We start from the raw sequence: 144,179 nt of genomic DNA, 5'->3' as shown, positions 1-144,179 counted from the left end.
AAATATGCGATGCCTTTCATAGGAATTTATCCTATGAAAATAGTCAGCTGCTGACAAAGATACAATGTCATGTATTGCAGTGGTGGTGTTTAGGTGGTGTTTATAATGTCAGATAAGTCAACACAACTTAAATAGCTCATGATGTAAAATGTGTGAAATAAAACCAGTTGTGATCATTGAAAGTAGATCTGTCAGCCAGTCCAAATAATTTGTGGACGAATCCTGGACCATGGGAAGATTCCCATTATTTGTTAAATGTAGCAAAAAACCAAAAACCAAAAACCAAAAACCAAAAAACAAAAACCCTCTACAGTTTACAAAACAGCATGTGCAATATTATTCAGGTTTTTTTGAGATGCAAGTGTATGCGCAGAAAAAGATTTCAACAACACATCCCAAATCTGAGCAGTGGCATTCTTTGATTATGGGTGAATTTTACTCCTTTCTTTGTGCCTTTAAAGTTTTCTACAAGGCACATATGTTATATATATATTTCAAAACTATATATATATATATATAGTTTTGAAATATAGTTGCTCTCTCTATATATAGTTTTGAAAATGCATTAGCCCATACATGGTAATTTTCAACCAGGGATTATGACTCTTTAAAATCAGGACAACCTGGACAATCAGGATCTTAGATATACTAAGAGTTCTGCCTATTTCATACTTTAATTTGGTCATTAAGATGTCCACTTGCTTCAAATATTCCTTCAAATATTCTTATGAATAATACTGACATTTTGCATTTACTGAACAAGGTAAGCTAAATAGGGAGGGAAAAGACTACATATAGTAATGAAATAAATTTATTTTCCCAGGAGGAATTCCCCCACCCCCAAAATATGTACTATTACCACCTCTAGAAGCCAAAGTACTATTTCACAATTTTAAAAAGAAATATAACGTTGCCTGGCATACTGTTATTCACCATCATGAGACTGCAAATAACACTGTAACTGAAAAGTTGCTCTACCAGGGATTCTGGATTTTTTTTCTATACAAATTCATTTTATGATCAAGTTTAAAGCAATAGATTGCTTAGTCTTTTGGGGCCGAATATTACTTTGAATCTCACTTGAACTATCTGTATCTATGATGCAAAGAGAGAAAATTGGGGTAACTTTCAACATAATCCAAGTTTAAGAGAAAAACGTTTATTTTACATTTTGAAAAGAGACTGTTTATCTCTTTAGATATATTTTCTCTTTGCATGGGAGGTTGGTATTCTGACACCATTTCTGTTTTATACTTCGTATCTTGCATGCTTATAGTAAATGAAAGTTCAAGTATTTCACAACTGCTTCACCACCTTTTGGAAGCAGTAATGGACTATGGGATCCTTAAATACATAAAGCAACTCATTTTCTTCAAGAGTCTGTTTCCATTACTTAATTATGACACTCTGGCACAAAACACTTCTTGTTTACATGAAAAAATATACTTATTCACCTCCAATGGTGAATTTGTGCTGTTAAGATTTTAAAATATATATATTCATGATGAAAGAAACCTGCAACAAGCAAGACACACACTCCCTATCATGTTCTTAATTTCCTTTCTTGTGGATGGTATTTATCCACAAAGGCAAATGCAGTCTTTTAAAATGTATATAGAACAAGCACCTTCCAGCTGAGAACATGTAATTGGTCAGTCAGTTCTTATTCAAAGAGATTTTAAAATCCCACTGTAAATTCTTACTCAATTCTGGATTCTTGCATCCACAAAAAGAATGGCCTAGACTGTTGCTCTTCTATGGGGCATATCAATTTCCATGTCTTTTTCTTGTAAAACTACCCTGGAAAGTCTGATGAAATTATCCATGTCACATAACCCACAATTTTAAATAAAACAAAGTAGTATAGAACACAGACTTTGACTTTCTCACAGTTGGCAATTTGGTCTATATATTTGGAACAAGTTTAATTTCTATTAAACTTGAATTTAACATATTCTTAGTTTGAGTATGTTAGAATTGAATATTACAGAAAACTAAAAGGAACAAAATTTAAAAGCAGATTTCTTTCCATAACCGTCTGCCACCACAATGAAATAATTTGGCGTAGAAATTTACAGGATATGTGATACATTATAAAGGCTGTATTGCTATGAGTTTATGAATTAATGATTAACAGTTCTATTTGCTTTGTTACTGGAACCATAATATCAAGATGGGAGAAGATGTAAACAGCACTACACACTAAAATGAAATGGTGAGATATGTATTTTTGCTTAAATTTAGACACCTCAAACATAGCTAATCATGCATTTGGGTAAATACTTGCTTGATGATATTCTTAATTACATGTCCTTTGTGGCTTGCTGGTATTTTCAGGTGCTATTAATAAAAATCAGTATTCCTAAAAGTGCAAGTAGATTGGAAGCAGATGCTGTTTGTAAAACATAATTGGGCTAAAGGAAAAATTTTGCAATTTGAAAACAGACCAATGTCTTTAATGTGTTGGTTTGCTGTGATTATGCATTCATGCAGGATTTGAAACAGGAATAATCAACAAATACATCTTAAGAGAAATAGAAAATATAGAGAAGGAGAATTTTTGTAAACTCAGAGAAAATGTTTGTGTGGACAATATTTGAATTGCTGGCATATGCTGCAGAAGGGAAACTCTTAAATCAGCTTTTGCTACATTAGAATATGAAAATGCAACTTTTAACAATTCATTTTTTGAAGTATGATAAAAGGTAAATTAATTTGGGGTGTACTGTTTTGCTTTTAACCCAAAGGTCCTATTATGTTTAAAAGTGATAATATTGTATTTTTTTAAAAAATGCAAAAAAGTGACATGGGAATTATTTATGAACAGATTGTTATATATTTTATATGTATTTTAGTTCTACTTTTTGGTAATTACAAATGATTATTTTATGAATATGTACTTTTTATAATAAAATGAAGTTTTTAAAAAGTATGGATGTTACAAAACTATGAATTCTTACAAGTTTAAATTGTAGTTCAAGCAGAAAATAAAAGCAATGTAAATCTGAACTTTGAACAGTGAGTTATTAATATAAAGCCTAATTTGAATTTTGTAACAAAACAAAAGAACAATCCTAGCACTTATGCATAGAAAAAGGTAGGAAGAAAATATAGGAAAATGTTAATTTAATTCTTGGTTGTGGGAATACATTTCAGTTTTTTCCCTATGCCTTTATTTTTTTATTTTCATTTTTCCCTTATGCCTTTAAATATTTCTCAGGTTTTTTTTTTTTAAGGAATATATGTTACTTCAGAATTAGAAAAAACCTTATTCATAAAGAAAAGAAAAAAGCTCCACACCCCCCAAAACCTATTGTGATAGCTTGGATTAAATACATTTTCATTTAGGTATCTTAAGTTGGTATTTTATTCATCACACACAGCTTATTAAAACTTATAGAGCTAACTCCTAAAACTGATTAATCTGAACATATAATTTTTTTTGCCATCAGGTTGTAAAATCAGCCACTTATAATTATTAAGAATCAAGTGTATAAAAGTGCTAATGTTTTATTTATCTTAGTTATGGTTCAGTTTCAAAAACTAATTTTGACAAATTATCAACTGACATACTTCTGGGCTTAACAGTAGATTTGTATTATTTTAATTGCTTGGAATATCATAGGCATTGACATGTATTTCTGAAGTTAAATTACTTGTTAGCAATGGAATAATATTTTTGAATATAATTTCATTGAGTAGGTATAAAATGTTTCAAGCCATTTACTTTTAAGACTACAAAATTAAATATGAGTTGAGTTAAATGTACTGAACACATTGATACCACTCCAGGAAGCCAGTAATTAAGCAAAATCTCTACCTCTATTACAGGTGAGAAAGTATTTTAAAGAAAGAAGTCAGACCACACAGACCTATCAAACGTTTCCTTTACCCTTGATCTTAACTTTCCTGGAACCATTATACTCTGTTGAGAGAACATTCAGGTTTTTATTATTGTAGAAATCATTTGGAAATCCCTTCATTTCTGTGCCAGAGGATTATAGGAATTGGAGAATTGGAAAGGTGTCATTTGTCTTCCAAGAGGAAGATAGATAAAGACAGGATTTGGGGGCGGAATTCAATATATTCGGGTTTTTTTTTTGCTATGAATTTTAATTTAATTTCAGTTTAAATAAGCCCTGCAAGCCTGCCCTCTCCCCCAGACACCCCTTCTCCATCTTTATTCCATCAAAAGGTGTTATTGACTATTCAGATTTTACAGAGTAATCTAAATTAATGAACAAACACTCCCAAATTTTAGTTTGGAACCGTGAAAGCTGTTAAGAAATATTTTTCAATGTAAAGGCACAGTTGGTGTTTTAAAATTCAGTTTCTTGGAATCCATGTTTGTCCTTTCATTTTCCAATTATTTGTCACCTGACAGCTTATGTCACAAGTCCCGAAAACTTGTAACTTTATGTTCAATTGGACAGAAAACAGAAGGGAAATTTTCGTAAGAAAAAAAAAAAAAAACCCAAATGAATCACAAAAATAATTCTCTTCTTTAAAAAATGTCAACCTCCTATCCCTGGGGCATAGTACTGTTGGAAACGATTTTAACACTTGCCTCATTCACAAGCAATTCACAAACGCTTAGCCCGCAAGAAATTTCCATCCTTTCTCAGCTTTTTACACACTTCAACTCGGTTTTCCCTACATCCGCTAGCAGAAAATTAGGGAGACAAGGAATTCATAGTAAAAACAACAATGAATTCTAATGCAAAAGTCACTTATGATAAATTTTTGTTGTTGTTTTTTTCCGCCTCAAAAAGGGCCAGCGAGAGCAGCGGACCCTACGCAGATTGGAAGGAAATTTTCTTTTTGGAAGTATTGGAAATCTCCTCTTATTTCACGGCACCACCTCGGGTGACTGGTAAAAATAAACGAAAAGATACGCTTGGAAATATAGAATTCCCTCTAAAGGGTGAATTAAAACGAAATTAAAACGGTTTTCAGAAAATCGTTTTGTTTCTTTAACTAAGCCCACCGCGAAAGCTGAGCGAGGCTGGTTAGGGACCCACCCCGGCCCGCCCACACCCCCGCGGAGCCGGGCGGGCACCAGATCTCGGGTTACAGGCGCGGGACTCCCGCCCACTCATTATGCAAAAACGCAAAAAAAATCGCCTCCGTTTTCCTGAATCCAGCCAATGACCAAACGGCATCTCGCCCGGCAGGAGGTGGAGCCAGGAGGAGGAAGCTCAGAGGTAAACCCAGTCCCACGTGTCAGGCTCTCTCCGCCCCTTCCCTAATCGCGCCCGGCTGCCCCGCCACCTCCCTCCCTCCCAGCCCGCCCTCCCTCGGCCCCTCCCACTCCGCTTCTCCACGCCCCCGGAAGGGGCGGGGAAATGGGCGGGGCGAGAAACTCGAGTTCTCTCATTTACATGCTGCCATTCGATTGGCTAAGGCTGGCTAAACGCGCAGGAAGGCGGGGCGGAGGAGCTTGTCAAAAGCGAGCTTCACGGATTGGCTTAGCTGGACGATGACGTAAAAGAGGGCCATGGAAGCAAATGAGAGCTCCGGGCGAACCCTTCTCCTTACGAATCTCCTCCTCTTGCCCCACCTCGGAGTGAGCAAGCCAATGAGAGAAGAGCCTGCCCGTCTCCTTTCTTTGAACATTTAAATAAGAAATCCTGGAACCCAGCTGTTTAAATATTCATGAGGAGGCGGGGAGGTGTCCAGTGTCTTCCGGAAGCGCTTCTGATTGGCTGGCTTTCTCCAGCGTGTGTCAGCTTTAGGGAACCTGTGAACGCCTCACCTTAAAGGATGGCTTCCCCGCATTTTTTTTTTTTTCTTCCTCAAAAGCGCCACACCATATACACCTATGTTTTTTTCCCTCAGTAATTGATTTCACGTGTGTTCCGACCGGCTCAGCTTTGTTACTCTTTCGCTCTCAATATATTTTCTTTTTTTGTAGCTCAAGTCCCATTTTCATCAGTTTTTAAAATGCAAAGATCGGAGACAGATGGAAACAATTAGAACCTCCGCTCTGCTGATGTGTATAATCTTATTAGTTTAATGGGTCACAGGGCGCAGGACCTATTTCCTATGGATCAAAGTGAAAACAAACACGGTTAATATCCCATTTTGTTTTAGAACCACATCGGATCGGGTTCCCTCTGTCGGCTGTGGTAATGACAATATTAAGAGATCTTGGTTGCCTTGAAGTTTAGAGGGAAAATGGAGTCACTGAAATATTCGGGCTTAAAAACGCATTAATATTAACACCAGGTAGCCGGCTGCCAGTTCCCTGAGCTCTCTTGAGTTTATCACAATGGCATGGCTATTAAAGGATTTCAGTGTTGCTTGTTTTGATCTATGGCCTTCAAGCAAGCGAAAAATCCTGCCTACTTCGCTCCTAATTATACCGGCTTCTCAGATTTCGTCTATTCGGGCCCAATGCAAGCATCAAGCTCTTTGTGTAAATTTCCATTTAGGGCTCCTTAATGATTTTTTTCTTTATATGTGGGTGGTGGTCATCAACTTTAAATTATTTATTATTTATTATTTATTATTTTTTATTTGCAGAGTTAAAGAGCCCCATCACCACCGCCCAAGGGTAGCTTTCTCATTTTCAGGGAGTTCTAACGCCAGTTCAGAGCCCTAAGCATCCTGGGCCCTAGTTAACAACACACACCTTAAGGCAATGTTTCTCATATTTTGTTGTGTTTGAGTGTTTTATATATAATCTTCTAAGTACCTACGGGGTTGGGCCGCGGCCTCTCTCTTCGTGGCAAAGGCCCCCTCTGGAAACCTCCCGCAGTAACTTCTCACCCCAATAAATTAAATGCAGCCACAGTGTGGTCCATTACTCCGGAGTGTGAGGTGACGGCGCCTGTCAAAGGTGGCTGGCCGAGTACAGACCCTTAAATATTCCTACAGATAATAAATATCTGTGCAAGGAGCGGATGTAAATAATAGGTTCATATTCGTTTAGAAAGCTCTGAACTACGGCCATGAATAAACGCACTGCAGACCTGATGAATGCCCCCAAGTCTTTCACAGAGGTGGGGGGCTGGTCTTGAAAATCTTTTGCCCGGTGCTGGGAGGCTGGACTCTAGGCGCTGAGGGCACCAGCGCCGTGCTAGTTCCTCGTCGGGGGCCTCCAGGAATGTAAATACCACGAGTTTACACAGGTCCAGGCCCCCCTCCGCCCACCCCGGAAAATGCTTATTAGCAAATCATTTTAATTCCGAAGCTGTCGAGAATATTTGCATTCACTTGGCCGCACGGAGTTAGGAGTTCTAGAGGGAAAACTCTGTCCTTGTCATCCTTTCCTCGCGGGCTGGGAAGCAGGGTCACTGAGTCCTGGGCTCTCCTTCCACAGTCTCTGGGCTGAGTTCACACGCGCAGGTGGAGGTGAACCCCTCTTTGCCCTGGGGGCTGCAGATGCACGCCTTGCCCAGCACTCAGCTGCGGGGTTCAGAAACCGACGTTAAAACGCGGAGCAAGTTGCAGGGGAGTCGGAGGTCAGTCACTTCTGCTGCTCCTCCTATGACCCGGGGCTGTCTCTCAAATAAATGCTCATTGCTTTTTTTTTTTTTTTTAATTTGCCCTTGAATTTCATTATTTTGGTGCCTGATCTTTAAATATGCCTCAATGCATCACATAATCTTTTTTTACACCCCCCCCCGAATTTGTTTGTCTCTTGGGGTTCTCTATGCTTTCTATTTTTTTTTTATCAGTAGTGTAGCTTTATTTTGGAAAAGAAGAATTTTCTCCTTGGAAGTGGGGCCAATGATCAAATCTCCAACTCCTCTTTTCCTGGAACTTAATCCCGCATTTACTCCTGGATCATGAAACATTTAAACCATTTAACACGTCCATGACTGATCAACTTTAGAATTATGATCTACTTTTAAAATTGGAAATGTTATCTTGGTGTGTGTATGTGCGTGTCTTGTTATTGACAGATCATGTTACTCTCCTTTCCGTGGAAAAAAGAATACTTGCACGTGTGAATTTGAGTATTTGTTCATCTAGAGCAACGATGTCTGCTAAGCTTGATTTTTTTATTTTCAGATACTTCTTTGCATCTCATATTCAGAGTATTAACAACATTCAAACTCAAAACAAAACACCTCTTCCAGTGTAGTGGAGGGAGGTCCACTGACGTCCAACAACAGATGCCTTTTCTTTACTTTTTGTTTGTTTATTTTCTTTCCTTAACTTTTCTTCCCCCTCCCCTTGGTCCACAGCTCCTTTAGTTATTTTGGCCTGGGTGAGCACCAGCTGTAAACTCCATGTTTGGGTTGGTTCTGCGACAGTCGCATCCCATGCGCGATCTGAGTGCAGCTCTGGGGACATGCAGAAGCACACTAGCTGTCATTCTCAGAGGAAAGACATCCCACGTTAATGCCCGCCTGGGAAGAATCCCGGAAAGCCGAGAATTCCTACGAGCTGCAGCCCACTAAGCGACCAAGGACTACAAGGATCACTGCCTCTTAGACTTTTGACAAATGGTGTTGGGCTTGATTTTAAAATTCTGTTTAGTTGTTGTTGCTGCTGGGAATGTGAGCCTTTCTGATGAAGACCTTCCTGGCCTTCCAGCGCAGGTCGTCTCCCTGACCGCCACTCGGATGGCTTTCATTTAGGGAGGGCCGGCCTTCAGGTGACATTTCCCCCTAATCTAACAGTCAACTGCAAGTTGTTTAGTTCACATTTGGGGCTTTTAGCGCGGAAAAGCCTGTGGAAAAGGCTCGACTTGACTTTTACCATCACATCCCCAAAGCAGGGCCCCCTCCAGAGCGCTCGCCTGGTCCCGCGGTGCCCCTAGCGCGGTGTCTAGCGTGGAGTTACAGGCCGGGACCGAGCCAAGATCAGAGGCTGCAGGGCTCGCCCGAGTTTAAAGGGAGCCTTGCTACCGGAAGTCATTTGACAGATCTCAGGCAGGCCTTTCTTCTAATCTTTACTGCTCGGCAGAGCTTTGCAAATCTCTAAACACGCTGTAACCGTCTTCAAACAGTGTTCCAGACACACTTGAGGGTGGGGTTTTACTTTAGGACCGGGTGGCAGGGAAGCTGCATCTGCAGAGGCCACCTCCACAGTCGGGTCTGTACCCTTTCCAGCTCTTCTTGAGACCCTTATCTCCTCCGGTTAAGCGGGTTCCCACGCCTCCGTCCGCCCACCCAGCCCCAGGAGCCCTCCGGTCCCGGGAGGCCTGGGTCTCAGTCGACCTCCTGCTGGGGAATCCCGCTGCGCCCCAGTGGCGGGCGGCAGCGGGAGAACCCCTCGGGAGCTTAGCCGGGACCGGCAGGGGCGGGGCAGGTGATTTATGACCCTGATCAACTTTTTAGGAAGCAGAAATTAACCTGAAGGGGATTAGGCTCGAGCTTTGAAGTTCACGGTTTTGTTTTCCTTCAACTCAGCCCTGCGATCAAACGGTTCTTGATTCTTTCTGCCCGCCTCCTCCAACTCCTCCCTAGGTCTCTCATCACCCCACTCCTATCCCCCAGCAACTTTCCCTATATGGATTTTCATAATTAAAAAAAAAAAAAAGAAAGAAAAAAGGAAAATGAAAGAAAAAAAAAAAAACCCTTCCAGACCAGAGACTGAAGTTCCTGACTGTGACCTAGTGAACGGAGGCAACATAGTGTCTGTCCCCTCTGACTTCTTGGAATCGTGTTTTACGCTAGAATCTGTTATTTATATTTGGAGGTGGGGAGTAGTAAATTTAAGTCCCCCCCCCCCTTTTTTTTCCTTTTTCTTTTGGCTCCTTCTCGCTTGTTCCACTCTCAGGGATGGATCTTCCTTCGCAGAGCAGAAGCCCAGCCAGGGTTGGGGTGATCAGTGGCTCTGTGGGTGACCATTAACTTCTCAGCGCGTCCTCCAGGTACAGCAGGTTTGTGGATTCCTCTCCTAGTTGACCAGAGTATTCAAACTCGGACGGGAAAGATCTCCCTTGCCGCCTGGCGCTCTTACCTTGGCCCCCCTTTATTTCCATACCTTTAGACTCCTCTCCCGCCACCCGCCTCCCCCCGCCCCGCCGCCCGCACTCGCCTCCCCCTAGCCCCCAAACTGCAGGTCTCCAGGGGGAATCTGTCTCCTGCGGTTTTTTCCCGCAGGCGCCTGCTGAAAAGGCAATTTCCTTGGGGGTGTGGTTGGGGCGAGAGAAAAACAGAAACCAGGATTGTTTGGGGCCTGAAACCATCCAAGTTTTATTGCATCCGCTACAAAGTCAACTAACTCTTAATGAGCATCCAAGCGGAAAAAGGCCGAGGTTTACTCGGTGTTAAGGCAGAGGTGGTGGTGGGGGGGTGGGGGGGTGGGGGGGGGTTGCTTATTTCTTTTTCTTGCAACCAAAGGTTGCAACACCTTCCTAAGGGGCTCTTCCCAACGCCAAGAGTACAGACAAGAAAGTCGAAAGGCATCAGGTTTCAGCTCCCTGAGATCGAAGATCATTCGGCCACGAGGACCTTCTAAGTTGGCCCTGTCTACAGCTTGTAATGAAAAGGATAATCTGTCTTGTAATAAAAAACAGGACTCACACAAACAAACCCAGCATCCAACCGCCTTCCACCGCGCCTCGCTCTTCCCTAATAGGGGCCAGTGACAAAATTGCCATCCAGTTCCACCCGAAAAAAGAGGAAGCAGTAGATCTTCCTTTTAATAACTTCCCAAAGTGTTACAAATAATAAAAGGGACGCATAAATCATCGCGGGCGCGACTGAACGTGGAGCACGGGAGGATTTACTCCTCTCAAACCTTGACTCCCAACCGCGTCCTCATTGGCTGCTTCCCTGTAGCCCGGCCCCCCCAGTCCGCCCTCTTATTGGTCTGTCAGGCTAGGTGACGCGCGGAGGGGGCGTGGCGTCGGCGGGGGCAGGAGTCTAGCAGTGCGCATGCTCCCTGTGGCGTGAGCGTGTGATTGACAGCTGTGCGCGCCTGCGCGTGCGTGAGAGTGGGTGGCGGCGGGGTGCTGGGGGCGCGGGGGTGCTGGTGGTGATAGTGGTGGCGAAGAGTGCTCGAATTGAGGCTGCCTCTGCCCGCTCTGTGGGTGCAGTCCTCTTCGCGGGCATTTTCCGCTGAGTCAGAAGGGCTGACAGTTACAGACCTAGACTCCCCGGGCTTGGGAGACGGTCTGGAAGCGATTTAGGGAGGGTCTCCAGCAGTAGGCTAATTGGAAAGGGAGCAAGGAGAAGTAGAAGGCATGCTCCACTGTGTTTGAAGAAGATACTTAAAAATACCCGGGAAGAGATGTGATTTTGCCGCTGTGTCGGTGTGTGCATTTCCTGCGAAGCGCGCACTAAATCACAGCCCACACACCTCTTGCCCACCTTTGCTCAGCTCCCACCCAGCCCGGTCCCCTGCAGGCTCGGGTACACGCGGGCGCGAGCACATCTGAGTCCCTCGTAGTCATGCAAATCAGGACCAACTTGCCAGAGACGCCGGAAATTCGGTGGTAATCCCTAACTGAAAGAAAGAAAGAAAGGAAAAAAAAAAAAAAAACGGGAAAAAAGCAAAAAGTCAAAAAGAAAGGGAGAAAGAAGTAAAAAAAAAAAATGAAAGAGGAAAGAAAAACAAAACTGGAAATACGTAGCAACCCGTAAGACACGAGTGTCAAAAATAAATAAAATACCGACCGGGGAGGGGGGGCAAAATTCGCTAGTGATTGAATGTGAAGTTTAAAATTAATTTCCCAACCTGGCTCGTGTCGTAGAAACGACTGCAGCCTATTGCACTGTGGTTGTTAACGCCTCGTACAAAATTCTTGAGAGCCGAGGGCTGGCTCCGCGGGTTAGGAGAAACGTGGCTCCGTTGCCCTGTTGCATCCAAATTCTCCTCTCGGACAAGTTTCTTCGGTGTGTTGGAGCTGGGCGGAAAGGCTGGAGGGTGTTTTCCTATCACAACCTGTTAGTTCGATGCTTCGTGTTTGCATATATTTTAGGGAGATAGTAAAGGTTTTATAGCGGTGAACATTTTTTTTTTTTAAATGACAGTCGCCCAGGGTGAGTTTTGTCGCTAGCAAATTAAAGCTTCGGTTTTACGAATTCTGAGATTGAAAATGGGCAGTGAGCTCTTAGTAGGCCCTGAGATTTTTTTTTTCCCCTTTGTTTTCATTCTGGAGTGTGTGTGTGTGTGTGGGGGAAGGAAAGTACAAATACAAGTATTACAGATGCTCCATTCAACTACCGTCCTGTCTGTTGAGTGCACGGTAAAATAGATAAAAAGCAGAGTGTGAGAGATATATGACTGTTAAAAGCAAAATAATGTTCTTTTAAAATTTTCCCGTTGGTGCATTTTTTTTTTCTTTTGAAGCAGTGCTTTCAGCTTGCCTAAGTATTGAAAGCAGTGTTCTTAAAAACACTATCACAGTACTTTTATTCCGAGGCCTCATGCTCTCCTGAAATTTTGAAATAATCATTTACGATACATAATTATTAGTATTAATATTCTCTTTGCTTTTTATTTTGCCTTTGACTACTACTTATCAATATTTCAAAGCAGCAAGCATCAAATAAAATTGGTAAACAAGGCTTGGATAATTGTTTTTGTTTAATTGGATGTCTTTATTTTATTAGGTAAATACGCACTTAAATTTATTTTAAAGTAAGGAGCAAAAGAATACTTTTCTTTCGTATCGTTAGAACAAAGTGATTTTTCATTCTTCTCCGTCGGATTCTTTCCTGTCCAGCTGCCACAGCCGACTGACAGGCTCCTAGCGACCCAAGGACTAGTATGCAAATTTCAGATGATTGACACCTACCAGAGAAACCAATCACGCTGGAGTCGGTTGCTGATTGGTTGACAACGATTTGACGTAGAATTGATGTTTTAAAAGCCTAACGTCCAATCAAAGCAGTTCATGCAAATAAAGGAAGGTGTCGAATTACCAGGGGCCAGCGATGCTTGAGCACGCCCTCACGTGTTCAGTGGTGGGTATTGCACAGTTGCCGGCTCTGAATAAATGCAGCAAAATGTTCAACTCTACAGCTCGTCTTGGCCGTTCCCAAACTTCTATGTCACCGAAATATAAATGCATCCTTTTCCCCCCTAAATATAAGAGCTATGCCGTGCACACGTATGATAGTTTAAGCCAGAAATCTGTGTAACTGTGGGCTTCCAACGCACCGAATTTCCCTCTCCATTCCCACCAAGACAGGGAATCTGTTTTTAAATTCAATCTTCGAGAAGGAGGCTGTTTCCCCCCCTTGATTTCAAAAGGAGGAGATTTACAAAGCCTTTCCCTGGAGAAGCCCACTCTAGGCACATATGGTCAGTAAATTTGGCTTCTTCAGCGAAATTCCGCATGGCACCGCCAGATGGCATTAAGGATCTCCTCCTAGACCCTGTACCTCCCCGACCTCCCCCGCCACCCTCCCCGTGCCCCGTCAGTAATTTAGAAAAATGGAAAACCAACACTTTTATATTTTACATGCTAAATGAAGTGAGAACGTACTCGCACTGTTAAGGAGCTACATATTATGCGAAAATAAACTTTGTTGGTTGTTGCTTTTAGTGCGAAACACTTAACTCTTGAGATTTTGCCCGGGAAAAGTTTGCGAATAAAACACTCATCCAGTGAAAGTGTTTGCAAACACATTTCCTTAAAGCAAAGTGTTCACCTTAAGCACAACTCCGAGCAAGTTAAAAAGATAAGGATGGGAAGCTGTTGGGTTTCTGAGGGTGTTTTTTTCAGGGCCTCTTAAGCATTAAAATGCCTTGTAGGGTGCAGCTAAACCTCCCAGCGAGAGGTCTTCCCGGGAGCAGAGCTTGGCTGGACGCATGGGTCCGAGGTTCGGTGGAGCTGCTGTTAGAGCTGGGAAGCTCTTTTAGGGGCCTATTTGGGGACCCCGATTACAGATAGAGAAGACGTTCCTGCCATTCGCAAATCCCTGTAATTGAAAGCAGTGCCTTTGTTTCGCCAACCCGGGCGGCGGCTGTGGGGAATGGGAGCCTGGAAAGGATTGACTTCCACTTCTCATCTGCCTTTCTTTTCATGAATATATCTGTTTTTCTGCTTAAATTTGTCAGGAAGAGAGGGATTCGTGCCGCCCCTACCTCGAGGCCAGACTAAGAGCTAATGGTATTTGCACAGGGCAGAAGGGAAGGGAGAAGCAAGTACCCAAGAAAAGTAGCAAGGAAGGCTATTTACAGGGTTGACCGCTCTCTTCTTGGGAAACTTCGTGATTTCTCCACTCATTTTTACAAGCAGAATCATTGTACATTTACCTGTGATCACTCTGCTCCATAATTATGCATTTTAAGCCTGCAGTCAGGAGTTAAAAATAGATCTTAAATGGGCATCTTTATTACTTAAAAAGAAAGTTTCTTAAACTAGTCATTAAGCCCTCCTCTTGCAAAAAAGATTCACCGGGTTTGTTACTTGTGCTTTGTCTGTTGACTTCTGTTTCGCCAGAAAGTAATGGTCACAGTGCCCACGGGGACTCACGTCTCCCCCCTGACACCCTAAGTGTGCCTAATTGTCCTGCCCAACATCCTATCCCTAGTGTCTGCAGCAGGGGGATCTGCACATTTGACCAACCCCGGTTTCTAGTGATGAACATCACAAACTGTAGGTAGGAAAACTCATCACACCCAGTCACATATACATACAAAATCGAATACAATTCTTTTTTACTTTAGAGCTACCGCTTCGGATTTGTTAATTCAAGTTGAAACATACGTTTATTTTATTCACTATCTGCACTCTGCCCCCACCGCCCCCCTTCCCCACTCCTTTCGAAGCAAAATTAGGATCGGAGAGCATTGTAGACAGGCTAACGGCAAACATTTTAGGGAGCGCGTATTTCTCTTAGGTAGTAGGAAGAGTAATGAGGAGGCGCAGAGAACGCAGCAACCTCAACTCTTGGGCGATGGGAAGGAGAACCATGAGGTTTCTAAGCACAGTCTCGCTGCTCTCAAGTTCGTTTTCTGCGCTGCAAGAAGGGCGGGGGGGGGGGGGTGGGGGGTGGGGGGTGGGGTGGGGGTGCAAATTGTGTTTAAACAGACAGACGTGCGGCCTGGGGGCCCTCCAGGGTTTGGCCCCGGACCCCAGGGAGCTGGCAGCTTCCCTTCCTCATCACGGAGCCTGAGTGTCTTTTGCTTCCCCCCAGTAACGTGGGCCCCAGGGTGCGGAGGGAAGGCCGCACTGGGGGCTCGGCCGTGCAGCGGGGACCGAGCGGCGGCAGCGCGGGGCAGCAGGCCGGGGATGGGGGGGCGCTGTGGCCCGCAGCCCCCCCGGGAGCTCAGCTCCCCGCGGAAACGTGGGCACCAGGCCCGAGCGGCCGCGGCCGCCTCCCCCCGAAGCCCGGCCCGCGCGGGGAGCTGAGGTTCGCCCGCGCCCCCCGCGCCCCCGCGCCCCCGCGCCCCCCGCGCCCCCGCCCCCCTCCTCTCCCCTTTCAGGGCCTCTTCCGGGCTGAGCCTTGGGAGTCCGTTTCCCGGTTGAAGTGATTGCGCCCCAGTCGGTCCGGCGCGGCTGTAAATCACCCCCCGCACCCGGCCCCGGGGGCCCTCCGGAGCCGGGCGGGGGCGCGGGGACGCCGGGGGCGCGGGGCCCGGGCGGCGGCCACCCGAGGCCCGCGGGCGCAGCTGGACGGGCCGCCTCGGGCGACGCGGCGGGGGTTAGACGGCGTGAATCCATCCATCAAGCCCCCGCCGCCCGCCCCGGGGCCCGCTTTGTGTCTCGCCCGCCCGGCCCGGGGCCTGGGGGGCTGGCGCGGCCGCTGCGGGGTCCGGGGCGCGGCGCGTTCCCACGCGGGGCCGAGGCCAGGAGCCCCCGCAGCCCCGCTCCCGCCGTGGCCGGGGTCCTGGAGGTCGACGCCCCCGCACCGCTCACTCCTCGCCCCCTGCGTCAGAACCAGGCCACCTCCTCCCTCGGACCCCTACGCCCCATGCCCCACGCCCCACGCCCCACGCCCCACGCCCCAGAAAGTGCGGCGCGACTCGGGGGCTGCGGGAGGGTGGGGGAGAGTAGGCCCTAGCAACCAGAGACCCCGAGCAAGTCACATGATCTCCCTGGGCCTCAGTTTCCCGCCTTTAGGATCTCTGCCTTTGGGGTTTTGTTCAGATCTAACGCTCTTTCGTTGGGATGGGTTTTGCCGGTGGAGTTTCCAGAAGTTCCCTTTTCGTCCACGTTTACAGTGTTCTTTCCAGCCCCCCCGCCCCCCGCACCCCTCCGCACCCCCGCACCCGGGCTGGCCTCTGGGCGTCTCAGGGCGCGGGCCCCGGTCCCCGCAGGGGCAGGACCCTTGCACCTTTGAGCCGAGCCCTTGGCCGTGTTCGTTTCGGAGAAGCCACCGGGGGGCGATAGAGGCCAAGGATAGAGCCGCGAGATGTTCACAAAAGTTGGTCCAACTCCTCTTTGCTTCCTTTTTCTGTTCGTGTGACTTGTGAATGGCTCAGAGTTTAAGATCTCAGTTGGTCAGCGCTGAGGTGGATGGATGCAGCCTGGGGTTCATGGGGCATGGAGTACGGAAGCATTAACGATGCACGGGCTAGCACCCCCCCCCCCCCAAGACCAAGCCAAGTGGAGTGAGTGCAAAATGCTAACTTGATGTGCAAAACTTTGGTTCTGAAGCCACGCACACGAAGTGGGCTCTCCGGCTCGGAGCAAGAAGTGGAGACAAGGGCCAAAGGCATCGAAACAGCGAGGATGCACACCAATGTGTTTTAAAAATCTGATCCTTTGCAAATATTGGGTTTATTTCGCCATCACGAATGGAGGGGGGTAGGCTGAGGGGTGGGAGAAGGCAGAGGAAAACAGAAAGATACTCTCAGGGTGGGGGAGGAGATGGGGATGGTTTGTTTTATTTTTTTAAGATTTTATTCATTTATTCATGAGAGACACAGAGAGAGGCAGAGACATAGGCAGAGGGAGAAGTAGGCTCCCTATGGGGAGCCTGATGTGGGACTCGATCTCAGGACCCCAGGATCGCGCCCTGGGCCCAAGGCAGACGCTCAACCAGTGTGCCACCCAGGTGTCCCGAGATGGGGATGGTTTAGTTTGGGGAGCCCCAATACAACGACCTTCGACCTTTATAAGTTCTAGAAAGATTCTATCTGTGCCTGAGAGAGAAGAACCACATCCCTGCCCCTGTCTCCAATGGCAGCGTCACATTGTTCTTTTTATTTGTTTCCTGCGAATGTTTTACAATAAGGATTAGCAGGGCCTCAGTGGAAACTGGGGCTTGTTCTCTGCCAACAGCCAAAGGATCTTCAGGAGAAAACGTGTTAGACTGAAATATCATCTTTTCCCACATGTGCAAGCCTCTTGGACTGTGTTTGCTTTCAAAGTCCATAAATGTTTTTATTAAACTATATCTTTCTTGTGGCCCCTGCACATATAAAGTACTCACAGCATATGTAAACGCTTCCATTTTGGTCCTCCTTTAGGAAAACTTTGTAACTCGCAGTAAATATTTGTTCTAGGCTGAACCTTGGCAAGCAAGAGCTAAAGTCTAAAATCTGTTTTCACTGTATGTGTTTGTGTTCACATGTGTGTGTTATAACAGCATATATATATTATATATATATATGTGAAAATGTGCGGTACAGCTTGGTATTTTTACTTCTTTGCTGCACATGGGGAGGTATAATGACCGTAATTACTTGGATGACATTTAAAAATTAACAAATTCTCTTTCAAATTCGATTCTTTCTTGTATGCTGTCAGCCCTCTCCCCCAAATCACGTCAATTAAATGTTCTTACAATGTCACCCTTTATAACACCCCTTAATGTGCTTGATTTCGGAGGTATATTTAAAGTAGTTGAGTGTAGGTTTTGCTTCCTAAATTCTATCCTGAGAACAAGAATGTAAAAATCAAACAAATCGGGATCTTCATTGTTCTCCTTATGTTTATGCTTTCACTTCTTTTAATGTTTTGATTTGTAAGCCATGCCAAAAAATTTCAGAGAGAACAATGAAGACAGTTCAGAAGTATGGCACACACAGAGTTAGGATTTTGGATCCTCATCCCCAAAGGAAAATTTGGATTGAAGCTACTCCTCCGTCATGAAAGGGACATGGAGTCCGCTGAGGTTGATTAAAGAGAACGCTATGGAAAATTATTTTAAAGTATGAAAACTGCTAGACTAGGGCTGTGTGTTAGTCATCTTTGAGGGGCGAATCGGGAGTCATTAACTCAGTGCAGCCTGATGAGCCTTGACACGGTAGCTGCCATCTGTGGCTTCTGGGTGTCTCCATGGGCTGGGGCTGGGTGGAAGTAGGCTGGCTCCTGTGGGAGCCCAGGTCTGCCCTATTTCTAGAGACATTCTCTCCTTTCTTCCTTTCCTTCTTTTAAACAATAAACACTAAAGGGAGAAGGCTATGCTGAGTGGCAAATCCAGAGTTAAGCAGTCTCCTTCTGTCCTAGAGGGGACTGGGATCCCAGATTTGCCTTTTCTGAGAGACTATAACTCATTGCTTCTGAGTGATGGGAACTGAGCACCGGGCAGGCTTTTCTTTTTTTCTTTCCATCATCCCTTTACTCACGCCCCACATCTCCCCACCCTGTATTACAAAGATAATGTGTCCTCTGCTCCTCCTGTTGATCTAATATTTATTCCAGTGACTGCTGCAGGGAAAGAAAGCAGTGCTAAGTGGGGAGGAAAAGGGACCCACAGGTACTCGATCACAGTGGGGTGGGCTGGCTGTTAAAGTTGAAGTAGCTTTGTCCAGAAAGCAGAATGTACACCGCCCCCTCCCATGCACACATCGTCCCTGGAAAACATCATGTGGATCTGAGTCACTCTCTGGAGGACCTGCTTCTCAGAGTTTGGTTTGGCAGTTCGGGCACATCTAATCCTTCCTTTCATATTTTCCCTGCTCTTTTGAAGAGCAATGGTTTCCAGTTTGCTTTGCACTGGGGGCACTTTAAGAGATGGCCTAGAACTACATCAAGGGAGTCCCTTAGGCGTGGTCTTTTGGTAGCTGGCAATAGCTGAGGCTGTCCCCAGTGGGGACCGCACCCTTCGAATGAAGTGTCACATGGAAGTGCGAGTGCGAATCCATGGGAACAGGGGCTGCCCATGGCAGATGCTGGGGAGTGAGAGAACTCTGAGCCATGTAGGCTGTGTGAGTCTGAAGAAGAGAGGCTCCCTTTAGGTGCAGCTGGTAAGTGTTGCTGCCCTAGAATTGGCCTCAGTTCATCCACACTGGCCAATGATGAAGTTACCTGACCGCTGAAAGTGTGATAAAACTGAGAGCGGGGGTAGGCGAGTTTGTTTTATGGGGGCTGTAGACACGGCTGATGCAAGCAGTCTATGCATCTTGGGATCCTGTGTCTTTCTAAAAAATGGTAGATGGATAATTGGATCCAGTCCTGCAGAACTTTATTCCAGTCCATTTTAGTTCAAAGAGAAATATGATGTGGCCACATAGGTAATTTTACATTTTCTAGAGGCCACATCTGAAAAAAAAAAAAAACCCCAGGTAAAATTATTGTAATGTTTTTTATTTAACTCGATATCTCCAAAGTACTTTTTCAATGTATAATCAATATGAAGTTAGTGATGAAATTTTTACATTCTCTTCCTTCCCCCGTGTCTTCAGTATCTGGTAGGTACTTTAGACTCAGAGCACATCTCAATTCACATTTTAGGTGCTCAGGAGCCATGTGTGGCCAGTGGTTATTGTATTGGACAATGTAGTTCTAGAGAATTCTAGCTCTAGAAAGTCTGGATACATAGACAAAATTAACAGCGGATTTCCTCTCACAGTTCTGTTAGAGTCAACAGAGCTTTTAAGTATCAGAGAAAACACATTAAGAAAATAGGTTTGGAAACTTCTAACAATGTCCTTTTAGCTTTGAAAAGGAGGGTCCTAAGCCCCAATCCATGAATTAAAGAACTGACTTTAATCAAAGAAGTGTTTCAAAGAAGTAGGTGATGTCTTTCAGGGACTTTATTCTATTTTAAATGTTTATTTTTAATTATAAAATAAGTCCCGGGCAGCCCGGTGGCTCAGCGGTTTAGCGCGGCCTTCACCCCAGGGCGTTATCCTGGAGACCCGGGATCGTGTCCTGCTTTGGGCTCCCTGCATGGAGCCTGCTTCTCCCTCTGTCTGTGTCTCTGCCTCTCTCTCTCTCTCTCTCTCTATCATGAATAAATTAAAAAAAAAACTTAAAAAAAAAATAAGTCCCTACCTGTTGTAGAATACCTAGACAATATAAAATAGAGAAAAATAATAAAAATCATCTGTAATCTTACCAGCTATCAGCTATAGATAACTATCATTCAAAGTTTTGAAATATTGGTGTCCTTATATGCCGATTGTTTCCCTAGCTGTGATTATACTGAAAATGTACTTATCGGTCTTACTTTGATTCATTTACTGTTATATCAGAGGCATCTCCATATGTTGTTAAAAGCTCTTTATAAGAATAATTTTTAGTCAGGGTGGGTGGGCTATAGTTCACTAAAGCTGTGCCTTTTGGCAGAGTAAAGGTTGCAGTGTGCTCATTATATAATGAGCAGGACAAACAGACTACTTTATGGAAAAGTTACCCTAGGGTAGCAGTCCTCATCCCTCATACAGGGGGCTTGCCTTCCATGACTGTCTCACCACAAACAACCGAATGCCTTCTATACCCATGTTTATTTTTTATAAGACTTACTTATTTTATTTTCTTTATTTTCTTTTTTTTAAAGATTTATTTATTTATTCATGAGAGGCACAGACTGAGAGAGAGGCAGAGACATAGGCAGAGAGAGAAGCAGGCTCCTCACAGGGAGCCCGATGCAGGACTTGATCCTGGATCCCGGGATCACGACCTGAGCGGAAGGCAGGCACCCAACCACTACGCCACCCAGGCATCCCAAGACTTACTTATTTGAGAGAGAGAGAGAGAGAGAGAGAAAACAAGCAGGGGGAGGAGCAAAGAGAATCTTAAGCAGGCTTGCCACTGAGCATGGAGCCTGACATGGGGCTCGATCTCATGACCCTGAGATCATGACTTCAAGAACCCAAGAGTCAGTCACTTAAGTGACTGCACCACCCAGGCACTCCCCCCTCCGTGCTTATTTTTTAGAGAATGGATGTAAACATCTTAGAAAAGAATCACCCTTTCTTGTGCCTAGTCACCCACCCAAATTTGACACATTTGGATTATGATCTAAGGGTAAAAAGTCAGTTTTTCGGAAGAGATTTTGAATTGAAAACAAGAATGTTATAAAGATACTTATTTGCATTTTCTTTCTGTCTTGTTGAATCCATGTCCCCTAAGGTATCACAGGATGCTCCCCAGGTAACAGGTACTGGACCACCTTTGGTTGAATCATAGTTGGATTTATTTTTGCTTCCCCTTTTGGCCCTCTTTCCCACCATTTGTCCTTTCCGCAGGCTTTTGTGACATAAATCTTGTGGAATGTTGGCTATGCACATAGCATGAAGGCTTCAAACTCTCCCATTTCAGGAGGGTTAGCCAAGGTAAGCAATAGAGGGTGGTGGGGATTGGGGACAGAGATGACTGGAAGAGGCAGGGGTAGAGGGACTCTGGAAAGAACATATGATATATGACAACAACAGCTTTGAGCTCACTCCACTTCTGGAAGTTTAGCCAAGGGTGACTGCAGTTGACTTGACGATCACCAGGTAATAATAAAGTCCACTAGGAACGGCACCATTATGAACTGCCATGATTACTTTTTTCCCCATATATGCAAAGGCCTGTGGGCTGTCTCCAACCATATTTTGCTTCTCTTGATGCAAACCTGATTCGGTGTGTGTCCGGGTGCTACAGACTTCTCAACTGGGAGGCCAGAGAGCTGCCCTGAAGGAAAACCCCAGGACCGGGTATTTCTGCAGCATGTCTATTCTCTTCCCAATTATGGCTCTAAGCACAGTTGGGCCAGAGGGGGTGGGGCCTCTGACAACCTTCTCTTTGGTCTTGTACCTTCTATCACAAAAGAGCATTTTTTCCTGCCTTGTTGAGGAATTTGCAAGCACACAAGTGCTAGCGGGTGGCCGTGGATTTTATTAAGCTGGCCAATATGAATACAAGTTTACTGAAAACTGGTGGGCCTTCTCTTTCTTGGTCCAGCAGAGTTTATACTTTTCTTCCCCCTCTGGAGCTCTCTTCGGCCCAAGCAATTCAGGGCAGGGAGTTTGAAGGGTATTTTGTTTCTAAAGTGGGCAGTCTGTAAAATAGTGGACCTTTTAACATTGCACTGACAGACGCTTTCAGGGCTAATATAATTGATGTATTCATAGGAGCTTAAGCAAAATAGCTTCGCAAAGGGGAGAAAAACTTGTCTTTTCACCTAAGCACTGACCGATTTGTGGTTTGGATGCTTACACCAGATATTAAACAGACTCGATGGAAAAGGTTTGTTCGCTTCAAGTTTGACTTTCCCTCATCTTGTAATTTTTGGCTCCGTGTCAAGTTTTTGTCCATTCCCCTGCACGCCTTGGGTCGAGGCCAGCGCCACGGGCTTGCTCTCTCCATGGTGTTGACAGAGTGTTTTTCAGCTGTACCAAAGGCCACAGATTTTATGTCAGACTTCAAGATGCACAGCTTGATAAACATGTCTGCCTCTGGCGATTGGCAGCATTCTTTCTGGAAAAGAAAATAAAAATTGTTTTACATAAATAAGGAAAGTGGTATGAATAGCATAGAATAACACGAGTTGGAAGGTGTGCCTGGGTCCTGAGCTTTTTTGCAGTATGTTGTGCTCTTTAGATCAATTTGTTTTTGAATTGTCTCTTCACCCCCACCACTGTCTGATTGCTTCCAGCAGCCATATGTATCTGGTTCTGTAACAAATAAACAAATCAACAGCTGATCTGTTTGGAAGGTTGGAGAGTGGTAAATAACTCCGGGATGGTGTTTTGAAAAAGGATCTTGGCTTTATGTAGATACTCTATTTTTCATGCTGCCTGGCATGGTGGACACCAAAACACCTTTCATTCACTGTAGTTTAAAGAGACTCTGTGATGCTACATCTCTTTGGTATTTTCAAATCGACTTTTCTTTATGTTCGCTTCTTTCTCTTGGCTGGGTGTCGGCTGCTAAATTTAGTAGGGGATCAACACACCTGTATGACACAGAGCTCGGCTCCCTGTTAGCTGGAAAACTCATCTTTTTAGGGCTGCAGCCAGCTCGTCACTGATACCCACAATCGGAGGACTGGATACCATTGGACAACTTCTAATAATCAGAGAGGAGTCTTGGCTTATCACCTGTACTTCAAAGTCTCCTGTTAGCATGGAGGAAGGAAAATTCCACCCCGAGAGTCAGTACCCTAAAGCTGTTTTGCCATTGAGCAGATGCCCTAGGAAGCCTGGAGGTCATGCTGGCTTCTTCAGGTTGAACCTTCCTATGGAGGACAGATGAGATGCTGAAGGAGTCTCCAGCCAGCCTGCGTGGCGGTGCGGCTTCAGGCCAGCTGGGGATTCTCTCGGAAGGGGCCTACTCACCTGGATGCTGACCCCTGAGGGATGGCGGGCTGCTGGACTCCTGGTGTCTGCTCAAGGGATTCCTCAGTGACACTTTCACATCAAGCACCCCTCCCCCAGAACCTGCTGCAAAGCCCTGTGCCAGACCTCTGATGTCATTGCACGCCTATGATTAAATACCAGCTTAAAGAGCGGCCCAGTGACAGGAAGGGTCATCAGTAATGGGTCTGAGAGGGGTTTCAAGGCCCAGGGTAATATTTTATTCATTATCAGTGTCGGCTGAGGAACTGTGAATCTGTCTGTTGTTTGGTAGCACTTTATCTGACACCTCCCCAGGGTCAATGCTGAAGCTCCAGGCTGCTGGAATGCAGTTTTTGTTTGAGGAGTGTGTGTGGGGTGTGTGTGTATGTGTAAACGCTGGATATTAGTATCTTATCAGGTAACAGAGCTGGAGAGTGATGAAACAGTTCATCGGTCTTAATCAACTTTTGAAAGCTGCATCAAGAATAATCATGGTTACGGTGGCTTAGTGGTTGAGCGTCTGCCTTGGTCTCAGGTTGTGATCCCGGGGTCCTGGGATCGAGTCCCACATTGGGCTCCCCGCAGGAAGTCTGCTTCTCCCTCTACCTCTCTCTCTCTGTCTCTCATGAATAAAATAAATAAAATCTTAAAAAAAATTGTTGATTCTCAGACATGGTGATCTACGTGTACATACATAGTGACATCTATATCTATATGTATATATATATATATATACATACATATATATGTGCTTGTATATACACACACATCCTTTTGATGTTTTGATGAATTTAGGACATCCTCTGTCACATGTTGAAGAGCCCTTGTGTGCTCCTGTTCTGCCTGTGAAGGTTCCTAACCTGGGCTGTATGCTCAGTGGTCCATGGGTGGGCCTCAGCAAGGTCTGGGAATCCGTTCAATCGTGATTTGCATGGGAGACTAAGTTATGCAGCCTCTCCAAGCTCTTTTAGGTATTTGTAAGGTGGGGGAAAATAGTACCCACCTCATCGGGTCCGCGTGAGGCTATATAAGAAAACACATGGAAAACACTTAACACGATGCCTGGACCCAAAGTGTTCCCTAAATATTAGACGCTGTTATTATAACTATTGTTGTTATTATGACCTGCCTATGTGAATTTTAAATGGCTATAAAAAGCCATAGGTTTTTATGAGATTTTCAGAGGGAGCTTTGGACCAAACAGGGAAAGAACCGCTTGTCTTTGATATGGCTACCAGAGAATAAATCTTTTACAGAGTCTAAGTCACTTTGTCAGAAACGGGAGAGGAAGGCATGTGATTTGTGAGGTTGAGCGATCTAGTGAAATTCCTATGGTCCCCGGGAAGCGGGAAGACTCGGCAAAGTTTTATGTCACTCCTGTTTTTTCTTCTACTTTCTATTAGTTAAAAAAAAAGTTTCTTTTTCCTTACTCTTCCTACTTTTTTTTTTTTTTTTTTTTTTTTTGGTTTGTTTGTTTCTGAAGAAAGTCCACAGGGCATGGCCCTCTCTTCTGCACATACACAAATCCTGTTTCCCCTTGCATTCTTTTGGTGTCTTGGCTCGTATTAAAATGAGAGCCTTTTAGCATTTAATTTCCTAATTACAAAATAAAAGTTCCAACTGTACATGGCAGCTTTTCTTGTGACATAAGTAAATGTGGCTATTTCCACTTTACAGGTTTGCAAACCGAGCCAGAGGACAGCATATTTATTATGTATGTACAGAGTCAGAAATAGTTACCCTCAATTCAGGTTATGCCAAACCCATGTGCCAAGTAAAATATCACAAAGGGGACTTCCTCTAATGCAGTGGCCTCAGGAATCCAGTTACCACAAACTCTGTTGGGGAGGAAGTGTCTCTCTCCTGTCATAAATCTGCAGACCCTTTGCTATGGCTGAATGGTTGAAACTACACTCCTGATAATCTCCATGATTTTTCACATAGAAATGAAGACCAATAGCTGTGAAAGTTACAGGATACCAAATTACATGTAGTAAAAATAGACAGTCAAGCCCTTCATCTAAAAATTAACTTAACTGCTTGAGGAAAGATATGGTTATAAAGTTAAATGGCGTAATTTCGTGTATGGAAATGGCTGTCCTTTCTTATATTTAAAATTTACCTTAGGACATAATTACCTCTCCACAAAGCCAATTTCTAAATGGGAAACATTCCTCTGGCTGGATGTTCTTTCCATTTCTTGGGGCCCCAGTGGAATAGCACCACTCAGTGATTGGGGAGAAAGTGTCAGTGGTCAGAAGCAAACTTCCTCAATGAAAGCCTCCCTAGAAACTGGCCTCATTCATCATTATCTGTTCTCATCTCAAGGCCACACGCCAGCTTCCCATCCTATGGAATTTGGCGGGATCCTCCTCTGAGAAGGATGTTGCAGGGGGTGAGAAACTGACCCAGTGTGCGGAGAGGTCTCTGCCAGAGTTCCCAAGGAGGAGACCAGAGAGATCTCTGTTTAGCCAGCTTACTTTGTCTTCCTCTATCTTCTAGCTGACTTTGGGACCTACCATTGTTCTGATGTGGCAACCTATTGTGTACAAGCAAGATGCTAATTTGGGATCAGTTTGCAAATGCCATTCGCTTTCCCCATTTGCAATAAGCTGTTTCTTTCTGGAATTCAGTTCATCAAGACTTCCTCGTTTCCACAGCTCTTCATTAGCCCCATAGAGAAGCCTCACGTTGATCTTGTCTGAATTTTTGTTAGTATCAAAAATACTAAAAAAAGGAAGAGAGGGCTTTTGTGCTCCTCTAATCTTCACTGGAAGGGAAGTTCCATGCAATAACATCACGACTTATAATGCCAAATATTTGTGCTTATGTCAGAGTCCAGAGGCTAGAACTGCTTTCTTCATTCATGACATGCTTGTTCAGTCCCTACTTCATTTAAGGCACCGCTATGGGTGCTGTGGAGCTTATACGACGGATGGGACCTGGATTCTGCTTCCCAGGATGTAGACAAGGAGGGGAGGATGAGGCATGTGCATATCAAAGCAGAGGTGCAGAAGAATTCCCATGGAAGGTCAGAATCAAGAGAGATTGTTTCTAGCTTTTAGGTGGGGGCAAGGCTTCTCGAGGGAGGTGGCATTTAACTAGGGGAATACTGTGGGCAGATCCAGAGAAGGTGACATAAAGTGGGAATGGGATTTTGACTTTCTGTTCCTTTAAAGAATAATTCCAGGTACTTATATTCTTTATGGAAATTAGGGTTAACGATGACCAGAAGGTGCCTTTCTTTCAGTCCCCAACCTTTGATTCTTTTGTACATGTCGTGTGACTTTAAAGCAAGCAAGTGTACAAATAAAAAATGCAAAGAAAAAGAGCAAGTTGACATGAGCGTTATGGACCATAGAGAGCATCTCTTCCACACTGGAATAATTCGTCAGGTCCTCGTGCCGGATAAATATAATTTTGAGTTGAGAAACAGGACCAAGGTTTCAAAGTCCTCAATTTCCAAATGGCTATCACATGGCCTTTATCTGTTTACAGAAGAAATCACAGTGGAATAGGGCAATCACCCTTTCCCGGAAAGCAAGAAGGTTGCATTTCCTGGCGCTGTAAATAGAACCTCTGTGAGTCTGGCCACCCCCTCTTCTCAGGAGACTGCAGACGGTGGATGGTAACAGCCTCTGTCTTTTGGGCAGGCATAATTAATGGAGTAAGTGTAGGTTTGTGGCTTGTGAGCAGCCAGGGTGAAACTGCTTGTCCATTTCAGCTTTCGCCTAAACCACTGGGACACTTACTTCCTGAGTCAATGGGGATCTCGCAATGCTAACAAAAGACCCCCATTGATCATTGCCCTCTCATAATTGCTGCCAGTGTGAGGCTGTCCCTCACAACTTGTTGACATCTCTTGACAATTTAACTATGGCCCATGCTAAAGGCCCAAAGCCATCAAAACGCAGGGTGAAAAATGAAAAGGTAAGTATCAACTTTTGCAGCAAACTCTATGAAGTTCAGGGTACAACACCACTTCTCCGGTGATGACATTTAATTGTGCATTAGGAGCCTTTCCAGTGAAGCCTCTGGGTTCTGCTCGAGCGGAGAGGTTGCTGGGAAGATAACTCTTAAGTAGCCCCCTAACTTTTCAGAAACGAGAAAAATGGGGGGGGGGTCAGACAGTGGTATCCAATAGCACCTGGGTGTGTTAGGGACCATCGGAAGGAAAGGTCTCACACCAAGGGTGGGGGATGAAAGTTGGTAGCTCGCATCTGAAAATCTGCTTTGCAATTCGTCAGGATTCACGCTCAGCAAACTGTCATGAGGGCTCAGCAAACTGTGGCCTTGGGCCAAATGCAGCCCAACGCTTGTTGTAAATAAAGTCTTACTGGAACACAGCCACACCCGTTTGTTTATGGAATGTTTATGGCTCTTTGGCTCTGTAAGAGCAGCGTGGAGCGGGCAGAGACAGATTGTATGACCCTCAAAGCTGAAAAATCTTTCCCATCTAGCCTTTTACAGAGAAAGTTTGCTCATGGCCTGATGGCATTTTTCATACAGAGTCACTGAACTGAGCTCTCAATAGGAGGTTCTGTAATCTTAGAGAAGCCTTGCAATTAATTGTGCTTTGAAGTCTCGAGCTCTGGACCTGAGACTCTGAGGCCACAGGCTAGCCTTATTAAGAAGCTTTCAAACTCTTCAGCGTTATTCTGGTTCTAGTTCCCTAGGACACTAGTATCTGTAGCTAATAGTATAGCCTCCCGTGATGTAGGGAACGTGGCACAATTGGTAGAGTCGGATGGCCCGTGGAGCCGTCAAGGTCTAAATGGCTGATTTCTGAAACGGAAATATGAAAGCTCAACACAAGCCTTTGATCTGCATTTGGTTTGGATGACTACAAAGATTTCCAGTGTCACACGTTGATACAGCAAAAGTTAGGCATGATTGCTCTGGCATCCCGTAGTTAAATTCGAATTTCTGGACTGCTTAGGGAAAGAATACTTTTTCATAGTTGAGAAAGAATTAACTTCTAAGTCACCAGATTGCCATGCTTGTTAAAAATTTAGTAGTCATTTGGGTCATAAGCTCTCTAAAATACTATATACTCCTAGTATGAAAGTCCCTAGTTTAGATCTGTCACCAACATGGGCAATGGACTGAGCCCCCCACTGGAGGCTTTCTTCCTCTTTCTGCCTCCAGCCTCATGAAGCCTCACATACATAGAGAAGATATCTTTTGCCCTGAATGAAAGCCAGTGGGCTGATGTGTTGAGAATGATTCTGAGGATGCATCTTGGGGGCCACAGAAAAGAGCTCCATGGTCCCCGATTGACGTGTGATGATTCCAGAGAGGAGGTTAGGTATCTTCTGCTCCAGAATTCTGATTCTTGCTCTGTGGCTTCGAGGGCTTCTGAACTGCAGAGTTGGATTTTGTTTCTTTGTTATCAGCTCTCTATTTTGCTGTTAGCAGGTCTGAGACTCAATGTTTCTGTTCCTGGGTCTTACCCTCCCCTCATATTCTGTTTCTCTGGGTACTTCGCTTCTTTTCTCCCTTTCTTATATTCATCTATTTTTCTTGGCTCCTCTGACTATAACAACTTCTCTTGAGAAGTGTGTCTTTTAGACACATCCTGTCAATCAGGTGCTTCTTTCTGCTCCCCAAGGTCACTGTTTATAGGTGGGCAGACTGTGACCTGGACAAGGTTGCCTGGGCAGAGAGTGAGGATGGAGGCTTAAGGCCAGTGTGCACCCTGCCCCTTTTCACATTTATTTGCCGGCATTCTATTTCCTGTCTCCGTTTCTCTCTTTTTTATCTTTATGTATGGATTCTTATTTTATTAAATGAATATAATCCATTTGTTTTCATGCTCACATTGGCCCAGATTTGGCCAATAGGAACCCTTTTGAGCCGGTTCCTTTGTTCTTTTGACATATCTCTATAATGTTTGGCATGTACTTCCTTCCTTTCTGCACAACACTATGTTCCAGATTCATCTTTACCTTTCCCTGCCCCAGCCCTGGATTCGGCCACTTCTGCAAGAAGCCTTGGTTCCTTTTAGTTGGGGATGATATTTAGAAACCAAGACCAGGGTACTAGGTGTGCTCACAGTTAACTGGAGTGTAATTGCTTTTAGAATTTAAAAGAATTTCTAAGATTATTAATGATACCATGAGTCGAGATTGATGCTTTCAATTCCAATCTAAACCCATAGGTTCTTCCTTGCTGTCCTCATTCCATTTTTTTATTTCTTTTCTTTGTACATAGAACCCTGGCTCTAAACAGTACATTCCATCTATGCTTTTAAACAATTTAATAAAGCGTTTAATTTCCATTTGAATTTGTTCTCTCTTGGGCATCTTGCAGTTTCTGAAATAGTTCTGTCTTTTCTTTTTATTTCTTTCTTTGGTAAAATGAACTCTCATTGTGTTTCTTCCTGTCTCTTGTCCATTTTTTTTTCTTGTCCATTTTTATTCTCAGTTTTTGGATATATGTAATTACATGTTTGTTTGAAAATAATCCAATTTATAATATTGTGTTGTAGGCATTTTCTGCTTCATGGTAGGATTTTGTGGGATAGTTTTTATTAGTTGAAATATCTTTTACACTTTTATTTTCTTCTGATCTGACAGTAGAATTATATGCAATTGGTTAGATTTTTTTATTCCTAGGCATTTTGTAGGTGAGTTTTCTAAATCAAAAGCACCATTTTCCATCACTCTAATAAAGTTCAGTATCTTTAATGGGTAATGATGATGATGGAGATGGGGTAGACTGAGCGTGGCCACGATGTCTTACTTTTTTGTTTCTTCAGGTTTCTTATTTTTAGTTTCCTACTTCCTTCTTGGCCCTTGTTGCTGCACATCCCAGCAACACCATTTCTTGCCTGTTTTTCTGATTTTTCCCCCCAGACAGTGATTTTTCTGCCACTGCCTGCTAACTTTCAAGTCCCTTCCCGGTATCAGATTCCCTGAACTGCCAAGTCAGGTAGTGGTCAGGGGAGCACAGCTTAATATTTGGGCAGTTAGTGTTGGACTTATTCTTTCTGAGACTTTCTCTTTTACCTTCAGACCTGAAATTTTCTCCTGACATTACTTCTTGCCTCTAGATCTGGCTTGACTTGGCACTGGTGAGTTTTGCATTTTCATTCCAGAACCTAGATTGAGGGCCCTATTGAGCCACATTGTTTTTATAGCAGAGGGCAGGAACAAAGAGGTTGACTCAAATTATTCAAATACATTTGGAACTTTTGCTTAGATATGATGTATATAACATTTGTGCATATTCCATTGACAAAGGCAGGTCCCATGGCCACCCCTCCCAGTGAGGCCAGGAGGTGTACTCCTCCCATATGCAAGCATAGCAAAAATGAGGAGTGGATTATACTCTTACAGGGAAGGGGGATGTTAAAATGCTCACGTGCATAGTAAATCTTCAAGTGGGAGATTTTATTAAATAGATTTACCAAAATTAATTGGCCACAGAACCCTTTCCTTAAGGTACATCTCAAATTCCCCAGAGAATACTTTGGGAAATGCTGCTCTGCTCCATCTTGAGGTGTTAGAAGTAACCTTCGAAAAGTTATTTCTTTGGAAGTCTGGGTAAGTGGAGTATACGGAGCTCCAAAACTCATGTTTCAATGAGTGAGAGCCAGACTTTAAAACCTTCTCATGTCAGCAAGTCCAATGCCTCTTTATTAGCTAACACTTCTTTAGCCCTAAAGTCCTATAAAAAGTAGATTTGGAACATAATCCTAGAGATCTCATGCTTTTTTATCCTTATGGCTATCAGTGATCTTGTTAGGAACCATCCCCTCCCACAACGATCTTTTTTTCCCCTCAAATAATCAGTTATTAAGGAATTCTCATTTGTGTTTCTTCAAATAAGAAAACCAAGAGTCTCCATCTTATTGTGTCATTCAGTGTGAATGGTGTCTTTTCCAGATTCCCACATCAGCCAGAACTAGATTGTTGAGCTCACTAACTATAGCTCTTAGCATGGTATCTGATATATGAATAATAAATTGCATTGAGTGATGAAAAATTGCCGACTGAGCATGTGATGTGCACATGGCAGGGTATCTTTGCTCTGTGGGCTTTGGCTATATGGAAAACAGAGACATAAAACTTAAATTAGGAACACATATTCTTTTTTTTTATAGCATAAGGTAAGTGTCTCATAACCTTGGAGTGATGAGATTCAGGTCATTGGGCTAAAAGAGAATGGAAACGAGGGTGTCCTCATTCACATACCCAACTTGGTGGTTACCTTGGGCAATTTACTCTTCTTTCGTCTTCTCATGTGCCACATAAGATATACCACATGAGGCTTGGAAGAAATTCTGTTAATAAAGCTTGAAAAGATGAGAAAGGTATTGCAGGAGTTGTGGAAATGTGCCATACAATACTGGGTCAGTGGAGTTTATTTTCTTTTTATCCCCAAGATGTGTCTTTCAAGGTTTTTTTCCCTAATGTTTTCATTATGGTAAAAAATATGTAACATGAAATGTATCATTTTAATAATTTGAAGCTTAGAATTCAGAGGCATTAGGTACATTCACATCGTTGCTACCATCACCATGCTCCACTTCCAGAACTTTTTTATCATCCCAAACACCACATCTACCCACTAAACAAAAAAATCCCCATCTTCCCTCCCCTAAGCCTCTGTTCTACCTTTTGTCTCTGTGAATTTGATATTCTAGGTCTGTCCTAGGAGTGGAATCACACGATATTTGTCCTATTGTGTCGGTCTGTTTCTTTCAGTATAATGTCTTTGAGGTTCATCCATGTCACATACATCAGAATTTCCTTTATTTTTAAATAGTGAAAGGGATTAAAGGGGAAAGGAGAGAAAATGAGTGGGAAATATCAGAGAGGGGGACAAAACATGAAAGAGTCCTAACTCTGGGAAACGAACAAGGAGTAGTGGAAGAGGAGGTGGGCGGGGGGATGAAGTGACTGGGTGACAGGCACTGAGGGGGGCACTTGACGGGATGAGCACTGGGTGTTATACTATATGTTGGCAAATCTAATTCCAATAAAAAATACACACAAAAAATAATTTCCTTTATTTTTATGTTCAAATAGTATTCAATTTTCTGTATATAACACATTTCGCTCATCCGTCTGTTGACAGACACCTGAATTGTTTCTGTCTTTTGACTATTGGGAATAACATTGTTATGATCCATGGTGTGCAAGGCAAGCCTCTTCTGGAGGGTATTTGTCCTCCTCTGCAGCCTTGAAGTCCTGGCACTCAGTTGCGGGGGAGGTTCGGTGTCTAAAAAGTAGAAGAGGACAACTGGCAGCAGGCAAATGGTTAAAGTTCTGGCTTGAAGTTTTATAAGCTCAGCCCTCTTCCCTTTTTTTCCTCGGGGCAGACCTTTTCCTGGAATCAAGTTCAGCTCTTAGAACCACTCCATGGGTGGCTGATGGACACAGCAATAAAGCTGACCAAATCCCACTCCTTTCCATATTAATGGGGCCATTTGGTGTTGTGGGATTGAAAGTATTATAGCTGAGTGACAGTTGTTTAATATTCTAATTACATAAACTTTCTGTGTTACAGTTTTGCCATTTGACATATGAGATTTCATAATGTGATTGAATTTGTATGTTGGAACTGTGTTTATTAATGGAGACTGACACGGTTCTAGGAAGAATTTATGTGAAGCCCGCTGAGTGAGTGATGTGGGAAATGCACAGTGATCGGCTGGGGGAGGCTGGAGTACAACCTGACCAGAGTCTTTTCTGTTTCAGTTTCCCAAGAAAATGTCTTGGAGACTAAGTCCACGTTTTCATTCATTTGGACACTTTGTGGGATGATTGGATGTGAGATGAGGGAAGACTGGCTCAAGAATGGGTACTTGCAGAGGCCGAAGGCCAAGGGACTGCTCTGTAAAGAGCTCGTCCAATGCAGGGAGGGCACAGAAATGCATGTGAATAGTCTGATTTTATTATCTTTTCTTTCACAAGGCTTTCCTGGCTGGAGGTATAAATACATATTAGTTAGCAGAAGCTTTAGGCTTTTCTTTGGAGAATACCTAAAGTCTACTCATTCTAAGCTAGATAACTGGGTGGGGAGCCATTTTTCAGAGTGGCTATGGCCTCAGAAGGTGGCAACGTGATTTTTGCCTCTGCACTCAGCTTAGATCTGAATCAAACTAGGCCTCAGCCAGGAGGTTTCAACAATTTATAATTTAGTGAGGTTAGGCTTATGTTGGTCTCCAAAGGTAGTTTAAATTGAGTTTCCACAGATTTATGCAAAACTCCAGTACAATATTAGTAAGATCCAAATAAATCAGAAAACTATAGGCATTTTCATCTTCTAGGATATTACAAACCAGCAGAGAGAGTTTGTATGCTAGTAAGGTTAAAAATTATAAAGCAAACAGATGAGTTCTACCCCTAACTAGATTTCAATTTTTAAAAATGATTGTATATTAATTTTTTAGAAAAATTATGAAGGTAATATAATTATCTTACAGAAAACATAGAAAAGAAAAAAATTACTCATAAGACAATACCCTTAAGCAGCCTCTAATGTATTTTGGTATAATTCTTTATAGTCTTTTCCCTCAGCATAACTATTTATCTTTTTTTCTTTATATATCTGTCATCATAATTTAAGGACAAATTTGTATCTTATTCTTTTCATTTAATATTGCACTGAAACATTTCCCATGTTTCTATATTGTCTTCTTAGCCATAATTTTAAATGGCTTCATTGAGGGAAAGCAAGGAATGCAGAGCATTTACCTCACTTCCAATTTTATAGTAAACTAGACCAAGGGCATTTGCAGATTTATCATTCAAGATTTCAGCTCTTCTCAAGCAATTCCAAAGGCCCAAGGCATGTAATAATTAGTAATTTTATCAAAGCATTTGGGAGAATTTGAATCATAAGATCAGAGTCCAGGAACTAGCCTGCCAGTCCATGAACTGATTGCCCGGTATCAGGATATTAACGTAGTTTTTGTATTTTCTGTTTGTCCCATATGCATTTTATGGGAAATTATTGTATTAGTTTTTGCTGCATAATAAACCACTAAGAACTTAAATGCTTAAGACAACAAACATTTATTATTTAGCTCCTGATGCTAAGGTTGGCTGGAAAAGCTGGGAGAATTCTGGCCTGGGATGACCGGCAGGGGCCGGGTGGCCTAGAATGTACTCAGTCACGTATCTGGGGTTGGTGGGCTGTTGGCCAGAGTGGCTTGGCCTTTTCAGCACATGACCTCTCTAGGTTGAACTGCTGGTGGTCCCATAGTTTCAAGTGCAGAAAGAGAAAGTAAAATTCACATGCAAGCATTTCTCAATCATTTTTCAATGTACTTGCATCATATTTGCTAATGTTCCATAGGAGGAAGCAAGCCATATGGCCACGCCCAAATCGAAGTCCACTAATAGACTTTACCTTTGAGGGACAGAGAAGCAACATCAACATTTCAAATAGGCAAACATACTGAACTAGCAAAGATATTGTTTGCAAGTAAACTGACACAGTTTCACACGTAGATGTGTGATCACATTTGGGAATCTGCAAAAAGTCTGGCAGAAATCCAAGGGCCACACCATTTGTGATTTATGAGGAGGGGGATCTTCTAGCCACGGGCAGGTATTGTAAATACTACTTTAATACTGTCTTTGTGTATATATTTTTAAAACTATTTTGAGTTATTTGGTTAGGATCGACTCCCAGAAGAGGAATTACTAGGTCAATGAGAATGAGCATTTTTATGTCTCTGAATACTTATTTCCAGCTCATTTTTCAAAAAGTGGTGTTGAATCATGTGCTGTCAGCAACGTATGTTTGATTATGCACAAGATTACCTGTTTTGCCACACTTTGGTTAGCCCTGAATGTTATCATTATTAGAATTTGCTAGTGAAAAGCTAAAAAGTGGTTCCTAACTTCTATGGGTGTTTATTAGTCTTCTGGGGCAGCTGTACCAGAATGCCACACAGTGGCTGGTTAAACAACAAAAATTTATTCCCTCACAGTTCAGTGGTTAGAAGTCCAAGATCAAGATGTGGGCATGCTGGGTTTCTCCTGAGGCCCCTCTCCTAGATGTGCAGGTGGCTGCCTTCTTGCTGTGTCCTTGCATGGCCTTTTCTTTGTTTGAGTACATTCCTGATGGCTCTTCCTTTTCTTACAAGAACATCATGTTGGATGAAGGCCCCACTTTTAGGACCTCGGTGAACCCTGATGATCTCATTAAAGGCTCTGTGTCCACATGCACATGCACTGGGGGTTGGGGTTTCAACATACAAATTTTGGGTGCATTTAGGTCCACTAGTAGCTGTAGGGCAAAACAACAGCAAGTAGAGGCCAGCTTAATTGTGCTATGCCCAAGGCCTAAGCCTCAGTGTCCTTCCAAGACCAGGAAGGGCACCTAGCAATTTTATATTTGTGACTTTATATTCTTTTTCAAGAGGGCCCCACTAAACCTAGACCCACTCTGTCACGGACTAAATTGTATTCCCCCCAAATTTGTATATATCTGCCAGGGATACAGCTAAGGATATTGGTTTTGAATAAAAAGTGGCAGGAGAGGAGTGTTACCATTTAGTGTGGAAGGTTCTCAGGTTTGAAGCTTTGGGTTTAAAAGACATGGTAAGGTTTTTAGGGGAGGCCTTACTTGCTCCAGTAGAGCAGCAAACCACTTAGGCAGTGTGTTTGTTGGGTGACAATGAGTGTGTCTTACTGTATCAAGTATTTGACCTCTGCCATCTGAGCACATGACCGAAACATGGTTGAGAGGGAACCAATTTTCATTCTTTAATTAGACATGGGGCTCAGAACCTAAGTTCCCTGGAGAGAGGGAACACACCAACATAAGTTTATATTAAGATATAAATGCCTTATGCTAGGTTTTCTAGGAGTTGGTTTTCATAAGGGAAAACGAGATAGCATTTCTTGAGAAGAAGGTATTCAAAAAGAGAATTTGGGGTGCTAATGACAAGCTTCACTCTTAAAAATGTTGCACGTAACACTTTCACTATTGGCAGATGTCATGATACTATATACAGGAAACCCTGAAGATTCCAGAAAAAAACTGCTAGAACTGATAGATAAATCCCATAAAGTTGCAGGGTACAAAATTAATACGTAGAACCAGTTGTACTTCTATAATGAAGTAGCAAAAAGAGAAGTTAAGAAAACACTTTCATTTACAATTTCGCCCCAAATAATAAAATGTCTAGGAATAAACTTAACCAAGGAGGTGAAAGATCTATACTCTGAAAACTATAGAAAAAAGTGTTAAATTGGGCCAGTGCTGGCTGTGGAGGACATGGTTGTTGTGTCCTAGTACAGAGCTTTCTGCATGGAGAATTCATTGTCTTAGAAATGTGTTTCTGCTGCCATTTCTGCTTCCTTCCCTGTCAGATACAGGGGCCTGAACACAATTAGGGACTTATGGGAAGGGGTAGGACCATGCTGTGACAGGCATTGCCTTAGGCCAATGAGAGTGTAGAAACGGATGAACCAGGCAGGGATCCTTAGGGGTAATGATTACTTAAGCATGAGTCTTTAAGTAAGGGTTGAGGAGGAGTTTGGAAAGTTGGTTTGGCAGTGAGCTGAGTGGAAAGCAAAAGTCACACGGGGGAGGGGGAGGTATAAAGAGAAATTAAGAAGAGAAACCCTCATGAAATGACATATTTAAAGACACATTAATTACATACAGAAAAAAGGTAAATCTGACTTTCTTTCCCTCTTGTTAAGTAATGCAGATAATTCACACAGCTATGGAGATCGTTATTCAAAATCACCATGAACCTTCTGGCTCCTGGAAGACAGCCAATGAAAGTCCCAGAGCTGAAAGGGGCCTGTCTTAACTACCAATCTGAGTTACCACTGACACCGAGCAAAACATGTAGGAAAATATTAGCATTTCCTATTCAAACAAATAGGATATAGTCTGGGGACACAGGTTTATCTAATTTGCCTTTGAAAAGATAACATATAAGAAAGCACAGGGTTTAAACAGGAAAATCACTTTGCACAAAGTAACCAGTGATCCAAAGTGGGGTAGTCCTCACCGCCTCTGAGAACAAGCAGAGCATTGTCTCAACCATGAAAAGAAAACACCCTCTGATTTTCTAATTTTGCTCTGAACCAAATTCTGGGTTAGAATCTAAGGATGTATTTTCTTTGTCCTTCTCTTGCCTCCCTTCTTAATTTTCTTAACCTCCTATTTTTAATGGGGCTATCTAAGTGGATGTTGAAACAGTCTGAATGTTCAGAAAGAGTACATTTCCTATGTAAACAAACACAGCCCAGTTTAGAGAGAAAGGAAAGCCGTCTTGTCAACCCGAAAGGACCCAGCACATGGTAATTTTCGTAATTGAAGTATTCCAGGGATTCCAGAGTACAGGAACAATCCATAAAACGGGAACTGGACCACACAAAAACACACCCATGGCTCCAAGCGGGCATGTTTGAAAATAAGCAGACCTTGAGGAGTAGGAAGCAGGGGGCTTGCATCAAATGATCTTTATAAATGCCCCTCTAAAATTAAAACCCTCTCTAAGCTTCTTCCAGGTAAAAATGTTGTCTGGGGGTGGAGGGTGGGGGCTGGTGGTGGTGGTGGTGGTGGTGGTGGTGGTGGTGGCTGGAGGCTGTGAAACCCAAGCGCTGTGGAGAGGAAGACAAATAGACTGCTGAGATCAGGACTGGAGTGACATGACCTTGAGATTTTTTTGTTTTCTTTCTCAAGGTCTTTCACATGCATCATTGGATTACAATCTCAAGTCTGGGATCCCAGTGGAATTGAGTATCCATTGAGAATTTACTGTGCTCTAGGCACGGAACAAGACGCTTCGGGTCCTTCAAAGACAACACCTAATTATCCCCAGAGAAGTCATGGCTGAAAAGATGGGATGGTGAGAGTCCCTAGATCCATTCTAGACATGAGTTTCTCTGGAAGTTTCCTGCCACTGCCAAAGGTGTTTCTTGCCCACCTGTCGAGAAAATTCTTGACTGCCTGATTTCTCCAAATACTAAGTGTTCTTGGAGCAATCAAATGATTTTTTTAAAACAGCAGGCGGGATGATAATGTTTTAAAATAGAGTCTATCTGCCATCTTGTAGCTTCCATTCTCATTCCAGATGAAGTACTGGGGGTGCCAGAGTCCAGATGAGGATTTTGGTATCTCCAAGGATTAGCAGAACATAGGGAGAGAAAGAGGCCCTGTTATCTTTGCACAGGGGCGGCCATTTGACTTCTCAGCGATGGAAGTCAGCATTTCCTTCGGTGTAAGTGGTAGCTTTTGACTGGCTGTCAGGAGAGCCCGAGTTTGTTTAATTTGGAGTAAAGTTTTATGAGTTAATCTCCAGTGAGGGAAAGCGGCAGTAAACACAGAACATATTGGTCATTATTCCTAGTATTTCTACATTCTTTCTCATGCATCAAAGGAGAAAAAAATTTCAAAAGAATGAGGAGGCATAGTGCTCAAACATGTGTGTGTGTGTGTGTGCGCACGCGTGTGCCCGCGTATAATTTTGTTTTGACCAAACCATCTGGTGTACAATATACTCCAGTAGTGTGAAGGCAAACATTTACCAGGAGATTCACATGGTTTCTGCTGTGAATAAACATACTTGCCCAAGACTCTTAAGTTTCTAGAAAGTAGAGATAAACATAGATCTCTCTATGCATATATTAACACAGCTCAGTCCTTTGCAGACCAAACTGTGATTTATTTTGGTGGACCTTATAAACTCAGGTGGGTTAAAATGCCAGAGAGACATACACAATCTGGAAATGATCACTGTCGTGTCTGAGGAAAGCTACCTTTCTCCTCAACTTTAGTAATAGGAGTGAAAAATTCAGGGATCTTGTGATATGATTGTGTGCTGAAAAGTGGATTAAATCTCAATTAAATCACAACATAAATAATACCTTAACGAAGAATGTTAAAAGTGAACTTGAAATGGTCTTAAAAACAAAGGAGGTAATTTGCCTGATTTATTAGGGGAGAGAAAAAAGTAGCTTTGTGTGTGTTCTGTGGATTTCACCTTTAATGGGACAGACTTCTAGGGAAACTGCTGGGATTTGGGGAAGCTAAACCAAGGGCTCCTAGCATGCTGGCTGGATTTTTAAGAGGCTAGAGGGAGGGGGAAATCACCCGCCCATCCCCCAACCATCCAAACAACCAGCCCACTGACCAAACAAGCTGAGTGCCCAGGCCCTGGGAACATGGCCATTGTTTCCAAAGGGGGTCCTGAGTATCAGAAGACCACTCAACGAGGGAGCACTTAAACTTCAAAAGGAAGCGGGGGATTTACTAGGAGGGTTGAGGGGAATGTTCCTGTAACTGGGACCCCCGATGTTCTCATTCTTAGGCCTGCGTGTTGTTGAAAACCCTCCTATAAGATCCAGATATGGCTTTGGCTCTTCTGGTCTGAGTTGTTGCTTGAACATCTTGCACTACCGTTTCTCTGAAAAGTCCAAGGTGTAAGGTGCTTCTTTTGAAAGCCTCTCGGTCCTTCACCAAGAATAGGCCATATTCAGCTTCACTACAGGGTGGTGGTGGGGGTGGGGCGGGTGCTGGAAGGCATGTTTCTGGTTGGTCATGCATATGTCAGTAGGCAAGGGTATCACCTCTTGGGGCCTGTTTTCTTATGTGAAATGAGGGAGTTGTTCCTTAAGGAACTTTCCAGCTCTGAAATCGTATGATTCTCAGTGGGCCAGGAAATCCAGCTTCTGAGCAAACAAAGCATAGAGGGACACAGTGGAATCATTTGCCAAAGGCCATGCAACGACTGTCTCTCTTTTCTGACAACTAGACTCCGACATCCAATAAGGCTGAGGGCGTTGGGAGGGCGATGACCATGCCTATCTTGCTCACGATTGTGTGTCCGTATGCCTGGCACCTAGCCAGCAGTCAAGAGCCATTTGTTGACTTAATAAATGAAAGGATGAATAGAAATCAGGAAGTTCCTAGGAGCAATCTGATTTTGAGGCTGTGGCTTGCTCAGTTCTGCGGCTTGGAACCCCATGCGATCAACCAGCCTGAATTTCATACAGAGGAGGGCAGCTCCCCAGCATGCTGGAAGACAGACGGACAGAGTGACTATTTGGGAGAATCAAATATTTCTGTCGTTAGCACTGACGACAAAATTTGGCTTGGTATTTCACAGACATACACATCAAATGTCATACTTCTGGAGGCAATACAAGGAAAATCGGATGACAGCTCTGACTCTGGATATTGATGAGTCAAGTGGCCAACCTCGAACCATCTAGGTTGTGCAACAGAATCACTTTGATCGGACATGTGGAGGAAGTAGGTTACTTGAGGACTCTTATAAAACATGTCACAAGTCTTTGAAATAGCACACCGTGACCCTGTGCATACTCACCCAGTGACAATTACAGTTTTATGAGACAAAACTTGCTTTTACTCTGTGCAGTGTACCCCGATACTTTATGATAATTCAGTTTTATTTTTATTTCATTATTTAAAAATGCTCAGTGCAGGACGCCTGGTGGCTCAGTGGTTGAGCGTCTGCCTTCAGCTCAGGGCGTGATCTTGGTCCGGGGATCGAGTCCAGCATCAGGCTCCCTGCAGGGAGCCTGCTTCTCCCTCTGCCTATGTCTCTGCCTCTCTCTGTGTGTCTCTCATGCATAAATAAATAAGATCTTTTAAAAAAAGTGAATAAATAAAAATGCTCAGTGCAATGCACTAAACGTTGATTTCATGACAAATCCGCCATCTGCAAACAATGCCGAAGGCTATGTTTGAAGTGGGACAGTTTGGGGCATGTGTGCATCAAGTATTATGTTTCATTTTGATTGAAAAAAAAATAGTTTATTGAGATGTACTTTGTGTGCTGCACAATTCACACATTTAAAGCAGGCAGTTCAGTGGTTTTTAGCATATTCACGGAGAAGGGCAACTGACTCTGCAATTTTAGAGTATCTTCATTGCCTCTGAAAGGAACCCCATATTCTTTTGCCATCACCCCCCATGCCTTCGTTTCCCCGGCTCCCAGCCCAGGCCACCGCTCATCTACCTTTTGTCTCTCTCTTTTTCTTAAATTAATTAATTAATTAATTTATTCATGATAGACAGAGAGAGAGAGAGAGAGAGAGAGAGAGAGGCAGAGACACAGCAGGAGGGAGAAGCAGGCTCCATGCAGGGAGCCCGACGTGGGACTTGATCCCGGGACTCCAGGATCACGCCTTGGGCTGAAGGCGGCGCTAAACCACTGAGCCACCCAGAGATCCCCCTTCTGTCTCTTAGATTTGCCTATTGTGGACATTTCACACGAACGGAGTCAGAGAACACGTGGCCTTTCGTGACCGGCTCCTATCTCTTAGTGTCGTGTTGTCAAGGTTCATTCCTGTCGTCTCTGTGTCAGGACTCCATCGCTTTTTATGGCTGAATAATGTTCCAGCGGATGCGGTTATACCTCGTCGAGTGTGTCCCTTGGAGGCATTTCATTCTCCTTTACACAGGCTGCCCACCGTTGCCGTTCAGGTCTCCCTGGGTTAGCTACTCGGTGGCATCTGAAAAGATGGGGTGCTGGAGCCCCAGCCCCCCAGACTGGTAAGAACACCTCCTGGGCACCCTCCTCAGCTCGCAGTCCTCACTGGCCAGCCTGCCCGTGTCCTCCTGTCCTCCCACGGTGGTCGGGAGGCCTGGCTGGGGATGTGGGCAAGGGCTGCTGCTGCTGGAAATGAGGGCCACCAAGCCCTTGATCCTCCCCTGGGGCTGGGCAGCCGGGACAAGGGTAGGAGCAGTGCATGTGTCCATCCGTGTGTCGGGCCCCAGGAAGAGCTCTCTGGGACACCCTGTCCTGGCCAGCAGGCAGCCCACGGCCCGGAGCCAGCTGGCAGGAAGGAGACCTTCTGCTGCCTGCAAGATTTCTGCTGAAACCCCTTCTGCAGGAGGACGTTTCTCCCAATTGAATTTTATCACCTCTAGTTTTTTTTTTTTTAATATTTATTTATTTATTTATTTATTTATTTATTTACCTCTAGTTCTTTAAACTTGCTTTTTTAAGTTTCACGGTCTCACCAAAATCACAAAGACCAACTACTACGTTGCAATGTGAGCTTCTTTTAGGGTTAGTGTTATCATTTTTAAAAAAATTTTATTTATTTATTCATGAGAGACTCCAAGACAGAGGCAGAGACATAGGCAGAGGGAGAAGCAGGCTCCATGCTAGGAGCCTGTTGGGGGACTCGATCCTGGGACTCCAGGATCCTGCCTTGAGCCAAAGGCAGACGCTCAACCCCTGAGCCACCCAGGTGCCCCACTGTTATCATTTTTTAAAAAAGATTTTATTCACCCATTTGACAGAGAGAGGGGGAGCGAGCACAAGCAGGGGGAGCAGCAGGCCCCCCGCTGAGCAGGGAGCCTGATGTGGGGCTCGATCCCAGGATCCTGGGATCATGAACAGAGCCGAAGGCAGGCGCCCAAACTACTGAGCCACCCAGGTGCCCCTAGTGTTATATTTTGAAAAAAAAACCATCTCCTTTCATGCTTTTAAATGAGAAAATAAGTGATAGGTGTGCAAATCCCCAGGTGGAAGACAGGGGGTGCGCTCTCTGCCCTGCAAGGACCTTAGGATACTGAATAGAGGAATTGATTTAATGTTCAGCAAAAAAGCCACCTTTGGCTGGACCTGAATTCTGGAATCTTCTGGGTGATGGAGGCAGGCTGTGCTGTTGATCGTTGTCTTGCCCTCGTCTGTGACATTTCACGCTGACCTGGCTGTGTCTCCCTGCTCTGTGTCTGAAATGTCCCTGGCATTTTCCCTGGGTGTCTGCTAACCTAGGGTTGTGCAGGAGGGGTTCAGAGAGTAGAAGCTGTGCCCCAGAGCGAGGTGGACAGGAGCTGGCGCCCCTCTGAGGGCACTCTTGGCCTTCCCACACAGCCGCGGGTACTGGGAGCAGAGTGCCGGCGGTGCTGTGCAGAGTCCTTCGGACCATCTGTCTCAGCCTCACCTGGAGGCGCCAGAGGGCAGTCCAGATGGCTGCTGTGTGTGTGTGTGTGTGTGTGTGTGTGTGTGCTGGGAGAGTGGGTGGGGCTAGCTTTCTCAGGCAGCAGGCCCTGGGAATAAGTCACATGGAAGGTTCCCGTGAAGGTGGAAGCTGGCAGCTCTTTTGTTATCAGGGGCGTTTGGGACACAGCACTTAGGGGGTTTATTCAACAGACACTTCCGGAGTGCTTACTATACACCGGGTAGCATTATGGGCATTCAAGATAGGTTGCAGGACAAATTAGACAGCGTTTTTCTATCTTTATGGTTTTCTTGTTTTTTGGTGGGGAGGTGGAAATCAGATGATCATATATGCAGGTATAATATGATTCAGGTAGACACAAGGCTTTTAAAGAAAAATAAAGCAAATAAGGAATGTGGAGGGAGGGTGCTATCACAGACAGAGGTTGGGGGAGAGTTTTTCAAGGAGGTGATGCTTAGCAGGGATCTGAAAGGAGCCAGAGAGTGAGCTGATGAAATTCTAGGGATATTTATTTATTTATTTATTTATTTATTTATTTATTTATTTATTTAAAAGATTTTATTTATTTATTCATGAGAGACAGAAAGAGGGAGCCAGAAACACAGGCAGGGGGAGAAGCAGGCTCCATGCAGGAAGCCCGACGTGGGACTCGATCCCAGGTCTCCAGGATCAGGCCCTGGGCTGAAGGCGGCGCTAAACTGCTGAGCCCCCCGGAGCTGCCCTAGGGATTTATATTCCAGGCTGAGGAGGCGGCAGGTGCAAATGTCCTGAGGATGGCGCTTGCTTGGCATGCTAGAGGAGCAGCAAAATGTACAATGTAGCTGGCATGAGGCAAAATGCAGTGTGGGGAGCAGAGGAGTTGCGGGGCAGCCAAGGACTCCATCACATGGGCCTTGCAGAAGTATGAGCCCTGATGTGAGTCCAGTCCCTGCCTCAGTTTCCTTATTTTATGCCATTTGAGATCATAGGATGTAGAGGGATGTACACTGGATGTAGGAGGTACTTAGGAAGTGCCAGTTATGGTTCTCCCCTCCCAGGATGGCAACAGGAACATTTGTTCCTGCATCGTCATGAGACTTGGTCAGTTCACCAGGAGTGTCATCCTTTAGTTTTGCTTGGATTGGGCATTTAAAAAATTTGGTTTATCTCTACTCTTGAATATCACTAGATCTCCTGGGTATTGACTCTGATCGTGGTGGAGAAAGGAAACGGAAGATGTATGCCATGGGACCCAAGCTTTCCTTGCCTAGCCGGCAGGGACCGCATTTATAGTTGGTCATTGTATGTGGTGCCCAGAGGACGAAGAAACAGGTGGTGTTTCATGAAGCCAGAGAAGAGGCCTGGGTGCCCTACGATCTCTTCAGCTTCTTGCTGTGATTCCAAGACACTGTTGTGAGTGTTCACTTTACCCCTCAGCACCTGTTGGTTTTTTTTTTTTTTTCTGACACTGCATGACAAAGCTCTTCAGAGACCAAGCCATAATAGGAGCATAACGAGAGTGCTACTGGACCGAGTAGTGTAGCTAGGAAGCTAGCGAGAACATTGGTCCACACCTAGGCCACCAGTTATGATATAAAAACATATTTGTTTTGTCAAAGGTCCTGAATCTTCCTGTTGCACCGAACACCAGATGTCATCTGCAGAGTCCTTAGCTCCCAGGCCTTCCCAGAGGGCTTCCTGCCAGCTTCCAAAGGAGTAATATTTAGGTCGATGGTTTCCAAACTGGTATTGGGTGGGAAGGGTAATGTCAAAACTCCAGAAATCGTAAAAATTAAAACCAGGTCAGTAAAGTACTATTTCGTAAGAGCTCATTGTGCACAAAGAACAGTTCACAAACTGGGAATCTTCAAATCCAGAACCGATACGAAGCTCAAAGACACGGTATTACAGGATGGCTTGTACAGTGAAGATGAGGAAGTTGTTTAACTTGACAAGGATTAGTTACTACAACCAGGGTTTTCAGATGGCACGGGGTTGGTGAAAAGTGACCATATTATACCATTTTAGAAAGATGACTTTAAGGTTTTTTTTTTTTTAATTATCAGAGGCGTTTACAAGAAATAACCTAAATTTCTCTTACATTCATGAAGTAAGTAAGGTCGGTTTAGTTTTGCTTATGTGGTTTGAATGGTTTTGTCTGCCTGAGGAATTTTCAAGCCTGGTCTCCATCTTATTTTATTTCGATGGTAGGAATCCCCCAAGAGTGTGCAAGATGACACTCCGCGGGGAGGCTGGAAGAAGATGGTAAGAATTGTAATTTCAGTTTTAAAGATCTCATCCTTTGCCAGTTCCCTCAACTCTACCTCCTGAGTTTTATCCTATACTTCTTGTACTAATTTATTAGTTCAGAGATGGATTTTGGAATCAGATAACCAGGATTCCAATCCTGGCCCTGCCGCTTCCCAACTGTTTTCCTTTGGGCAAATTTCTTACCCTCTTGGTGCTTTAGCTTCCTGATTGGCAAAATGAAAAAATATTACCCACCTGCTTTGGTTGTGAAAATCAGAAGCATGAACGTATATAAAGTTCTTGGATGGGGGCATGGCATACTGTTCTATACTAGCTTGTTTCTATTTTCCTGTTATTACAAGATGACAATTTATTAGTAACTAAAGATGAAAATATTAGGTATTTGTCCTACATTTTATTCAATGGTGGGGTGGACGATTAAAAAAATTGGAGATCACTCCTTGAGATGATGAACACCATTTTTCTAACAACTGTGACATTAACTTTTATAAGGACACCATTTGCTAGTTGGCTATATTTTTATAAAAGTGGAGCAGGCTTTTGTATCAACACTAGAAAGAAAACATTTGAGATATAAAGGACCAAAGCCCCAGAAGAGTACCTGGTTGCTTTCCAATTATAGATCTACTTTCTGAGGCGTCTCTACAGAGAGACGCCTGTCTTGAGAACATAAGGATGTTCTAGTCTTAAGAGCCCTGTAAAGGCACATTGTTCTGGAATAATTGCATACTTTAGCAACAGATCCAAAGAGAGATTAGTTTTGAAAATCAAGAAGACCTTGGAGACCCTTCAACTAGGAATGTTTTTTTGAAGTGTTGGGGGAAGAACAAAGAAAGAAAGTGAGATTCATTTTGATTCAAGATATATTTTCCAGATACTTCCATTTTCTTGGATCTCCAGTTCTCAGTGCTTCCATTCTCAGTGTTTCATGTTGAAACAGCCCTACTTAACCCATTGTTTGCCAGGCTCGTGACAGACACTAGGCATGAACTTAGCTCTCCATTTTTGAGCTGAAAAGAAGAGTTCCCTTAGGAGCTAGGCATCCCTCACGTCCCTTCCTCTCCCTCCCCCTTCTCTTCCTCTCCCCATGGACCTGAACAGCCTTTCCTCCTCCACCAGTTAATCCTTTATGAGTCACTTGCAGATGTGGGGTGGAGACGCTGAGGGTTCTCTCCAAGTGGCCTTCTATGAGCAATAGATGGATTTCTGCCTTGAAGGGAATCCTACAGCATGAGTTTTATAGGACTTAGTGTTGGCTTTGGCTCATGGATCAGTAGCAGCATCTGTTAATAATAAAATGGAGTGTCTGTGCCCTGACTCTGTTTGCAAAGGGCCAACCTGCTACAGCCGTTCAGAGTGGACCAGACCATTAGCCTAGCTGTCCAGTAGAGAGCTACATGCCAATTCTCCGAAAGGAAACTAAGACAAACAAAACCCAAGACAACACCACTTCTTAACAATAGTAATTAAATGCCTTTTATTATGAGAAATTTTGAATATACACAAAAGTAGAGATTAAAGTATAATAAACTGCCTTTGTACCCATCACTGGGGTTCCAAAATTAGCAATTAGTCTTTCATTTACAGCTCCCTGATTCCCCCCATGCCTTGGAATATTTTGAGGCAAATCTCAGACATCTTATCACTTCATCCCCACACATTAAAAAAAAAAAAAAAAAAAAAAGAAGACCGTTTAGGATATTGAACCAGAGAAAACAAAACCAAAACTAACTAAAAGCATCTAGGGTACCTGTGAACTCATGGGAAGCCTCTATAAAAAAATTGGGTGAAGAAACGTGCAAACTGTACTCCCTGTGCCAACTCTAAGGCAGCTACTAGGGACTCATCTGGCCATGAGTCTTCAACTCTTTCACAGCAGCAATGGACTAAGAAGTAAGTTTTATGCTTTCACCATTTGATTGTACTTGACCAAAACACCACGACAAAGAACATATTAATAAAGGAATAAGCTAGAATCTGAGAACCTGGTTGGAGTCTGAGAGGGGACCCTGGCATTCCTATCAACTTAGGGAGTATGTTATTGATTCTCAGATATATCGACCAGGGACTTTTACACTTCTGAGGAAAAATGGCAAAATTGGTATAGGAAAAAATAATAAGGCCCAATTTGATTTCCGAAAAGGAACCCAGAGAAGATTTCAGTGGCCTCTCAGTTGCTTTTCATTGTCATCTTGGTGGGGAGTGTGGTGGATGCCCATTCCCTTCCCTCCCTGAGCATGCCAGATGCATGGGGACAAGCCACTTAGATCATTTTTGAAATGTTGCCTACTCCTGATAGAGATACCATCTAAATGAGGAATGTGAAACGAATAACTTTTTTGTTGTTAGGAACTTGAAGTTCTAGAATGTTATAGCCAGCAGTTCTACACATTTTTTTCCCCTTGGAGATCCTAAACAATTTATTTCTTTTACATATTTTGCTCAAACAATTCTATTCTTCTGTATTACTACCTCCCAATGCATCAAGTTCAACTTCCTTTTTCTTTTCTTTCCTTTGTTTCTGTTCTAATGATTTTCATTTGGTAATCAGTGCCATAGGAAAAGACACAGCTTTGACATTAAAGTGATTTTTCTTCCACCTAAGTAAACCATTAAAGACAATGGAAAGGAGAACAAATGTGCTTTTCAAGAGCTGTTTTTCCCTTCCATTGTATCAGCTCACTGCAGATGGCCTGTGTACAATTCACTTTTGACTGAATCATAATAAATATGAGACAATGTGGTATAAACCACTTTTTATAATACGATGCTCACCAATAAATTCCACTTATAGACTTAAATCAAGTTGGTGCAGATGCAAAAATTATGTAAAGCTGGTGGTACTTGCTCTTGACCTTGTGCAGGTCCTCCTGGATTTGACTCAATGAACTTTTTCTTCCCTAATGATCTAGCAGTTATTCCTATCAAGAGAATACAATGGGGGCGCTACAAGGTGGGGAAGTGAAGCAGTGATTCAGAGACCACCAGGGCCCTTAAGAAGATTAATTTGTATGAGGAACCTGAAAAGTTGGAAAAATCTCAGTGCATTTCTGAATACACATATTCATTTTGAGCTGATTTCTGTTCCTCTTGTGCCCTGTAAAATTTCAAGGAATGTAGTTGAGGTCTGGAGATTTCCACAAAGAGATTAAGTGAGGCTATAAACTGAAGAAATAGTAGTTTTGTGTAACTGTTGGGCATGAAATATTTTCAATACCAAGATGCCCTGATTTTCAGTATGGAAACTGAGTAAACACCCTATAAACATTTAGGGAATACTTCTATTAATGCTCTTAATAATAGGGCATATGAGTTTAAGTCTAAAAAGGACCTGCATCTGTTATCTTTACTTGGAAGAACATATGAGTCTATTTTTGTACTATTTCATTAACTAGTCAGTGAAGCGGCTAAATTTTTTGTAGACAGCTAGGTCCGACGTTGTGTTTTGTTGAGGAGCCAACCGATTTGGGAATCTTAATGAACACTCTTACTTGATACATGCTGGATCTCATTATACTAGCTAAATACTTATAATTTTTCTACTTTTAAAAGAAGTGGGGTCCTCTTGGCCCCACGAAATCCTGAAATGTTCTCTTGCAAAGTGCAGGCCTTCAGCTTTAGAGCAGGAAGACAGACTATTTCCTGGCTCCTTCTTGCAATCTAGATTGGTGCAGGGGGAGGGGGAGGGTGTTTGGGTGGGGGAGCTTATTTACCTTTTTCAGACTGGTGTGACTAGGGGATTTCATGGAGTTTTACCATAAATTTGGGTATTTCTAGCTGAGAATGGCCCCAGGGGGAATGAGAACAGGGCAAGATTGGAGCAGGTATATAGTGGGGTAGGCCTGAGGGACAGCCTCATTTGGGCTACTTAAGCTGTGTGGACTCAGGCAAGGGACTTCCCCTCTTTGAACCTCTGTTCTCCCTTGTGAATTAAGGATAGTATTACTTACCTCCAGGGTAGATGTTCAGACTAAATGATTTCACAAATTGGTATGTAAAATGGAAACAGTTATTTTATTATCATCATGTAGTTATAGAGTGGCCCAGCATCCTTGAGGGATAAATAATAGGCACACAACTTTGAATGACAGGGAGTTTGATGGTTTTAACACCCTTGCTTGCTCCCATCACAAGGCAATCTTAATTACAAAGATATTATATAAGTGTCTCTGTATGCTAAGGAGAAATTTTATTTCTTAAACAATAGTAACTTAACCTATGATAAACCATATAAATATTATTCAGGCTAATGAGACATGGAGGATGTATTTGGGGACAGATTTACTTCCTGACAAAAAACATAAAACATGTTTGGGAGAAAAGCCTTCTGACCATCCCCTTCTTTGTTAATTGCAACAGTTATGTGAAAACATAATGTTAGAGCTCTAGCAGCCATCTTGCAACCATGAAGCAATTAGCAAGAAATGTCAAGATGCTGAAGACGGTTGAGCTGAAGGAAGGAATAAGTATGATTTTTCAATAATGAAATTGAGCTGCTGCAAGAGTTGAATTCACTTACTTCCAGACTTCATATTTGGGCTTTGGCTCAAATATCCCATTAGATAGATTTTCAGTTATTTGCACATGAATCTATTGGCTACCTAAGGCAACATTCAAAGTGGAGTGTGGCAGGGTGAAAATGGAGGAAGCCTTTTCAGTTAGGGAGGATGAATCAGGTAAGGAAGAAAGGTTAGATGAACATTTCAGTTATAAGGACTAGAATATGCAGTGATCCAGAGGCACAGTATTGTATGGAGTGTTTTAGAGGCTATGAGTAGTAGTCTAGCTTTAGTTAAATGCAATGGCTCTCAGCAGGACTAACCCCAGGGAGAATTTGGGAATATCCCAACGTCCAGGAGGTGACTCTAGCATTTAGTGGTTGGGTTGCTAACTATCCGGTAGTGTGAGGGTTGTGAAATGAATACAAGCATCAAGCAGGAAACCTGGGTGGAAATTAGATCTTGATTGTCTACCTTGTTGATATAGCATATCCCATAGAGACAAGAAAGCTTCTTTTCTTCAAATATTGAGAGGGAAGAGGTGATTTCATTTCTTAGAGTGAGAGACTATAACCATGCGTAAAGAGTAAGAGGTGGGGGCCTCCTGACAGCCACTCTTCCGAATATCATTAGAATTGTCTTCTTAAACACTTTGAGTGTTTAAGGCCAAGGCCCTCATTCAGAAATTTGTCATTCTTATCATTAAAAGACAACAACCTAGGAACAAGGAATTAAAAATCCCTGTGAATTAAAGGCTGTTCTTATGCTTAGAACAGATCCACTCTCTGTGTAGTAGATGAATTCTAATAGGAAACCCCAGGCTAAACCCTGTAGGTAACATAGCTCATTCCTTTAGAATTTTAAGGACTAAAGAGTGGGCATATTTATAAATGTAAAATATAATATTTTTTTTACATTTACAAAATATGGAAAAAAGTTGAAATATTTGTTTATTTTTATGATTACAAAATAATATGTGCACCTGGTAAAACAACACAGTCAATAAAGTGAAAGTTCTTTACAATTTCCTTCCTTCCAGATAAACACTATTAATAGGTTGATGAGGGACACCTGGGTGGCTCAGCGGCTGAGCATCTTTCTTTGGCCCAGGGTGTGATCCTGGGGTCCTGAGATCGAGTCCCACACTGGGCTCCCTGCATGGAGCCTGCTTCTCCCTCTGCCTGTGTCTTTTCTTCTCCTTCTCCTCCTCCTCCTCCCCCTCCTCCTCCTCCCCCTCCTCCTCCTCCCCCTCCTCCTCCTCCCCCTCCTCCTCCTCCCCCTCCTCCTCCTCCCCCTCCTCCTCCTCCCCCTCCTCCTCCTCCTCCTTCTTCTTCTTCTTCTTCTTCTTCTTCTTCTTCTTCTTCTTCTTCTTCTTCTTCTTCTTCTTCTTCTTCTCTTTCTCTCTCTCTCTGTCTGTCTTTCATGAATAAATAAATACAATCTTAAAAAAATAGGTTGATGAATGAAAACGTTTCTATTGATAAAGCAACACATTTATTTCCATGCATAAATGGATAAGACCTATTCTTACATCTTCTGGAATTGTACTATATAAGGGAAGCCATCTCTTATAAGCACAGTGGAAGATTTATCCCCCAGAGGAGGCCAAGAGGAGGACTTTTGCTTCTTTTATTTCTTCTAGATCTGAAGGGTAAGGTTGATGTGCTGCTGATATGCACCAGTCCAGCTGCAATCTGATCAGATTTGGCAAGCATCTGTTAAATTGGTTGATGCCTGTGCACAATACTTAAATATCTTAAATATTGCCCCTCTTGCTATGGACTGAATTGTTTCTTCTCTCCCCATTTATATGTTGAAGACCTGACTCTCTAGAGTGGCTCTATTTAGAGACCAGGTCTTTATAGAAGTAATTCAGGTTAAATGAAGTCATGGGGGTGGAGTCCTGATCTAATAAAATTAGTGTCCTTATAAGAAGAGAAACCAGAGATTTCTCTTTCTGTCTCTCTCTTTCCATCATGCAAAGACATAGCTGGAAGGTGGCTGCCTGCAACCCATGGAAAGAGCTCTCACCAAACACTGATCCTTGGCACCTTGATCTTGAACTTCTACCTTCCAGAGCTGTGAGAATCGAAGTTCTGTTATTTAAGCCACCTGGTCTGTGGTATTTTGTTATGGCAGCCCTGGCTGACTAAAAATCCTCCTAACAAATATTGATTCTCCTTGGAAATTCCATCAGTGCATTTAGTTATCTTTAGGGTATAATAGCTTGAAAGAAGATTGTGAGTGAATGTGTGTGTGTGTGTGTGTTGTGTGTTTGGTGGCCATTGGCAGTTTATCTGCCCATAAGCAATAACATAAAAGCAGATTTCACATTCAAATTTCAATAGCATCAACTTTCTAGGTTCTGCGTATCCAAGGGGCCACCTCTGCCTCCTCTGAATAGCCTTGGGTAGAAAGAAATCCCGCTCAGCAACATTTTTACCAGCCAAGGGATAAGCCAAGGCCACAGTTCAGACATCTTTCTTTTTTTTCCCCTCATCCTCAAGATCTTAAAGCTTGGGTAGGAAAAAAAAAAAGAAAATCTTCCCCATGGATAGTGTATCTCACTGTCTCTTTTGTCTGGAGAAAAACCAAACAATCATTTTGGACAGTGTATTCTGGAATGGGCCATGGAAACAGAAGGGGAGAGACAGAAAAACAATTTGCTTCAGGCCATAGTTGTTGCAGAGATTTGTATTTGTGCTTATTTTTTTTTTAATTAAAAGTAATTGGTTCTAGTTGTCCATGGGGGATATTTTTCTTCTTACGTTTAGAAACAGGTGAATGTATTTTCTGATATACATTGACATAACAGGACATAAATGAGCTAGGTAATGTTGAGACTTGTGGTTTGTTTGGTTTTTCAATTCAAATTTACTTAAAATCTTGTTGCTTGACAAAATATTCTCAGAAAAAGATTGCTTAACTTTCTTGAGAAAAGTTGGACCTTCTCGTGTTTATCTGAAGATACCTTTATTTTGCAACTGATTGTATTTCTTTCTTGATATCGTTCTTCAATATTTCTTATAAAAAGTTTATTGGTTTTTTATTTATTTCATTTCAAATAGCCATTGAGAGGTTTCTTATGTAGATATGAAATTTCTTTGGTTAGATTGAAATTTATTTTAGTATATGATACAAAGCTACTTTTTACTCATTACTGGAAAAATCTAAAGAGTAGCTTACTATATCAACACCCCCTGAAGGGTGGGAAAGACCCAAGCCTCAGTTATTTAATAGAAATTCCAATTTTCTCCTTGCCAATGTTCATACCCATTGAGATTTGTCCAGAATGTCCTCAAGATGCCTGTGCACCTTGCTCCCCAAAATGACCACATCATGTTTAGAATAGAACGAACTTTTCTTTGCCATGTATGGCAGTTGCAGTTAGAATTTTCTAGCATGAGGAGAAGGGAAAAACTAGGTTGTTCATGCCCCTTTCCTGAGCCATGGGACAATTTAAGGTCGAAGCTGAATTATATTTCATGGTCATGGTGGCTTCACCATGATGACTGGTTGTCCATGTCTCCCTTCACAAAGCAAAGCCAGGAAGATCATCAATGGGAAGAACCTTCATGTCCCTATTATTAAATGGCCTATTCCCATGTCGCAGTTGGAGAGAATATATTTCATATATTCTCTTTCTGAATGCAGCAAATTGCGATTGAAAACTTCTGTCATTTATAGGCCTTTTATCCTCTTGGAGAAAACAAAGCCACAGAATCTCAATGCTGTGAGCCTGTGACTTCAGACCATGGTGAGTTTTTTGGGAAAGTGCCAAAAAAGCTTGTTTCTGGAGGAGAAACATCAGCATTTTTCTTGTGGAACTTTAATTGGAAATAGGATGGTAGTTCAGCCTAGACAAGAGATCAAAATGAAACGAGCTGTGTTTTCATCCTTGTCCCTTAATGGACCATAATCCTGGTCATAAAAACCCACCACTTAAACTTTGGCAGTCTTGCTTTCCCAGGAAGCTTTATTACTAAGTATTAGCTCGACTCAAGACATAGCTTCTCCAAGCCAGGTTTGAGCCAAGGCCATGGGGGAAGAGAATGTGTTTGTGGGCAAGTCAGGGCTCCCCTAAGGTCCTGCAATAGCTGTGCAGTGGTCCTCCGAGGCCTGATGACATTTTTCTGGGTGGAAAGAATATGCCCATTCCTTACAAACTATATCTTGGGCCAAGGACACAAAAGGAAGCGTAGAGAATTCTGAGCCTCAGGTTTTCCTGAGAGTGGCAAACCGATACACAACTGTAAAACACTTCAAGCACATTTCCTCCCCCCTTCAAGTGAACCCAGCATGCTCTGGATTGTGCAAAAGGGTAAGGACGTGCAGGGCACCTAGGGATGGTGTTCCCAATCAGCTCTTGCTCGTTTATGCCTAGTGCTTGGTCTGTTTATCTTTATGCCAATCCGTCAACTCTGGGTGCTCTGGACCTTGGTGCTTGGCCCTGGATGTTTCCTGGTCAGATTGATCTTTTCCATTCATCCTGCCAATTAGGTCTTTTAGTATGTACGCAGTTGCATGCTGAGCAAGCATCCCAGGTTCTTGCCATACCCCTCGGCTTCCCCCGATAGTAATGAGGAAAGGAATTTATTCCAGCCAAATTTCACCTGCGACTGTTTTAGGTAGCCTTAATGTCAAAAGTGGACCCACTCCAGGGGGCTACCTAGACTGGGGATGAGCCATACTTCTAGAATTCCAATAAAAGATCATTCATATCCAAATTAGGAATTTCTCTTTTCTGCTCCCTCCTGCAGCTTAAAAAAAAAACAACAAAAAACAAACAAACAAACAAACAAAAACAATGGAGATGAAGTGTTTTCACTTAAGATGACTAAGTCTTATTTTTCCAAATATATTATTAAAACATTTAGATTTCTGTTGCCCACCCTTCTCACCCTAAAGCACTTTTCAGATCCCCCAGAGGAACACTGACTGCTTTGCTGCACTGCGCCCACTCCACAGCAATGGGGTGAAAAGCCAGCACAGCCCTTCCTGGCTAGCTTTCAGAGGATGAAATGAAAATCATTTCTGTGCCTGAAATGAGAGGGGGGATATTGTGTAGGCAGGAGGCAATTATCCAGGTTGGACTTGGGCCAGGCCAGTAAGGTTCAGTTGCTCCTCTTGCAAAAATTACCATCTGGTCTTTAATGACCCAGAGTGGTCAGGCTGGCATTAATTTACACCTCATCTCAGGAAGGCACCTCTGAGAATGAGAATGCCTGGTAAGGTAATACTGTTCCTTGGCTCCAAAGGAAGGGGTTGGTGTTAAGTGGGAACTGTTTGTTCACAAGACAGTGTGTTCTAGAATGAGGGCAAGAGTTCACGAAGAGGCCACCCTTTGAAACAGAAAGCAGTAAGAGCCAACACAAAAGGGACGAGCCCCGACACTACGGACCCATCCCTGAAGAGGTGCTAGGTCCATTTGTATCATTTACCTGTTCATTTGGCAAAGGTTTATGGGAAGATTACCAAGTGTCAAGCACTGAGCACCACGCTGGCAAGCATGGTGGCACCGTGACATACAGTGATGAACAGGCAGTGGTCTCTGCACACAGTCCAGTGGGGATGTAGATATGAACACATGTTTTCATAGAGGTCTGTTCAAGGTGCTATCACAGTACAAGAGAGGCAAGGAAGGACATTTCCTGGGTTTGGGGGTGAGTGTAGCATGAATCAATGTAAGGAGTTTTCAAAATCCATTGAAGGTGACCTAAGTATTGAAAGATATGCTTTAATACAATATTTTTTAAAAAGTTACAATAGTAGTTTACATTCATTTGAGCCTTACTATGTATCAATTGCTCTTCTAAGCACTCTATATTATGAATAAACTAGATTAATCCTTCCAACAACCCTGCGAAGGAGAGGCTATAATTATTTCCATTTTCCAGTTGAGGGAAATAAAGCATGGGGAGATGAAGCCAGTTGGCAAGGGCTATTGAGACTAAGTGGCAGGGTCTCAATTTGTACTCAGAACAAGACAAAATTACGTAAAACAACATGACAAAGAAATCAGTATAAACCAAAAGATTACCTTGTAAAATGATGAAATTTGGTTATTAATGATGAAATATATTTTGTTAATATTAAATATATTCATAAGGAGACCAAACCTGGTGATTCTTTCCTTTTGAACAATGCAATATTCCTTAACACGCATTATGAAGAGAAGATGAAGCTTTTAACTACAACTTTGAAAAAGTCTTGTTTCAACAGCTGTTGAAGATCATTTTGCTCAATACAAGTATCTGTAAACTCTACAAATAGTTGCAAGAAACTAGTTTTAATGAATTAGTAAATTTGGAAAATTCAGTGAATTTGAAAAATTCAGATAATTGGGCTCTTTGGCTATTGATTTTGAGCAAATTAGTTTTTGACGAACTGATTCTCTGTTACTGACTTACAGCAAATTGTCCCTCCTGAGAGAACTTAAGGTGAGGGCCTTCTCTTGTCCCTGTAGTCTATGGGCTGCAAAAGACATCAAAGAGATCTACCAATGTGACATGATAAAGAAGAGGTGAGGTGGGTTCTGGACAAGAGAATTCAAGGGCTGCAGCTCTTCAGGACTTGAGAAGATTCAGTATTCAAACCCAGCGTAACCCCAAATTCCATGTCTTTTCTATGATGCTCTTTTGCCTCACAAAAACATCGAGAGCATCAAGATCCCAGTGAAATATTTGCAGACCAAGCTCTGAAATCTCAGTAGGGCTCCTTCCTGGGATAGCCTTGTAGAACTATACTTACTATGCTCTATCTCTTACAGATTTCATGCAGAGAGCCTGGAAGCAAATGTGAAGGAAATTAAAAAACAAAACAAAGCAAAGTAACTAACGTACCCACAGTCCCCAGGTGAGTAATAGATAATGCTAGAAGATACACTGCCAACTCTCCTGAGAGCCTGCTTGACGGGTCCAGACACGGGCTATGAGACCTCCTGCAGCCCCCTCCAGTCTTGTGCATCTGACAGCTGATGGATTTTGAGGGATGTTTACCGTTGGTTGGATCAATGACTTAGCTGTACCATCTCGAAGGGCTGCCAGGGATGTGGCCTCCCTGAAATGTTGCCATAAGATCCTTCCTTCTTTGCATTTCTGTACCCATCCTCTTTAGAGTTTCCTAAAGAGATTCTTTGGAATAGGTTCTTCCAGTTTTTCAGCACATCATTCCAGTGAGCCCAAGCTGTGCCCAGCATTACTACACCACATCAAATAGGTGTTGATGCCATGTTGGCACAAATTTGGTGCTGCTCTGCACACACTGCACGTGTCTGGCTTGTACACATAACAACACTGAGCTTTCATTAGGGTATGAGGCAAGTCCTAGCACTTCTTTTCCTGCCAGAGTGCCCTGATGGTAATAAATTCGAGGCACTAACATCACCCTGGTTAGCATCTCTTGAAGGCAAGCCCTCCTTCCAAGGATGTTGTAATGTGTGGCCCTTTCTCTTGGGCATTTCTGCATTTTATATCTATTACATGTGCCCTGTGGTGGAGCTCTCCTTTTTTTCCCCATAAAGCTTTTAATAAAGTATGACATTCTTAAAGAGTATTTTCATCAAAATCCTCTTTGGTGGCTATCTAATGATTTTTTTAAAGCATAAAAATAGGCTGTTAATACTGGAGGCATTCTTTAAACAGACCTACCCTTTGCCAGGGTCCCTGGAGGATTCGTATTTCAAATGGCAGTACTGTACAGGGGGAAGCTTTCATGGCTGGAAGAACCATTCTGCTTTATAGTTCTGAAAATTTGTTTTTGAAACAGGTTTTCATGGATTTACAATACTGCATCAGCCTGGCGACCAGAACCTTCTGTAGTTTTGCAAGATTTTGCTCACTTCCCTTCTCCCAATATCACCTTCATCATGCATCACAAATAGCTCCAGGGGGTCCCCATTTCCGCTGTCGTGGCAAAATATGGTACAAATTAAACTGCCCTGGTGGTATACGGAGAACTGCCAACATTTTCTTTTTTGGTGCTTTTATCTTCAAAAGAGCAGAACTGGCCCTAACCATGTGTATTATATTTACCTCTCACACATACATGGACAAGAAGAGTTAACCAGAACTAAGCCATCTGACATTTCTCACCACAAATTTGGTAATATACACAGTACAAATGCTGTAGCAGCTCATAGGTCTGTTTTGCTTTGCAAGCCACCTTGATGTGCAAAGTTCTATTTTCAAGCTAACGCTTTGTTTTCATTTGTCAATGCAATTTTGGCCTTACAATAATACAAAATTGAAGTGTTTTCGTAGTGCTCCAAATAGAACTATCAGGAAAAAAATTGCAACTGTTAAGGATTATCATGGGCCTTCAGTTCCAAGATAGTAATTAAATTGATGTTACCAACTTGTTTTTCATCTCAGGGTCATTTGGTTTTAGTTGTTTTGTCCTACATTTATTATTTGGAAATAGAAAATAGAAATGGTTTGTGTATGCACTATGACATCTTTTGGAAAGAGATATGTTTTTTTATGATTTGTTTATTTATTCGAGAGAGAGAGAGAGAGAGAGTGAGCACACAACCAGGGGGAGTGGCAGGCAGAGGTAGAGGGAGGCAGAGGGAGAGGGAGAAGCAGGCTCCCTGCCGAGCAGGGAGCCCAATGCAAGGCTTGATCCTACGACCCTGGGATCATGACCTGGGCTGAAGGCAGATGCTTATCCGACTGAGCACCCAGGCACCCTGGAAATAGATCTTTCTATTGGTGATGTGGGAAACTGCGATGAGTTGGTTCCCATTGCAAATGAATAAGTGAATGAATATGAAAACGTTTAATGTGCCTCTGAACTTGAGGAAACATACTGAGGGTTTGGGAAGATAGGGAGGTGAGTAGAAGCACCCTACAAGACAAGGGATATCTCTGGGCAAATGGTGTGGAAATGATTTCATCTCCAGAATTCCTACAATGATAGAGGCGTAACTGAGAAAGAATTGGTTGTGTGGATGGCAGGGTGAAGGGAAATAACCTGGGAAGAAAAATAATAACCTGAAAGGAAATAAAATAACATTTATGCATTAGATTGTTGGAATTATTTATGAATTGTTGGGTTTATTACTAAACCAAGAATGAGGAATGCTCTTGTGCATAGTAATAGATACGAAGTATGGTTCCTTCACAAAGTCAGCTGTGTCTAAGTCATGGCCTTCCTCTAAGAAGTTTGTTCTAGAAAATCAAGAGGAGGAATTCCTTCTACTTATTATCGAGGAGTGATGTTGGGGAAAAGAGCACAGCATTTGTCATGTGCCTTGAACATCAAGTGCTATGGCCCTGCTGCCAGGCGGAGAGAGGGTCTCTGGGGACATAATTTCCAAAGAGAATCTTCTCTCACATCACATGCCATCTCTGACCACAGTAACACGTCTTTAGCTTTTACATATTCTCAAAAGAGTGCTCCTTTTTCACAGTAGAAACCATTTTTGCTGCATTTGGAAATGGGCTTTATGAATTAATGAGTCCCCGTTCTGTATTTCCCGGCCGACCTGGATATGCTCTTTACACAGCACACTCTCCTTTTAAGTCAGAAGAGGGAGTAATAGACTTTAAAAAAAAAAAAAAAAAAGGAAACCAGAACTTTTATTTTAGTTTCCTAGTGGCAGAGCTTTTAAAAGTTACGTACATTTTCAAATAAAAAACAATAGGAGAGAGCAGATGGTTCAGAACCGCTGTGTATGCACTCCGTGGCTTTAACAGTCACTGCCGTTTCACCAAGCTTGTCCCACTGTCTTTATAAAGTACAAGTGTCTGGTGACATTTGTGCAATTAGACGCATTCCTGTGAAGAAGCATATTGATTGAGCTGCTGTAAAGATATTGGGAATCTTCTCTTAAAAATCATTTAAGGAGGGCGGCCTGGGTGACTCAGTGGTTTGGCACTGCCTTCGGCCCAGGGCGTGATCCTGGAGACCCGGGATTGAGTCCCACATCGGGCTCCCTGCATGGGGCCTGCTTCTCCCTCTGCCTGTGTCTCTGCCTCTCTCTCTCTCTCTCTCTCTCTCTCTCTGTGTCTCTCATGAATAAATAAAATCTTTAAAAAAAATCGTTTAGGGAAACCCATTTGTTAAAGTGAATAATCATCCCCTTACTTTGTATTGTAAGCAGAGTGTGCGTCTTCTCTCTTCCCTTCTTCCCTTCCTCTTTGCCTTTTTGATTCAATAGGGACAACTTTTTGCCATATGCTGGGCCAGGAGGTTGTCCTTCTCCACAGGATCGTGTCCTCTGATAACTCTAATGAGACAGTGAAGGGTGTAATCAAGAGGTTTGTGGTGGCGTTGTTATTTAATAACTACATGTTCGGTTCCTGTTTTATGGCCAGTCTTGAATGAAGAAACCTTGAAACTACTTGCTTGCAGAATTCACACCTGGATCCCATCGTTGCTCATTCTGCTCAAGGCATGATGTAAGTCAGGATTTAACCCCCTAGGAGTTTAGGTCAAAATGATCCCTCTTAGGGAGTGAATGCCTCAGGTTCTTGCAGGAGTCTTGGGGAAGACAGCCTGTTTCACGGAAGTGGCCCTCTCCTCTGGATAGAGTTCGGTAACTAGGAATGCACTGTGGTAAACTCTGCTGGAGACCCTCCCAGCATCCCCCTTCCCTCTGTCTCACTGAGAGAAACCTAACTCTACTTGGGGAGGTGATGTACCCAGCTGCAAAGTGTCCCTACCTCCCCAGTGAGATGATTAGTAAAATTTGCTGGAGATTGGAAGGAAAGATTTTGCTTTTCTGCTGCAGGCTGGTGTCACTTTCTTCCATTCCCCTTTCTGTCTAGAACAGGAGCCTGGGGGTAGACTGCCATCTGGGGACCATGGTAAGAAGCATGAGGATGAGGTGAGCAAGTTGGGGACCTGGCTCACGTTGAGGAATTCCTGCACTTGCCCAGATCAGTCACTTCAGGACTTCTTATTATGTTTGGGAAATAATTATCATTTTTAAAAAAGATTTTATTTATTTATTAGAGACACAGAGAGAGAGAGAGAGGCAGAGACACAGGCAGAGGGAGAAGCAGGCTCCATGCAGGGAGCCTGACGTGGGACTCGATCCTGGGACTCCAGGATCATGCCTTGAGCTGAAGAGGGTGCTAAACCGCTAAGCCACCAGGTGGCTAATTATCATTTGCCCTAATTATCATTTGATTAAGTTGGTAGAGTCAGGTTTCTGTTGCATGTGTAGAAATGCAATTTCAAACGGACACCCGCACATAGGAAATATGACCATGACTTCTGGTAGCGTCTCTTGAGTTAGAGAAACCTTCTCAGAGAAACCTGAGACAGGCACTCAGCCTTCCAAGCAGTGAATATCCTTCTTGAAAATAATCCATATTTTCTATGGAGGACATGCTGGAAATGTTCTTTAAAAAAAAAGGAATAAAACCCCTCTTATTCCCAATCTGTACTGACAAAGTGAAGTAGAGAACTGAGGAAATTGCCTGGAGAGCACTGACTTCTCGGGTTCATCACAGGAACTACTCATGAGGTCAAGTCACAGATGATTTTTAGGCACTTTATGGGATCATTTTTTTCCTTGGCGGGTGTAGATCTGCTTTCACTGTCTAGGAGTACTGCATAAATAATCCAAGAGAGTTAGATTTGTGTCGCTCTGTATTTTAAAATGCTTTTGTTGTTTAGCTGGGACGGTGCCACGTGAGGGTGGTTTACTCTGAGGCAAGTAAGCAGGGCATAGGATACTATCGTGGTGCCTTCAAATACTCAGAGAGTACTGTGCATAGGAGGGGCATTAAAGATTGGTCTTTTTGAGAAGTGACAGATTACCTAACACAGTAATCCACGCTATCGGACAAATTGGTTTGAAAAGGAAGACAGCTGGCTTTGGTCCAACACCAATAATACCATTAACAGCAGTGGCGGAATGATGCCAGGAGGGCAGGGGGAGGCCTGCGTGGCAGACGTGGATCTGGGCCAGCCGAGGCGAATAGGCCCAAAGACCTTTTCCCCCCCTTGTCTTTCTGTTTACACTTGGCATTTGGCGGCCACAGAAGGGCTGTTAACATCGGCTGTTGTCTAAATCTAAACAGGCGAAGAACAGAACCGATCTCGAAGACAGAGAATCGTCCAGCAATTCATCCTGAACACAGGACTCCAGCATCCCTCATGCTCTGTGAGGCCTCCCGCTCCACCACATAATTTATGACTCCCACATCCTGGCATTTCGTTCAAACCCAAAGCATTTGACAAACTATATATATTTTTTTTTAAAAAAAAAGTTTTCCGTGAGTTGGTGCCTTAGCGGGAGGAATTTATGATGAGTTGACTTAATCCTCGCTTTTCAGAGACTTCTAAAAAAAGGTCTTTCTCCAAACAACGGAATTATGTGTAGCGGACCATAGAGCGGGCGGTGGCTGAGATGTCAGGGCTGCCGGTGGCAGAAGTCTCAGCGAACGGCTTCGGGAAGGCCTCTCTGTGCAGCCCGGGCCCGGGCCTGCCTCCGGCTAATTGCGCTGTCTGAGGCCTGGCGGGCGGCCAGCTCTACCTGAGCCAGCTCTGCTCCCGGGCCCAGCCAGGTTGCCTCTGTGTTCGCTTATTACAACTAACCGCTGTGAAATCATTCACAGACCTTGGAAATAACAGATGTAAGGTGATTTATTTATATATTTTGACTAATAATCTTAACTTGTCATTTCGTTTTTAAAATTTGATAAACGGACTGGGAATTTGAAGAGGGAGCTGTGTGTGTTAAATTTATAACCCTGCTTCCTGGCATTTTGGAATTGGTTATTGCTTTTGGATTCCTTTTTTTTTTTTTTGTCAGAGGTGTATGTGTGTGTGTGTGTGCACGTGTGCATGTGCATGTGTGTGTGTGCATGTGCATGTGTATGTGTGTGTGTGTGTGTGTGGTGTGTGTAGAGGGTCCCCTGCTCACTCTCTTCTGATTTTTCTGCTGTATCAGCATGATGTTATAAAAGCAATCTTTGAGAGGTGGAGGCTTCCCAGGATGGACACATTGGTGTTTTTCACGTTTTTATGCATCAACAAAGGGGGAAATGGAAAAATGTGGGTAGTGTTTTATGAGTGCAGTTTTGCAGCCCTACCCAATATAAAATCAAATGGCATTTTCAGCAACTGTTGTTATTTTAATAGGCAAATAGAACATTCAAACCTGCCCCTCACCAGTAGATTTCCTTGTTTGTTTTACCAGCCATCGCCACCTGCGCGGGGTTCAGTAGTGTTCACGACTCCGCATCACCTTGACCTGAACAGACATCCTTATCTTCCTAATCCTTGTCTATTTCTGCCACCAAAGAGACGTGGGTGAAGAGCCCTGAGACGAGTGTTCGAATTTTCCATATCACAGTTGCCACCGCTCGAGGGAAAAATAGGCGGACAATTATTTTGCCTAAATGCAGTTGACTGATACATTTCCTGCTAGTCTCTACCTGTGAAGACATAGGTCTCTGTGGCTTGGGTAAACAGCAATCATTCTGGCAAAGAAAATGAGAGGTGTGACAATAACCTGCTTAATTCGGGTAAAAACTACTTGCCCTTGAAATATTTTCAAAGGGAAATGGTTTTGTGCCCATTTTTAAATTTTTTAATTTTTATCTTATTTGTGAGGACTTTTTAAGATCAGAATCTAGCAAACTTTCTGGAAAGGGCAAAATAGTAACTATTTTAGACTTTGCAGACCACAATAGACTCCATTGCAATAGACTGTTGCTGAAGCAGCGGTGAAACAGCCACAGAGAACACTTAAAAGGGCTAAGCATGTCTGTATTCCATAAAACGTTATTTTTTTTTATTTAAATTTTTTTAAATTTTTATTTATTTATGATAGTCACAGAGAGAGAGAGAGAGGCAGAGACATAGGCAGAGGGAGAAGCAGGCTCCATGCACCGGGAGCCCGACGTGGGATTCGATCCTGGGTCTCCAGGATCGCGCCCTGGGCCAAAGGCAGGCGCTAAACCGCTGCGCCACCCAGGGGTCCCCATAAAACGTTATTTATAAAAAGAAGCAGTGGACTGGATTTGGCTGGGGGGCTGTGGTTGCCAATCCCGGATTTAGTCCCATGTCCTCATTTTACTGATGAGCAAATGGACCCAGTGAGATGCAGCAAATCACTCAGGATCACCCAGCCAATCATGTGAGGCTAGAATCTCTAACTTCTGGCTCCCAGATGCCAGATTCCTCACCCAGACAGCTTCCCTTAGATACTCCCTGTGGATCTTCGTTCTTGAAGTTGTGTAAACCTAGACAGCCAGTGATTGCTCTGCCTTGTGGGAGTAGCAAGTGCATGTGTAAGGATGTGCCCATGGAGAGCTGACCAATGCTATTTATGGACGTTAAAATGAATCAAGATATAAGAAATCTGAAGTATGTGCAAGCTACTTATTTTCAAAATCAGTAATGTTTTTATATGGTCTTTTCTCCTGTCAATCTCTTAGGTTGTCCAAGCTTTCCTGCATACGTGCTGGGGGAGATCAGGGTCTGGGACTGGCTCAGAGTGTTGACAGGCTGTGGGAAAGGTCTCAGGCAGAGGCTAAAAAATGGAAAGCTGACACTTTATAGAAAGTGAAGAAGATGACATGGTCTGGGATGTGTGAAGAAGTGAATAAATGGGGTGTTAAAGCTGAATTAGGCTGTGAAGCCTTTCTGGGGTTCAGAACTCATCTGTCAGAGACTGTTATTACTTTGGTCTGCCCATGCCTGTTCTGTGAGCCATAGCAACTGGGGCAGGATTGTCCCATGTCCCCACCAGGTCAATCGGAAGTCTTCCCCACAGAGTTAGAACACGGTTCTGGCAGTGAGGGTGTTTTTGTATAGAGTGACCATGCTCTCTATAACAAAGAAGGCCCCTTGGCAGTAGAGAAAATAGCCAACAGCATACAGACCCAGAGAGATAACAGAAAATGTTCTGGTGCCTGGCTTTCCTCTGTCGATGCCCAGATCAGCTCTGATCCCTGCAGCCCTCCCTGGCTCTGTGAACCACAGCAATACCTCCCCAGGCCCTGATTTTGCTTGACCAATTTCTAGTTGAATATCTGACACCCCAAACCAAACAATCCTGTTATTTTTTTAACCATATCATTGGCAAAAGTATCTGTCTTCGAATGTCAGGTTGTATATAAAATCTATATCTTCATATAAAATCTGTTTCTTTTTAGCAACACGGGTGCCTGCTATATTCCTCTGACACTCATTATGCTCCTAAGAGAAGCGAAAGGTAACTTTCAGTATCTTTTTAGGAAGAAGTGTATAATTGTATCCAGAACTCTATGAGTTTATGTGCACACACTCATAGGACACACACATACAATCCTATCTACTCCTCTCTCTCAGTCTGCAAGAAAGGTTGCTGTTTTGAGACACAGCTACCTTTCACAAAAAAGAATAAATAATAAAAAGAACAAAGAATAAAACTTCTACAGGGGTTTAAGCCACTATAGGAGGATCGAGCATTTCTTTTAAGGGTGCTTTTATTACATAAGGGAATCCTCGGAGATTTGGATTCCTAGAACCATATAATTGGCCTCCTCTGATAAAGTGAAACAGAAGCTCTGTGACAGAAAGCCAAGTGGAAAACTGGAAATGAATATAATCCGTGTTCACAAACAAACTATACATTTCAAGGAAAAAGATTCCATTTGATACACCAGTTTTGTATGAGGCAGTCCGTAACACTCTTGATAAATAGTATATTTTCAAGTATCTTCTTGACTCTGGGAAATAGCTGTGCAACCAAGCCAACAGTAGAGACAAATTTGTGGAAGAAAACGTCAATCCTTTTAATTTCTAGTAGTCAAGACATAAGACATCCTTTAGACTGTTTAGAACTTACAAACAGCAAAGTTCTCAATCTGAAGTATACAGTTTACTTAATGAATTTTGATGTGGGATCACCACTCAAATCAAGATTTGTAATATTTCTAGCACTCCGTAATGGTCCCTCACCTCCCTCACCATAAATATTCCCACCAAAGATAACCACTATTCTGCATCCTTCACCGCACATTAGTTTTGCCTGTTCTTAAGTTTCATATACCCGGAATCAAATGCCATGTACTCTTTGAGGTTTCGCTTTTCTCACTCAATATATCTGTGAGAATCATCCATGTTGTTGAATGCAGAATTATTGTTTTTTTTGGCTTGTTTTTTAAAAAATATTTTATTTATTTATATTAGCTATTGAGACAAAGAAAGTGCTCGTGTGTGAACCCGGGAGAGAAACAGAGAGGGGAGTGAGTGAGGGAGAAAGAATCTCAAGCAGAGATGTGGGGCTTGATCTCCTGACCTGAGACCACGACCTGAGCTAAAACTGACAACTGGTCACTTAACCAACTGAGCCACCAAGGTGTCCCTATTTTTGTTTGTTTCTTTGTCGTGTGTGTGTGTGTGTGTGTGTGTGTGTGCGTGTTTTGTTTTTGTTTTTGTTGTGGAATATTCCATTTTATGAGTATACCATGATTTATTTAACGATTTTGTTACTTATGAAAATTTGGGTTTTTAACGTTTGGAGCTATTACATGTTAAAGTGCTAAGAATATATATATATATATATATATATATATATATATATATATATGTAATCAATGATCAATGTGGGGCTTGAGCCCACAACTCTAAGATCATGAGTCATATGCTTCAGCAACTGAGCCAGCCAGGTGCCACTCTTGTATATATTTTGGGTGGACACATGTATCTTTTCTCTTTGTTAATATACCCAAGAGTGGAATTGTTGGGTCATAGCACAGGCATATGTTTAGATTTGGTAGATACTGCTAAACAGTTTTCCAAAGCGATTGTACTAAATAAAATACACTACACCTGTCAAAAATATTCCATATCTTCATCAACACTTGGTATTGTAAGCCCTTCTAATTTTAGTTCTGTTGATGGTTTTGTACTGATATCTCATTGTGGTTTTCATTTGCATTTCTCTGAAGACTAGTAATGTTGAGCAACTTTTATATCCTTATTGGCCACTTGGCTTCCTTTTGTAAAGCTCAAGATTTTTGCTCACTTTTACAAAACACTGGGTTGTCATTTTCCTTATTGATTTGTAGGAGCTCTTTATATATTCTGGGTATTAGTCATTTGTCAGATTTGTGAATTATAAATAATTTTCTTTAAGTCTATAGTTATTTATTTATTTATTTATTTATTTATTTATTTATTTATTTATTTATAAGATTCTATTAATTTGTTCATGAGAGACACAGAGACAAAGGCAAAGACATAGGCAGAGGGAGAAGCAGGCTCCCTGCAAGGCCCTGATGTGGGACTCGATTCCAGGACTCTGGGATCACACCCTGAGCCAAAGACAGACACTCAACCGCTGAGACATCCAGACATCCCCAAGTCTATATAGTCTTTTAATGTTGGGTTATGATAAACAGAATTTCTTTATATTAAGAAAGTTCCTTTTTCAAACTTTTTTTTTTATTTTTTATTTTTTTTAATTCATGATAGTCACACAGAGAGAGAGAGAGAGAGGCAGAGACATAGGCAGAGGGAGAAGCAGGCTCCATGCACCGGGAACCCGACGTGGGACTCGATCCCGGGTCTCCAGGATCGTGCCCTGGGCCAAAGGCAGGCGCCAAACCGCTGCACCACCCAGGGACCCCCTCAAACTTTTTAAGCCATGTTTTTTTGTGTTCTGTTTAAGAAATCTTTGCCCACCCCAAGTTATAATATTCTCTCATGTTTTCTTCTAGAAGCATAATTATTTTGACCTTCACATTTAGATCTATGATCTGTATTGAATTAATTTTTGTACATAATGTGAGACAAGGGATCAGAATTCATTTTTCGATACGCAGATCCATTTGACCCAGCATCATTTATTAAAAAGATTCCTCACTGAATTATAATGTATCATCATTGTAAATCAGATGACTGTGTATGCATAGGTCTATTTTTGGGTTCTCTATTTTTTCCATTGGCCCATTTCTTGATGACTGTGTTTCCATTACTATCTTTACTGCTTTTGTTATCCAATTACAGCCTTCCAGATTTGATCTTTAAGATTTCCATGGCTTGTCCTTTGAATTTTCATATATATTTTAAAATTAACCTGTTAGTTTCCACAAAAAGCCTACTGGGATTTTGATTGGGATCACATTGGATTTACAAGTCCATTAGGAAAAATCAACATTCTAATGATACTGAGTCTTCTAATCCATGAAAATGTTCTATCCCTTAGTCTATTTCAATCTTTCAGTAGTTTCATCAATGCTTTGTAATTTTTGGTGTATAGATCTTACACATCTTTGGTTAGATTTTATTCCTAAGTATTTTATGATTTTTGGTGCTTTGTATCTGGCATTTTAAAAATTTATTTCTAATCGTTTTTAGTGTACATAAACATACAATTATATTTTGTATCCAACAACCTTGCTAAATTAACAGTTTGTAGTTTCATTTGGACTCTTTCTGTATACTTAATCAAGTCCTCTGAATACTGATGTTTTCCTTTCTCTTTTTCAATCATTTTACCACTTAATTCTTTTTCTTACCTTATTATACTAGGTAAGAGCTCTAGTATAATATTGAATAGAAGGACTATAAGAGTGTTGGTTGTAGAGTTTTGCAGATATCCTTTATCAGATTAAGGACTTTCTCTGCTATTTCTAGTTTGCTGAGAGCTTTTTATTTTCTTTAAGTCATGAAGTTATCAAATTTTATCAAATGCTGTGTCTATGAGTATATTTGAGATGAGCATATTTATTTCTCATTTATTCTATTCATATGATTAATTACTTTATTTTAGAATGTTAAATCAACTTTGCATTCCTAGAGTAAATCCCATTTGGTCATGATCTGATATCTTTTATCAGATATGTTAGATATGATTCATATCTTGCTTAGGATTTCTGCATCTGTAGTTTTCTTATACCAGGTTCTGATATCAATATTATGGTCCTCAACAAAAAGTTGGGAAAAGTCCTTTTTATTTCGTCAGAAAAGTTTTGTGAAGAATTCACAATTGAAGCCCTTTGAGCATGTGATTTGTTTTGTGGAGAGTCTTTAGGGATCTATGTCTTGAATAGATGTGAGAATATTCAAATTTTCTATTATTCTTATGTCTGTTTTGGTAAATTGTGTTTCCTGAAATTTGTTTATTTCACTATATTTTCAAATTTATTGTTATAAGGTTCTTCATAATATTGTGTTATTATTTTTTAAATATCTGTAGGATTTCTGGGGATATCCTCTTTTTAATCCTTGGAACTGATTACGTGTGCTTTCTCTCTTTTTATTTTATTTTTTTTTTTTTATTTTTTTATTTTTTTTTAAATTTTTATTTATTTATGATAGTCACAGAGAGAGAGAGAGAGAGGCAGAGACACAGGCAGAGGGAGAAGCAGGCTCCATGCACCGGGAGCCTGATGTGGGATTCGATCCTGGGTCTCCAGGATCGCGCCCTGGGCCAAAGGCAGGCGCCAAACCGCTGCGCCACCCAGGGATCCCTCTCTCTTTTTAAAAATCAGTCTAGCTAGGTGTTTATGAATTTTATTAATCTTTACAGAATACCAGGTTTTTGGTTTGTTGATTTTTCTCTATTGTATATTTATTTTATTATTGATTTATGCACTTACCTTTATCATAGCTTTCCTTCTATTTATCTTGGATTTAATTTGCTGGTTTTCCTTCAAGTTTCTTAAGATGGAAACTTATTTTTTTTTAAAGATTTTTATTTATTTATTCATGAGAGACACACAGAGAGAGGCAGAGACATAGGAAGAGGGAGAAGCAGGCTCTCTTCAGGAAGCCTGATGCAGGACTCCATTCCTGGACCGGGATCACGCCCTGAGCTGAAGGCAGACGCTCAACTGCTGAGCCACCCAGGTGCCCCAAGATGGAGATTTATCAACTTTCAGTGTTTCTTCTCTTAAAATTTATGCAGATGCTTAATATACTCATTTATGTTTTAATATATGCACTTAAGTCTATAAATATTACTTTAAGCACTGCTCTAGCAGCTTTCCAATGGTTTTGATATGCTGTATTTTCACTTGACTCAAAATGTTTTTTAATTTCCATTTTGATTTCTTTGATGATCTATGAGTTCTTCAAAAGTATGTTGCTTAATCTCCAAGTATTTGGTGATTCTCTATTTCTCTGTCTGATACTTATTTCTTACTTGATGCTACCGTGATCAAAGAAAATATTTTTATTTCAATCTTTCGAAATTTGTTGAGACTTCTTTTGGTCCATTTGATGGCTTATTTTGTTAATGTTTCATATGCTCTTAAAAAGAATGTGTATTCTCCAGATGGTTTTAAATACACCCATTAGGTCAAGTCAAGTTGGTTAATCAGGTTTCAAATTGTCTATGTTTTTTACTGATCTTTTACCTGCATGCTCCATCAGTTACTTAGAGAGTTGTTGCAAGCTGGTGCCAGTCTGGCTTTGGAGAATGTGGGCTGTGCAGCGGCAGAGGCTAGCCCTGCATGGAATATGTGAATGGCACTACCTGGAGGTGTGGGTTGGGACTTAGGCTGGAAATGGATGTCAACTTTAGGTCTTGGGCCTCGATAGGCTAGGCAGTGTCAAGATGAGCCAGAGGCCTGGGTTAAACATTTAGTGCCATATTTGAATGACAAGTCAAACTCTGTTATTTATATAATTGGCTTCTGGTTGGATTTTTTATTTCTTTGCTCTGCTGTTTCTTCTTTAAGTAAGACCATAAAAACACCAGCTTTTCCCAGGCTACAGAGCACACAGGAAGGTCCTGACCAAAGTCTATGTGAAGACCCTGAGGAATGTGAATGTGAATAAGCATAACACAGATCCTGGGAACTATAAAGTAATTGCTTTTTACCTATGGAGATTTACCTCCTTTGTAATTTGTGATTTGGGAAGTGGCTGAGTTCATGGGTTCCAACATCTCCCCTAAACTTATTTCTAAGTGGTGAACATTTCCAAGTGGGCATATGTGCTGACTCCAAACTGTGGCTCTGGGCTTGGTACTGGTGAGGGGCTGTCTTAAGCGTAGATTTCTTTGGAGCATCTGGATGGGGAAGAACAAAGGCTTTTGAATTCAGAAAGATCTAGAATTGAATGCTGTTTTGCACTTTCTTGCTCTGTGGCAAGGACAAGAATCCCAAGCTATCCAAGCCTCAGTGTTTGTATCTGTAAAATCTGATTCATAGGATTTGTGGTTAGGATGAATTAGGAAGCTTCTAGCATGGTGCCTGGCTGTAGAGAAAACTAGCGTATAGTAATTCCTCCTCCTCCTTTCAGTGTCTCAAGTGAAAGAACTGAAGAATGACTATTTTTTTGGGGGTTTAGTGTGAAAGATAAGAGTACAAGGTTGGCTGAGGAGCCCAGTACTGGAATAAGGCAGGGAGTTGAGAGGATTGGGGTGCCCAGGACTGAGGCCTATTAAACCATACCCAAGTTTTCTCACAGAAGGAATGAGGACTGGTTCACAGCAATATTTCTCACAGAAGGAATGAGCCCGTTACCTTCATTGATGCCAATGTAGTTACTTGCCTCAGGAGAATTGTGAGCCCGCCAGGAAAGACCTGACTGGTACTCCAACTTCTGCCCAAATGTAGAAAAGGCCCTCACACATAAGAACTCGACCCAAATATAATTCTACTGTTTTACTTTTGCACAGGACTGGGATCTGTTAGCACTCATCGAGTTCTGAGAGCTGCAGTAAAGCACTTCAGAGGAAAATGTTCTTGCCAGCGACTGAAGGCGGCCTGGTAGTTTGGGCTCAGCAGGAACTCCAACAGAAGTGGAAGCAATGGCTCAGGCTGGTGGAGGGCAAGTCAGGCACGAAGACTCACTTTGAGGGCTTGTGTGGGAGATTCTGTTAGCCTTAGCGTTTCTGGTAGGGTATCTAGGTTGACCTGGGGTAATGGAGAACAAGCATCCTGGGTAGCTATGAGCCTGCCTAAATTGTGAGAATAAATTACAGGCAAAGCATGAGGCAGGTACACGTTGTGTAAGGTTTAGTCCTGGGACAGGCTGCTTTGAAGATTCCAGAGGCTCCTGGAGGGAGCTTGGTGGGAGATTAAGTAGCAGCTGATTAGTGATATCTGCCGTGGAACAGGGGAGAACCTGGTTGACCCCATGGGCTCTTTCTTTATTGATTTTTTTTTTAGAATTTAATTTTAATTTTTCTCAAAGGAATATATTTACATAATGGGAAAAGGCAACGATACTATAGGGCTTTCAGGAGAACAGGGGTCCATGATCTCACCTCTCCCCATACCTGAGTCTTGCCTCTACCCCCATAGCCCCCTCTCCAGAGGCAAACCACTACTACCTTTTACAAGCTATAGATTCTTTTTTTTTTTTTAAAGATTTTATTTATTTTTTCATGAGAGACACAGAGGAGAGATAGAGACATAGGCAGAGGGAGAAGCAGGCTCCCTGCAGGAAGCCTGATGCGGGACTTGATTCCAGAACCCTGGGATCATGCTCTGAGCAGAAGGCAGACACTCAACTGTTGACCCACCCAGGTGTCCCCTATAAGCTAGATTCTTATGTCCATATTTCTTTTCTTCTTTTCTTTTCTTTTCTTTTTTTCTTCTTCTTTTCTTAAGGAAGAATTCAAATAGGAAAGTTGAGAGGATAGTATGAGAAACCCCTGGTCCCATCACTTGGCTCCAACCGTTATCATCACATGGCCAGTCTTGTTTCATTTCTCTCTCTGCACTCCCAGATGAGTCATTTCATCTCTAAATAATTTACTATGACTCTACAAAAAGGAATCTTGTTTTTAATATAAACATATACCATCATGCCTTAACATCATCAAATATCTGATGTTCTAAAGTATTTGATGATCTTATCATTTTTTAAAAGATTTTATTTATTTATCTGACAGAGAGAGAGTGACAGCACAAGCAGGGGGCAGGGGCAGAGGAAGAGGGAGAAGCAGGCTCCTCGCTGAACAGGGAGACCAATGTGGGGTTGGATCCCAGGACCCCGGGATCATAACCTGAGCCAAAGGCAGACACTTAACTGAGTGAGCCACCGGGCACCCCTGATCTTATTTTTTTTGATCTTATCATTTTTAAAAGATACTTTGCCTCACAATTTTTAAATAATATGCTTATATTTGAGCCACTTATTTTCAAATCCGATAGCATGGGTACTCTCCCATCTATAGGGATCCCCATCTATTTTAGAATAAGTCTGCAAATCACCGAAGGGCGTAAAAGTGGCTGCAGGTGAGTCCTGATGGTTTCCCAGCTGGGGTCTTCTCCCCTGTGGCTTTTGCTGTAGACGCTGGCATTCCAAGCAGCTGTGCCCTGAGATTAGCTAATGTGTGGCTTTGTGTTTTAACTTTGTGAATGAGAACACAGTGTTGGAGACCAGTGTTGTAAAGTGCACTTACATAATCACATTCATTCATTCTGGACACCGGGAAAGTGGCAGTGACAATGCCAATTGTTTCTGAGGTAGCCAGTGTGGTGTAATGGAAAGATATTCTGGGCTTTGGAACTAGAGATCTGGGGTTTAAGTCCATGCTCTGTCACCTAGCAGCTATGTGACCTTGGAAAAATAACATAACCTCTTTGTGTCTCAGTTTTCGTATGCATGATACAAGGATCACAATGCTTACGTCCTAGGGAAGTCGTAAGGACTCAACAAAACAACACACACAACACACTGGAATAATACCTAGCACATAGTAGGGACTCAATAAATTCACATGTCCTCTGTCTCTCGATATAGGCACATAGATGCTCATATATGTGTGTGTGTGTAAATATATATATTTCCAAATATAATATTTGACTTTTTAGAGATAGATGGACAACAAATCCAACTCAATTTTATTTTGCATATTTACCATTGTGTTTATTAAAAAACTATCTAGCCTTTCTATTTAAATCTCTACTTATGACTGCCTAAAATAAAAAAAATATAAAAAATTCCTTTTAGTAAAATGTCCTCAATTCAAATTAAGGATCCAAATGATAGAATTAAAAAAAAAATAACTGGGTATCCCTGGGTGGCTCAGCAGTTTAGTGCCTGCTTTTGGCCCAGGGCACGATCCTGGAGTCCTGGGATCAGTCCTGCATCGGGCTCCCAGCGTGGAACCTGCTTCTCCCTCTCCTGTGTCTCTGCCTCTCTCTCTCAATATGTCTATCATAAATAAATAAATAAATCTTTCAAAAAAAACCTTATTACTTTCACATAATGCTAACTCATTGAATGTAAATTCTTTTCTTTTGGCTGGCCTTGCTTTAATAGCCATGTGACTCACATAGTTAAAAGTGGCTCATTCAGGGCTCCTCTGCTTGCAAGAGACAGAAAGATGGCACCAACTTGCTTAAGCAAAGAGGAATTTTACTTGCTCACAAATGTGGGAAATCTAGAGATGGAGTTGTTTCTAGTTAGGCCATGGTCCAGGGGCTCATCAATCAAGCATTGTTAGATTTTCCTCTTTCTTCTGCTGTCTTTCAGCTCTATGCCTTGGCATCATTCTGTAGTTTCTTCCAATTTTCTAAGGTTCCGATGTTCAGGGTAGCCAACTAGCATCTCTAGCTGTGTTTTCCTCACGGCCCTCAGTACCAGAGGAAGAGGAACTCTTCTTTCCCAGGATCTGCAAATCGCTCAGGGAAAAGACTCATGTTGGCTTGCTTTGGTCATGTGCTCACTCAGATGGTGAGAGCACAGCATGGGGACAGGGGTGGTTGCCAGGATAGACAGCAGGACCACATGGAAGGAAAGAGGTGATTCTCCAGAGGAGAAGCAGAGAGTTGATACCATGTAAGGATACTGTTTAAGAAAAATAATTGTATCATTTACATAGTTTATTTGTCAATTGGTTATTGGTTATGCTAGCACAGTCAATATATTATAATTATTATCCACATAAAAAGCTTGTTTCCAGTTGAGCTGCAAGGGTAGAACATATATGGATTAGCTAAAGTGAAAAGTGAAGCCTTGCTCATAATAAGCAATAGGTATCATGGCTGACATTTATTCGTGCTGCCATGTACTGGGCAATCTGCTGACGCCTTCATGTGCTCTCTTATATAATCTTCACACAGGATGGCCCTTTGAGGCAGGTATTGTCATTATCCTCATTTTCAAATATGAAGAAACTAAGTCATAGAGAAGGTTAGGAAATGTATTCGAGGTCACACAGTTGGCATTCATGCTGAAGTTGGCTGGTTGTAGAGCCCCAATTCCTAACCACTATGCCCTTAGATATACCCCATTAGAAAAATTCTTTTAACAAAATAGTGAACTCTATCAGGTATCAAGTATGCTGATAGGACTGATAAAGCATCCATTTGGCTCTAGCTGTGGAGAAATACCCTTGGGCGTCTGGTGCACAAGTGTGTGCTGAGTTCCACCACCTTCACCCACGTGGCAGAGCAGTTGACCTGGCAAGGGACATTTGCAGGCATGAGTAGTTCAGTGAGATTGAGGCCAAGAAACGCCCAGGCTCCATTTTTGTCCAAGCTGGATCATTGCAGTAATTTGCATGGGTGTCTTTCCTGGAGCCATACATTATCAAGGGTCTGCTAAGAAAGGGAAGGTTGAACTACAAAGTATCAGTCCAACCTTAAGGCAGTGAAACAGCAAGGCAAAAATATTCAGTTTGCTCACATCAGCATAATCTGAGTGAACCAACCCCAAGGACAAGCCAAAATGAGCAAGGAAAGGCATGTAAATGACATACGATCATCAGAGGCAAGGGAAAAGGCACAAGAAGTTGATGAAGCCAACTATCAGACATATTCTAACCAATTTTCCATCATCTTTTTGGCTACAGGGGCCACAGGTACACCCCAAGTCCCCAAGTCCTTGACATTGATAAGGAAGAAAAAGGATGTGTGTGTTTATTTTGTGTGCATGCATGAGAGTGTGTGCAAGTATTTAAATTCATGGCCAGCAACTCTGTTGTACGTGTTAAGTGGCTGAAAAATTAGGAGAGTGCCAGGCTCTGCTTTAATTGGATTTTCCAACGCATAAATAAAAGGAACGGGAGGGAGATGCATTCTTTGATCGATGTCTTCCCTCAGAGTGTGCACAGCTGGTCCAGAGTCCCTTTCTTGCCTAATTAAGGGGCCTTATTCTGCTCACGCTCAGAGCTGCTTTCTGTGTGCTGGTCTGGAAGCTGACATCACACCCGTGGGATTGGAAATGCCTCTAGAGGTGGAGCAGGTACGGAAGACTGGAACCGATACAAGAACAGATGATGACATAACGGATAGCAGACAAACATGATGTCCAGCTCTGGTATGAAAAAAAGTCTCTAGAAAAATGGCTTCAAAATACACCCCAAGGGTTAACCTTTAGGAGACTTAATGAAAATAAACCCTGAAAGCTTTTGAAGATAAGCCTGTTTTGGTGGGAAGTAGGTTTGGCCAGGCTAGGAGGACAGAAACCATCCTGTAGTCTTGCTTTCTATTGTCCATTGTCCTTACCAGGGCTGGGACCCTAGGGAGGCAAGGAAAGTATTTAGGGCACAGAATTTAAGGGGACATTCACTCTCAGGTACTTCAATATCAATATCACAGCTAGAGGGATCTTACAATCATGCAAGTATGAATGCCTGGAAGATGGAGTCCAAAGGCCTCAAGGCTTACAGAGGTGCTTCTCCCATATTGATGTGCCTATAAACCATCTGGGCAGCTCTTGAATGTAAAATGCAGATTTGATGTGAGCAGGTCATGGGCTGGTTCTGAGACTCTACATTTCTAACAAGCTCCTGGGTGATGCTGAGGGCTACTGGTCTGGGAACCACACTCAGAACAGTGAAGATTCCAGCTAAATAAGGCCATGATCAATATCCAGTCTGCCACCCGTTCTTATAAAGTTTTGTTGAATGCATTCATTTACATATTGTCTGTAGGTATTTCCTTGAAACAGAGGCAGAGTTGAGTAGTTTTGACCAAGACTGTATCAACAGCAAAGCCTAAAATACTTACCATCTGTCCTTTACAGAAAAGTTTGCTGATCCTGGTTTACAAAATCTATTTTTGTTTCTCATCACTCATATTTCAGACAAATGCCATGTACTTCAATTTCTAGAGTTTTGTAAATGGTGTTGTTTCTCTTTTGATGGTCTATACCTTCTCTTTGCTAACTTTTACCTTGTCATTCTCAGCTTAGATTTTTTCCCATGATGTCTTGTCTGACTTCCCAAACCTGAGCTAGATGACCCTCCTATATATTGTCAGAGAGTCTTGAACTTCCTGTTGAGACACTAATTGTCCTGGACTATCATTGCCTATTTCATCCTCCATATCTCCCATTAGAACATAGACTTCTTAAGGGTAAGGGCAATATCGGTTAGTTCTCGAACTCCGAGCACCAGGCACATAGTTTTCAGTTTTAAATTTTATAATTTTTTGACAGCTTTGGACAGCTTTCTTATTTTTGATCCCCTTGAATGGAGAGAGGTCTTGGCATTACAGAGAAGCTCAACCCAGTCTGTTTCCCATTACTGGTCTCCTTGAAGAGGATGAAATCCTCAGTGGTCATCTACTCTAGTGAGAATAATGCCACCACACACACACACACACAGAGCAATTGTCAGCTCAGATTCCTGCATTGGCCCGAGGATCTACACATCTTTTAAGATTAAAAATATTTGACAATTGAAGAATCGATCTGTTTTTTCCTGGGATCTTCTGCACTAGGATGCTTAAAAGCTTCAGTAAAAGTTTTAGCCGGGGAGGGTAGTGAACTCTTGCTTATAATGATCCTTGGATTGTAGCTATCCCTGCCCTCCTTTAATAGGGAGAATGGAAATCCAAGTCAATGGACCATTTTGAGAAAATAATCAACCATTAGGTCAATTACCTCTTTTAAGAGGCCAAGCAGTGGTTTTCAGAGCTCATTTCTACTCAGCAGGGCCAGTGGAATCTTGGGTGAAGAGCCAGAGTCTGCCCAACGAGTCGCTGTGGGCTAGCCTGGGGTCTGGCTGCTGCAGACAGGCCCCACACTTCACACAGATTCTTCCTTGAACAGCCCAGTGTGTGCTTCCAGGGTGGCCCTCCAACAGTAGAAAGAGCTGTTAGTGGTGAGACTTGAAGACGTTAAGCCAACCATTGATTGAAAGTTGGTAAGATTATCTTGGTGAGATGGTCCGAGATAACCAGATGCACCTCATACTGCTGATTCTTTCATTCTTCCCTGAGATGCTTAAATCATCACCACGTTGTTTGCACATCACGAGGCATTTACCTCCTTTCCTCACACTCTTCATTTCTGCCCGTTTCTGGTGAGTTCTACCAAGCTCCATTCCCCCGAGTTCATAGTTAACTATCAGAATCTATGTACGTCCAGTGCCGCTGCTTTTTCTTTATCACAGATGAGTACTTAGGACTTTTTAATATCATAGGCATTTCCTCCACAATTTCTCTGACTGTTTTTTTTTTCAGAGAGAAAAAAGCTCCTTAGGAGAAATTATGTAACTCTAGAAACACCAGCCAGCATTTGAGGCATCCTGTGACAGTGAAAAGCCAAATTCCAGATGTTGGGTTTTCATTCTCCAAAGCAATGTGCGCAAGGGAGAAATTGCAGGCATGTCAGGAACTAGTTAGAGAATTGCTCGCCTCCCCAACCCCCTGACACATTCACAGTTAAGAGTTCAAGGCAGGCAGCTGAAAAGGCTTTAAGGGACAGGTCAAGGTGAGCAGCATGTTGACCCCTGTCTGTTGAGCAAGCACCAGTTCTCCAACTTCAGATGCCTGGCCTAGCTTCCCTCCTGATGCTCTCAATAAACTTTTATCAATGGCCATCTGAGGAAGGACAGATAGGACGAGGTGCTTGGGGGAAAGGATGTATTCATTTTCCTTTGTGCAGTCTGAGTATGTTGAATGAGTAACTTCTGGAATTTTTTGAAGTTCGACCCTTCTTCCCCCTTTAAAACATGAAATAGCTGCTTATTTCTCTATTTTGCTTTTGTCATAGCTGAGATTTTTCAGGCCACACACAGACATACATTTTAGTTTTGGCAAGAAGTAAACAGCCAAGTCTCATAAATTACATTCATAAATATTTGGTGTACTTAAATGCGTTGAGGGGTTTTAAAGGGAAGGAAAGAAAACCAAGACTGGGTAAAAACAAGCTTTATCTAGAGGTAAATGAAATCCTTTATTGTTTGAAGACTTGAGAGCAGTCATCAAGAAACAAAAATGAACTTTTGAAGTTTTCAAAGGAATCATATTCTGCTCCCAACTTAACAGAAAGGAAAATATCTCTTGATTTCAATATTTTTGGATTAAGTGTCCCAATGACAGGGTGAAGAAATAGTTGCTTTTAAGAGTCAATGAATCATGAAGGAAAAGAAACGGGTCCTGGAACTAATCAGTGATCTAATATGGAACTGCTCTGGGGTCAGACAGTGGGCATGAGTCAGAGAATCTAGCTTCTTGTCTTCCATTCCTGGGAGAAGCCTGCTTTGCCCTCCTGTGGCTGAAAGAGACAACTAGGTGTACATTATGTTAAGAGACTCTAAAGCACAACTATTTGCAAAAGTCAGAAAAGGTGCTGGGTAGAAATGGTGCTTGCATCAGGAAAGGATTCTTCACTTCATAAGAGTATTTACCTCCAGATTTATCTAGTAAATTGCTTCAGTGCATTTAAAATAAGATTTAATTTCTAGATTTTTTTTTTGATGAGTGAAGGAAATCTATGTTTTCTTTTCTTTTACATTTTTTAAAATTTAAATTCAATTTGCCAACATATAGTATAATATGTATATGTATAATATGTATATAGTATAATACCCAGTGCTCATCCCATCAAGTGCCCTCCTCATTGCCCATTACCCAGTTATCCATCACCTCCCCACATCCCCTTCTGCAACTCTTTGTTTCCCAGAGTTAGGAGTCTCTCATGGTTTATCTCCCTCTAATCTAGACCTTTGATTGGCAGAATTTTTTTTTAGGACTCTCTTTACTGCATAAAGCGAGATGTTCTTGTGCTTACTAACTTCCTCTCAGATTTATAAGGGTATCAGCTCCAACATTATTTTGTCACATCCCTGCTCGTAACCTCCAGTGTATCCCCTTTGTCTACTGCAAGCTTCCTAAGCCTTGGCATTCTTTTTTCTTTTTTTAAGATTTTATTTATTTATTCATGAGAGACACGCACACACACACACACAGAGGCAGAGACACAGGCAGAGGGAGAAGCAGGTTCCACGCAGGGAGCCTGATGTGGGACTCAATCCCGGGTCTCCAGGATCACGCCCTGGGCTGAAGGCGGTGCTAAACCACTGAGCCCCCTGGGCTGCCCAGCCTTGGCATTCTTGATACTAGGGCTGGACAATTCTTTGTGGTGGGTAGCTAGCCTGGGCGTTGTAGGATGTTTAACAGTGTCCCTGGCCTTTACCCACTAGCTGCCAGTAGCATCCCCACTCTTGGTTGTAACAATCAAAAATGTCTTCAGACGTTGCCAAATGTTTTTCCATGGGGTGGGGGTGCAAAACTGCCTCCAGCTGAAAACCACTAGTCTATCAAGTAAAGGGTATAGGTATTTCTTTCTTCACCACCAAAAGATTGATCCCCACCCTCTTCACCCTCTCCTTAAGGTACATTTGTTTCCAGTCACCATGATACATACTTTGTTCACTATTGATTCTTGTTCATGTGTCCTCCTCCCTTGATGTCTTTCTTTTTGCTTATTCCAGTATAAATCCTTCCCCATCTTTAGATATGTTTCCAGTTCCATCTTCTTCAGAGTTCCCAACTCATATTTTTTTCTTTCCTAACACAGGTGATGTTTATTGTCTGCCTTGCACTATTTGGGCCAATGGAACTCTAGGTATGGTTAGGGCAATCTGAGAGCAGGGAGATCTTGAGTTCTTGGGGACAGCCCTTGGGCTCTTGGGGCCCAGATGTTGCTGAGAGAAGACTAGATCCAATGAAACTTTTTTTAAGGTTAGAGATGATGCCTGGTGATCACCTGAGTAAACTGATTCCAGAAATTCAGATGGGGACAAGGAACATGGCCATTGGAGATGGATGCCAACATTGAGGACTATTTCAGTGCCAACGTCTTGGCATCGTATAACCTATTTCAGACAGTCAATGGTGACACCAAGTGGGTAGCTTTAAAGTTTAAATACCCAACAATCCCATCAGATTCCTCTCTAGCCATTTCCTATGATGATGATGATGATGATGATGATAATGACAATTTTATTATTTAAGAGTTATCAACTGTCCCAGCTTGCCCTGGATTGGGTTTTGAGGAGAGCCTGGGACTCTCACTTTTAAACTGGTGAGAGTCCTGGGCATATGGGGATGAGTTTGTCACCTTATTACCACTATTAACCACTGCAACGATCACCACCATCATTACTGTAGCTTCTAGGGCTCTCTGTTATGTACAATTTAAGTTGTCTCGATTTTATGCAAAAGTAACTGAAAGCTACTTTAGAAAAGTTTTTTTTTTAAATCTGTAACATATAATCCAAGAAAAAAAACCTATGCCTATCCCCTAACACCTTTCAGTGGGAGGAAGTCCTTTTTTTTAAAAATAAATTTATTTTTTATTGGTGTTCAATTTACCAACATACAGAATAACACCCAGTGCTCATCCCGTCAAGTGCCCCCCCAGTGCCCGTCACCCATTCACCCCCACCCCCCGCCTTCCTCCCCTTCCACCACCCCTAGTTCGCCTCCCAGAGTTAGGAGTCTCTATGCTCTGTCTCCCTTTTTGATATTTCCCACACATTTCTTCTCCCTTCCCTTATATTCCCTTTCACTATTATTTATATTCCCCAAATGAATGAGAACATACACTGTTTGTCCTTCTCCGATTGACTTACTTCACTCAGCATAATACCCTCCAGTTCCATCCACGTTGAAGCAAATGGTGGGTATTTGTCATTTCTAATAGCTGAGTAATATTCCATTGTATACATAAACCACATCTTCTTTATCCATTCATCTTTCGTTGTACACCGAGGCTCCTTCCACAGTTTGGCTATCGTGGCCATTGCTGCTATAAACATCGGGGTGCAGGTGTCCCGGCGTTTCATTGCATCTGTATCTTTGGGGTAAATCCCCAACAGTGCAATTGCTGGGTCGTAGGGCAGGTCTATTTTTAACTCTTTGAGGAACCTCCACACAGTTTTCCAGAGTGGCTGCACCAGTTCACATTCCCACCAACAGTGTAAGAGCGTAGTGGGAGGCAGTCCTGATGAAGCCCATCCTGTACAGAATTCTGGAGTTCCCACTGCTAATAGGCTTTCATCATGACACCAGCTGGGATATTTTTCCATCTTATGGGGGTCAGAACACATGTGGTCACAAGGTTTCACGGTCATGAAAGAATATCCAAATATTTGAATGAGTAGGTTAGGTTTTCTTTTCCATTTCCTCAGCCTGGGCCTCTGTACTGATTAAGTCAACTGGGTGAGTCCACCTACATGGTTACATTGCAGTCAGCAACTGTTCCATTTAGAAAACCCCTTGAGTTCCAGATACCTTAGTTAGTTAATTAGGATTCTCCAACAAAACAAAACGAGTTTAATTGTGTAAGTCTGTGTAGACTTGGCCACAGAAATACTTGTCTTGAATTCCAGTCTCATATACATTACTGACAGGCCTTATACCAGCATAAACCAGTTAATGCTCCCCAACCCCTGGCTTTCTCATCTGTAAAATGGAGATGATATTGCTTCGTTTATATCAGATGAGATGAAAGCATGCTGAGAAGTGTAAAATGTTATGCAGATGAAAGTCTTTGTACTGAAAATGCTTTCTTTGAGTGACTTTTAAAAAAGAATGTTATGTTAACCTTATCCTGGATTTGTGTTCAAAATCGTTTGATGCATTAACACTCAATTTCCCATGTGCAGTATAGCTGTTATTTTTGGCTAGTGTCATTATTCCCATTCACTGTGCGGTCCTGAAATTTGGGCCCTGAGGCAGCACAGGTGGAATGGAGACAATGGCATTCTCTATCCCTGGGCTCCATTAGATGCTCTGGACTTCACACAGGCGCCCCGTGATGGTAACTCTGAGCCACAGCACCCCAAAGAATGAACTACCACAACGTATTAAAAGCCTTATTGCAGATGGACAGAGGTGATGGCACCTAAACCCAACTTCAAAATTCAAGGTCAGAAAACCATCCAATTCTGACTCTTATGTCATATTTCAGCCTGGGCTATGAGGGGGCTAGATGTCAAGTGGGATGTAAGGTGGGGCCTTTTTATTTTTTAAATCATATTTTTGGTATTGAAAACATCATGGAGGTTCTTAGAGAGGGAGAGAGAGAGAGAGAGAGAGACAATGTGTGTGTGTGTGTGTGTGTGTGTGTAGGGAGGGTGCAGGAGTGCATTTGTTTTAGAGTTAGATTACCGTGGGTTTAAAGAGCTCTTTACCTATGACTTTGGTTTAATAATTATTGAATTAACAATCCTAATATTAATAATGAATATAATATCCTAGCTACATTGAGATGAAAATGTGGTCTTTGCAACAAAAATGCCTACCTGGCTGGCTCAGATTAAGACAAACCCAGGAGGTTGCTTGAGGGAGGATGATTTAGGACAGGAAGAATGAGCTTTGACCTCATCCTATTAGCTTGACTCTCCTGGAGAAGAAGAACCACCTGGGAAGTAGAGGTGGAAGACTGATTCTCAGTTGGTCTACTGGCAGATGGAAGAGGAGTAGAGGAGAATTGTCCCATAACCATCAGGCAAAGGAAAAAAAAATCCTTCAAAATGTGTGGCTGGGAAAAGAGTCTCCAGGAGCCAGCTGCAGCTAGACCCAGACCAGGCCTATGGAAGAATGGAAAGGTGGGCTTCAAGGTGATGCCTCTTGTTCTTCAGGAGCCTGGTCTGCCAGCAATGCAGACTGCTTAGGGGTGCTCAGATGAACCTTACTCTAGGCCAGGGATACAATGCCCCAGTCTTCCTTCTCTTCTTGTACCCTCACCAGGTTCTACCCACCTCACAGTCATTGCCATCTGTTGGACTCCAGCCCATCCTTTGAGCCCATCTCAGATGACTCCTTCTCCATGGAGTGACACAACTGAAAGTGCTTTCTTTCCTCTCCAGCTGTGGTGCTGGGATCACTGGGGTGAAAGCAAAATAAAAACAAAAATGGAAACAATGTGAGGATTTGGGAAAGGTGGATTTTGGATTGGCAACTTTTAGTTTACTAAGTAAGGAAGTTTAAAAATGTATAAACAAAACTATTTTTTCCTATTTTTTAAAAAAAGATTTTATTTATTTATTCATGAGAGACACAGAGAGAGAGGCAGAGACATAGGCAGAGGGAGAAGCAGGCTCCCTGTGGGGAGCCTGATGTGGGACTCAATCCCAGGACCCTGGGATCATGACTGGAGCCAAAGGCAGATGCCCACTGAGCCAACCAGGTGCCCTAAAACTATTTTCTTTTAATTTTATAAAAGTCAACATTTTGATTTCAAAGATAAAAAGGACATGTCTCCAGAATAAACAATGCTTTTTGAAATACAACAAATTTAACCTTACATGTAAATATGTTGTGTTGTCCTTTTTTTTTTTTTTTTTTTTTTTGCCTCATTTCACCTTTGATTTCTAAAAAATTCACTGTGGTCTTATATACCCCTGCAGACCATGATATTTGATAATCTTGACCCTGTAACCATTTATTGGTTCTTTTTTGGCTTTTCTCAAGGTCCCCATTATGCTGGCATATTTTAGGTTCATGCCTATTTTATCCTAAGCTCCTTTTGGTAGGATCCCATTCTTTCTTATTTCTGTGTCCTGTAAAGCTCTTGGCCTAGAGTCAATCCCCATAAAAGTTTGAATAGATGGATGGATAGGTTATGTTTGAACAAGATGGACTTCTGAATGGACCAGAACAAATTATAGGGGCTTTCCCAGGTGACCTTTGATGCCCTGCTTCCAAACTGGAACCAGTGCTATGGTAGGTTGATTGCATTAGTTGTCCTTGTCCTGTAAACTTAAAATGCCCTATAAAGGGCCCAGCCATATGACTTTTTTGAGATAATTGGATATTAGCACACATGATACAAACAAGGGCTTGAAAAGTTACTTGCTTTTGCTTATTCCCATTTGTGCTCTTGTACTGTTGTTATTGCCTTGAGAACATGTTGGGGCTACCTGCTGGGAAATAGGGTAAGTGAAGAAAGCCAAGTTATCCCAGTTAAAGCCGACCTACGTTAGCCAGCAGAGAACCAACACTCAGACCCACAGCAGGAAAACCACCATTATTGGCAGAGGCAACTGGTCAACCTGTAGCTAAGAAGAGGATCTCGAGATTTCAACGAAGATCATCTTTGTTAAAAGCTGAAGTGAACAAAAAGAAGACTGAGTCAGAAGGAGGAACGGAAAGAAAAGAAAATCTGCAGGGAGGGGACAAGTCAAAGACCGCTTTTGCCCACTTAGCAGTTATCCCAGGGCCTGGACTTAGTGGCAACCCTCAAATTCCTGGAGACCAGCCAAGAGGGCTATGGCACCTAGAATGCAGGCCCAGGTTCCCAGGAGACACTCCTGTATTTCCCAAGGGTCCTGACCCTGTAGTCCCAACCTCCAGCAAATGATTTTTCTGGTCTGAACTATGCAGGTAAGTACTCACCTACTGCTGACTTTGTTAATTAAACACATAAAATGCATCTCAATATTTTCAAAACAACATGCCATAAAAATACTGAAGTTTTGATATTTAAACCTAAGTCAGACTAGACAGGCACACTGCCTCTTGATGCTTCAACTTCATCATGCTTCATGGTTTCAAATCTTTCAGCCAAGAAGTAGGGGGGGCGGGCAGGCTTTTAAGTTTTGCAAATATATGATCAACCAGTACTATCAGCTTTTCTGAATTCACTAGAAATATAGAAAATGCCTTGCCCAGCTCTGGCTACAAATTTCCCTGCCATCTTGGTGAGACTTATTGCCTTTTAACACAAGCCTCTGGTATCTCCCATCAAGCCATAGGTCAGGTGCAAATGAACCATTTCATTCTGGGTTTTCCCAAGTTTTGAAGATTCAGCCTTTCCTGTAAGGTAGGGAATTCTGCTTTGAGGGGGTTTGGGAAGAGAATAAATAGAACAAATGTTGGCCATTCACCAGAAACCACTTGGAGCCTGAAGCCAAGTGGTCTGTGTAAGATGTGATTGTTGTACTTACCTTCTAGAAAATGTCTGACTGCACCTCTTGGCTACACCTACAACTGTACCTACAGAAGCCACCACGCTACTTTCCCTGGGGAAAAAAAAATAGTACCTGGTTTAGACAAATACATCATGTGTCTCTGTCCTGGGCAATTTTTTAATGGCTAGGCAGTCTTTGGTTTTGAAGAGGTTGCAGGAGGTTGTGAGTATGCGGAATGGCAAATTAGTGGCTCCTCACCCTGGCTATACAGAAGAAGCATCTGTGGCTATACAGAAGAAGCATGTGTAAAATGACCCATGATAGTTAATTTTCTGTGTCATATTGGTTCTGCCTCGGTATTTGGTTGAATATTATCCTAGATGTTTCTGTGAAGGTGTTTCTGGATGAGTATGACATTGAAGTTGGTGGACTTTGATTAGAGCAGACTGTTCTCCATAATGTGGGTGGGCCTTACCCAATCAGGTGATGGGTGGTAGCCTGAATAAAACAAAAGACTGAACTCTCTCCAGTAAGAGGGAATTCTGCTAGCAGACAACCTTTGGACTTCAAGTGCAACCGTGGCTTTCTGGGTTTCCCACCTGATGGCTCCCCCTGCAGATAAGTGAACTTGTTGGCCTCCATAATCACATGTGTGTAACAATTCCTTAAAATAAATCTCTCTTTGTATAAACACATCCTAATGGTTTCTGTGGAGAATACTGATGAGTATAACATCCATATCTAAGCCCTTTCCCTGGTCATTCTGTTGTGGTTGTGGTTGTCATGTGGTAGGCCAGAGGACTGTAATTTTTGAAAGATCTCTGGGGAGGCCCACATGACCAGTGTTGAGGACTACCGTCAGGGCTACTCTCTTCCCCTTACACATGAGCTAGGTCCTGGTCCAAACATATCACTGTCGTTTGAGTCCTGACTCTGCTACTAACTGGCTGAACAACCTTAGACACCTAATTCTAAACCTTTTTGAGGCTCAGTGTACTTATTTATCAGGGACACCAGAGTGCTGGGATATCAAATGAAATGAGGTATGGAAAGGTGGGTGAGAGTGAATGTGTGCGTGTCCTAGGCCTATTACTTTTGTAATCCCCATGTGTAACAAAACACAAGGCTCTGTAAGTAATGGTGGGGCTCTCTTTTTTTTTAAATTTTTTCATTCTCAAGTGCTAACCTTTGGCCTCTCCTCTCAGACAGGCAGCTCAGTGTCTGCCATTTGCCTAGTGTGGCCGAGAGCCCTGGCTCTGACCCGGTTTCAGTGCAGTAGGGGCCATGTCAGGATGGGTGGGACCCTGGACACTCCAGATTCAGCAGCCCTAGTGGACTTGGGATCTTTGTGGCGGGGGCGCTCTGCACAGGGGGACTCTCTGGGGCTTTGGGTGAAAGCCTAGGTGGCTTCCCAAATGTCGGTGAGACAAATTGAGATATTGTGGTCAAATCGAGCCATGTAAGAGATCAGGAGACACATCTGAAGGATTTTCATGGTTAGCCGAGAGGCGCAGGATCGCCTGGGGTGAGAGGCCTTGGCTCATGCGTGGCTGAAACCGATCCTCCTCCGGCTCTGGCCCAATGGGCGGCCTGCTGGCGCTGGCGTGTCACTTGCAGGTGGCCACGCTCCCGTTCAGGCATCAGACGGCCTGGCTGGGAAGCACGCTCCTTACTGCAATTTCATACCAGGACATTTGAGAGGGTTACGGGAAACCGTCTTTCCCTGACTCTATCATCTTGAGTGAAGCGGATGGAGGGCCTGTAAAAAGCGTGTCCTTTAATTTATGGCAACATAAACAAACCTGAGCAGCCTGGACTGAAAGTCAGAGATGAGGGGGATAGGGGAGAAGCGTGGGCGTGGATAATGCGGTTAAAGTCCTTTTGCCTCATGCGGCGGGGCTCTGGGAGGGATGGCTTTGGCGCTTGGGCCACTTGCACCATGCTCTGCTCACACCGAAATTGTAGAAATAGATGGATTTGTTTACTTCCCGCATTGGAACAGGGTATTTTTAATAGCTGCAGGAAAGTGCTTCATTGGCAAGGATCGGAGAAGAGCAATTCGGCCCACATTCAGGAAGGCATACAGTAGGTGTGTGAATTTTTGCCTTATTCAGAAAAATAAGCTGTTCAGCGGCTGCTAGTGGAAACCACCTATTAAGATCGTGAAATTCTTGCTGGTTTGGGGTGTAATCGATTCATTTCAGCATATACTTAATAGGCCGCCTCTGGGTAAGGTTCTGTGCTAACCCCCGAACAGGAAAAAAGATGAATTCATCTAATGTCAGCCTTAAAGGGACTTAGAGTAAAATGCAGTGGTTAACCTGTACACAAGTTCCAGATTTCACTAGTGGAGCGGTTACATGCAAATTCCTGTAATGGGTTTGATAAGTGGGGATGATGCTGATGCTGACTATGGTTGTAACAAACATGTATTGAGCACTGACTGGGTGCCAGGCTCATGAGGAGCTGGGTTATAAGAGTTTTTCACGTATTCCTTATTTAGTCCTCTCAACAACCTGACAGAGTAGGCTGGCTATTATTTCCATTTGCATTTCCTTCATAGGATAAAGCGAGGATTAAAGGAGTTAATGTATTTAGAGCACTGAAGACAATGCCTAACATTTGCAAACTGCAATAAATGTTAGCAATAACAATAAGTATTACATTATAATTGGTTGCTAGAAGCCAGTCCCCAGATAATTGTTATAGTTGCTCTAAGACAGGTATAAGCAAAATGCTTTCAGGGTTCAGAATTGGGAGAGAGCACATCTAGGATGAGTAGAGACTCCATGAGCGAGGTGGTCTTGGAACTGGGCTTTCCAGAAAAGATGTGATCATGACAGACATCGTGGCCACAAAAGCATGTAAGCAGGGGCACCGGCATGGACATGACCCACACAGCGACCAGGAAGCAAACCAGTGCAGGACACATCTGGGGCAACTGTCTGTCAGTTTACACCAAATCTTGGTAGACAGAGAAGCCACTAAAGGATTGTAAGTGGTGAAGACCATGGTCAGAGCTGTTTGCGTCCTGAACACAGTGGTGCTCCAAGAGTTTCCGAGGGAACACATAAAATATTGGCAAAGCCATGGGTCCCAAGATTTAAAACCAACTCAGAGCCAGGCCACAGTTCAAAGTGGATGTGAGTTTGGCTTTAAGGATAGGATTAAATCAGTCCTGAAAACTCACATGGACCAGATTTCGCTGGTCTGGCCCCGGCATCAGTTGCAGTGCCAATATTTTATTTGTTTTTAAAATGATCCGTGCCACCTTGCTTTCACCTTTCGCCCTCTGACAGAGACTGTTGTAAGGAACAGCTCCGAGCACCAGCACACAGCACACATCTGACAGTGAGCCAGGCTGGGTGAAATTTGTGCAAAACTTGCCACTAAGTGTTGTAGCATTTTCTTCCTACTCCTTATTACTTCTAACTGGGACAAAGAGTGATTTAAGGACAATAGATTCCTTGTGTATGCCTTGCTTGATTTCAACACGCAGGCACAGAGCTATAAAGCTGTGTCACATGCACCATGTCCTCAAAGAGCTTAGAGTCTCGTGGAGGACACAAGACTAAGACATGAGCATAAATAGCCATAAGATTAGGTGAAAAGGAGGTAAGAGCATTGGACAGAGTGCAGACAGTGTGCTTGGGTGGTGGGGGTGCAGGTGATGACGACTCTTCTTTGGACAAAGACCCCTCCCCCCTATTTTGTCCTTTATAATGTAATATACCCTCTATTGTGGGCTGTTTGATAGAGTCTTGAAGTTAGACCTTGGTTTGAATCTTGGTTCCATCTTTCACTAGCTAAAACTCCCTGGTAAAGTTTTTGAGCTTCATTTTCTACAAAATGGTAATGATATTGCTTACTTCACATTGGGGCACAACCAGGCAACATATCAGTTAGGATATGCGGATAACTTTGTCCGCCAGTGGCAGAAAACCCAATGCAAACTGGCCAAATGAACTTCGTAGCTTGGAACAGAGGCACTTTGGAGTGGAGAGCCTCGAGTGGAAACTTCCTATCAAGGGGCAGGCTCGTTCAGCATCTAGCCTGCCACCCACAGGGGCAGCTCTCCCCAGATCCGCTCTACTTACGCCATAGCACAGATGCCAATGTCCACATACTTCGTCCATATTCACTTCAGTTGGCCAGTGTAGGTCAGTGCCCACTTCTAAAGCAGGGACAGTCAGCATAGGCTCCTGTGTGAACTGCTGGAAAGTTGTGAGACCTTGCATCAGTCATTCAATCCCTCCGTGCCTGAATTCCCTTATCCCATCAAATGGACTTGCTGATAGTACTCACCCCATAGGGTGGTGTTAGATTTTAAAGAATGATGGTTATCTTAGATCAGTGTTCTATATTTTACCCCCCAGACCATATGCAGCAACCTACTGGTAAATCATGAAATAAATTTAGTGGACTGTGCCCATCCTGAAACCACAAAGAAAAGAAACAAAACAGAACGGTGGTGAATAGAGAATCTCAGAGCATACGGCAACTGATAAAGGCAGTGATTCATGAGACATTTGCTTAGGTTTTATATGTATTTGTGCATGTACTTGGTTAAATAGAAAGATTTTTCATGGGCTCAGCATGTGGAAAAGGTTGAAGAGCATCAGCCTAGACTCATCAGAGTGAATGACCACGGCTGGGGCTCTTCCTTTCACCAGCTCACTGGGACACAGGAGAAACTAACGTTGGGGAGAAAGACAAACCACAAACCCTTCTATAGGGTTTAGCAAATGCCAGGCATTGATTTAAGAACTTTTCATATATTAACACGTGTAACTTTTGCATCAACCATATGAGTCAGGCACCTTTATTAAACCCATTCTCCAGAAGAGAAAACTAGCAAAGAAGTTAAGTAACTTGAACAATGTCACACGGGTAGCAGCAGGGGAACGAGGTTCAAACCCATGCAGCCTGGTTCTAGAACCCACAGTTTTACTACGCTACACTTAAAATCAGCAGTCAGCATTCGCTCCCTGGAGGGAGGGTCAGGCACAGAGAATAAGCTCGTCATCCATAGTAGTTAGCGTGAGGAATGTTGTTTTGAGAAGATCAATACACAATTATGAAATGCCCTTCTTTGGTTTCTCTCCAGTTCAGGATGTGTAGACCAATTTATGGGAGGGAAGGCAGCTTTGACTTTCTATCCAAGTGATATGTTTAATAAAAGGGGATACTATGTAGTCCTCAAAAGATCTTTTAGGGCACAGCCCAGTTTTTCGTTTTTTAAGAAATTCTTAAATAAAGATTTATTTATTTATTTGAAGAGAGAGAGAGAGAGAGAGAGAAGGAGGACAAACAGAGGGAGAAAATCTAAGCAGACTCTCTGCTAAGTGCAGAGCCCTAAGTGGGGCTCGATCTCACGACCCTGAGATCATGACCTGAGCCAAAACCAAGAGTTGGATGCTTAAGTGACTGAGCCACCCAGACACCCTACAGCACAGCCAAGTTTTTCAAAGACTGTTCATATGCATGTGGTGGCACTGGTCAGGGACAAAGGTAATTTCTTTTAAAATGGGCCACCTCTGTCTCCCCGAGTTGTGTTAGCTAATGGTTTCAATGATACATCCAGAAATGCATAGCATTTCTGAGAGCATGCAGTGCATGAGGGTCAGTTTGGTTGTTGTGTTTAGAAGACACTCTTTTTTTTTTTTTTTTTTAGAAGACACTCTGATCTCCTCCTGGGATGTCCGGAAGGGATCCTGGAAGACTAGAGTGTGATCAGCATGTGCCCTGGTGTACGTGGGAGCCACAAAGAAATATTCTGGAGAATATGACCTTATTTTACACAGGGCGTCTAATCTAATACAGCAGAGGAAGAATTTTTAAAAAGAGTCCCAAGAGGACTCATAAAATGGCTTTGAATTTCATTACGTTTGAGAGGGAGGCACTAATTCAATTAGCCACAAAATGAGAATTTTCCTATCCCTTCTGTTTGGAGCAGCGCTGAAGATAGACTGCCCCCGAGGAAGTCCTGGGCTGCCCTTGGATATGGACTTCCTTGTGGGAAAAGGCAGTTCTTGTCAAGTTTCAGGCCAGCTTCCAGATTTTATGTTTCTGCTCTGCAAAATTACTGTGGGCGGGGAGAGCATAGCGAGTTAGGGCATACACCTTGGAGTCGGCGCTCTTCCTTTCAAATCTCAGCACTGCCATTTATAGGGGTGTAACTGTGAGCAAGCCATCTAACCCTTCCACGCCTCAGTTTCCTCCCCTATAAAGTGGGAGTAATGAAAGTAGCTATCATCATTGTAGGACCATTGTGAGTGTCAAGTTGATTGATACATGTTAAAGCGTTTAGACGAGTACCTGAGGAGATTTCTGCTCTTCAGGTCGTAGAGTGAGTAGACAAGCAGACAGAAGACAATCATCACACAAGCTGTTAGTGCTCTGACATGGTGAAAGGCCTAAGGAGGAAGCAGTTGTCTCTGGAGGAATATGTGGGGAAGGCTTCACAGAGAGGGTGAATTTGGATCTCGAAAGATTCACAAGAGGCCTCATAGGCAGGAGTCAGGAATGGCATGCCTGAAAGCAGGTCTTGCAGGCCTATAGCGTCTCCAGGGATTAGTGGGCATTTACCAGGGGGTGAGGCCAAGGATTTATGGGGCAGACTGGTGAGGTATGAGGCTGGGAGGTCACAGGGGGCAAGCAGGGACAGGACTGTTCATTTTGGCAAGGCAAGATTGTTCCATTAAATTAGGAGTTCTGTGAGCTTTACAGAATTCAATCATTCTTGTCTAGGTTTTTTCTTGGATAGAGTATTTCAAATAGTTTTGGAGAAAGCTCATTCCATAGCTAAATAGTCCTGTCTTGGGGTTGACATTAGATCTCTCATTGGTGGCTGCTCTGGTGACCCCCCACCCCCAGCCCCTCGCCCTGTCCTGGACACCAGTGGGGAATTTGCCATTCTGGTTAAAATGATTCTGTCAGGATCAGAAAGAAAATGTCTCAGTTTGCTCTTAAACCTGCTAAATTGTTAAAATCACTGTTAGAATTTGATACGTCCATGGAATATGTGGTTTTTGACTTTGGCAAAAAGTGTCATTCTGCTCTTGAAATTATTCTCATCAGTTTTTCTATTTGTCCATTTAACTCTATTTACTGCATAACCCCTACTTATAAATGGGCAATGTTCTAAAAATTTATTTTTAAGTCCGTTGTTTGGACCACAGATTGCATAGTTCCACAGAAATGACCGTACAATTTGTTGGTAGGTCTTCAGACAAGTTTGCCAGACTTAGTTAACACAAACTGGAACTGACTCGTAGCTAACATTTATTAAGCCGACAGCACAATTGCAATAATAACAACTTTTGTTTTGAAAAAATAGAAAGACAGTAGTGTTGAATAGAAACTTTAAATTTCTATTATGTTTAAAACATATATCAGCCTTCCTGGATTGCTAGTCTATCCTATCCCTGACAGTTTACAAGTCATCTTTGGAAACATCTAATTAAAACCTCAAAACCAGCTGGTGAGGTCGGTGGGGATAAGGAAATTGCAGTTCAGAGAGGCAAACTGGCTTGCCCGAGAGCATACAAATTTTGTCAAAACTCTTTTTAGAAAATGAAGGTACAATATAAATGAATGATGAAGTAGAGTTAGCTTCACAATGTCAATTGCATAGAAATCTTGCCATATTTTTTTTTTTTTTTTTTTTTCTTGCCATATTTTGATTAGAGATTTTGGAGGAGATGTTGGTTATAAGATGATATGAGCTTGCAACTACTTAACTAGCTAATCTAGTAAATATTTATTGAACCCCTACTAATCAGTTCTGTTTTTTGGCAGGAGGCAGGGGGAATGGTAGAGAATCACGGGTATTTTTTTTTAATTTTTATTTATTTATGATAGTCACACACACACACACAGAGAAAGAGAGAGAGAGAGAGAGAGGCAGAGACACAGGCAGAGGGAGAAGCAGGCTCCATGCACCGGGAGCCCGACGTGGGATTCGATCCCGGGTCTCCAGGATCACGCCCTGGGCCAAAGGCAGGTGCAAACCGCTGCGCCACCCAGGGATCCCGAATCACGGGTATTTAAGGCACAGCTGCTGGTCTTTATTAGTTATTGTGGTAAAAATTGTAGAGTAGAAGATCCCTTATCCAATGCAGTTGGGGCTGGGAGTCTGTTGGTTAATCCAAAATCAAAATCATGGCTTAAGGTAAACACGAGAACAAAAAATTACATGTTTTCCATAACAAATATTGCTGTGTCTTTCTAAATAAACCTGTTTATCCCAAACCAGCCTTTGAAAAAGGTAATAGAAAAAGCAAGTTGGTTTATAGTAGAATGAATGTATCTTGCCATTTCCGGAGGACAGGAGGAAAAAAAACCCAAGAAAATGGTAGGCTGGGAGTATGTGGCATGAAACAGTCACTTCCTAATATTGAGTATCTTCCTTGGGCTGTGATGGCAACTTTTCCAGGATTTATTATTCTGTGATGTTTAATTTGCACGAATACTCCTAAAAACCAGAGACCCTGCCTTATTTTTTGTATTCTGTGGCAGCTAATTCTGTGCTGAGTACCTAGTGCTGGATAAATGTTTGATGACTGAATGAAGGGATGATTTAACACAATATTAGTTATGTTAGTAGAATAAATAACCTGAATCGGTGGCCAAAAGAGTCAGCTTTTCTTTTGTGTTTAAGTGTCTCCCAGAGGCAGCCTTAGGCCTTGGGAGATGAATCTGCTTCGGCTGATTTTTCAAATGACACGGGCAGCTTTCTCAAGAATGGATTCTACTCCATTCCATTGCATACTTTGTTATGAGCCTTGGCCGGCTTCCTCCACCTTGTGACAAATCCTCATGGAGCAAATACCTTCTACCATCGGGACATGTGCCAAGAAGAAGAGAAGTATAATTCTACCCCCTGCCATATTTTCTTTTTTAATTTTGAGGATTCTAAAAGAAATGTGGGGCACTTTCATCTTACCTCCAAATTTTTCCTGGAATTTATTTTTGCTTTCTGTGGTGCATTTAAACTCTATCGTTCCCAGTGTATTTATTTGTGAAATGGATTTAATTCTGTTCTTATAAAGCCTTGAGAAAGGTCTGTCAGGGGCACGCAGGGGTACACAATGCTTAAGAAAGATGTTAAAGTTTTAAAAGAGATTTATTTGACCCCGAGGCCAAATGGCACAGCCTGCAAATGTGATAAATCTAGCAAATAAATAAACAAATAAATAAATAAACATAAATGCCTTTGAGGAGGCAATGGGCCAATAGGCAGCTTCGCAGCTGGCACTTACTTTTACAAGAGCACTTGTTAATCCCACATGCTCAGGACAGTTATAAAGGTTGCATTTCCTCCCCAGACCTTTGCTACCCCTCCTCCCCCCCGGGTGCATGGAGTGGAACGCTTTATTTGAGACTGGAGTCGTGAACGGACTCCCTGCAAGGTGATGACTTCATGTATATTGATACTGCCAGTAGGGGTTTATTTTCTTTCTTGTGAGGCTGTGATCCTTTGAAGTCAGGAACCACGACTAGCACAGCTCTTTGCTCAGAGCTTTATACTAGAATGTGTTCGAGAGACATTTGATAAATGGATGAATGAAGAATGCTCTGTCTACAGCCGTATCTCCAGCACCAAGCACCATGCCAGCCCATGGGAAGCACTCAATAAAGATTTGTGAGAGGAGTGAATAAATGAATGAATGATGTAAATCACAGTTTTAGCCGGTGCTTCTATCTTCAGGACTCTAGCAGAGCGGAAGCAAGGCGTCCTTGGTTGCCGGAATGGCACATGGCCATTATCCAAAAAAGTCAGTGTCAGAACTTATCTCGGTGACATCAGGTGCTAGATTGGAGGAGAAGGAGGAGACAAATTGTAGAGAAGCCGAGGAGAGAGAATCAGAAGCACAAATGCCACAGGTCCCTGTCTGTCTGTGTATCATCCGTCCATGTGGCATCTGTTGATGCATTTACCCAAGGATACATGAAACTGGCTGTTGACAGTTATTAGTGTGGAAAAGTTTACCTCCTCCAGTCTATTTCTATCTCTGTCTATTTCTATGTAAATATAGTCTGTGCCTTTCTCCTGAGTGGAAGACCCGTAGTGCAACTGCTGTTGGACATTCCTGCTTTGTCTGCCCATCGACAGCCTGGACTCTGTACTTTGTCCTTGAGGACTGAGCAGATGGGCCACCATTGAGGTCAGCTGTATCCTTCTCGGGATGCACCTTAGCTAGGGTCTCTATCTCAGTGATCCTCTCCCACTATTTTACATGGGAATTTTCTATGGGCTTCCTCACTGACATGTTGCAGATTATCCGTGTGAAGCCTAGTCTTGCCACTGCTTCTCCTGCTCAAAACCTTTCCGTGGCTCCTCAACATTTACAGGTTAAAATTCAAATGTCTTAGTCTTGTTTTCAAGGAACTTTATCACCTGCCCTTGGAACTCTCTCATAGGACTCTATTTAGAAGCCCCTTCTTCCAGCCACACTTGGACTAACTTCTAGAGAAACAGCTGTTCATCTCTGTTTCCCCCCCAGTGACCCTCACTGAGCACCCTGCCACATACCAAACTCTGGGTAACATTTCGTCTGTGTCTTCACCTGTTTGCTGGAATGCTGCCTCTCCCTCCTCCCAGCTCAGCTAAGTCCTAACAGGGCTTTCAGGCCTATCTCCCATCCCTCTTTCTCCAAGTAGCCTGCCTCGACAATCCCAGTCCAGTCCCCTTCTCCCTATGTGAGCTAGTCCCTTACTATTTTGTATTGTTATATGTTTTCATGTTTATCTTGTCCCCCTAATCACATGGTGATTGCATTGTCTGCTCCCATGAGGGAAAAATTCTGTCATAGGTTCCGTGTGTGTGTGTGTGTGTGTGTGTGTGTGTGTATCGCTTGCTGAAGGCACTCATGAGCAGTGGGCTAATTGATTGTGTAACTACTTTCAACATTTTGAAACTCTTATTATTTTCTCAATTTGTACCACTTTAACAAATAGGGCTCTGAGGTACACATTATTTACTAGATAGTCATGCTAACATTTCTCATACTAAAATTTCAAATATCAATATTAATGTATGCACCATTTTAAACAAGGACATTTAAACATGAATTTGCCCTTTGACCTCTATTTACTAACATTTTTCCCCCCTGGAATGTTAGTAAAAAAGTAGACTTATCCCATTTGTTATTCTACTTTGTGAGCTTGAAAGGATTGAAGAAAGGTCTACTTAGGGCTAAACCTTTCCCTTGTCCTTTGTGGAACAGTTGAAGGGTCATGAGGAAAGGTTGCATTTCTCAGGAGTCTAGACACTTCCCCACCACTAACTAACTCTGCCACCTTGCGTGAGGCACCCACTGCCTGTGCTTCAGTGTCCTCACATGTAGAAAGGGGGATGATGCCAGCTGGGCCAGAGGTCATGCAATGCTCAGGAAAGAGTTCTGAGAACTATAAAGTTCTATCTAAATGTTAGGTCTCATCATTGTCATCATCATATTACTAACATCTCCATCATTTTTTCACCTCTGCCACCATGTGCCCTCAACTCAGGCATCAAGATGAGAAATGCCATTGTAGCTGGTGACTTCGTATAGGATGGAGCAGTCTGCCATTTTCCAAATGTGAATGGTTCACAGGCCATACCTTCTTCTGTAAGTTGCAACTTCTGAGGAAACTGAGTGGGGTAAGCCATTTACCACTCTTGTGGCACTGGGATCTCTTCCAGTTTTTGTTTCTCCTGCTCCCACTGCTACAATAAGTCTTTTGGAGTATGAGATGTCTCTGGGGAATGGATAGGGAGTTTCAGTTTAATGTACTGAGCAAGTGGTCCTGAATATAGTACTTTGTTGAATCTAAAAAAAAAAATCGATTGTAAAATGCACCATTATTTCAAAAATCCCCAAGAAAGGAAAAGCTAACAATTTTCAAGTATGACACACCATTGATTACAGATGCATTCCTATTCCAGAGTTGTTGAAATGTGAAAAATGAGTCTGGGATTTAGTCACATACAGTGGGACCATTGCTATAAGAGTCTGGTCTGAGTCCTCTAAGCTCCAGACATAGTGGGTCCTGGGATCTCCCTGTCCCCCCACCCCCACCCCAGCCTCCTTTGCAGATTCATGTTGCTAAGCACTCCTATGGTAAGTTGCAACTGGCTGAACTCCCACTTCTCCTAGGCTTTCTGTTTTGTGGTGGGAGGAGGAGCTGGTGTGGGCAGAGGTTGAGGAGAGGCAATGCCACCTTCTCGGTCCCCTTGTTGCTATGTTAAATCAATATGGTAAGAAGTTGCCTCAGCCACAGACCCTTCCAGTTCAGAAGAGGCACATCACTGGGCTTATATGTTCTCTTATCTAGAAGCACTAGAGGATCAAATGCCCACTTGAAGTTTTTCCCAGTCCTGAGTGGCTCCTATTTGGTAAGGATTCATCTTGTGAGAGAGACCTGCCAAAGTGATGAGTAACCTGATGCACTAGCCCTGGGCCTAAGAGCAAAGTGGTTTTCTTTTCTCCCTAAGACAGAAGTGAGGGCTGGAGGTGAGCAGAAAAGTTCAAAGCTATTTGTAGCAAAAGGCACAGTCCCTGCCTTTGCATGTGTGGGGTGGGGGTGGTCACCCATGTTCTCAGGTGTCACCGCCAACTGCAGATGCTTCAGCACCTCTTTTCCTTCAAACATCTTAGGTTTCAGAGAGGGAGGTAACCAGACCCTTCACATTTGTTACAGTAATGCTGTTTCAGGCCTTATTCCTTGACCTTACAAGTCACCTGCTCCTCTTGAGATATTGTCACCCTGTGGGGTGAGGCCTCTACTATCCAGATTTTGCTGACAATATTGGGAATAACATGTAGGTCTAACTCATGTTATCATTTAGTGTGGCTCTTTGGGTAGGTTTCGAAGGCCAAATATGTCATTCTGCAGCAGCTGTAGAATGGGTTTAACTTCTTTCATTTGCATAATGAATTAGAAGGTTCTGTGAATTTTGCCTCTGCCCCTGAAAGGTTGTTTAGTCTTCCCACAGACTTTCTGTCTGCAGTAGAAGTCTGCTCTCTAAGCATGGAAGAGAGGCTTTCCAGTGGCTTTCCAGCCTGCCTCTTAAGTCCAAACTCCTTAGCATAACCCTCATCGCTGTATGAGTCAGGACTCTTAGCTCACACTGGCTCAAGGGAAATCAGTTAATGACTCGTGCAACTGAGAAGTCCAAGGATGGATCTAGAGCTTCAGACAGAGGTGGACCTGGGGGCCCAAACAATGCCTTCTGAGCTCTAGCATCTCCTGGCTTCCTGTCCCACGTCATCCTGGCTTCACTCTACAGGCAAGCTCTGCTCTTTCCTGCGAGATGGCTACCCACATCCAAACTGATATCTTTTCATCCTAGGAAGAAGAGGCACTTATTTCTTCTGGTATCGTTGCATGAATCCAGGGAAGCCCTGGTTAACCGTGCTTGGATCTTATGTCCAGCCCTGGAGCACTCATTAATATGGGCTCTGATTAGCTCGCCCTGGGCCATGTGCCTGCCCCACAACTGTGGGTGCCTGGACACAGTGATGACAGCACTACTGGGAGCAACTGTCTAAAGCCACTATAGGTGGTGGGCAGACAACACCTCATATTTCTATAAATGGTTGGGCCCCTTCTGTCTGTCCAGCCCCTCCTAGGATTGTAGGCTCTTACTTACCAATCATATTGGACTATTTCCTTTGGTGAAAATCTGACTTCAGCTTAACACTTCTATGTCTTTACCCTCGGTGTTCCCTGGACTTTTTTCTTCCCCTTCTACACTTGTCAAAATTCTTCTCAGTCTTCAAGGATTAATTAAAATGTTGCTTCCTTCAAAACTTTCCCCTATATGTCCACTCCTTCCACACTGCAGTCAAAGGATTTGGCTGATGGCACGTTTATGGAGTTCATTATTTTTTCCTCTCATTGCACCTGCTTCCATCTGCCCCAGAAATGCAAAGCTTAACCTAACTATTTAGTATTCTTCCAGTGTCACATGGGAGATGTGCAATAAAAATCTGTTGGATGGATAAATGTTCTCTCAAGATCTTTTTTGAGAGGATCTTACGTATTGGATCTACCCAAATACACAAGTGCATACACTGTCAGAGCGAGTCCATGTCTGTAATATCTGCTTAACCACACACAGCACTTTTGTATATTCCCAGCAGCCCTCTGGGGATGATATTGTTATTTTAGTTACAAGTATACTGTCTTATCTGGTGACTTTTCTTTCTCGGGATTAGGGAGCAGCATGAGCTGGGAATGGGGTCATGGAAAAAATTCTTTCAAGCCAAAAAACCCTGGATGTGTTATGGGATTGAATCGCATCATCTCTGGGAAAAGAGCAAAAGCTAGGAGAGGTAGCTGGGCATAAAGGGTAAGAATGAAGCCTCCAGGTTTGAGGCCAGGTCCCACTACTTGTTAGCTGTGCGATCTTGGGCAAGTTAATATCTCTGAGCCTCAGTTTCTTTGTAAAATAGAGAAAATAGAGTTTTCACGTGGCAGGCTGATTGTGAAAACAACAAAAGATAATGCATGCAGAGCACCTAAAATAGCACCTGGCTTCTAGTAGGTGCCGCCTCTGTCATCCCCCAACACACACACACACACACACACACACACACACACAGACTGTGGTGCAAATAATTGCATGATTTTTCTTCGGGGTGACCAGCACGTTGGGCAGGTCAGTAAGGGAATGCATTAAAGGATGCTCTCTCTTTGTTCTGATTGTGGTTATCTGGCTAATACTGTCACTATCTAATGACCAGAATGATGGATGCTCTGACAGGCAGGAATATGTGGATGGCCAGAAGCCTGTTGAAGCAGGAGAGCGAGGTTCTTGTCTCATGGAGTCAAAGAATGTATCTTGTGGACAAAGGAGAATGAGTAAAGCCATAGAAGTTTATTAAGCAAGGATACAGAAAAAGCTCTCAGGAATGAGAGGGGTCCTGACAGGGTTGCCAACATGGGCCTCCAAGGACCCAGTCTTTTAGTTAGAACTGATCAGGGAGCCTGTGGCCTTCTCAGTTTTGTGATGTCTTGATTTGAGTAAGGACTGGTGATAACATCTTTAATGGCTTACTTCTTTTTAGAGTCTGGTTATTCTTTTCTGGTTACAGGTGACTGTCGTAAAAAAGACACTCTCGCCACCCACACCTAGGGCAGGGCAGTCTGGTTTGTTCCCTTATTTCTGGTTTCCTAACACCTCAGCATTTTGGGGACTTCTGTGAGCCTGATCCCGTAGCCCCTTACCCAGCTCTGACTGTCCCTTACACACAGTCACCTCTGTTGAGAGCCGTGCTGGCGGCTGCAGCAGTAATGGATGATGGGTTTTTATTTCCACGCAATCTGAAATGTGTAGTTAGCCTGGAGAGGGAGGAGGTCAGAACCCCCCCTTTGTCAAGATAACACTTGATGTGTGGAGGAAGACCCATTATCTCTGGCTGAAGGATCTGCATGTTGAGGGAAGGAGACTAAGCCATTTTCTGGATTAACTCTGTGCTTATTTGTAATAACCTAATTGTAGGCTCTATAGGAAAGGAGCCCCAGAAAGTTATCCACTGCCAGAGTGATGACAACTCCAGCAACTTTCTCTAATTCTTATTACCCCTCCTATCTTACCCATCATCTTAGGTATTCAAATGCTTTTTGTATTTGTAGGGAACAGCTACAATGCTTCACCCAGACCGATGCACATCACATCAGAGAGGAAGACACATGTGTGATTCATTTTGCTAAGCCTCAAGTCTAAGGATTTACCTAAGGACCCAGGAATGTTGTGAGGTAAGTTTTGGAAGTGTCTGTGGTGGTGTGGTGATTATCCATTGGCAGGCTCACCTCTTCTACTAATTGGCCATGGGCTTGCGTTTACAAGCTGTGACCTACTGTGTTAATAATCTGATGGAATCTTCTAGGATGCAGAGAAAGGTACACTGCTTTACTAGTAAATGGATGGTCAGGGGCACGCTTGTGCCCTGTGTAGCAGCCCTAGACACCGAAGGGAGGCCTTTAGGAGTGAACACTTCCCTGAACCATGGAATGTCCGGGATGAGGTCAGGGTGGGTGGACTGTAAAGATTATCTATGCAGACCCAGGCATTTTACTGATAGAGAGCCAAAGAAGCAACACTTCCTATCCAGAGCTCCCCAAACATTTAGTTTCTCTCCTCACCTAAGGATTTGTCACGTTGCATTGTGATTGCTTACGTGCCTGTCTCCCTCCATCAGCTCAGACTCTTTCAGCTGCAATAACAGAAAACTCAACTCAAACTACTTTAAGCAACCAGGGGACTTTATTGTCTCAGTCACCTAAGAGTTCAGCTGGATCCAGAGGCTTTAACAATGCTCTTGAGATCTAGTCACTCCATTTCTCAGTCTTCCTTCCAGCTAGCTCCATTATTCAGGCATGCTTTGCCTGGGGAGGACAATGGCTGCCAGCAACCCTACAAATTGATCTCCCTGACTCCAAATCCAGAAGGAAAAAGAATATACTTCTGTTTGCTAAATTGGCTCACATTGGCTGTGAACCACACTCCTGAACAAATCACGGAGCTCTAAGTGGCCAGGCCTGGGGCATGTGTTCTAGAGCTGGGGAAGGGGTGTCCTGGAAGCAAAATGCCTGATGTGGGACTTGATTCCAGGACTCTGGGATCATGACCTTAGCTGAAGGCAGATGCTTAATCAACTAAACCAGCCAGGCACCCCTTAAGAAAATATTCTAACTTTGCTGTTCAAAGTCAGAAACATCAATAGCCGTTGTTTTCGCCAACACAATATATTTTGGCAAATTGATTGGCGCTCTGGTAGTTCTTGGGAACTTATGGGTACGACAACCTGTAGTTACAGCAGGGATTGAAGTTGGCTAAATGCATTTGTACTGGACACATCTCATAGGGGTTCTCAGATTCTCCCAGCATTGCCTCCAGGCTCTCAGCTGTCTCTCCTCTCCCTCCATGCTGGGATTTTCACTCCTTGAGGGCTGACTCCATGCTGCAGCCTGATGCCATCCTGTCACACACCCACCTCTCTGGGATCTCCATGACATCCCAACTCTGATGGAATGCTGCCCTGCAGGCCATGGGCTGTGTCATAGGCATTGGATGGTACAACTCAGAAATACGGGCGGGATGTTCACTCCCGACGGTGTGTTCTTTGCCAATGGCAAAAAGGAGATAGGTAGGAACCAATCGGATAATTTCCCCTCCCGCCTCCCTCTGTGGAGTCTTTGAGGCCCACTGTGAAGCGAAGGCCAATATAGTAAAGTATCACTTTGCGTGGCTTTTATCCTTCCCTGCCTTGCTTCTCTTTCCTTGCACTTTTGTTGCCCTGAGATTTCACCTGCCATAGAAAGCATCAGAACTTAATTCTTGCTTCAGGCTCCTTTTTCTAAGAAACCTGGTCTAACACATTATTTTGTTTTTATGTAACTTATTATTTTTTTTCTCAAGGCTGCAGAAAACGTTTTTAAGTTCAATCGTCTTGATTGGTTTTTAATAAAATGGGGTTTCTGTTTCTTTCCCTATTTGTAAGATAAACTGAAACACACAGTGGATGTAACTTGTTGAACATTATAGGCTTAATCCTTGGGCCACTTAAACACAGAATCTGAGTTTCCTGTCTTCCCACTGAATGTTCTGCACTCAATCACAATTTAAACCTGGATCTGCACCTACAAAGTGTAGAGAATAATTGGGAGAATTATCCCAATCATTCAAGCCAGGCAACCAAACCTAAAATAGCTACATAACTGATCTCAATGTCTCCACTTCACACTGGATCTCTGGAAACAGCCAAAGACATGCTACCCAAACCTTGCCATTGTGTTGTTGTAAGTGCTACTGATGATGGTGGGTATATATTTTTTAAACGGTTGGTTCCATTTCTTGAAGTATTTTGTATTATGGGCCAAATTTCTCTGCTTTTTACCTAATGGAGACAAAAATAAAGTTCCAGCAAAGATAATAGACTCTTGACAGGAGGGGAAATGTCATAATTATAAACAAAACATTTCAGACTTGCCTGGAGGCGTACTATAAACATGTAGGTAAGGTTAATTAGTAAGTATGTATTTTGTGCTCTGATGTCATAGTGATTTCAAAGTGACTCCTTGCCATTGTTGTATTTGCTAAAAATAAGTTGGTTTTTTTTGAATGATTGAAAGTATATTCAAATACTTATAGAAAACCAGTAATAGGGGCGGCCTGGGTGGCTTAGTCGGTTAAGTGTCTGTCCGACTCTTGATTTTGGCTCAGGTCATGATCTCAGGGTTGTGAAATTGAGCTCCACATTGGGCTCTGCATTGGCCTGCTTGAGATTCTCTCTCTTCCTCTCCCTCTGCCCCTCCCCCACTCATACACATGCTCTCTCTCTCAATAAATAAATAAAATCTTAAAAAAAGAAACCGGTAATAAAGAGGAATCTATTACAAAAAAATTCTGGTGATAGAATAAGCTCCAATCCAAACTTAAAAGGAAAATGTAGTGTTTCTGGCCTTTTCTCTGTGTGGTGGTTGATATTTAGGGTGGAGAGTGGGAGCGTGAATTGCCCTAGTTTATATAGAAATTTATTAAATTCATAACTGTGTTAATGTTGGGGATCCTACTCTCTTTCAAGCATTTTTAAAGTACTATTGAGGAACTGGTGCTCAGAATGCAGTGGCTTCATCCTACGGCAGGCAGACACCACAGTGTAGTTTACCTATGAAAGAGAACGCATCAATAGAGCAGGAAAGCCGCTCCTGCTCATGAGGAGCCCGAATCATGAATGTCCAAACCAACACTAAGAGCACCATAGTGTTTTCTGACACCTTTTTGAAAGTGCATGAGTGGTTACTGTTCTAGCAGAATATCCAATTAGCTAAACATTTCAAGTACCTAAAGTAAACTCCCAGTTTTAATGAATGTGCATCTAAAAGAACCTTAGAAAAGTTTTAATTTGCTTGCTGTTTACAAACACATCAGTTTGAAAAAGACTTGTTTTAGGTGTTTGTTTGGCTCCCAGCTTGGTTTTGATTTTCCCTTTCGCTTGGGCCACAAAACAAACAGGGAGAAAGATCAAGATTTTCTAGAAAATCTTTTTTTTTTTTTATTTCATAGAAAATCTTAATCAGGCATGCAAAGAAAGGCCATAAGTATACACTGTCCTGGCAAGACCCATATGAAATACTATTCATGTTATGTAATTGGGAATTAGAGAGGGACCAGTGGCTTGGCCATGGTGTCCTCGTGGGAGAGACTGTTAGAGAGAAAGTGACATCGTTGTCACATGTGACATGAATGTGTGGCTTACACCATTCTCCCTTGTCAACCTCAGCTCAAGTTCCACGTTCACATATTCACCTAAGAGATGACTAGGAAATGGGTCAGGTGTTGATTGATTCTTATGGAAAACGGAGAATTTAAAATGTTCTGATCGAGTATATGGAACAAATGAAAATCAAGATGAGCCAGAGTTTTTTCTTTCTTGATTCTTTCATCTCCAGTCTCAGAAGAAACTTGGAGATTTCAAAAAGCTCCCTATTTCCCAAGAAAGATAAGGAGGTTCCAGAAAGGAATAAGAATTGGCTATTTAGTCTTGTGAACTTGTCAACACTCGACAGAGAAACAAATTGTACAAGGCAAGAAAACTGAGCCTCAGACCTTGGAACATTTTAAAACAAAGGTCTTCTGCCAAAGATTCCTTAATGTCTATTACTCCTTCTAAAATTATAACAAATATACCATGAAATTCAATGAAACACGCTCATTTTCAATATATAAACAATGCTAGGCTTTCAGTCCCAACGAAAGGCACGTTTTCCCAGGGTGTTGTGATTTGTGAAAATTTGTTTTTTCACAAAAGGTCAAATAGCACTTTCATATAAACCGCTTCAGTTTCTAAATGCATAAAACGTAATAAATGTTAAAAGTTAGGGGAAAAAAAGGTAATGGGATAGAATTTGTTTGGCTATTAGCTCCTTTAGGCTATGGAAAAGCATCATGTTACTCAACTTCCTTTTGGAACAAGTTAACCTCTCTCATTGCTTAGTTTGGTCATTAATTGAACATCGACTTCTTGAGAACCATCATCTGTGGCTGGTTCATTTTTGTGCAGCTCCAATTCATCTTTTGGGCTCCGTGGCTTTTTCAGCCCTCTACTGAGCTAATAATAAATGCACATTTCAGGGGTGAATCGTTATTAACCTTCGTAACAAGCTGAGCCATATTACTTTCTTACCTCTTCACTAGTTCTCTTATCTCCTTTTCTTCGCTTTCTGTATTTAAGAACAAAACAAATGTTTGAAAGTTAAAGGACACAATATTTCTCAAAGCCAGTCAATTGCATAAAAGGAACAAGAGAAGTCTTAACTATTGGGATTAAATGTATAGTCCACTGCTATTAAGAGGGCACTCAATGCTCAATACACAATACTTCCAATCAGAGTTAATTTTACCTTTAGAGTGACTTTTCTTAGTAAGTTCCCTTTTAAAAAGCCAGTCTTCTCCTATATAATGATTATTCTAGTAAAGTCATTATAATCCATGGGGTCTAGGAAGGTGAAGCTAAGATTAATGTGCCTGTGTATCTTTAATCCCTGGTCTGAGATCATTGTTGAGGTTTAGGTCTTAACGCGGAAAAATTTAGCCTAATTACTGTTTGAGGATCTGACTGCTGTTTCTGTACTTTTAATAGATCAATTCCACTCATTTTTTCAAATTAGCTTTTCCAAAATGCTTCTGTGTGGTGCCAAGAATATACTTCTTATATTTAGATTTAAGGCTGGTATATTGGATTTTTTTCCCAAATTTGTCAATTATTTTTGTTTTTTTCCTGACTCATTCTGTATCCCAATTCCTTTAAAGTTATTGCTATTTTTTCATGAAAGCTGTGAGTGTGGCTAATAGAAAATGTGGATAATTTTTTAAAAGAGGAGACTTTATATACTTTTCCATATGGGTACATATGATTCACATATTCCAAGGAATTCACAATGTTCCAAGGAACATCTTAGAGTCATTCTCATGGGATTTGTCCCAGTGGGGATCAGAGGCAGTCATTCAAATCCCTACTTTCTATTCCATTGTGGAGAGAGATAGAAAGATAGAACTCTTAGCACAAGGCAACATGCTAAGCATGTATATTCCTGGTTCAGCATTATCCCGAGTTGGAAAGTGGGGAAGAAGTTAGGTATTTTTTTGTTGGGTGTCTCGTACTGAACCTCAAGGTTTGCATGGGAGTGAAAATGAAAGATGGAAGAGAGAAAAAAAAAAAGAAAGATGGAAGAGTGGTGTTTATGATAGGTTTTATTGCTCTTTTATAAGAACCTGAGAGGAGTGGGCTGCTTCACAGTGGGGGTATCCTCTCACATAAGTAAGAGTGACTTGTCTAAACTTATGTATAGACTAAATAGTAGCAACCACTTATTCCATCAAATTTGAACTGTGACAGGTTTGGTTTAAGGTCATTCCCATTGTAACCAGTCAGTGGAAAAGACTATAAAAATATACAATTCAAAGAAGGTGGTACCCCATGGATATCGCAGGCAAACAAGGAAGCCAAGATGGTTGTCTTTCCCGCACAGATAATATTCAGATCTTATACTACTGGGCCTTCCTCTGAGAAACATTTGGAAGCCATTGTCTATGGTAAGGCCAGACATGTGAGCGTCTCACAATCCTGGATCTGAAATCCTTGTGAAAAATCATGATGAGAAGGGATTGGATCCTAGGGCTTTGGTGGGTGATGGGGAGCCCCAGGATGGGAACCCATGTCACCATTCAGCACCAGGAGCTCCAAGCATCTGCTCACATGGGGCTACCTACCAAGTAACGTTTTTGAGGTAATCCTTCCTGAGTGAAATGCTCCCAGCATCTTTTTTATCCAGTAACCACAGTTCTTTTGCAGCAGGGCCCCCAGGAACTTAGAGCTCCTTGCGCATGTCCCTGCCTACCTGCCCGATCCCTTAGGTTGGTTTCCTCTTGGCCTGAGTAATGAAGAATGTGCAGCGATCTCATCTAAAGACATGTAAAGCAATTTGGAAACGTTCCTTCGTTAGCGAACTCTTAGTATGTCCCATGACTGCTACAATTTCTGTTGGTGCAGATGGCAAAGGGCTGGCTCTTGAGTGTGTCTTCCTGAGGCTGTGGGGCAGGAAGTTGACAATCAAGTTACCTCTTTCATTCTAATTATGCTGTCCACTTGCTCCTCTGCATATAACCCCAGTGCCAAAAATCTGGCTAATTCCGCATTTCCCCAGGCACAGTCTTCATGTAGGTGGTACGTATCCGAGACCCAGCATCTGGATGCCTGAGACCAGTGTATTGCTGTGTGGACAGATTTCAGCCACTCCAGATGGGGATTATGTTCAGGAAGTGTAGGACCCCTGCAGAGCTTTCAGAATGAGGGAAGAAATAAGCGATACAAAAGAGATCGACGTCGTCGTGGTCCTGGCAGCAGGGAGAGAGCTTTATGTTCATGTTCTTACAGGGTTTGGCTAAACATTTTGTACAGTTCATATGAAAGTGTGAAGCACCGTAATCCCCCTCCCTGAAGCGAAGCAGAAGTATTGCAACACAAAGGCTGGCCATGGGGCTTGGCAGTGGTGCTCTCCAGCACTCAGTTTGGTACAAAGTGCTGTCATTGCCATTTGGAAGTAGCTCCCTGTAATGTGAAAAGGCTACCAGGGAAGTGCTAGCAATCACAAACACAGCTATCACAGGACACGGAAGGGCAACCATGTAGCTTTGCAGGTTGCCATCACGGCTCCCATGTACCTCTCTTGTCTCAGGCAGAGTCCAGAGAGGGGAGACAGAGAAGAGGAGGAGGTAGGACCCAGTAAGGCAGTATTTTCCAGCCAAGCCAGGAAGCTCAGGTAAATGTACCCCTCCTTTGTAGTTTTGAGTCTTCAGGGTCTTTTGGGGTGATCCACTGAGGCCGAGGAGTGTCTGGGGCAAACCCAAGTTAGCCTGTGTGCGTCTGGCCTTGGGGAACGGAGAGGGCAAGGCAGAAAAACAGAAAAGTGGGAAGTGGTTGCTTGGTGCTGAGTTTGGCTTAGAGTTTTGAGCTCCATTTGAGCCTCTATGCTCCAAGCAAAACTCAGGGGGGAATGAAAGCCACAGGAACCCAAACAAGGTTAAGGCTTGGCAGGAAGCCGTTTGTGGGGCCACACAGCTTTTCACACAGCTCTGCCTCTGCAGGCCTTCGGGTGGTTGAGCCACCTTTCACCATAAATAGCATTTCTCTGGGCTCGTGTGAACCACTCATTGAATGTGTTCAGTCAGGACTTCAGTTTTCCCTGAAGCAGAACCCCTTTCTGACACCCAAGACCATGTCCTTGGCTGGCGAGTTATTATGTACCCCGTAGCCCAGCCAGGCAAGGAAATGATGTTTTTGTGAAGAAATTCACCCCGGGGTTGAAGAGATGTGAGGGGTTGTGAAACGAAAATATGAACAGAGATTTGGAGCTGAGACTCTTCGACTCTGTTGGGTGAGCGCCCCCCCCCAACCCTCTTTCTCTATAATAGTCCTGGAAAAACAGAGGTGATGTCGTCATAGCAGCTGCTGATGGCCTGACAGACAGTTTCCGCAGCGCTACATGAGGCCCTTTGGTGTCCCTGTCAGGAGATTGGCAGCTGAATGACACCAATGAGGCCGGGCCCGTATTCCCTCTGGGAATGCCGCCCTAATTGATAGACAGAAGGCAAAGAGAAGGATTGTTTTTGAACCTGAAAAGAATCCCCTTTTTTTCTCCCTAAAGCTCATGCCCCCACTCTCCGCAGCTCTACTTCTCCCTCCCCCAACCCCGACACTTTTTTTTTTTTAAAGGTGTTTTGTTCCACAGCAGTTACAGAGCTTAATGGAACCGAATGACTTTTACCCTTCACAATCTGTCAGTCAAAAGCCCGACTCCAGGACTGTTAAATAAAGTCCTTTCAGAGGCAGACAGGAGAGGAATGTGTCAGTCAGGCAACAGACCCTGTTGTGTTTTCATCTGTCAGAGGGGTGATGGGGGAGGGCAGCGGGCCCCAGGCAGGGCACATTCCCAGCAGCCGTTAAGAGGCCTTGACAAATCCAGGTGTAGAGCCAAAATGTCACCCAATCACCAACATTCTTGAGGTGTGGGCTCAGAGCCCCCAGGCACTCGGGTTTGCAATCAACTATGAGATGTTTGGGCAAACTTTCAGCACAGGTTTCAGACGGAGCATTTTTAACATAAAACCAACCACTAAGTGCTGGGTATCGGTACAAGGCATGGCTTTCAAATTAATACACCGCTTAGCTGCGAGCCCCGCAGACAGTAATCCTCCGGCTGAAGGGCCTTCCCGGAGACTCCAGCTCCAAACCAATTTTGTAGAGCCACTTTCATTTTTTTTTCTAGTACTTTCCCTTTACATTATATGACAATCCATTAATCTTGCCCATTAACTTAAAATTGCTGGGCAATTTTTTTTTGTTTTTTTTTTTTGGTGGGGGGAGAGTTTTGAACAGTTGCTTTTGTTCAGTATGGATTCGGAGCTTTATATAATAAAAAATGTCCACCGTTGGACAGACTAATGATCTATTCCTTATGTTTTAGTGACATTTCCTTTAAGGGCTTAAAAAAAAGATTGGAGAAGGATGGGGGAGCGAAGTTAATATTGAAACAACCAGGGTTTGTTCTTTTTTAAAAATATTTTATTTTTTGTTTTTTTTTTTTTAAAGATTTATTCATTTATTCATGAGAGACACACACACACAGAGAGGGAGAGAAGCAGAGACACAGGCAGAGGGAGAAGCAGGCTCCATGCAGGGAGCCCGATGCGGGACTCGATCCCGGGTCTCCAGGATCAGGCCCTGGACTGAAGGCGGCACTAAACCACTGAGCCACTCTGGCTGCCCTAATATTTTATTTAAATTCAGTTTGCCGACATAGTGCTCATGCCATCAAGTGCCCTCCTTGGTGAAGGGCTTGTTCTTATTGGAGTGGTATGAAGTAGCAAGGAGCATGTCTTTACCCAGGGGGCAAGGCTTGGGGTTGGGGCAGGAAAGGCACTCACTGCCCACGAAGGGGTGGCTTGCTAACGGTGGCAGGGCTGGTGGGAGAGGAGATCCAGCGAGCTTTGTTTTGGCTCAGGGGTACATGTGGGCATGTGATTCATTACTTGCTTCCTTGTTTCCCTCTCCTTGAGAGATTTTGCATAAAACAAAGGAATTAGCCACCCCCAGTTTTCTTTCCTCTGATATGCTCTCTTCCAGCTTCCAATGTACTACACCCCAGATAGGCAGAATGAGCAAAAGATTCCATCTCCCCTCTTTTCCTCCTTTTCACCCTGTGCCCAGATCCAGGTACGGAGGTGTCCATCTCCTAGCCGACCCTGGGACCGCTTTTGATACTTGGCTACAGTGAGCAATGAGAACTTCTCCTCTCTTCTCTCCTTCCATCCCTCCATGGCCAAAATGGAGATTCTGGCTTCTTTCTATCCACGTGTTCAGAGTTCTAGGGCCAAGCTAGTTTTAGGCAGACTAAAAATGAGGTTGGAAAGGCCTCTGGCATAGCTGATAAACTCTGTCAGCCTGAAGTAGTTCTAGACATGGTTAAAATAAAGACAGCACACTCTATGTTACTAGAGCTAAATGTTTTCCAAAGAAATGGATCTTCAGGGGGCCTGGGTGGCTCAGTGGTTGAGCTCAGGTCACGATCCCAGGGTCCTAGGATCGAGTCCTGTGGGGAGCCTGCTTCTTCTCCCTCTGCCTATGTCTCTGCTCTCTCTGTGTGTCTCTCATGAATAAATAAATAAAATCTTAGAAAAAAAAAAAGAAATGAAATGGATTTTCAGCATTTCACAATGTTACATCAGACTAGAGAGTCAAAGTAGGCAAAACCTGAACTGATTAGGAACAAAGCAGACCCACTGATTTCCTGCATTAGGGTAGAGAACTGTGCTTCTCTTTCCTCCACTGAGAAAGTTCTGGGGCTATCCTAGAATCTACGACTCCTCCATTGTTTACAGAGCCGAGTTAGATCGGAGGCCCAGAGAAACTTCACGGGAGTGATCTTCCTCCAGAATATTAATGAAGGCTTCAACTTCAGCCCTAGAAATACGTGCGCTGAGGCTTCTTGAGTCCATCCTTCACTGATTATTAATGATCTGCCACACTTAGAAAAAAAAGCCATTTCTCGGCTCACTTTCCGCCTGCCTTCCTTTCCCTCCGCCTAAAACAAACATTGCATCTGGGGCCCTGCTGCAGACACAGGAGCCTTCTGAACAAGGGGAACAGTTTTCCTTTATGCCCGAAATGCGAGTGGATGCCAGGGCTTCTGTTTTTAACATTGATGGTGACACAAAACCTTGCACGCATGGCTGATAGAAGTGCTCCTGAAAATGGCAGTGTGTACGACAGTGGGAAGGAAAAATCTTTCCATAAAGCCCTCATTCCTGCAAATTCTCTGGAGGTGGCACTCAGAACCATGCTCTGGTTAAAACTCAAATAAACACACAGAGGAACCAGCAAACAAAAATAAACCCATATCCTACTCATTTCTCTGAAGGTCCCCAAATTCAATCAAAGCCCAATTAGGAGCAGTTTTTCATCCTTCCTGGGCCATTTCTATGGCTATCGGTGGGGAGCGGCAGACAGGGCCTGCTGACCCGTCCTGCTCTGCCGCAGAGTGCTGACCTTCTCAGCACTGTCTGGCTGTGCCCACATGTGAGCAAAACCTCCCATCCTCTCACTTGTAAGTATAGTGAGTCCTGTGGTTTGTTGGTGGAAAGAACATTCCCATGCCGGCCATAACATCTCTCAGTCTTCACACTTAAATGATTCTTTTTTTTTTTTTTTTTTTAAGATTTTATTTATTTATTCACGAGAGACACAGAAAGAGAGAGAGAGGCAGAGACACAGGCAGAGGGAGAAGTAGGCTCCATGCAGGGAGCCCGACACGGGACTCGATCCGGGGTCTCCAGGATCACGCCCTGGGCTGAAGTCAGGCGCTGAACCCCTGAGCCATCCGGACTGCCCTTAAATGATTCTTATTAAACATATGTCCAGTTAAGTTTTCATTTGGTTGGCTGCTAAATCTTGTCTCAGATGAATGCCATAATGACAGTTTCCTTCCTCCAGTTGTTCATGGAAGCAACTAGAAGCCACATTTGAAAGTGGTTGATAACTCTCTATTCACTTTTTTGGGGGGATTGATTTAGTTTCAAAATTCTTTTTTAGAAGTCTTGTTATTTTAACATTCAGCAACTTTAGTGTCGATTGTGCAAAAACGTACTCTTGGAGTTTCATCTAAAGATGCCCAAACCAGATTACCAGGGAGCCTGAGGGGTTGTCTGTATAGGCAGGGCCTGGGGACAGGAGCTGCAAGTGTGTAAGTCAGTACATCAGGGACGTCGGCAATGGAAACAGACTTCGGCACCTTGGCCACCGCTGGTCCAGTTCCTTTGTCCGGTTTCTTATGTGATTTTTGGTCAAATGAGATCAATTTTACTGTCAGTTATTTGAAATAATAATTTTAGTAAATGATTATTAATTATAATATGACCAGACATTATATATCATTGGTGGAACAATGGGTGCCCGCTTCCATTCTATATACATGATCTTACTTACAAGGCAAACCACATTCCCCCCGCCCCCCCCCACCCCCCGGGTTTGGGGCAGTGTTTATAGCAGTTAAGAGTATGGCCTCTGGTAACAAAGCGTGTGCTTTCAAATGCTGGTAGTGCCACTTACTGCATGTGATCCTCATCTATAAAACAGGGGTGATAATAGCATGCACTTCACAGGGCGGTTGTGGGGCTAAATGAGTTCATGTGTGGAAAGCCTTTAGCACTGTGCCTGGCGCATCATCAGTGCTTTGCAAGTGTTAGTGCTTGCTCTCATTTCCCCCCACTGTGTGCAGCCCACATCAATCATTCAAGGGGTGGCTTCTACCGATGAGAAACAGCATTCTTTATCAACAACAATAAGCCACTCGTTGTTCTGCTGGTGTATAAAATGGCCTGACACTGGTGGCCGTGAATTTCTGGGGAAGAAGTGGTTTATGAAGAAGCTTCTGGGGAAAGCTCCCTGGTGAGTAGACGACCCCGACGGGCTGGCCGCCCCAGAGCAATGCTGAATTAATCCCCAGGCCAGGGCAGCGTGCCCCAGGAGTGGCTGAAAACTCCTGAGGGGGCCACTGGGTGGTACCTTGTCCTCCAGGCCCCTGTGCATTCTTGTCCCCGTGCAGTCTCAGAAGTGCTGGCCCGGCCCGGGAGCCCATATTCTTTCAAGATGTTTGACCCTCGTCTCATTAAACCTGTCGTGGTTCTGCCCCAGGCTGCTCTTGATCCGCACTGAGAAGGATATTGAAGCAGCAGCCTCTGGTAAGAAGATACTTTGAAACCAGAGAAGACCTCATCACAGGGCACACAGCGGAGCAGGACTGCCTAGTAAGGGTATTCTTGAAAACCAACACCTCCTCCCTTGGCCCACCCGGGGTGTCCTCAGGCCATCTCCGCCAGTGGATCAAGTCACACCCTTTGGGCTGCCACCAACTGCGGGACGGCCTGCCCGCTGCTTCTTGGCTGCTCCCAGATTGGCCACTTCCCTTCTGGGAATACCACTACATCCACCAGTCATGGCATGCTTGCTTATGCGATTGAAAGACCAGACAATGCCTAGTTTAATCCAGTGTAATTTAATAAATATCCATTAAACACTTATACATGCCTTTAATATTTGTTTTCTTTCCTACCAATAAATCTCTAGGTACATATTGTCATGAAATGAGAAAATCTGCACAAACTACTTTAGCTCCATTTCCTGGATAACCTTGGCCGTCCCCAAATTAATTGTGAAATGCCTATGATGTTTGCCTTCTTCTAGAAATGCCACGTAGCTTGCTCTCTGGTTCTCCCCTCTTGCAGGTTTGCCGAGGCGTGATAGGTTTGTATGGATGCCCACTCACAACTTTGGTTTAGTGTAAAGTAAGGGGCACTTGATTTTGAACCTTGACCAGGTCTGACCTGGCCGCAGTATAGTCTGCAGCCCCTTGGCCCTGACAAGAAGCAAGCTGTGGAACCCTCCTGTCCTTAGGGAGGTGAGGGTGGGGGGTGGGATGAAGGGTGGAGGAGGGGAGGGTGGCATTGTCCTCATTAGAGTAAGTAGTGAGTTGGTTTTTCAGCCTCATGAATACCAACTTTGTAGTAAGGACATAGTTCATCAGCAAATACATTTGCTGTATTGGTAGGATGGTTGGCACGTGAAGATGGATGGGCAAGGCAACACTGGACATCTGTGGTTTTTCTGCTTCCCTTCTCCTTCCATTGGGAAATTTCTTCTTCTCTGTCCTAGACGGTTCTGCGGGATTATTGATAATAGAGCCTCATCCCTGGCTATCTTAAGTTTGTTCAGGCTGCTATAACAAAGTACTATAGACTGAATGGCTTACAAGCAACAGAGATTTATTTCTGACAGTACTGGAGGCTGGAAGTCTGAGATCAGGATGCCAGCATGATTGGGTTCTGATGAGAACCATCTTCTACTTTGTAGACTGCCGGTTTCTTGGACCCTCATGTGGCAGATAACAGAAGCAAGCAAGTTCTCTCATGACTTTTATAAGGGCACTCACCTCATGCCTGAAGGCTCTGCCCTCACGACCTCATCTTGGCCTAATTATCTCCCAAAGGCTCCATCTACTAATACCATCACCCTGGGAAGTAGGGTTTCAAGATAAGAGTTTTGGGAGTACACGGATATTCAGTCCATAATGCTGGCCCATGGGGGTAGCCCATGACCTCGGCTTGGCCAAATCCAATCTTCCCCTCCACAGGGATTGGACCGAGGCTTGGGCATATGGCCTAAGTAGGTCAATCATATCCTTCCATGGAGGCCAGTATAGGGCACTGGGGCAGATTTAGGGCCTCTTGCTTTTATATGTAGGGAAAGCCTGGGATATAAGAGAATGAGGCCAGGATATAAAAGAAGAGAGATAAGTAGAATAAAGAGATGGAAAGAGACAAAGCAAAAAAGAATATTGCCATTATTGGAGTCCTTGTGCCTGAAGAAACCCATCTTTTAACTTCCCAGTTTACCAGCCACTAAATCTACTTTTCTATTAAGGTTGTTTACACTGGGTTTCTTTCACTTATGATGGAAAGGTGACTAACATATAGGGTTTAGGAACCAATACAACAATGGTTGGCCACTCGTCGACTAACTACTTGGCTTTGGGAATCTCCTTACAAACCTACATATCTCTTTCTTCGCTTGTAAGTGGGGTTAAGCGTGGCTAAGTGGTGGGCACACAGCACCTCTTAGGAAATGTATGTGGAATAACAGGAATAACGTAGGTGGAAAGTAGCTAACCATCCATCCCTATGGATGGTATTGGGTTTCACCCTATGCGATGGCCAATATTTGATCATTTTTGCCCTACAAAAGAAGCAGTTTTGTGTGGTTAAACTAATAGCATTTCTAGTTTACTGAGAAAGTAGAGCCACATTGTCAGTTAACATTTATTGAGGGCTTATTACGCACAGGCTTTGCTCTAGATACCGTGAGAGAATTAAAGACGGAGAATCCAAGGTCCCTGTTCTCAGGGAGACCACAGCCAGTGAAGGACACACAGCTCACTAAGAAACCATTGCTATAGTGCTGGCCTCACTCTATAAACTAATGAAAAAGAACAGTGCTTTCTTTTCTTTCTTTTTTTTTTTTTTAAAGATTTTGTCTTTATCAATGAAATGTGCCTCATGCAATCTAAGAAGGATCAAGATAGTGTCAAATTCAAAGAAGAGCTCTGACACCACACTTCCTAGAACCCCTCCTTTTGCAACTTCTCTCTTTGAATCTTTTTGGAACTGTCACACTTCAGCCCCAAGAGTCAAGGATCAAGGAAAATGCTCAACACAAGACGCCTTTTCAGTCATCTCTGTGCCTATTTGCCCTGTCGGCCTGAGAATTTTCCCCTTTTGTCCCTTTTGTCTGGGAGAGAACCAACTTCAAATCTTATCTGTGCTGCATCAAATCCCCAATTTACGTCAAGCCGAGGCTGGGGAATAATAATGGGACAGAGCTCAAGAATAATGCAAATTTTGCTATGACTTTCACTCCCCATGTGTAGCTGTGGTGTTCGAGATGCCCGTTTATGTCCATATTTTTTGGTTTAGATTTCTAGGTGTGGTACAGCAATCTGCTGTGATGGCTGATTCTAAATATCCCAGTTTCAGGGTGTTTGTCCTCCAGTTCTCCGACAAGTAAGATGTACTTAAAACAGAGCCTTGCAATTTGCCTAAATCAAGCTGGCTGCTGATAGAAAAAGAATCACCCATCAAGGACATGGCTCTTAACCTTCTTTGAGTGGCCATGTGGTTAGCTTTCCTTTGCCGACTTGCAGGGGCCCCATGACTTCTTCCCAGGAAGGGGTGCTTCTCAGCTTTGAATAAACAGCATTCTTTTCCTCTCTTCTCTATTTTAGGTCCGGCTCCCTCCTTTTACTTAAAGAAAAAATATCACCTTTATGTGAAATAACTTACTCTCTTGCCAAATCTGTCCATCAACAGAAGAAACTTGGGAATGCCTTAGCTGGCCTATAGAACAAGGGCTCTAATTTACGTGCAGTGGGCTGACCGAGTAAAAATGCGTGTGGGAAAGGCCGTAGTCACTAGCATGCAACCCTGATGTTTGAATTTATCCTTTGTAAACAACAGAGATGTTTTTCTTCTACTTGTACACAAACACAACAGTTTAGTGTAATCCAAGCTGTGGTATGTGGCCGCAGAGCTCTTCTGGCACTGGAAACCCTCACGCTTGTGTACACACATGCTACAAGGGCCATTCCCGTTGCTAAAGGAACTCATGTCACTTTTTCGTGAATGTCCTGTGATTGGCAGGAATGCTGGCTGTTGTAAGTATCATATTGTTCCGTGGTGGAGAATATATTTTATTGCTAGTTCAATAGCATTTCACAGTTATTAAACCAGAGTCATTGTCTCTGGAAGCTCCCAAAGGCTCAGAAACTTTGGGGCACAGGGAAAAAATACACACGCACAAAACCTGTCAGTTATCCCCATTGTTGCGATGTGGCTGTCATACTCTGCCTGTGGTGTTTAAAATGTTTTGGGGCAAATGTTGAGAAAGTGGTTTTTTAAACATATCATTTGTAGCCATTTTTTTTCATGAATAAGAATTTGGGGCACCACATTTGATCACAAAATTTATTTTGAAATGCTTAAAAATAAAAATACTTAAAGAATGGCACACTTATATTATTACAACTACACATTAAAGCACGTAAATTAAAAAAAAATGCTTGCAGTATTAGCAGATATGGCCAAATATCTCATAAACCCCAAGATGAATACCTGTCTGAAATCATGGCTATGCCCAAGTAGAAGGATCCAAGCAGGAGATGGATGGATGTTATCAGGGGGGACTATATATATATATATATATATATATATATATATATATATATTATTTATTTATTTATTTATTTATTTTTTTTTTTGCAAGTAAGAGCTCCCCCAGGTTATCTCGCAGATAATGGAAATATCCCGAGTAGATGACCTTGCACAATTGGCAGGTGTTAAGTGACAACTGAAAACTTGCCAGGAAAAAAAAAAGGCAGTCCCTTTGACAAATCTAAGTGTTTGTAGGGGGAGATAGTGCAGGATCTTGGCTGTTCTGTAGGGCTAATATGAAATCCCAGCAGGAACACATTGCCTTATGTGGGTCACCCCAAGTAAGAAGCACTTAGGGTCTTTAGCAAACACCCAACTTCTTGGAAATTTGACTAATGTTTCGTTATTTCTCCTGACAGCACTGAGCCAGCTCCTGCAGATTTTGCTCTCTTCAGCTCTTTGTGTACTTTCTGTATTGTTTTCTTTCTCTTCTTCAGAGTAGAGTTTGCGAGGCCCTGAGGACCACGCCAACACTCCAATCGGCCGATGCCTGGTTCACCTTCTGCTGAAAGAAAAATATATTCTTATTTCTCTTCAAGTGTTTCTGGCAACAACTGGGCGTGGGCAGAAACTTGTGTTTATCTAAACAAGGACAGAAGATGTATGGCCTCTCTTAGCACTTCCGGCAAACTCTTCTCTGATGATGGCACTCTACGGCTAGTTTCTAAGAATCTTCTATCTTTCTAGAAGTAATTGCAACTTTAAAGGAATGTACTCTGCTCCCGGTTTAGAGGAACATGCCTGGAAGGATATATACCCAAATGGTAGCATGGTTATCTTCAGGGGATTTGGGGTCATTTTTATCTTTTTTATATCATTCTGTATGTTGTGAGTTTGTACCTACACCAAAAAAGGGTAGGGTATTTTGCTAACAGCCCTTTCCACAAGCTATTCAGCGTTGTGGTGATTCTTAAGGGGTTACTTGTAAAATGATTGCGCCTCCAAAGAGGATCTGAGTATAAAGACTGAGTCTGCTACCTCCATTTGTGCATCACTTTGAATAAGTCATGTTTTCTCATGTAAGATGAGGACAATGTCATCCACTTGTAGAAATTATGTGAATCTAAGGACATAATGAATGGGGAAGGCTTTGATATATGTGAAGCACTACCCATACAGGAGGGCTAGCAATAGCAATCATTTGTGAGCAATCGATGGGCCAAATGTTGACCAAGGAATCTGCGATGAGAGAATGAGCACCGTGGTGACCTGAAACACACAATATTTCATTTTTGTTAACGTGAATGGAAGAACGCTTCCCGGGAGCCTTCCAACTTGTGCCAACAGTTTAATATTCTTAGTGCCAGTCTCCAGCATTGTTTTGTGAAGGGGAGGGGTGTGTGTGTGTGTGTGTGTGTGTGTAAGTGTGTGTTTTAGCAACCGAAGAGCCCACGTGTAATACGCAGTGACATTGAGCTACATTTAAAAGTCATCATCAAGGCACCCATATAACCCCACTAGCAGACTGATATGAGGGGTTTCTGAAGACTGTCGTGTGTGGTGCCAGATGTTTAGTAAACTGTCCCAGAAAGGTAAAAATCATTAAAAACAGAAACCAAAACCAAACAGAAATCATAGCAGTCTCTCACAGAACAGCCGGCTAACCCACTGAATGAAACAGCTGGTTGCTGCCACCAAGAGCAGTGGTGTTTTTCTGCATCTCTAAGGAAGAAGCGGAGGACAGGGTATGGCAGTGATGTCTTCTGGGGGAAGAGGCAGGTGGTAAAAAGCAGTGTGTATTGAGAAATACCTTGGCCATCTCTGAAAACACGGGATGCTCCTGGGTCTTGGTGGAGATACCCTGTCTACATGGGCTCTGAACCGTGTTCGACACGGTTCATGTGCCAGGAGGGGCTTCTCATCTCAGGTCTGGACTGTCCAGGAGGGAAGGGGTTACACATAAGAGTGATCAAAGATTTAAACTGTCTTGTCGACAGTAAGCCGGGGAACTGGCTATGCAGGGGCCTTAATAAATCTGCCCTTGACTTATGGCCGAACTTCATTCAGCAGAAAATTATTTCTGCAGCATATTGAGTGCTGTGCTCTGATGGAGACAAATAAAAGAAAGGTGGAAATGGGGAGAAGAGAATGGAAATTCAATCCACATGTGGTGGGGAGGACTCTTCAGTACATTCTTTCCCAGATGAAATAAGAAACAGAATGTGTAGGACTCTCAGAATATGGTACATTCCTTTTCCTAAAATGTCTTGGGGGGAGAAAATGGGCAAGGAGTGATTCTCAGGGAGATACTGACATAGAGGCTGGGGAGAGGGAGGGAGGGAGAAAATCCGAGTGGTTTAGACATGATTATTCATTCATTTGTGCATTGGGCTAGCCAGGCTCCTTTGAGTGCTTACTATGAGTGAGACCCTGAATATCAAGATGAGCATGACATCTTGAGGAGTTCACAGTGAATGAGTTGGATCTACACGTTCAATGTACACCAGAGATTTGCCCACCACCCAGCTCAGTAAAATCCCACATGATGGAGATGCTGTGCTGTCCAGAAAAGCAAAGTGCTGCGGGAATCTTTGAATAAAGTGTGAGGGTGGTAGTCAGATTTTAGGCATCACAGAAGGGTCAGCACCCTTTCCCAATAAATTTTCTCAATTCAACATCAAAGAATGAACTTTTTATTAATTTTGATGGTCTGATTTTAAAAAACCAGACATCTCTTTCTTAGCGGATATGTGATTGAAATCTTCTCATTGCTTTTCCTTAGGCCATTTTAAAAAGAGAAGAAAGGGTTAAGATTGGGGGAGTCTGTATTTTTCAATCTGGTTCATAAAGACGTGAAGAGTCCTTTCAATCCCAGACCAGAGATAATTTGAATTCAGGAGACAATTTAGGAGGCAGGGCCTATTTTTCTCTATTGGTTTTGAAGCTATCGGGAAAAACTCAAGAAAATAATGAAAGCTTTTCCTCTTGTAATAATTTATTCGCTGTTTGTTTGTTTGTTTGTTTGTTTTTGTCTCCCTATACTTTCATTCCCAGAGCTGTAATGAGTTTTAGGAACACAAGGTGTCAGATATTGGCTTGTTACTCTTGTTGAGATCTCCAAATTCATGACCCCTCTGGGCATTCTAGGTGCAGATAATATGTAATTTATAGCGATCTGCAGTTTTCGTGTTCTCTTTCCTCCAAGTTTTGGAGTTTTTATGTTCAAAGGGATGATTTCTCTGTAGTGGAATCAGCCTCATTTCCAGAAGTTTTAACACTGGACCCGACACTTGGTGGTATCCTTGAGCTCTGGCCGAGCCTTGGTAATGAGGCTCCACACTTCTAAGAGCTGGGCTTGTGGGTTCTTCCTGCCTAGTAGAGGAGAGGGACCAAGGCAGAACCAGCTGGTTGTCTTGAGGCATTAAGGCGAAGGCTAAGGCTCAGGGCCTGTGCGCAAATAAAGATTTTCATCTGTTAGCAAGTATGATGGTTGGTTGAATTGAAGTAAAGATCTGGTGGTCTGCAAGGGAGGAACTATGCTTATGTTCCTCTCTCAATGCTTCAGAGAACAAGGATACAGTTAGCTCAGGGATGGTTCATGAAAGACTAGCCTAATAGTTGATATCTGGGTTAACCGTCCACCATGAAATACCCCAGGACAGTTTGTCCTCAGTAAGGAGTGTGGGGGTAGAACCAAAGCACATGATCTTTTCTGATTTTCCTATCTCTATCCCTATCCCTCTCTCTATCTTGATTCGCATCCCTCTTTCCCTTTCTGAGAAGGGAGAGTTGAACTCGGAGTGGCCCAAAGGGGCATGGGTTTGTGGTTGGCTCTCCAGGGAAACCGTGGAGATAGACCGTGGGGCTTATGAAATGAACCATTGCTAAGTAGGCTGACTGCTTGATGAGCTTCTCTTGCTGTGTTACACACGTAGTGATATATTTTACTATTTGAAGGCTGTTATTCATAAACTCAATTTAATATCTTCTTATGCATGCAATTTTAAAAAATCTTACTACCTGTTCAGCTGTACAAATAAATTTCATCCTAACAGGGCAACCTGGTGAAGAATATTACATGTGGATGCATAGAACCTTGCTCTTACTTTGGCCACCCCGGGTAAATTTTATCATCACTCTCTTCCTAGTTTTCCCCACTTGTACAAGAGAATACACCTCTTGTACTTTCTGCATGGCAAATAAAGACTGAAATGATCTCCCCCTTCATCCTATCCCAAACCAAGATTCAAGTTCTCTGTGAAACTTCTACCCAAGTAAAAATCATGATGACTTAAAATTTTTTATTATTATAATTTGGCCACTTTAATTTAGAACCAGAAGCTACAACCAAAGTTGTGGACATTTGATGGTGTCATGAACAGCATAAGTTATATGATCTACTTTAATTCATAATGATTAAATTCCCGTTGTCTCCCTCCGAGGTTATTTATCTCTCTCTCTCTCTCTCTCTTTTTTTTTTTTTTTTTTCACAAATCCTGCCACAAATATGTACCAAACTGAGTTCTTGGAAGACTTTTCTCTCTTCACTTAAGAGGTAACTGTTACCATCGAGCGTAGGTTTCAGGGTCGCTGAAGCCCCCTTGGGCTTCCCCTTTTCCCTGGCCAGCCTCCCCTTTTCTTACCTAGACCAAATTCCTGCTCTGTCCATTTGAATTCAGAGAGTTCACACCAGACAAAGGGGTTGAAGACCTCAGAGGGAACTTCTGACAAATGTCTTGGTGTGAGGGGTGAACAAGAGGTGAGAGAAGCTAAAGGAAAAAAAAATTTTCGGGAAAGAATGAAGAGGAGGTGCAGGGGATCCGGAGGAGGGTTTGGTTATCAATTCCTTTTAACATTCCTGCTTGGGCCAGAAACAAAGACTACTTGATGCTTTTACAGAAAGGAAAGCCCTGGAACTCAAACAAAGCTGCTAAATTATAAGAGAGAGCTTCAGGACAGTTGGTCCTCTGAGGTGGATGGAAATTCCCCCATGGCTTGATTCAAACTCAGGAGAAAATGAAAAGAAAGGAATGTGCCAGACTACACATTTTTCCAAACACAATCTTTTTTTTTTTTTTTAAGCTTGCTGTACCTAAGTCTGAAACTTATCCAAATAATTGCAGGGAAAATATTTGGTTGGGTTTCGAAAGCCTGTTTGGAGAAACGGAATAGTTGTAAAACGGAATATTTGGGATGGCTGTCTGGGAAAGATAAACTTCAAAACTGGAAAGGTACACCCCACAGACCTTAGAGAAGAAGCAGAGAGGAGGGCATGGTATTTTGTGTTTGTGAGGGTGAGAGCGAAGGTGTCTAAATAGTAGTTACTTTGCCAAGTTTTGAGTTGTGCATTTTCTTGATGTGGCTTCCAGGAAGGAGTATGATATTAATTTTTTTAAAAGATTTTGTTTATTTATTCATGAGAAACACACAGAGAAAGGCAGAGGCATAAGCAGAGGGAGAAGCAAGCTCCTTGCAGGGAACCTGATGTGGGACTTGATCCCAGGACCCGAGGATCACACCCTGAGCTGAAGGCAGATGCTCAACCACTGAGCCACCCAGGCTCCCTGACGTTAGTCTTTTATGCAAAGTGGTGTCTTATAATAGAACAACAAGCTATAGCCTCCAGTGACCATATCTAAAATCCCCAAGTTCTGCTTTAGGCATCTGTCTCACATCTAGTGAACTGTAGAAATAAAATCGGAGGGAATTTGGCCTTCAGGTTATAGGGCTGGAAAACGCTTTGAGAGGCCTTCTGGTTGGATTACTTCTAAACCCTCCCTGACAGATGAAAATTTATCTTATTTTTAAATGTTCCCCAGAGAAACAGTGTCCACCGACTCCCTTGGTAACTCATTCTAGTTTTTAACGACCTCCACATTCAGGAAATTCCTTCTTCTGACTTACCTAAACCCGCTCTGCTGCAGCTTAGGTCCATTTGCTTTTGACCTGCCCCAGAGAAACAGAAAAGAGGTCATCCCTTTGCATAAACATCCTTTCACGTGACTAAAAATTAATTCTTAAGATGTAAAAAGTTCTGTATCTCCTCGCCCTGATCACATCAAATCCCTCTACTTCCTTTAGCTTTCCTTCAGGGGTTCCACCTCCCAGGCTCTTACTCCTCTTTGCTGTGGTCTCAGAAACTCTCTCTGTGGTCTAGAGTCATGGCTGTGGGCTGGTGGAGAAGAGAGAACGTGGCAATGCACTCATTTCCTCATTTCCTTGGTTTGCCTGTGCCAGAGCTGATGTCAGAGGCTAAATGGTACTGATCATTTTTCTTGTCCATGTTATATTTGTTTTCAAAGTCGAATTTTGCTCATATGTGAAATCTGCAGACATTGAGAGGGTACATATCTTTAGGTTTTGGAAGTGGAAAAAGGAATTATGATAGTCCATGAATCCAATATATTAAGACTCACTCAGTATACAACACAAGAGTTCGTGCGATGGTGGCTCGTAGTTAGGCAAAAATCTAGTTTCTCCCATGGGGTCCTTCTACGAGGTATAGGTATTTCACAAAGTATCCTTTCAGCTCTGCCCAGATTTTGTTTGACATTTTCTATGAATCAGTTTCTGTTCCTTGGGTCAAACCACTGATCTTGCCCTTGTTCTTCGTAGTAAAATCCTAGAACCTAACTAGACTCACTGTTGCCAGAACTTTACTCAAATACAAAAACTTGACCCAAATACTCAGGGTAAGGCAAAATCTTGCCTTGTTTTCTTGGGCATCAAAGCTGTTGACTAGACAAAGGAATGTACCTTTTATAACTTACTTTTGCATGAAACTAGATCTGCCTCTTATCTGTTTGCACAGTTTCCAACAAATTTAGACATTCGAGGTGAGGGGAATCTGAGATGGCTTTATTTTAACTTGCATTTATAATTTCTAAAAAACTCTAAAAATAATTTGAAGCATTCTAAGATTTCCTTACAGGTTTCAAAACATGCTTATGAGGGTGTTAAATAGGAAACAGGTGCTTTAAAAAACCTATTATTACTTTTATAACTCATGTGTTTATTCTTACTTGTGTCTTAGCAACAGATCACAGAAGAAGCCAGAGTTGCTTGTCAATCATCATGAAGAATGAGTTCATAGCAAAGCAGGGGACAGTGCTGATCCTGAGAGTGAGTCCCAGAGCCCTCTAGGACTCCACATGTGGCTTCTGGGACTCCACATTTTCATCCATTTCTGTTCTTATTTATTAAAGGATGCCTTGCCAGGCCAGGCAATAGTCTAAGTACCAGGGTTACCATAGAGAATAAAAAAAGAAAAAATCACTGCCCTCAGAGAACTTACACTGAGCTTGGTTTTATACACTTATCTCCCACAGTACCTAATAGAGTTGAAAATTTTACCTTTAAAAATGTATCCCTTGTTTTGTAGCCATTAAAAATTATCATATATGAGAAACATAATAACATAGAGAATGTTTTCTGGGTTGTAATGTTAAATGAAAAGAAAGACATAAAGTTGTATGTACATATTCTAAGTTAAAACTAAAATCAATAATGTAATCATCTCTTTAAACACACACACGCAAATAAAGATTACAGTAAATAGGCATGCAGAAAAGGGGCACCTGGGTGGCTCAGTCAATTAAGCATCTGCCTTTGGCTAAGGTCTTGGTCCTGGGTCCTGGGATAGAGCCCCACATCAAGCTCCCTGCTCAGTGGGGAGCCTGCTTCTACGTCTCCCACTCCCTCTGCTTATGCTCTCTCTCTTTCTGTCAAATAAATAAATAAATAAATAAATAAGCAAATAAATAAATAAATAAAATCTTAAAAAAAAGAAAAAATGAAAAGGAAATGCAACATAATGTTAATAGTGCTTGTCTTTGGGTAGCAAGATGGCACGTAATTTTTCTGCTTTGCACCTTTCTGCACTTATCTCTCTCTTTTTTTTTTGGTAGTAATCACATATTACTTTTAAAATAGAATGACACACATTCATTTAAAAAAAGATCATCTTTAAAATATGCAACTAAACGTGACTATAATTTTGGCAGCCTTGTCAGAATTTTTTCCCATCAATTCATTCATAAATCAGAAAAATACTGGAATGACATCACCAAGATGTCGGCATAAGTTATTCCTGACTTTGCTCCCCCCCCCACCCCTGTATAAAAAAACTAATATCTATTTGTGAAGAAGACACCACTGAGAATCTTAGAACATGGGGGTAAGGCTGAAGCATTCTTGGCTGCCCACCACCCTCCCAGAGATCAAGACAGATTGCATTAGAAGGTTAAGAGAAGCTGCTTCACATTGGCCACATTGCCCTTTCCCCAGGACAGCACAGCTCCATCTAGACAGGTTCCCCTGAACCTTTGGTTCCTCTACTGGAAAAAGGGAACCTGGCAGCAGAGGACAATCAACTTTACTCAGCATTGTGTGTTGCTTTGAGGAAGCCCCTAATTTGATCTAACACTATGGAGATTACAGGGGATCTGGCTGTGGCAGAGAAAGGGGAAAGGGCAAAGGGCTTGAAACTCCCAGCACAAGAATTTCTGTAAACCATATTCATATCAGCAGTGCCCAAGTAGTAATTATAACCAGTGGTTTGGCTCATCTGCTGAACCATGTTAGCTGCTCACTCTGACCAGGGAACTTTGTGGGATGCAGATATGCCAGATTTGGATCCTGAAATAAGGAATTTTGCTGGATGTAGAGCCCCGTTTGCCCCTGCCCAGGCAAGGTGCTGAGTCACAGCCCCACTCATTGTTGTGAGCACCTTCCAGCTCCATCTGACAAGAAGGGCTGGTGACAGCTTCTTGAAGCTGTATGCCTCAGCTGAGAGATGGGTAAACAAAGCTGATCACCTCCAGAGCAAAGTCAGTGCCAAACGTGAGTCTTCCCATGCTAAACATTGGTAGCAGGATTAATTCATAGCCAAGTTGGAGGGTAGCTCTTAACTCCCCTCCCCAACTGGAGAGCCTATTTGGGAAACTGAGAGTAGCCTGGAGTGGCCTCTCCTCCTCCTGCCCAGGTAGGGGGCTGAAACATAGCCGGGCCTGCTGTGTTTTCTGGCTCCATATGACCATATGAAGGACTATGGAAACACCTGAAATCTGTACAACCCAGTGGCACTCAAGTCAAGAGAAGGGCAGAGAGAGCTGACAGTTTGTAGAGCAAAGCCAGTGGCCCTGTTCAGTCAAGGAACTTGGGGTGTGGGTTGGCTTGAGTTAAGAGAACAAAGAACTTTACTGGTTTTAGAGCTGATTCTCCCACTCTACACAGGCAGGGAATCTAATCCATAGCCCCACTCATTGTTGAACACTGTCTTTAGCCTGTCTAAACAGGGAACCTAACTAGAGCACACAGGAACTTGTACAGACCATTCAATGCCCCATGTACAGTGGCACTCGAAGAGAGAGCACAGCCTGTATCTTCCCCTGTCTACAAAATAGAACCGGTGGCCTCACCTGACCAGGGAATTCATTGCATGCTCAAACTTGATTCAGGCCCTCAAACAATGAGCTGTATAGGACTTGAGCTCTGGTCTGCTGCCTTGCCAGCGCAAGGAAGTTAATTTATAGCCACATCTACTACTGAATAGAGTGCCCAGTCCTGACATCTAGTTAGCCTGGCCAGAGAATTCAGGTAACTTGAGAACACATCCTACAGCCTCGCCTGGGTAGGAATATTTATCCAACTGCTCTCAGCCAGTGGCAAAACCCCCCATCCTCATTCTTGGAGCTTGAACAGTTGCCTTGCTCTCAAAATAGACCAGAATAGAAGGCCCCACTTGCCCAAGGACATTACCAGCAAACATACCAAGAAACCCAAACTAGACTGAGTGAAGAGCTCTCTCTTTCCCAAAGCAAACCTGTAAAATCTGGAAGAGTAGCTCCATTGCTCAAATGAACAGATATCAACATAAGGAATCATGGATCACAAAAAATCAGGTGAATATGACACCATCAAAGGAAACTAATAAAGCTTCCATAACTGACCCTAAAGAAAAGCATATCTATAAACAGCCAAAGAATTCAGAATAATCCTCTTAAGGAAGCTTAGTGAACTATAGGAAAACACAGATAGACAATTAAACATAATTTGAAAAATAATGCATGAACAAAATGAGATTTGACAAGGAAATAACAACCATCAAACAAACTAACAGAAATCCTAGAGTTAAAAAATATAGTAACTGAACTGAGGAATTTCAAAAGTAGACTCAAACATGAAGAAGAATCAGCAACTTGGAAAATAGGACATTGGAAACTACCCAATCAGATGAGAAAAAAAAAAAAAAGAATAAAAAAGTGAAGACAGCCTATGGCAATTATCAGACACAACGAAAACAAACAAACAAACCAACCAACCAACCAACCAACCAGTATTTGCATTATGAGAACTCCAGAAGGAGAGGAGAAAGGAACAGAAAGCATACTTAAAGCAATAGTGGCTGAAACATCCTCACCGTGGTGAGAGAAATAGGCTTCCAAATCCATGAGGCCCAAAGGATCTTAAGTAGTTTGAATACAAATTGGGCTATACCGAGACATATTATAATTAAATTGTCAAAAGTCAAAGACATAGGGGTGCCTGCATGGCTCAGTTGGCTAAAGGTCTGACTCTTGGTTTTGACTCAGGTTGTGGTCTCAGGGTTATGGGATCTCACCCTAAGTCAGGCTTTATGCTCAGCATGGAGACTGCTTGAGATTCTTTCCTTCTCCCTCTCCCTCCCCCTCTGCTCCCTGCCAAGCAGGGAGCCCAATGCAAGGCTTGATCCTAGGAATCCAAGATCATGACCCCAGCTGAAGGCAGACTGAGCCACCCAGGGGGCCCCAACATAGAAAGAATCTTAAGGGCAGCAAGAGCAGAGAGAGAAGTTACATATAAGGGACCCCCTGCAAGACAGCAGATTGCTCAACACAGTCTTTTCATGTCAGAAGAAAATGGGACAACATATTCAAGATATTGGAAGAAATGTTAGCCGAGACATTCTATATCTGCTAAATCTGTCTTCAGAAAAGAGAGATAAAGACTTTTCTGAACAAACAAAAGCTAAGGGAGATTATTACCACCACACTCGCCCTATAAGAAATGCTAAAGGGAGTTCTTTGAGCAGAAATAAAAGAACACTAATTAACAACATAAAACCCCAAAAGGTAACATAAATATCATTGGTAATGGTAAATATAGTCCTAATTAGAATCTGCCATATGGTAACGGGGTGCATAACTCATGACTAGTTTAAAAGTTAAAAAATTGAATGTTGCAAAAATAACCATGAATATAGTAGTAATCTTTTATTAGTTACGCAATATAAGAAACATGTAAACTGCAACAGCAATAACCTGAAATGTGAGCGGCAGGGCAGGTAAAAATGTAAAAGTATATGAATTCTATTGAGGTTAAGTCATTAGTTTAAAAGAGAGTGTTATAAGTTTAAGGTATTTTATGTTTGCCTCATGATAACCACAAAGAAAAATCTTGTAGTAATTACACAAAAGAATATGATAAAGAAGTTAAAGCATACTGATACCAAAGATATAAAACAGAAAAAAAGACAGCAGGGTAAGAAACAGGTATAAGAGGTCTACAGAACTAACAGAAAATGATAAGCCAAGGGATGCCTGGGTGGCTCAGCGGTTAAGCGCCTGCCTTTGGCTCAGGTCATGATCCTGGAGTTCCGGGATAAAGTCCTGCATCAAGCTCCCTGCCTGGAGCCTGCTTTTCCCTCTGCCTATGTCTCTGCCTCTCTTTCTCTGTGTCTCTCATGAATAAATAAATATAATCTTAAAAAAAAAGATTAGCCAAATGGCAATAGTAAGTCCTTACCTGTCAATTAATGATTTTATTTTATTTTTTTATGCTCAACATAATTATTTTAATTATTTAATTATTTTAAATGTAAATGGATTAAATTCTCCAATAAAAAGGAAAAAAACAAAAAAACCAACCAAACAAACAAACAACCCTCTAATCAAGAGAAATGGAATGGCTGAATGGATTTTATTTTATTTTATTTTTATTTATTTATTTTTGAATGGATTTTAAAAATGTTTCAACACTATGTTGCTTACAAGAGACTCACTATAGCCTTAAAGACACACAAAGGCTGAGAGTGAAGGGATGGAAAAGACACTTCAAACAAATGATGACCAAAAGAAAATAGACAAATTTTTTTTTTAAGAAAGTTCTGATTGGCTTTAATGTTTTAAAATGTAAAATATATTATTACTTAAGTCAAGCATTTCATGTAGTAGACAAAAATCTTTTAAAACATGGGGAAGAGCCCTGAGGCCAGGAGCATAACAAAACAGTTCTCTGTGGCTAACCATGTTAGCAGCTATCAGACCAGTGCGGGGCTTCCCCAACCCCAGCACTGTTGGCATTTGAGGCTGGATAATCTTTGTTGTATGATGCTGTCTTGTGCATTGTGGGATGTTTAACAGCATCCCTGGCCTCTATCCATTGCAAGCCAGGAGCTCTACCCCATTGTGATGACAAAAATGTCTCTGGACATTGCCAAATTTCTCCCTGGTTAGGAAAAATCATGCCCAGCTGACTTAATGTGGTTAAAAGAGGCAAAGAAGGTCATTGTATAATGATGAAGGGGTCAATATATCAAGAAGATATAATGATTGTAAATATTTATGCATTCGATATTAGAGCACCTAAATATATAAAACAAAAGCTAGTAAAGCTAAAAGGAGAAATAAACAGTAATACAGTTGGGGACTTTTTTTCTTTCCTTTTTTTTTTTTTTTTTTTTTTTAGAGAGATGTGTGGGAGGAGAGACAGAGCAAGAGAGAGAGAGAGGGAATATCATGCAGGCTCTACACTTAGCATGAAGCCTGATGTAGGACTCTATCTCCCAACCCAGAGATTATGACCTGAGCCAAAATCAAGAGTCAACGCTTAACTGGCTGAGCCGCCCAGGTGCTCCAAGTTGGAGACTTTATACCCCTCTCCCAACGATGCGAAGATCATACAGACAGAATCAATGAAAATACAGTGGATTTGAACAATGCTATAGACTAATGGACCTAACAGATACATCCACAACATTCTACCTAATAACAGCTGAATATACATTCTTCTCAAGCTCATATGAAACATTTTCTAGGATAGACCATATATTAGGCCATAAACAAGGCTCAGCAAATTCAAGAAGATTGAAATCACACCAAGTATATTCTCTTGACCCCCAACAGTATGAAACTAAAAATCAATAACAAGAGGAAAACTGAAAAATTTACCTACACATGGAAATTAAATAACATTCTCCTGGACAACTGGGGATTGAATAAAAAAATTAAAGGGGAAATAAAAAAGTTTCTTGAGATAAACAAAAAATGGAAACACAACAACACAACATACCAGAACTTGTGAGATGCTGCCAAAGCAGTTCTGAAAGGGAAGTTCACAGGAATAAATGCCTATGTTAAGAAGCAAGGTAGATTCTCAATAAACAACCTAACTCTATACCTTAAGAAATAAACAGTGTCCAAAGTTAGCGAAAGAAGAAAATAATAAAGATCAGAGCAGAAATAAATGAACAGAAAAAAAAACAATAAAAAAGATTAACCGGTTAAGAGTTAGTTCTTTGACAACATAAACAAAATTGACAAACCCTTAGCTAGATCAATCAAGGAAAAAGAGAAAGGATCCAAATTAACAAAATTATAAATGAAAAAGGAGACATTACAAATTCAAAGACATTACAGAAATTCAAAGCACCATAAGACACTACTATGAACAACCATATACCAACAAACTGGACAACCTAGAAGATATCAAAAAGCTCTTAGAAACATACAACTAAAAAAAAAAAAAAAAAAAAAAAGAAACATACAACTTACCAAGACTGAGTCAGGAAGAAATAGAAAATCTGAACAGACTAATTATTAGCACGGAGACTGAATTAGTGATCAGAATCTTCCAACAAAGAAAAGCCCAGGACCAGATGGCCTCACTGATGAATTTTACCAAACATTTAAAAAGGAATTAACACTAATCCTTCTTCAACACTGCCAAAAAATTAAAGAGGAGGGAACATTTCCAAGCTCATTTGATAAGGTCAGTATTATCCTGATACCAAAACCAGAAAAGAGAACTACAGGCCAATATCCCTGATGAATAAGATGCAAAAGTTCTCAGGGCACATTAAAATGGTCATTCACCATGATCAAGTGGGATTTATCCCTAGCATGCAAGAATGGTTCAATATATGCAACTCACCCAATGTAATACATCATATTAATAGGATGAAAGGAAAGAATGATATATATCTATATGTCATTATAGATCTATATCATATAGATAACATATATCGTATCATATTTAGATATATATCGTATATAGATATCATATATCATATCATAAAGAATGATATATATCTATATAGGTATATATCTATATATGTGTCAATACATTTATATGAAGATATATATCATATATATGAGTTCAAGGTTTGTGCTGAAAGTCTCTTAGTTCTTGCAGTCCTAATATAGCCACAGAATCTCTAGGTCTGACTGCGTTGTGAGTTTAATCAGAATTCTAGGAAGGTTGAGAGGTATTAAGGTTTGCCTTCAAAGGACCAGAGGCTGTGGAATGATCTACTTAGCATTTTGTTTACTGTTTTCTTTCTCAACTTCTAGGCCTTCGAGGTTATTGATCACTGTGTTGGGGATTCACTTACCTTCCCACGTCAGAGGAGGTATAGTCAAGAAAGTTTGAGTCAATCGGTTCTGTGTTCAAATATCCAGAGGTCACCCAGCACTGGGGAGTTGGTGAACTAATGCACTTTGGACTTGGGGATCCAAGTAAATTAGCTGTTGAGCACACTCAGCATTAGTCACTCACGAACGTCTGAAACCACCATAACATCAAACACTTGGATGAGACTTAAAGAAGAAGCAAAAGCTGCCCGGGTGAATTTTTCTTTTACTTTTTTGAAACCAGGAAACTCGATCAAACTTTTGCATAAATATATGATAAAGTTCTATTGCTCAGCTTTTAATGCTCGCAAGAATTCTAAGTAAACATAGATGAAATACAACTTGTCAGCACAAAAATACCGCCTGTCATAGTCTTTTGTGTATAAAATATGACCTGCAGGTTTGAACCATATGGTTACATGAGTTCTAATTTACGTGGCATCTTCTTAAGTCAGCAGAATGTGTCCTGGCCTGCCGGTGGGAGGTGGAGTCAGCACCTCACCCAGTGAAGTGGAAAAGGCTCCCCGGGGCTTCGGCCAGTTTGGGCTGCCACAGTGGAGATCGGAGATTTGCAAGGCCAGTGGCTCGGGCCCAGGCCCTCGAGGGCCCTCCCTTGCGGTGGCATGGCTGTCCCTATTATCAGCCTACAAAGTCGGACAGGCAAAATTGCAAAATATTAAACATCACAGCCTGTGACTTAGGCGTTCCTTCTGTTCCCACTGGCAGGGAGGGGTAGGTAACCCCCCACCCCCCCACCCCAGATGCAATGGGAAGAGCGGACGTTTGGATGCCATTTTAAAGCAACGTTTAATGAAGTGAGAAAATGCATTTGTAGCGTTGTGCTTCGTGGCACATATATGCAAGCCCAGAAGTGCACAATGGACACATTCTGTGATTTAGACATGAATTGGAAAAGCCAAGGAAATGCCGTGGAAATAAAAATCAGACTCCAAAATCTACGCTGAGCCAGAAACAGATGTACTTTTTGCTACTTAAAAAAGAAATTCTTCTGTCTTCTCTTCCTTTTCCCCCTCAAGCTGTGCCCTGTCACTATCTTAAGATGACCTTTCCACTGGGTCCCCCTGAGATGCTTTCAGTGAACTGGTTGGAGCAAGTGACTCTTGACCTTTCTGCAAATTCGCGGGGAGCCCCAGGGTTCTCCGGCTGCCCTCTGGGTGGTCCCTGAAGACACGGTTGCAGATGTCTGCTCCTGGTAAGTCTGGAGACCCAAGGCGGGAGGAGACCCATCAGGGCTCCGCCGGAGGGTGAGGCAGCAGCCGTGCCAAGTGCTGGGCCCCAGAGCAGCTGTTGGTGCTGGGACTCGAGCGCTGAAGCCTGCGCTTTTTGTTTTTTTGGCAGGTGTGGGGGAGGTTGCTCTTGCTTTCTGCGGATTTCTTTTTCCCCTGCCACTGTCCCCTGACAATAAAATCTTTCTGGTGTTGACATTCTGCTCAAGGATACAATCAACACTAAGACCAAGAGTAAGGCTTAGAGAGTCATTGGAAGTAGGTCTCAAAGTGGAGGCTGCCATTCGCATGGCTTTGTTGTCGTTTTTGTTTTTGTTTATCATTCACATTGCTTTGGAAGAATAAACAAAGCAGCCTTCCTAGGAAGGGATGTCTGTCCAGCAGGTATGAAAGGGGCATAACCGATGAAGCATGTGTATAACAGAGAAAATCTATAAATCGTTGCTGCAGGTGCTGATAAATCACCATCGCTACAGGGAAAAGCGGAGATCCAATGTTTCCGGAGTCCCTGCTAAGGATCAGGTTTAACCCTGGCACTTTCCAGGACGTGTCCCTTCACACCATCTTCACCACAACTCTGTGAACGTGGTGCAATTCAGCTTTCAAGTTGAGAAACTGAAGTTCACAGAGATGCAGACACCTGCCCTTGGACACAAAGCTAATAAATGGGTGAGCCAGGTGACTCCCATGGGTCTGAGTCTGAATCCAACCTTCTTTCCGGGGACTGGCCTAGTAACAGTGGGGCTGAGGGAATAGGGGGCTGTTGTTTAAAGGTAAGCATGTGGGACGCCTGGATGGCTCAGTGGTTGAGCGTCTGCCTTCTGCTGGGGTCATGATCCTGGGGTCCCGGGATGGAGTCCCACGTCGGGCTCCCTGCAGGGAGCCTGCTTCTCCCTCTGCCTGTGTCTCTGCCTCTCTCTGTGTGTCTCTCATGAATAAATAAGTAAATAAAATCTTTTTTAAAAAAGTAAGCATGTTTTCTGCATTTCAGTAACAAGCTGGAATTTAGTTTATCGTGGCCTGAGAGGCAGTGTTCCTATCTGCGAGTTTTTCTGTACAATGAAGTTCATCCCTTTTTGTCCCTTTAAAGGGATCCTATTTCTGTTTGTTTGGCTCACTTGTGTCAAACTGCCCCAGGTATGGAGATTTCGTCTTCGGATTTCATCTAGCCCTTTTATTATTGCTTGTCTGCTCTGTTCTGTTTTGCTCTCGCATTTCTTGTTTTCCAACTTCTCCTTCTGGGTATTTGGATTCTGGGTCTTAGCTACTGTTCCCTCTCTGCCTTGGTCCCAACAACAGAGTTTGGCCTTCCCCTTTGGGTGCTGACATGGACCCTGCTCCCAGGTCTCAGGAATGCCTGTGCTGGGCAGGTGGTTTTGGAGGCCGCTACCCCCTGGCCTTCCTGGTCAGCATGGGAGGCCTCAGGCCACCCTTTCTCTGCATCATAGCTTTAGTGCCATGATTTATGGCACTAAAAATAAATTATGATTTATTTGTGCGTAGAAATACTCTGACAGTGCAATACACGTTTCTGCTTTCTCAAGGAATGATACTAAAATTATGATAATATGGTGGAGCAATGTCATAATATGGTCAGGCATGGAGAAGGTCAGGTCCGGGAGCCTCTTGACAGTTCTGCCTCTTTGTTTCCTCCTGCTTCTGGCTTTTGCAGTTAATACCTTGTCTTTCTGCCATTGGTGGAGTTTTTCACACGCAATTGCCTTAGATAAACATGAAGGTGCTTTTTATCATGTCCAAGGTAGGAAGCCTAGGCTTTTGATAAGTCTCTCATTTTTTAAGGACATCTCCTTTGTTACTTACCTCTACCATGCTCTGTTCTACAGGATTAAAGTTGCCTGAAGGGGGTGGTGTGTTGCCAATTAAAACCCTGCTTTGAGAAATATATCCATGGTTCTCAAACTATCTGCCAACCAAAAGCACTTCACTATTTTCCTTTCTCATCTGTCCGGTGTTTTGAAAGACTTGATCAGCAAATTGTGTTTGTCTTCCCCATTATTCTATTAATTTCCCAGAAACACGCAGTTATTCAGCGGCAGACTGAGATTCAAACCCTGCTGTGTTTTTTTTTTTTTTTAAGATTATTTATTTATTTATTCATTCATGAGAGACACACACAGAGAGGCAGAGACACAGGCAGAGGGAGAAGCAGGCTCCCTCTGGGGAGCCTGGTTCAGGACTCAATCCCAGGACCCTGGAATTACAACTCGAGCCAAAGGCAGATGCTCAACTACTGAGCCACCCAGGTGCCCCTCTGGTCTGTTTATTGACTAAAGCCTGAACTCTTGGCCCCTATGCTACAGTCAAATTGAGATAGGACCAAGTTAAACCATATGTGATGGTCAGTGTTTGACTATTTTTGATCTACAAAAATGGCAATGGCATATGGTTCCACCAAACAACCTTGTTAGAGTTAATTAATATCATTTCAGACAAAACCAGTACATCATATGTCAATTGGTCTACGTAGATTTATCTTGGAAAACATACAACTTCTGGGAAGACTTTTGTAGTGATGGCAGTAACTCCAACACCACATTCCCTGCCATGTAGCCTTCCCCCCATCTGCCTTGTCTGTTCAACCGTTAGATTTTCCAGACTCCTTGGGACTGGGGACATTAGCTTGGGAAACAATAAGGTGTATAACACAAATCTTGTTCCGTTTTTTTTTAAAGCTTTGTACTCACGCATAATTAGTATTCAAATAGGATTCTGGGGCCTTTTCACCTATACATAGTCTAGTTCTTTATCTTTAGTCATGAAATAAAGGAGAAACTTTGAAGAAGAGAATATAAAACTGGAGGGAAGAACCTTGGACTTGTGTACACTCGAGTGAAGACTAAGGTTGCTTATTTCTAATTATATGCAGACTTCCCATGTAGAAGCCATTCACCATCATCATCATCATCATCAAAATAGCCAGTATTAGTTTTATAGCTTAGAAAGAACTCTTACACACCTTGGATTTTCCTAACATTCCTGTGAGACAGATATTAGTTCCCTAATTTTTCAGATAAGGAAATTGAGTGAGGCTCAAGCTCACAGTAGTGGAATCTTTGACTCTGGAGCAGAGGGCTCTGCATCTGCTCTGTTCAATATGGTGGCCACAAGCCACATGTGACAATTAAGCATCTGAAATGTGGCTAATATAACTGAATTTTAAGTTGGAATCGCCACAGGTACCCTATTAGTGCAACTCTAAAACCTGCATTCTTGCTTTTGCCAGGTTTTCTCCATTTGGGTAGAGATTCTGAAGACTGAAGGGAAAGGGAGGAACCCAAACTATAGAATCTGATTTGATGGATACAAAGTTTTTCCAACACTGAGAGGAATCACAAGAGGTTACACACGAATCTTGCACAATTCACTTGTGTGAAGGCTGCTAGACTGCGTGATACCCTGATTTGTCTGGGGTTCTTCAATTCTCTTGTCCCCAAAACCCCTCCAGGACAGGCTAAAACCATACTCTCCCAGTTTCTTCCTAGCCATATGGTCTTATGACAAACATGACTAATTCCTGCTCTGTTTGGCCTGACTCTTGTTAATCTGCCAAATGGTTAGTACCCATTATAAAGCAGCTTTTATCCAGAGACTCTCATTAGCATAGGAAATTAGTCTAAGCCTAAACTCCAGTTTGCCAAATCCCCCGTCAGTCTGCTCTTGAAATAGAGTCTGTTCACAATAGAGGTTTTGTTTTTTGAGTGTCAGGCTATCTTCCATGAGGTCAGACCATTTGCTTTAGAAATGTTCTTATTTTCAGATATATAACACTATTTGCTGCAGCCTAACTTTTGGAAGAATTATATAAATACTTAAAAGTTTTACTACTTCTACAGAGAAAAAAATATCTTTTGTGGCCCAACAAATGAATTTCTCATGGCTTCATAAAAATAAATTTTGATAATTATTTTGTTAAATTTCACCTTATCCGCTGATGCATCTAATTACTCCCTTTTCACTAAAATCTCTCAACATTGCCAAGAAACCTTGATTTTCTATACTCTTCTAACAATGATGATAAGTAATACAAAGAATCACAGATGGATGGGTTAAGAAAAAATTAAAAAATAAAGTTAAACTAAGGAGGATAGATATGTCTATATGGTTCCCCAGAAGTTTGTGGTTTATTTCTATCAAAATATTTTTATTAGTTTTTATAAAACAATCCATACTGATCAGGAAAGTTAAAAATTCAGAAAGTTACCCCAAGACTTACTTGAATGAGTAAAATTTTTTAGAAAGTAGTCGTTATTTATTTTTTTTAACTGACACAAGGTGGCCAACTCTTTATTTGGTCATATAAAGACAATTTGAAAAAAGGAAAAAGAAAAAGAAAATAAGCATTTTTTTTATTATCATCACTTCTTAGAAGAAAGGATTTTATAGTGCCAAAAAAAAAAAAGACGAGAACAATCTCAGAAGAAAGAATAACCATTTAAAGTAAACAAATGAAATTGAACACCTATAAAAAATAAATTTATAAAAAAAAAATAAAGTAAACAAATGCAGCCTTATAAGCCTCCTTGTGATGTCTCCTCGTCTTGACTCAGACCTGGGAATGTTTTGTCGGAAGGAAGGCATTTGCAGAGACGATAACAGCCCACCTTGCAGGCTGTTCAGTGATTTCATTGTTCTTTATGGGAATAGTTATGACTATTTGTGAGAGAGATCTGCATCTCTGTTGGTTTCTCCTGCCTGTCTCTGCCTTGTCTCTCTCCTTTTCTAGCTTGTTTGCAAAGCCTGCCCAAAGGACAAGGCTATGGTAGAAATGATTGCAAGTCACACTCTCAGTAGACTCTTGAGTCACAGGTTTTTCCCATCTTGTTGACTCTCCTTAAAAAGTATTTATTAGTTCAACAAAAACAAGATGGGAGGTAACTTGAAAAGGAAACATGCGTCCTAGATTCCTCTCTCCCAGCCAAGATTGGGCACCAGGCTGTAGGAGGACTTATGGTACACTGGTTAAGAGCTTGGGCTTCGGAGCCTGCTGCTCTCAGCCCATCCATTTACCAGCCTGGTAATTTTCTGAGTGTCAGTTTTCCCATCTGTAAAATGGGGATATCTGTGTCTTCCTACCCATTGCAATTGTCTCAAAGATTAGCTGCCAGTTGGTTAACACAGGATGCGGGCTGTGGTCAGGGCGCAGCGAACAGCAGCTGTTCTTATTTTATCTGCAGGACACTGGGCGCTGGGTGGAAGGTAAAGGACCTTTTGTGTTTCTCATTGTTCAGGGTGCATTGTCACTGCTCACTAAGTATCAATCCTAATCATCATAGAAAGTGGGTGCATGCTTTTTTGGAAAGGGCATGGAGGGTCTCTGCGGGGCAAATGTCAGCCTCTTTGATGTGCTGCTAGATCATAGCTAGCTTCTTAGAAATTCCAGCTGAAATGTCGATGTTCTCTGAGGTGCAGGATCCAGGAGGGAGAAGTTGAGAGAAAGCTCCAGTGTGGGTGGGACTCCCTGCAGAAAAGCTGTCTGAGGAATGCAGGGGGCTGGGGCCGGGATCATCAATCCTTTGTGAAGGGGTCCAAGATCTCAGATGCTCCCTGGGAGGGCTTAGCTTTCAGAGATGACAAGTTCTAGGAAAAAGTTTGTCGCTTGAGGGAAAGTAAATATATTTTTATTTCTTCGTCTTTCTTCTGATTTTGTTTTTGTCGAGAGGAAGGGGGAGGTTGGGGGAGATGGAGTGGGCCACAGAAGGACGGCGAGACTCCTCTACAAATCTACTGGGCTAAAGCAACTCATGTTCTAAACAATATCTTATTTTTTTCTGTTCACCAAAACTGGCTTGATTTTCGTTGGAGGGGTTTTGGTTAATGGGAGATGAATATTTTTGCTGTGGATCACGTTTTTCCCCTTTTTTCTTGGCTATCTCCCTCAAGAGGAAAGAACACTTGACAGCTTGCAGTGCTCCAGATGGTATTGTTTGAATCTAGAAGCGTAGCTTGACTAAAATATTGGGGCTATAACTTGGGCAAATTATTTAACTCCCCTAAGCCTCCCTTTCCTCATCTCTCGGATGGGGATGATAATACCTAACTTATAAGGCATTTGTGAAGAACAAATGTAACAATCTTTGCAGAAAATCGATGAGCACTGTGCCTGAGCAGTGAGTCCCAAGTGTCAGTTGACAGTGTGGCTGCCGTGGGACAGGTGGAGCCAGGCTACATGGGTCACAATTCATGTCCCTGATTTCTTCCCTTGGGAACCTGTGGAGGCATGTCTACCCCAGCCCCAGACCCCAATCCCAAGCCAAACTAAGGGTAGTGGTGAGAGGAATTGTTGCTTCTTCTGAGCACAATCTTAAAAGAGTCTTGTTTAACCCTCTTGTTAAATTTCATCTTATCCACTGATGCATCTAATTATTCCCTTTTCACTAAAATCTCTCAACTTGGCCAAGAAACCTTGATTTTCTACACTCTTCTCATTTAACACACAAGGGTAACAGATTTGTTTCTTTTTAAAGATTTTGTTTATTTATTTATTCATGAAAAACACACAGAGGGAGGCAGAGACATAGGCAGAGGGAGAGGCAGGCTTCCTGCGGGGAGCCCGATGTGAGACTTGATCTCAGGACCTCGGGATCACGCCCTGAGCCGAAGGCAGACACCCAACCACTGAGCCACCCAGGTGCCTCCAGATTTGTTTCTTTATGAAAAAAGATGGTAGACAAAGCCATGAGAAACATGTCATTGGAACACAATCAAGTTAGTTAGAGTGGGAGAGAAAGAACACTCCCCCACCCCTGGTTTGGTCCTTGGCCCCTGCACCCTCATGCTCAACCCACTTCTGCCCTTGTGCTTCCCAGTACTAGGGGCTCAGTACCCCCTTTGCTCCTACTGCTCTTCGCAGGGTGGAGTCATGCTTTCTCTTGGAAACTGGGGCTATGTAAGCTCCCTCTCCCTCAGCGGCTGGAACTGAAGGTAAAATGATGCAAAGGTGCTCAAAGACTGTAATAAAATTCAAGAAAACAGCCTGTCAGGATGTAGGGCCTTTATGAGATCTCTAAGCGTGGTGACAGATTATGTTGCCTCTTCAACATCCTCGAAGACCCTTGGGATAAACACTTATTAAATGGGTTGTGAGGCTGGGGATGCAAAGGAGTTTGTGCTTTGACTTTGGTTTCTCCCTGCTTAAAGCAAACTACTCTACTATGGGGACACAGTGTATGCCTTTCAGTCTGGTGAGTTAAATATTCTGTTCTCCATGTGCCTCTAAACTCTGGCCGCGTATCAGAAAAAAACGGGGGCAGTGGTTTTCCAGCAATCCTGGGCCTTGCACTTGGGGATAATTCAGTGGCTCTGGACTGGGGCCTAGGGATGCTCACTGTTATCATCTATCCTGGGAGACTCTGATGGACTCAGCTCAAGGACCAGCGTTTAGGAAGCACTCTTCAGTGATAATCATGCCCCCCCACCACCACACTCTTGCTCCCCAGCAGATAATAAATCCCTCCATAGGATTAGAAGCGCGGGGCCTCCCTTTTCCAAAGGAGACAGCCCTCAAAAAAGATTTTGAATGATAAGAAGCCAAGCCTGGTCAAATTCCCAGGGATAGAATTTTACAGTGACTGAGTACTCATCATCTGCTGGTTGAGTATCATAATAAAGATGAATGGGAACTTGGGAAAGATATCTCCATAACTCACCTCGAGCAGCCAGTGCATTGGAGACCACAGGGCAGGCTGCTGGGCCCTGAGAAGGGCAGTTATTAGTTAATAGGTACACGCTGAGCTTATAAAATGTTTTATTAAACGACAAAATCCTAAACATTATACAGAGTTCTATTTTGTGGTCCGTATGCTGACTAAATCCCCAGATGACTTTAATGAGCAAATGGCAGCCCATTAAAATTACAGTAGTTTTGCAAAGAAAATAGCTCCCCAGAGGAGGGGAAGAAAACCACCAGGCTGCTACTGTGTTGATAGTTGTCCCAAGAGCTCCTTTCTCTTGCTCAAAGCCCACTGGTGGAAGAAAGTCGGCCGTTGAAAAATGTTCCCTCCTGCCTGTCCTTCTGTGTCTGGGAGACACCGCCTCTTCTAGCTCATCAGTTCCCAGCCTTGCTGACCTTGAAGCAACGGGGAAAACAACACCTTGTGTGCATTTTGCTTAATAAAGAAAACGTGATCAACTGCCGGGAAAGAATGTGTTTCTTTTTCCATCTTGGTGTAGAAACCTCAGCTTTCTTTCCAAGAGATGGCACGGTAAAACCATAACCTCTTGCTTGTGCTCAGTTATCAAACTGGAACCTCTGGTTGAATTTAGGGGTCACTAGAATTTTTGTGTTGGCTCGTCCTCAGAAAAGACATGGTTCCATGCAGACCAAAAAGATGGTTTCTTATTTCCTCTCATGCAATGTCCAGACAAGCTTAGGACAGGGGTCTCAGGGCTGGCTCTTCGGAGATGGCATCTTGAGGATTTCTTCTGTGCAACATCACCGTGCAAAAGTCCTTCCTACTGAGGTGTGGGAAGAGTTGCTAGTAATGTCTGAGATGATAGGCCTTCTGTTTCAGCTCCCGTTATGTGATTTGTGCTATATGCAGTATTCTCGAACCCTGGCCATTACCTGTCCCTACGTGCAGATAAACATTCGATAGTCAAATTCTCTGGGGCAACAGGAGAAAAACGATATTCATTATATTAAATAATATTATAGTATACTGTATGTACTATAATTCTGTGATGATGGAAATGTTTCATATCTGTTCTGAAAGGTAGCCACACATGGTTATTGAGCTCTTGGAATATGGCTAATGTGACTGAGGAACTGAATTTTTAAATTAATTAATTTTTAAAGAACTTACTTCTTTTTTTTTTTTTAAAGATTTTGTTTATTTATTCATGAGACACACACACACACACACACACACACACACACACAGAGGCCGAGACACAGGCAGAGGGAGAAGCAGGTTCCATGCAGGGAGCCCGACGTGGGACTCGATCCTGGATCTCCAGGATCATGCCCTGGGCTGAGAGTGGTGCTAAACCGCTGAGCCACCTGGGATGCCCAACTTACTTCTTTTTAGAGAAGTTTTAGGTCCACAGCAAAATTGAGAGGCAGTCACGGAGAGTTCTTACATCCCCCCTGCCCTGACTCATGCAAAGCCTCCCCCATTGGCATCAACCTCCATCAGAGCAGAACATTTCTTACAGTTGATAAACCTACATTATCACCAAAGTCCATAGTTTATATTAGGGTTCAGTCATTTTTTAAAAAAGTAGTCTCCACCACAACGTGGGGCTTGAACTCACGACCCTGAGATCAAGAGTTGCATGCTCGGGATCCCTGGGTGGCCCAGCGGTTTGGCGCCTGCCTTTGGCCCAGGGCGCGATCCTGGAGACCCGGGATCAAATCCCACGTCCCACGTCGGGCTCCCGGTGCATGGAGCCTGCTTCTCCCTTCTCCCTCTGCCTATGTCTCTGCCTCTCTCTCTCTCTCTCTCTCTCTCGTGTGACTATCATAAAAAAAAAAAAAAAAAAGAGTTGCATACTCTACCGACGGAGCCGGTTAGGTACCCCAGGCTTCACTCTTGGTGTTGCACATTCTATGGGTTTGGACGAATGTACAATGACAAATGTATCCATCACTATAGTATCATCCAAAGTATTTTCACTGTCTTAAAAATCCTCTCTCCTCTGTCTATGCATCTCGCCTCCTACCTCCCACTCCCAACTTCTGGAAGCCACTGACATCTTTTCTGGCTCCATAGTCTTCCCTTTTCTAGCATATAATATGTAGCATTTTCAGATTGGCTTCTTTCATTTTGTAATATCCATTTCAGTTTCTTCTATCTTTTTTCATGGCTTGGTAGTTCATTTCTTTTTAGCACTGAATAATATTCCACTTCCTGGATATACCACAGTTTATTTATCCATGCACTCATTCAAGGAC

The 144,179-nt window shown here is 42.7% G+C and overlaps 1 long non-coding RNA gene across 1 annotated transcript; it reads left to right on the top strand.

The window, feature by feature from the left end:
• Positions 1-55,346: 55,346 nt before the first annotated feature.
• On the top strand, positions 55,347-114,653 carry LOC112670600 (uncharacterized). The gene is made up of 5 exons (XR_003143060.3): positions 55,347-55,444; positions 56,799-56,884; positions 97,554-97,654; positions 101,667-101,789; positions 114,284-114,653. It is a non-coding gene; the product is annotated as an uncharacterized LOC112670600 (long non-coding RNA).
• Positions 114,654-144,179: the final 29,526 nt, after the last annotated feature.

Source organism: Canis lupus, chromosome 14, assembly GCF_003254725.2.
Source record: "Canis lupus dingo isolate Sandy chromosome 14, ASM325472v2, whole genome shotgun sequence".
NCBI lineage: Eukaryota > Metazoa > Chordata > Mammalia > Carnivora > Canidae > Canis > Canis lupus.
Note: the sequence above shows the minus strand (reverse complement) of the source record. Positions and strands in the feature narration are given on the sequence as shown.